General features: G+C 38.6%; 4 protein-coding genes and 1 long non-coding RNA gene across 21 annotated transcripts; 2 read left to right on the top strand and 3 right to left on the bottom strand.

Annotated features, from left to right (window-relative positions):
* Positions 1–5,494: 5,494 nt before the first annotated feature.
* On the bottom strand, positions 5,495–66,740 carry USP45 (ubiquitin specific peptidase 45). Of its 9 annotated transcripts, none has more exons than XM_036317146.1 (18): positions 66,666–66,740; positions 61,773–61,882; positions 53,599–53,771; positions 53,123–53,226; positions 48,945–49,045; positions 36,079–36,221; positions 35,593–35,688; positions 33,144–33,274; positions 28,793–28,880; positions 25,776–25,857; positions 23,463–23,554; positions 22,175–22,231; positions 21,708–21,851; positions 20,331–21,000; positions 17,273–17,370; positions 13,511–13,597; positions 9,991–10,144; positions 5,495–9,390 (listed from the first exon to the last, which is right to left on the bottom strand). In XM_036317146.1, exons 2-18 carry the CDS (start codon positions 61,870–61,872, stop codon positions 9,260–9,262), a joined length of 2,451 nt encoding a protein of 816 aa, XP_036173039.1. In that variant the 5' UTR covers positions 61,873–61,882; positions 66,666–66,740; the 3' UTR covers positions 5,495–9,259. The 9 variants fall into 9 exon arrangements, with proteins under 9 accessions (XP_036173039.1, XP_036173040.1, XP_036173041.1 ...); XM_036317147.1 differs by having other exon boundaries at positions 53,599–53,768; XM_036317148.1 differs by lacking the exon at positions 22,175–22,231.
* Positions 66,741–71,969: 5,229 nt separating this feature from the next.
* LOC118659925 (U2 small nuclear ribonucleoprotein auxiliary factor 35 kDa subunit-related protein 2-like) lies at positions 71,970–73,613 on the bottom strand. Its single transcript, XM_036316612.1, has one exon. It carries the CDS (start codon positions 73,468–73,470, stop codon positions 72,025–72,027), a length of 1,446 nt encoding a protein of 481 aa, XP_036172505.1. The 5' UTR covers positions 73,471–73,613; the 3' UTR covers positions 71,970–72,024.
* A 59-nt stretch (positions 73,614–73,672) lies between these two features.
* On the top strand, positions 73,673–81,325 carry TSTD3 (thiosulfate sulfurtransferase like domain containing 3). Of its 6 annotated transcripts, XM_036316622.1 has the most exons (6): positions 73,673–73,957; positions 74,399–74,424; positions 80,223–80,396; positions 80,491–80,498; positions 80,596–80,650; positions 81,160–81,243. In XM_036316622.1, the coding sequence occupies exons 1-5, from the start codon at positions 73,710–73,712 to the stop codon at positions 80,602–80,604; spliced, it is 465 nt and encodes a 154-aa protein (XP_036172515.1). In that variant the 5' UTR covers positions 73,673–73,709; the 3' UTR covers positions 80,605–80,650; positions 81,160–81,243. The 6 variants fall into 6 exon arrangements, with proteins under 6 accessions (XP_036172515.1, XP_036172510.1, XP_036172514.1 ...); XM_036316617.1 differs by having other exon boundaries at positions 73,695–73,957; positions 80,491–80,650; positions 81,160–81,325; XM_036316618.1 differs by lacking the exon at positions 74,399–74,424 and adding an exon at positions 74,709–74,786 and having other exon boundaries at positions 73,851–73,957; positions 80,491–80,650; positions 81,160–81,325.
* Positions 81,326–82,603: 1,278 nt separating this feature from the next.
* Positions 82,604–107,658, bottom strand: CCNC (cyclin C). Of its 4 annotated transcripts, XM_036316616.1 has the most exons (13): positions 107,367–107,658; positions 102,239–102,345; positions 101,318–101,402; positions 101,095–101,164; positions 96,366–96,417; positions 95,404–95,459; positions 91,922–91,957; positions 91,187–91,278; positions 90,498–90,565; positions 86,556–86,635; positions 85,258–85,376; positions 84,373–84,467; positions 82,604–83,828 (listed from the first exon to the last, which is right to left on the bottom strand). In XM_036316616.1, exons 1-12 carry the CDS (start codon positions 107,396–107,398, stop codon positions 84,416–84,418), a joined length of 849 nt encoding a protein of 282 aa, XP_036172509.1. In that variant the 5' UTR covers positions 107,399–107,658; the 3' UTR covers positions 82,604–83,828; positions 84,373–84,415. The 4 variants fall into 4 exon arrangements, with proteins under 4 accessions (XP_036172509.1, XP_036172508.1, XP_036172506.1 ...); XM_036316615.1 differs by lacking the exon at positions 84,373–84,467 and having other exon boundaries at positions 107,367–107,654; XM_036316613.1 differs by lacking the exons at positions 84,373–84,467; positions 91,922–91,957 and having other exon boundaries at positions 107,367–107,532.
* Positions 86,442–87,267, top strand: LOC118659929. The gene is made up of 2 exons (XR_004968751.1): positions 86,442–86,846; positions 87,092–87,267. It is a non-coding gene; the product is annotated as an uncharacterized LOC118659929 (long non-coding RNA).
* Positions 107,659–114,875: the final 7,217 nt, after the last annotated feature.

The following is a 114,875-nucleotide window of genomic DNA, read 5'->3' as shown; positions in this document are numbered from 1 at the left end:
TAATAAGAAAAACGTCCTTTCTCTGTAAAGCCTGATCGCTGGTGAAACTTTCGTATGTTCCTGCTTCCTGTAATCATCATGCAGTTGTTCTCTTGTTTCCCTAGTCAAGTGGAAGCAATTTCCTGAAAGATTTATTTTTCATCTGTGCGTTCCAACTGGCCAGCAAACTGCATAGCCACGTTTTCCCCCCCTTTGTCAAATGATCAAATTAATATTTTGAACAATGACCCCAGTATGGGCCCATCATTTTGGACACTTATTGCTAAATGTTGTTCCCCGTGCCAGTTTCATGAGCCACCCTCAGCAGTCGCTCCCCTTTCCCTTTCCCTCACCCGGTCATCTAGGATTTCCCTGTAATGTTCCGATCCGAAGGAGGCATCAGGCATGTGTCTCGATGCATTTCCCAGAATGCCTTTGTGCTCAAGGGTTTGAACAGCTGCCGTGTGTATGAGCTGCCGCCGGCCGGTCATTGTGCACCTTGCCCAGAAAGTGCTGGGCCGCCTCATCTTGCCCGTCTTGACTGACACTCTCGCTTATGACCAACAATCAGCAGGCTTTGTAAATTAAATTTCTTAACTTCTCCTGTTTGCAAAGTGTTTGAAGGAGAAAGTTCAAGGGGAGGATATGTTCAAGTTACTACTTTGCATTATGGAAACAAGTTATCCTCAAGGTAAGATGGAAACATGTTAAATAAGATGAGATATTGAAGAGAAAGAATTGGGACATATTCCTGCTTCTCAAGAGTTAAACCTTTACAGTGTTAAGTTCCATATCACATCCCTTTTGAAATTTAAGAATAAATGTCATTTAAAGCTGTGGTATATACATGCACTAGAATATTATTCAGCCTTAAAAGGAATGAAATTCTGAGACATGCTATGACACGGATGACCCTTGAAAAGATTATGCTAAGTGAATCAAGGCAGACACAAAAGGACACATACTGCGTATTTTCACTTACATGAGGTACCTAGGATCGGCAGCTTCATAGAGACAGAAAGTAGAATAGCGGTTGCTGGGAGTTGAAGGAAAGGGTAATAGGGAGTTATTTAATGGGTACAGAGTTTCTGTATGGGATTAGGAAAGGGTTCTAGAAACCAATGGTGGTAGTTGTATAACATTGTGAATGTACGTAATGCCACTGAATCATACACTTAAAATGGTTAAAATAGTAAATTTTATTATATATTTTTACCACAATAAAGCCTATAATGGAGGATAAGAATTATTTCAAGCTAATATGCTACAAGCAAATGATTACAAATTATAACTTTTAATTCTTAAGTACTGTTGTTACTTAAGCATCTCCTAGAAAGTTAGTGTCTGGCATAAGTATGAGGAGGATATAAAATAATAATTACTTCGGTTATTGAACCAAACTGGTAATGGGCATTTGGGCCAGACTGGAGAAAGTAAGGTAAACCTACTACTGTATGTTCACTGAGTGGCATATTCTTACCTAAAATCTTTTGTGATTCAAGCTACTGTACTACTTCTGTACTTAATTCACTTTAATAATGTTGTAAGACATTATTAGTGTTCACCCATATCTGATTCTCCGTAGACCCAGCACACAGAAGACAGCAATTTTCTAAGTCCCCTTAAAGTTAGGGAGGAATTGGCAAATTAGTTCTGGCCAATAACCTGCGGTTTAAGTGATGACTGTCATTTCTGGACGTGATGCACTGTAACATCAACCAACAAGGCTATATCCTATATAATAAAGAGCTAATATGCAAATGGCATCACACCCTCACACCATCATGCTGTAACGGCTCAGATACTCAACACTGGGGAGAGAGGAATGGGGACCAGCCAGGCTGTGGCCCGGGAGAGGGACGAGCCGCCTCCCTCCCCCTCCGCAGTCCCAGGCGCCAGTGGCTGTGCCTACGCCTGTGGCCCGGGAGAGGGACAAGCTGCCCCCCTACAGTCCTGGGCGCCTGTGGCTGCAGCCAGCCCGAGCAAAGCTGGCCCGGGTCCTGGGTGCCTGTGGCCAACCAGAGGGAGGGAAGCCCGGGTCCTGGGTGCCTGCGGCCAACCAGAGGGAGGGAAGCCCGGGTCCTGGGTGCCTGCGGCCAACCAGAGGGAGGGAAGCCCGGGTCCTGGGTGCCTATGACCAGTTGGAGGAGGGAATCCTGGGTCCCAGGTGCTGGGCAAGGCAGAGGCGGTTAGGGGCGATCAGGCCAGTAGGGGAGCAGTTAGGGGTGATCAGGCAGGCAGAGGTGGTTAGGGGTATCAGACAGGCAGGCAAAAGGGTTAGCGGCGATCAGTCAGGCAGGCAGGCAAGTAGTTAGGAGCCAGCGGTCCTGGATTGCGAGAGGCAGTTGGACATCCCCCGAGGGGTCCTGGATTAGAGAGGGTGCAGGCCTGGCTGAGGGACAACCCCCCCCCCCCACCGCACAAATATCATGCACCAGGCCTCTAGTATTTCATATAATGTAGCTACGGGTTGGTATATTCTCTCTCAGTCTGGATCCCTGAGTTATTTCATGGGAAACGGTGGCCAGAAAGAGCCCCAAATCAGCAAAAGGCTGCAATGATCACAGAATAAGCTGCTAAGACTCTGAAGTAATTTGGTAATACAGCATACGTCTAGCCTCTCCTGACAAATACAGATATTGGTAATGGGAGTTGGGTGCTGCTCAAAGAACCAAAACTGTGTGGCACTGGCTTAGAGGTTGGTTGGTATACATAGCTAATACTGGAGGCTAGGAACACGGCACTTCACATCATGCAGTGGATTTGATATCACTCTAACCCACGATAACCTGGGAGAAAATGTACCTAGTGAGTTCCGAATTAAGGGAAAAAGCTGAATAATAAGAGTGTTGTGGGGTGCTATTTGACACATTTGGCAAGTTTATTATAAAGCTGGAGCTCCGAAAGAATGGTTGATTTGTGAAACCTGAAACTAAGGAAGAGGTGACCAGAAATTCTGAGCCTCATATGGTTGTGATTTTCACCTCCAAGCAGTAGGAGATAAACTTAAGAAAGCCTTTAAGTGACAAAGGATTATTAAAACTCAGCCTTGCAGCAAAATTCATAACTAAGGGTGTAGACTTTGTATTTATTTTGGAAAAAAAACAAAACTTCAATGGATTAATTAAGGGTGTGGAACCTTAATTATTTTCCTCACTTGGAAAAAAAGTGCCTGAAGATGAAAATGTGGTTAACAGGATGGCTCTCCCTTTAAAACTTATAGACAGAATATACCTGCCCAAAAAGTCAGGAGAGATATGGAGGTAGGAAATCAGAGAAATATAGGCAACCCAAGAACTACTTGTCTTAAAAAAATGGTATGGTTACTGGCATGTAAATCTGGAAGCAGAAAAAGGCCTACATTAAGAGTTGTACTGGAAAATCTATATATATAAAAGCCTAAGTGACCATTACGACTGGTCAACCAAATGCTCAACACAGGATCTGCCCCCTGGTGGTCAGTGTGCTCTCACAGCCGACCAACCTCCCGCAGTCCCTCCCCCAGGCCATCCTCGATTGGCGCCAATCGGGACTGGGCGAGACCGCCCCGATAGGCCTGATCGCCAGCCAGGCCAAGGGACCCCACCTGTGCACGAATCCATGCACCAGGCTTCTAGTAAATTATAAACCTTGGCTAAAAGAACTTGTGACTGTTTTGAACTTAAAGAAAAAGACGAAAAAACAACTTCCCCAATTATCTAGGAAATAGACTGAAATAAAGCTATGTATTTCCCAAGGATGGCATATTCCTCAACAGCCATTCAGATGTAGTCAAGGAGGATAATAAAAGATCCTTCCAGAAGGTGGAGTGTGGAGTCACAGAGAACAATGGAGAAGGGAATTCTTGGTGAACAAAATGGACATTCCCCATAACCAGAGTAAGAGACCCTGGTAATATTTCTATTCTTCTTCCCCATCTGAATGAGAATATTTATTGTGGTCACAGTCCCCCCAGTTCCACCCCTGTACAGTAAGTATATGGGGAAACAGAGCAGACCCTTTTGGTTCCTGGGTCTCCAGACCAGTGGAAGCAACATCCAGAACTGATGTAGCTCTCCTAGAGCCTGAATTTAGCAAATAAAACTGCCTGGATGGGGCTTCGTGTTTTCTTGTTTGTTTTTAAATGTTTTGATTTTTAGAAAGGGAAAGGGATAGACAGAAACATCGATGAAACATCATTGTTCAGCTGCCTCCTGCATGCCCCCCACTGAGAATGGAGCCTGCAACCTGGGCATGTGCCCTGACCAGGATCCGAACCTGTGACTTCTTGGTTCAAGGGTCAAAGCTCAACCACTGAGCAACCGGCCAGGCTGGATGCGACTCTGGGGCTGTATCCCGTAAAAACAGTCACCATGTTCCATGTATAGAAAGAAGAGTGAGCTGAGTATTTAGTGACTCTTCCCATACTTTTTTCCTGAACCCATGGAAGACCTACTCTTTCCTACCCATCCCTACTTGCAATTAGGCAGAGACATGTGACTACTTCTGCCCAATGGTTGTTGGTGACACCTCCAAGATGAAGAATTTAATCGCCGGTGCAAGACATTTTAATACTCACTTTCCCTGCCATAGTGTGAGGCCTGGTGTTGAAATGATAGAGCCACAATCAGCCTGGATTACAGTCATCAGTTGGAAAATAGTTGCCTTTACAATTGCCAAGACTCACAGTGGACCCTGGGTGAGACATAAACTTTTGTTGTGTTAAGCCACTGGGATGTTTGGTAATTTGCCACTGTGGCATAATCAGCCTATCTACATACAAATGGGAATACAAACAGTTTGGATATTTCTGCTTGAGAGCAACTTTAAAAATGTATGAAAATACATTTTTCAGGGAATTCATGAACCTCTAAAATTACATACAAAAATCTGGTGCATATATTTTTCCGAGAATTTTCCTTCCCATCTTCTACAGGAGAGGGCTTGCAAATTAAAACCCTCCTCTTCCCCCAACACTCATAGTTTCCCTTTGGGAATAGCAGGACCTTAATTCCTATATGGCTCTATGGGTAATGTTGCTTGATTTTTCTCCATGTCATTTGCCATTTGATATATCTTTTCCTTACTCTTCATTTCTTAGGATGTCTGTTTCCTCCCTTCTTGGAGATTTCTATATCCTGTGTTTAGTGCCGTATCCCCAATGCCTACTACACAGCAGGTATTCAATAAATACTAAATTATTAAGCAAAAGAAAGATGGGCTATAACTTTCCTCATAATCTCAAAGAGCTATATGACCCAAAAAAGGTTAAACACAGTTAAACAAAATATTACCTAATGAATTATCCTGCCTAAATAACTCAAACATTTCCAGAAACATCTGAAAGGATGAAGACTCACCTTTAGTAGATAATGAAATCTGAGTAAGAGTAGCCCATTTAAAATATTTTATTCTGAAACCATGAATTTCTAAAATATGAAGAATGTTTTGAATTTTGCTAAGTAAGTAAATACAATGTTGATAGATAAAATATTCTACTCAGTAATGTGCACTGCAAAAAACTCCAGGACAAATCTTGAAGTATAAAGTAAATAAGAATTTAATATTTATTATGCATGTTTATACAGGAACATCAAAATAATACTCAATAAGTTATTTATTTTCTAAAAACACTGCAAAAAAAAAAATAAAACCGTAGGAATGATATATTACCCAATGCTACTCAAAATTAAAAATATAGTTATCTATCTTTTAAATAGATTTGAATTGATGAATTTTCACATTAACCAAAACATTTTAAATATCTAAAAATAGTCTTTCTTTATACACTATATATAGATGCTCAATTTTATTGCACATAACATATTTGGTTTAGGCTTATATATCAGGTAACATGCAGATAAATAAATTATGAATATGAATTTAAGGAAAGTAGGCAGGATGTTATTTTATACTACAAAAATTAGATGAAAGTGATACATTATACAGCTTAATCTTCAGGAAATTTTATTTAGCTATTGTATAAAATCACTGAGTAAAATCACATGCAAGCTAAGAGCTATTAAATATTATATTGCAAAATAGCTCTGTTGGCACATTTAAAATAAAACAGGTATCAACTGACACCATCTACCACTCTCTTTAGCCACCCAAAAGGTGGTCTTCACATCAGGTTTAAAAATATTAAATGACAAAATCTTAAATATAGACACATACATGGTTATGTCAAAAATATTCACATAATTGGCACAATCGAAATTTTATTTTAAATAGGGAAAAAACAGGGAACACTGGGATTAGACATACCTTCTAAACCAGTTTCTAAGTAAAGCTAGTAAAATTTCTGTTTAACTTTTTAAATTCATTTGGCCAAGCACTTATGGTTGGTGTTTTGAAGATCTGTAAACATTCTTACTTATTTGTACTGTTTCCTGAGGTCATCTGGAAACTCGTTATTTTAGTAGCTTCATAATTTTGTACCCCTACAAATGTGCTTTGGAAATATTCAAAATAAGAACAAAAATGTTAATTCAGACCCATGTGTAACTTAAAATACTTTGTCTTGTTACAAGAGCTATAATTCGAAAATTCTTAGGTTTCAAAATTAAATTTATTCCATTATCAACAGACCTGGAAAAGCATTCATAAATTCTAGACCATAAAATAAGTAGATTTTAGAATTAGCTCATTTAACATTATGGAAATGGAAATAAAAGTATTCTATTTGTATGTTACTTACGGGATAATGTCTAAAACTTACATAGGTCTCTCCATTTTAAAACATGTTAAAATAGTGTCAGCGAGGTGCTTGACCCATAGTGGATGTTCAATAAATATATACATAATGAATAAATGTGAAGTTAAGCATAAAAACTGCAATACTTCGGTACGGAAGTAATGTTCTGAAGCTACAATGTATCACTCACTGAACGAAGAATCAGTTTTCACTGGTACTCAGAATAAAGCTTAAAATATCCATTTGATAAATACAGCACTGATGCATTTTCTGGCATCCTGTCAATGAAAGGAGGGAGTAGGCACTTGCCTTGATTCTGGGCCTTAACTGTCACTCACCATCTCTGACTTTAGCTGCATAAGGGATAAGCCAAAAGGCAACAGAAAAGAATGCTCTCTCTCCTTCCTTCCTTTCCTCTCCCCTTTCTTCCTTTCCTTTCATTCCCTTCCCTTTCTTCTCTCCCTTCCTTCGTGCTTCCCTCTCTCTCTCTCTTTCTTCTATCAATGATACAAGAAGCAGGTGACCATCCAATGAAAAGTACATGCCTCTTCGTAGTATCGTTTCTAGGAGCAAAATGAGGTGACAATATTTACATTTGGGGGAGTGGATGGTAATTGTCATTACCAAGTTGGCTGACATGAATAGAGATTTCACTAGTATTTCTCAAAAAAATGCACTGCTCTGCTACTGATGTTTTCAATGTTAACGGATTACAATTAAACAGAAATACTAATTTAAACACTGTTTAAACTACCTTTTATAAGACAAACAACCTGAGTTTTCAGATTAACATATATATTTTTCCATCATTTTACTGTTAAAAATCAAGAAAAATACTACTATTAAAATTGCAACAGCTTAAAAATAGAATTTGTGCCATGACACTTTTTTAAGTTCTGCATTTTGTACATTATCACAATTCCATTCATCCATGTATCAAAAGGCAGCACTGGTAACCCTGATAATGTTATATACTCGCACATTAAAAAGAACCAAAGTCGTGGTTAAATAGTTCCACAATGATCTCCAGCCACTATTCTTTTCCTTACTTCCCAAAAGGAGAACTGGGAGTAGGCACTTATCCAGCACCTTCCTGTAGCATCGTCTGTTGGCACTAATGACTAGGATGCTTGAACCATGCAATTATGTATTCTGACTCAATCAAGTGACACCAAAATAGCAATTATTTTTTAAAATTTAAGCCAAGCAGTAGAAATATTTTCATGCCAAGTTTTGACAGCTTAATAATTTGTATTCTAGGGGGAAAACTATCATATCTTTACTATTATTTAATTATTTAAAAAGAAAATCAGAAATGCCAACTTCATGCCCCATTAAAATAAAAGCTAAACTCACTTGAACTTATTAATGATGTTTGCTGAATACAAAGTGATCGCAAAACCCTAATACCATGATTTGTATTTACTGATCTAGAATTATACAGGTATTTTCTACCCTGTTAAGTATAATAGAATATAATTATCATTTACAAATTTAATTAGGTAATTGATATTTCAAAGATATCCTATGGTCTCGTATGGATTAACAACTTCTATTTATCAATTCTGAATGTAACAATTATCTATAATTATACTTTTACCTTGCCTAATCACTTGCAACTCCACTATGAGTAGGTTACAAATAATATGTTGATGAAATATTTCAATATTTTTCTAGTTCTCAAAACAGCAAAGCAATAAGCTAATCAATATATTGATTGCAAATCCATATTACTGAAGTTACAGCAATACCTTTTTATATGTCTGAAACCATACAAAATATGACAAGATCACTATGCCAACTGTATAAATGTATGTGATAGCAATGTTTCCCATACAGCAGCATACATATACCACTGGATAGTCCTGAGATGATTTTGAGTGAATTGCTACAGGAATGAACAATTTTTCTTTAATAGTTATATATTTATTTTAAGGTTTATTAGAGAAAATACAACTAGCACATAAACGGGGCTATAGTTAAAAACTAAGGTTAAAAATTATAAGTAAATGACGGCACAAGAGATACATATATATATATCAGAAAGGTGGTATGTGACTCCCATTTGGCTAACACTGTTTCGTTTTGTTATTAATGTGTTTTTTATTGATTGAGAGAGAAAGGGAGAGAAAGAGAAATAAACATTGATCGGCTGCCTCTGGTACGCACCCCAAACAGGGATCGAACCCACAGTCTTGTGGTGTATGGGATGATGCTCCAGCCCACTGAGCACCCGGTCAGGGCTGGATAAGTTTTAAGGAAGGATCTGATTTAGCCAGCATCATTTCTGAATGCTTGTAATAATATGCCACATCATAAAGGAGTTTCCTCTACTACTGTAAATTCTAGTTTTGTTCCAGGACAAACATTTTAAAACATGTGTTTACGTTTATTTAAAAAATATAAATTTGAAAGCACTGACTAAATTGAAGTTACTTTAAAAGGATTCACCCAAATGGTAAAAATGTTCAGGAGCATTTGAGGGACATGCTATTCCTACAGGAGAGAATAGACCACAAAGGCACATTGCATATTATAGCTATCATTGCAGCATTTAAATAAAAGTGATCCAAATAATCATTAACCTTAATAATTAACAACTAATTAAAATATTCTTTCATAAAAAAGAAGGTACGCTTGTGCACTAAGTGCTCTTGATTCTGGAACCTCCTGCACATAAGTGTCACTGACATGGACCCACTGGCCTGGCGATTCACTATCCGGTTCTTTCAAACCTAACAAAACAAAAAGAAGTATAATTTTTACAATAAGTGTGCTCTTTCTTTACATTATAAGCAACATCACAAACTAGATTTATTTAGTGCTAGATGTTATCGCATAAGTCTGTTTCTCCTAAATGAACTAACTCTTTAAAGCATTAATAATAGTATCATTTTACTTGAAAAATCTAGTGAAATATTAGATAGCCTTGTAAATATTTATTGTTTCAGGAAAATCATTTTCACTAAAAGAGAAAAAAACAAAAAACAAAGTTAGTTTGCAGATCCATAAGCAAAGTTAGCAAAATATCAACTCCAACTATATTCTGAGACCTGGTGTCTTCAGAAATTTTGTTATTATTAAATAAAATGCCACCTCACTGCAGTACATGACTTGACACCTTGAAAAACTGTGCCACTTTACAGCACCTAGAAGGGCACAGTCTTAGGATATTTAAGATTCTTTAAGATTACCTAGTACTCTTAAATGTATTTCTCACGCAACGTTAATAAAGTGAATCCACATAAGTCATCCATGAAATAACTTGCCTCTTCCAGAAAAGGAAGAATAAATTCATTTGTTTTTAAGAATAAAATAAACATAGGATAACATACCAGGTACACTTTTCTTTCCAGTGATCTGTTCCAATAACTTCCTGGAGGGCGTTCTCACTTTCACATATGCAGTGTAGTGGCCTCCTCGCATTGAGCCGCTATGTTCCACTATGCCGTACAGGCCATAGAGAACTTCCTCTCCCGCACTTACATTCTTCAGACAAAAATAAGTTAGTAATGTTTAGTGAAATGCTATTGTAAGGGAAATTAAGTCAAATGTACATCCTGCTTAACATAAGAGAATAACATATTAAAAATACACTGAAATGCTTTTCTGCACATATTAGACTGACAAAATGCAAATGCTTCACAAGATCCTCTGCTGGATGGGCTGTGGGGAAGAGTCCTTACACACACTGTAGGTGGAAATGCAAAGGGGCCCAGCCCCTATGCTGGAATACTTAATGTTTTCAAGCTAAATTACATATGTGATACTCTTGGATTTATCAATCCTGTTTCTAGGATTCTCTCTCATAGGTACATAAGCAAAATGTAAAAAGATATGCACCACACGACTAACTGCATAATTATTTGTATTATCAAAAAACTGGAATAGGCCCAAATGTCCATTAAGTGGGGATTGGTTGAATAAACTATGATGCAGCCATACAAGAGTGTTATGCTGCTTAAAAAGTGGAATACCAGACTATCTCTAAATACTGCTTTGAAATAATCTCCAAAATATAATGGTAAGAATAGGTAGAAAAAAGGACACATATTATAAGTTATGATTACTTAAGAGGAGAAATCCATATATACATACCTATCTACTTACATTTTTTAAAAAACTAGTAGAAGAATAAACTATAATTTTTAACAATGGTTATCTAGAAAGGGAGGGAAGAAACAGATGGGACAGATGAAGAAAAGCTATACTTGTTTAAATTTACTTTGCTTTGTACATTTGATACAATTGACTTCGGAACTGTGTAAATATTTTATGTAATTATTAAACAAAATTTGAGAATTTTGAATTTAAAAACAGTCCCTAAAAATCAAAATAAAAAAATTAAGCAGTGAAGAATATATCCAGTTGGTGGCATAGTCATTCAGAGAGGAACCACTAGGGTCAGGTAAAAAAAAACCCAGAAGCCAATTTGAAGTGGCTTTCAGTAGCCAACAATTAGCCACATTAGACAAATATATTAGAGCATGAATAAAAGAAAAGTGTAGTAAATTAAGACTTATCTGATGTGTTTAAAACCATGAACTCATAATGATAAATTAATTGATCACAGTTTGAGAATGCTAGTGAATTCATTATTCTGAAAACTAGTTTAAAAGGGAGACAGGAAAAGAATTGAGCATTAACCCTGTCTTTTCTATAAGAACTATACCATAAGATGACTAAATAGATGAAAGGAATACCTCTTTATATAGAGGTTATCTAGTTAATAAATGAAGAAGGAATGAGAAAATTAGAATATCACCATTCTGTAATTCTTAATGAACTCATGAATCTAACATTGAGCATCATTGGCCACTATCACAAAAAGACAATTGTCATTCTGTGTCACCTGACTAAACACTCCCCATGAAATACACTTGCCAGAAAAAAATTAAAAAATAAATAAGGACTATCAAACCTGAATCTGTTCAAGCTTCTCCAGATCTGCCGGGAGCCGGTCCATCCTTGCTGTTTCAAAGGACCTGGCATATATGGCATACTGTTCTTAATATGTTTGCTCACCTTGGCACTATGTGTTTTAACCAAGGTCTCCTCTCTGAGAAAGGTTGTTTCCCCAGGTAGGGATTTTCCCCTGAAGTTAGGGAGGGAATAAAACCTCTTAACTAAGTGCCAGGCGGGTAATTAACCACTTTAACTACGAACAATCGTGCTTAAGCTACATAATCTTTACTCCCTGGAATGAAGATAAGAAACGCCCTAACCTTTGTAATAGAAATTGATAGGATTGAATCAACTGGTATAAATACAGATGCAACAAGACAGCAAGACACAGAACTCAGAACACAGAACTTAGAACACAGAAGAGAGAACACAGAACCTACTCAGAACTAGAGACAGAAGAACTTCGCTGGAGAGAACATGGCAAAAGATCCTGGACTGAACCTGACTACAGAAATGGGCAAGACAACCTGACTAGAACCTGGTGACTGAACCTGGCTGGAGAACCTGGACTGAACCTGGCTGGAGAACCTAGCAAGAGAACATGGACACAGAACCTGGCTGGAGATCTGAAGCAGAACCTCTCTGGAGATCCAGACCAGAACTTGGCTGGAGATCCTGGCTAGAGATCCTGGCTAGGCTGCTGATCAACTGAACGCTGTCTCTGTGTCATTCCTTCTTCGCCAACTCCATCCACACCTTTGGGGACCCCTGGACCCGCTGGGGTTGGACCCCAGCACAGATCCAACTATCCAACTGCCTACTTGTAGTAAATAAAGAGGATAGCCCTAGCCAGTCTGGCTCAGTAGATAGAGCATCAGCCTGCGGATTAGAGGGTCCCTGGTTCGATCCCAGTCAAGGGCACATGCCTGGGTTGCAGGCTTGATCCCCAGTAGGGGGGCATGCAAGAGGCAGCCAATCAATGATTCTTTCTCATCATTGATGTTCCTATCTCTCTCACCCTCTCCCTTCCTCTCTGAAATCAGAGGGATAATCATTAAAATCTGAATTATGGGAATCTACATGAAAGATGGTCTACTTCAACAAATAAATTATGAAGAGGGAAGAGAAGGGGAGAGAGATGGGAGAGAGGAACTGTATATTAAAAGAGACTAAAAGACATTATCCAATTATAATGTGTAGTCCTTAGTTGGATATGAATTCATTTAAGATTTTTCACTTATGATATAATTAGAAATATAGACTCTAGATGATATGAAGAAATTATTTGGTTTAGTGTGAAAGTGGTATTGTGGTTATGTTAAAAAGGAGGAGTGATTCTTATCTTTTAGAAATACATAGTGAAATATTTATGAATGAAATGATGCTTCAAAATAATATAGGGGTGTTAGATGAGTTTGTGGATGGGGCAGGACTGGCCATGTATCTGAGGTTTTAAGGCTAAGTGATGGGTGCGAGAGGTTCATTGTACTGTCTTGTCTATTTCTGTCTATGTTGGAAATTCTCCATAATAGGTACTTTCAAAAATATGTTTTTATAAATTTGATACAGAGCTTGTTAAGTCTCATTTTTTTTACCGCATTATCAAATTCTGAGTGTTAATAACTGACAGATAGTGCTAACATTCCACAGATGAACTGGATTCACTGAAAAATTGCATTTAAGTTTTTTGTGTGTTTGTTGATTTACCTAATCATAAAATCCTGTTGTCAAAAATATATATTTTTTGTTTTGATTAATCAATATATGAAAAATATTAAGTTCAATAAGTATTCTCTTATATACCACAAAACCTAGGCTACTAACCAGTAATCATGAACAGGAACTTAGTTTTTTTAAAAAAGAAAGAAAAGTATGGCACAGCAAACAATCACAGAATACTTTAAGCATATTATTTGCAAGTCAATTAAATATTTTAATAATATACTACACCTTACAAGTAGCAGAACAGAATGGTGCTAAATCAAGTATAAGTGGAAAATCTACATGTCTGTTTACTTTGCGAAGACTTGATCCAGCCTAAAAAGACCAAAAAAAAAAAAAAAAATTTAATGTGACAAACTCAATCTAAATTACTGTTTGTTAATTAAAACTAAAAGAGGAATCCTAGAAGTTTTTTCATAGCTATAAAAACATGATTAATGAATAGTCCAAAATTGATATATGACTAAATTTTTATTTTTTAATTAGGTTTCATGAACTGTTATTGCAAATATATATTTTTATGCGCATTTTTACTATAAACAATATGGGAATAATTACTTTCACTGTGGCTTTTCAACACTAGGCAAAAATAAATTCAATGTGATAAAACTAAGCTATTTCATAAGCTATCATGAAAAGATATTCAACTGAAGAGTCAGGGGCCTGGTGTCCTAGCCCTGACTTAACATCTAATTTGACTCTAGGTTACCTCATCTACATCAAGGCAGAAAATGCGTATAAATGGTTTAGAATAGATCCTTTTCCGTTTTAAAATTCAGTGATATTCATTCATTAAAACAAAAAGCCTGAATTTGAATACTTAAATCACTGTATCAATAAAAGAAAATGTTATATATTATATAAATCAAAATGAACCTTCCTGTTGTCAAATAAGCTCTACTCCTTTATTTTTAATTGCTAAAGGCAGTACTTGAAAAAATGTACACTTTGCATTATTTAATGATAATTAAAAACTAGCTGATAGACTGTCAAAGGTATTGGATAGGAAACCCACAAATAGAAACTATTGGAATCAGAAAATGCGTAAATCTGAATTATATGAGTAGACAAAAACTAACCGATGCAACCTTTCATGGAAGGCTTTCATGACTTACTCCAAGGACATCATTTTAAAGGAAAAAAAGCTTATTTTTTGACCAAAATATACCCACTTACTGATTTGCATCTTCAAGTGATGTTTAGAAGACTTAACCTGATATCTGATGTGAAATCATGAGGTCATGCCCCAGGAGTAATTATTTAATCTGTTTTCAATTTTTTTGCCTTGTTTTTTCTCATCAGATGACCTCCATAAGCATCCAATACCAGCACTGCCTGAGACCCTTTCAGGCTAATGTGTCCTCCCCAGATAGCATGTTGCTGTTGAGAAGCTACCCCGTAATAGGAAAGACTCTATAAAGGGCTTTAATATAAGATGAATCTCTTTTCCGTCTTTAAACTTTTTTTTAACTTACAGTGGACATACAATATTATATTAGTTTCAGGTAGACATAGTTATTGGTATATTTATATAGTATCTACCCCAATAAATCTAGTAACTACCCTGAATCTTTTTTTCTAGGGGATGACTTTTGGAAAATACCTTGCCTTATATTTGGGCATATGCAGCCTCCTGCCTTTTTAAAATTTTTCTTTTAACTGAATATCATAAGTATTTCCCCCATGTCATTAAAATATAAATACGATATCCTGCATATTGGACAATTGTGCCAGGCCTCACAGCTGACATGATCTATAATGACCAAGATACAAATTTTTGTGTATATCTCTATTTCCTTGGAATAGGTTCTTAGAAATGGAATTACTTAGTCAAAAGTAATACTTTTGTTCAAAATGTTTTATTCAAAACATTCCTTAATATCCTTGAACTATATTATTAAATTACTTTCCAGGTGTGTCCAACTTACACCCCTACTGTTGAAACAAGAAAATGCCTATATCCCACTGCATCCTTAACACGACCATGTCTGGGCCAATTTGAACAGATTAAAAAAAGAATCCTGCTGTCATTTTATTTTGCATTTGTTTTGCTGGAAAGGACGGATCTTTTTCTTCATATTTTCTTGGAATCTTTACTTTTTCTATGAACTGTCAATTCGTGTTCTTTACCATTTTTCTATTAGGGTCTTGATATTTTTACGATTGATTTTTAAGAGTTATTTATATATTTACAATGCTAATCATTTGCCATATTTATGACAAAGATCTCTCTCCTGTTTGAGACTGGCCTTTCAGTGTTGTGGAGATTTCCTATACAGCTCTGAAGTTACTAGAGAGAAATAGGCTTTCAGAGACAATAAAATACTAGAAACAGAGACAAAGAGTCTGCTCCCTAAAATTCCCAGTTCTAGGAACAAGAATGTGCTAACATTACATTTAGCCTGAGAGCAAGAAGGGACCGAGATGTTTGTAAATATTTCCCTTTAAGGGCATGAATGCTTTCTGTAAGTTGTTCCTAAATAGGGATAAACTGACCATATATAAAACAACTGGCACATCATGCAATTAGCTTCTCAGATCTGGCATGACCCTCTCTTGCTCACACAGGGTCACTACAGACACACACCTTCCATTAGGCATTTTGATGTAGGGAGACATGATACATCTGCTCTCCATGGCCATTTCATTCCTGCTAAGTTTCTAGAATCTTGGCTACAGAAAATCAAGAACTTAACCTAATCTTTCTTTGGATAGGATGAAAGTGTAGAGGAAAATCTCTTCCTGCCCATCTGTGGCCCACCTGAAATGTTGCAGATATACTAGTATATGATCAAAGCTTCCAATCTTTTCCCTTGAGATTTCTTTCCTGGGTTTTATACTTAGAAAATCTTCCCAATCAGAGATCAGGTTTATACTTAAATTTTCTTTTAGTCTTTTGATAACTTGTTTCATGCAATTAAAAAAAATAATCTGAAAATAGTATTGATATATGGTATAGAGAGGGTAGCTAAAAACGTTTATTTCCTTCAACAGCTATTTTCTTTCCTAAGTCCTTTACTGAATAATACAGCCCCCTTCCCAACTGTTACTTTATTATCATAACAAAAGAACTTTAAATTATACTCATGTTTTATTTGACAATTCTGACCATATGTTTTACTTATAGTTTTATTTTAAAAACTCCTTCTAACTTTTGCAAAAATGTTTTAGTATTTTCACTTATTCATTCTTCCAGAGAAATGTTAAAATCATTTTATCAAATGCAAAAAAAATAAAAATGAGTCAAGGCATTGAATTAAAAATACACACACAGACTGGCCGATGTGGCTCAGTGGATTGAGCATCATCCCATGCACCAAGAGGTCACTGGTTCCATTCCAGGTCAGGGCACATGCCTGAGTTGTGGGCTTGATTCCCAGTAGGGGGGGGGGGGGGGGCGTGTAGGAGGCAGCAGATCGATGTTTCTCTCTCATGGAGGTTTCTCTCTCTCTCTCTCCCTTCCTCTTTGTCTAAAATAAATAAAAACGTATTTTTAAAAAATACACCAAAAAAGGAGAAAAATCTGCTACATTAAAAATATTTAGGTTCCCTCTCACTGTAGAGTGCTACAGTGATGGAGACTGCCTTGGACTAGCCCTTTGTGTACTCGGGCCTAGTCAGCCATGGCCAGACCTCACAGCCCTCTCACTGGGATCAAGAAAACTCAGAAAGGTGTGTGCACTTGGCTATTTCTTTACTTCTCAGTGTTCCTTTTTTTTTTCCCCCAAGGGTTCTTAAAAATTCTTATTTTCCATTGACACACACATGACATTTGGGTTCCTACCACCTAAATCTTCAAACATTGTGAATTAAACAATTTTAATTAGAAAAGTCTGGTAAACTATTACGGCTGAAAAAGCAGTAAATCCCATATGACAAATTTTTAAATTCAGGAAATTAGTGCCTAATCCTTGACAGTATTTTACAAGACTTAGGGCTCTATAAAACACCTGATGGAAATGACTCTAGTGCTACAAAAGGAACTTTTACCTGATGGAATCTTTTAAGGTGGAGTATTAGGATAACTGGAACAGCAGAAATAAGCAACTGCTTCCTGGCATTAGTATAAATCCCTTCTGCTTTCTTTTCTGTATAAAATATAATAAATTTATTTGCAAGATTCCATTTCATACTAATGGAATCTACCACATAACATAGTCAACATTTATATAGAAGCATCATATCACATTTTTTTAAATATTAAAAAAGAAAACAGAATTAACTATTAATATGTGAAGCTATATGGATGAATCTCAAAGCATCAGGCTAAGTGGCAAAGAGGCCAGAGACAGAAGGCTATATATTATATGATTCCATTTTTTATGATATCCTGGAGAAGGCAAAACTATAGGGAGAAGAATCAGATTAGTGAGTGCAGGGATTAGGGAATGGGAGAGGAGATTAACTGCAAAGGAGCACAAAAAAACATTTTGGGGCAATGAAAATGTTTTATAGCTTGATGGTAGTTACAGGACTGAATGTGTTAGCAAAACTCATTAAACTGTACTAGTACACTTAAAATAAGTTTTATTGTATGCAAATTATATACTATGTGCAAATTCAGAAAACAAGATTTTTTAAAAGGAAATAAAAGAGAAATTAGACTTCTGGTTACAGGGTACCTCTACTCTTTCCAAAAACACTAAAATGAAAGATTTTTTTAAAAAGGCACTCCCTTATATGAACAAAGAACAGGTGAGGTGACACTTGCAACACAATTTTAGAAGCTGGAAAGAAGATGAACTAGTAGTGACTTAGGACAATGCCCTCCAGCCAAAGACCACCACAAACACACCTGCAGATGATAAAATAGGCTCAACGTGTATTGCGGTGAAAGAAGAGGTCATATCATCCCCATGGGGCATCCCCCCACTGGGGCATTCAGTAAGACCTGTGATAGGATTTAGAAAGGACTTGTGATAGGATTTGAATATGACCAATTGCATATTTAACTTGGGTTAATATAAACTGGTATTTCTTCCTTCTCCTATTTAGATATTTTCTTAATTACTAGTGTATTAAGCACATCTTTGTTCTGATGCTTTGACAACTGGGGCCTTGCTGCATTGGAAGGAGGGCCTCTCCCAGAGCTAATTGCTAGAGTTAGTGAATATTAAATGTGCCTTTCATATGCAAACCAACCAATCCAAAATACACACCCCAACTACCTCCTTTACCTAGCCTGCAATCCACTTGCCCTAATCATATCATGACCAAGTTCTAGACAACTAGCAACAGTCCCTAAAACCCAGAGCCCACTAAAATATTCAAAACTAGTCAGTCTTAAACCTGTTTATCAAACCTTGTCCACTCCTTCCCTTAGAAACCACAATAAAGTCGCTTGCCCTAGTTTCCCCGTGGCTGTCCCTGCCTCTTGCCCAACCCTGGTGCTTCCCCATGTGCCCTCTCTTCTTGGGAACTGTAAGAAACAAAGTATCCTCAGTGACAACCATATCCTGATTTTTTGGCCTCACAATTCCTGAATAAAAATAAAATCTATATTTTGAATGAAACTAGTCACCAGGAATGAGTATTCTCTCCATTTAGTCAAGGCTAGAGGTACACTGAAAATTTCTTGACAAGTCCCCCTTTTTCCCAGTCAACTAAATATAGATATTATCTTGCTAGTTTTATAATACACAATTATTTAAAACCTTCAAATTTATGTCTTACTAGAGGCTCAGTGCACAAAATTCGTGCTCAGAAGGGGGGGGGGTATCCCCTCAGGCCAGTCTGCACCCTCTCCAATTCAGGATCCCTCTCACAATCAGGGACCGCTGGCTCCTAACTACTCACCTGCCTGCCTGCCTGATCGCCCCTAACTCCTCTGCCTGCCGGCCTGATCACCCCTAACTGCTCTCCCCTGCCGACCTGATGCTCCTAACTGCTCCCCTGCCCACCTGATTGCCCCTAACTGCTCTCCCCTGCTGGCCTGATAGCTCCTAACCACCTGTGCCTTGGCCCCCGCCACCATGGCTTTGTCCAGAAGACGTCCGGTCTATCCGCTCTAATTAGCATATCACCCTTTTGTTAGTATAGATCGGTGGTTCTCAACCTTCCTAATGCTGCGACCCTTTAATACAGTTCCTCATGTTGTGGTGACCCCCAATTTCATTGTTACAAATTGAACATAATTAAAGTATAGTGATTAATCAAAAAAAATATGTAATTATATGTGTTTTCCAATGGTCTTAGGCAACCCCTGTGAAAGGGTCATTTGACCCCCAAAGGGGTCGCGACCCACAGGTTGAGAACTACTGGTATAGATTATGACTTCACTAGAGGCCAGGTGCATGGATTCGTGCACCGGTGGGGTCCCTCAGCCTGGCCTGCACCCTCTCGCAATCCAGGACCCCTCAGGGGATGTCAGACTACTGGTTTTGGCCTGATCCCTGCAGGCCAGGCCAAGGGACCCCACCAGTGCACAAATTTGTGCACCTCTAGTATGCATGTAAGACCTTTGGTTAATTTCTTCCTGCCCTCTCCCTCCCCCCTTCCCTCTGAGATTCATCAGTCTGTTCCATGTTTCCATGCCTGTGCATGGAGTGTTTGCTCCCTGGTGGTCAGTGCACATCATAGCTACCAGTTGAACAGTCGCTTAGGCTTTTATATATAGATAGATAGATAGATAGATAGATAGATAGATAGATAGATAGATAGATAGATATTAGATTAATGGGATTTGGGAAGCAAGTTAAGTTCATCGTTAATCTCATGATAAAATTTTAAGTTTTAGGGAAATTTCTTCTGGAAAGATTTCAGGAAGCTAGTCCACTGAAATAAGATTATGTGGATTTGCATTTTCAGGGCAGAGATGGATACTCCTGTTCTTTAATTTATTTCAACAGAAATCTATTGAACATTCATTCTGCCCAGTCAGTGTCTGCAGTGCTGAAGTACAAATATACAAATACGAAAAAGACAATCCCTGCCCTCAAGAAGCTCAAGTATAGAGACAGGTTCTTAGGTTCTTCTCTTTGGGATCTAATGCCAACTAGTCACTGGCTAACAGATAATCTGTGAATAAAAAATAAAGCTAAATATTTACCTGCAGAACTGGTTTCCCTTTGGTACTTCTGTTTCTTTTCAGTACAATTCTCACATAGAAGTTTGTTATTTCCCATTAATAACTCCATAGATGTAAACTGGTAGAGGCAAGACTGAATTGAGCATTCTTTAGAAGTAGTTATATAGCTCTGAGAAAGGGTCTGAAAAGCATTTTGTGGACTGTGAGACATCGTATGCTTCTCCTCTGAAAAATATAAATTATTTGAAAGACTTAGTGGCCGATTTTCTCCATCAAAATCTCTATCTCCAGTTACAGTGCTGCTTAAATGAAGTTCAGAAATAGCTTCAGCCACTCCTTCAACACCACTATCAGTCTTCTTGGTGGGCAGTTCTCTTGCTGATGGATGGTGATGTCCATTTGTGTGCACATAGCATCCACTACGGGATCTTGGCAACAGAGTTTGCTTAGAAGCACTTTCAGGTTCTGAAGCCTCACTGTCAGCATCAACACCACTTTCACAACGGCTGGCTTCCTTCTCACTACCATCGGTAGGGTTTTCAGCCAGATTCGATTCAGTATTCATGATGCTTGCAAATGCAGAAGAATCCCCATTCACTTCCATGTTTCCATTTTTCCGGTACATGTCAACAGTTTTATCTTCTCCAGATGAAAATTTCCTTGCACGTTTTCTGCCATGAATTAGCTGATTCTGTAAGTTGACAGTGTTTTTAGTGAAAAGAATCTTGTGACCTTACTAAAAATAAATACCAGTAATTAAATGTCCCACAATTATTAAATAAATACTCTAGTATTTCTCGTACACCTAAAACCCTTCCTAAATCTGCATAAACTATAACCAATAGAAGATATACTAACAAATAGTTCTAATATGAAAATAAATTTTACACAAGAAACCAACAACAGAAACCTATTTGCGGAGAGGAGGGCTTGTGTGAATAGCGCGGAGATTGAAGAGGCATGACAATCAACCGCACTCCATCGCTCTTTTTTAGATCTTGAATTCAAATAGACTTTAAAAAGCAAAACCAAAAAACAAGTATTTATGAGACAGTTGCAGAAATTTAAATAATGACTGGATACTGGTGCTGTTACAAAGTTATTAATATTTTAGGTAATGATAATGGTACTGTGGTTACGTATTTTAAAAGAGTATCTATTTGATCTACATACTGAAATATATGATATATTTGGGATTCATTACAAAATAATCTGGGGGGAGGTGGGGAGAATATAAGCTATAGATAAAAGCTGATTAGCCATGAGCTGATAACTATAAAGTTCAGCTATTTACATGGAAGTTTATCACACTATTTTCTCTACTTCTGAATATTTTTGAAATTTTTCATAATAATAAGTTTAAAAAAGAAGATGCCTCCCAAATACACATAGTCTTACCTTATCTTTAGATGGAGACTGCTTCCTGGTAGCTCTGGGTTGGTGAGTATTTTCTATAGTAACAGGGCCACTATATTGGCCATTCTGTGTCTCCTGTAAACTTCTATATTTATTGATTCTTCCCCAAAGTACAGGCTTTGAAACCTAAATAAATGACATGTACATAACACAAAACTTCTTTAGGAAATAAATTCTGGATGTAATCTACTTTTTAAAATTTCTAACTCATTTGAAATATAATTTCCTTAACTTTAACTCTCAAAATATAAAGCATAAGGATTTAAATTCCTTGAGAATAAGAATGATCTCATACTTTACGCATGCATACACAAATCCCAATATTAACTATACAAACTCAACTACTGTATATAAAAAATAATGATTCTCAGATCTGATAACATACTCAACAAATGTCTAAATAAAATGAATTCCCTTCACAAAACAATTAAGGTTTTTTTTCTCCTTACCCTTTCTTCTATAATAGGAAGTGAAATATCAATGAAAGGATCTTTCACCGTGGAGATCTTAAAAAAACAACAACACATATTGAGAACTTCAGGTAGAATTCTAATATAGACAATATAGTTTTGTAAAGGCTTAGAGGAATCAGACTTCCCAGGCAACTTAAAATTTTAAGTTAAAAAACATTCCTGGAACAAATAGCAATTTAATTGGGTAGAGCAGCATGACTTTTATCAAAACAAGATATCCCAAAACTTTAATAAATGCAACCCTGTTGAATTTTATGTTGTCAACATCATAATATCAATAATGTTTAAAGTAACTTTTAAATAAGATGTTTAATAATAATGATTAACTAAAGATATAAACATATTTTTGGTGAAATTAGTGCCATAACATAAAATATGAAAAAGGCAGAAAGTTTGTGTTTTGTAGATTCTTTAGGGTAATTCTAAAAGATACTCTCTAGCTTGTGAGAGAGAAATAAACTTTTATGTAGAATATACTACAGAAGTAATACTTTGACACAGTCCGTGCTTCAATGCTACAGATTAGGAGATACAATATATAATTCTGATGGAATAAGACTAGAGAAGATAGAAAAATACTCCATAATCGGGAACAGGAAAATGTACATAAAGACTCTCTCTTTTACAAGAAAATCTGACAAAAGTGTAAACCCATCAAACTCTAAGTTATCTGCTTTCAGAAGTATTCCTTATCAAGGAACCGAAAGCCTATAAAAATTTATATGTCTTTAAATTGTTGTTAAAGGACAGATGGCATTCCATTCCACCAAATAAAAAGTATCACTAATTGAAAGATGAGTCAAGTCTACTTAATAAAATAAACTTCAACAAGTCATATAAAAATAAACTTTAAATCAAATGTGCTAGATCACCCTGGGTTATGTTACTACATTAAATTATTTCCATTGGAATTACATTTTAGGCAATGCATAGTTACAAACATAGTTATTCTCTTCACAGAACTTTATTTTATTTCCATCTAAACAAGTAGCTTACACATTCAAACATATTAAAATGACCTAACAGAACTTCACAGGTTTCTTGGGAGGAAAATAAAATAACACACTTATTTTTAAAAATTATAGATTATGTTTACTTTCTAAGAGTGAAGGATATATTTTAGGAAGATTTTCAAAAACTATTATATGTAGTCATCTGTCACAAATAAAAGTAAATGACTGCTGAAGATTATATGTGAAAGAAAATAATCAAAATTCTGGGATTGTAATCTAGTCCATGCTGAAGTGAATTTCAAAGTACCTACATTTGCACATTCTTCACACATGAGGGTGCTAGTTAATTCACCAATAAAGATCCGATCTATGAAGTTCATTTTCACACCTTCGCTTCCATATGCTGTAAAAATAATACTTTTTAATGCAAAAAATGTCAACCATCAACCTTACATATTAACATAGTTTTTTTTTCTGTTGATTCAAAAGAAATCTAAGGCAGATGTCCAGTGCCCCATTTAATAATATATTCTCCTATATGACATTATAATGGCTCTCTCTTTTACAGTTCTGTAGAGAAAATGTAACTAGCAATGATAGTATTTCCAGAAATAACAAACTGCTTGTAAGAGGTAAAATAATAGGAGCAGTAACTACGACTCATACTACATCTCAACTGCTCCCATTAAATCTTTTAAAGCCTCTGTGCCTGACCCAGAGGTAGAGGGATGGGAAAGGAGATTATGCTTGAAGGGCTACAGATGCCACGATCCAACTATGGAAATGACCGAGTACAAAAGACAAGTAAACACAGGACAGTGTAAGAGATTAATACGACAATAAATAACTCGGTTACACGCATGACTGCTCAGTTATATTAAAACTGTCAGAATTACTTGTTTGAAAAATCTATAATAATAAAAGCGTAATATGCTAATTAGATCAGACGTCCTTCCGGACGACCTTCCAGATGAAGCTGGGGCTGTGAGGGAAGCCCAGGTCCCGGTGCCAGAGGCAAGCCGGTGCCAGCAGCCAGGGGGAAGGAAGGCCTATACTCTTGCACAAATTCCGTGCATCGGGCCTCTAGTATTTATATATCAAGGGAAATTATGCCTATAATTTGCTTCAAAATAATCTGGGGTTGGGAGAAAATAGATGAAACATAATACTCCAGGAAATGAATGTAAGAAATGGGGTAATGAGTACATGGATACATGGAACTTCATATACTACTCGCTCTACTTAATAGAAGTTTGACATTTTCCACAATAAACACTGGGGGAGAAATATATTTAAAAAATCTATTCATTTCTATCTTTTTTAGATCTCTGTCTTCTAAAACATTGTATTTTCTGCAATGAATGACAGAGCAGACATATTGGGCTATATAAAACATTTATTAATTATAATTGAGACATTATAGTACACTAAGATGTTTCATTAAGAAAAATTGTACAAGGGTTAATAGAAAAGATTACAAAACTGGAAAGAGATGAAAGAAAAACTGGGCAGTTATTCTAAACATGCTCTAGGTGGCACTATCTCAAAACAAAAGAGCATGCTTGAAAATCTACATTTAAAAAAACCTGAACCTTTAAAACTGCATATAAAATTTGGCATATATAATCACAACATATATTTGTTTATATAGATAGATAGGGTGTACATATACTACTATAAAAAATAAAAGTTAGAAAAGAGAATGAATAAAATACAAATCATATTTTAAGTGTCTTCTAAAAATGATGACTTTATACTACCATTAGTTAACATCTCAAGGCAGAATACACACTTAGGACATGGTAAATCACTAATAACACAGACTATAAATCCACACTTAAATACTTGTAAGTGACCACTTTGATTAGATAATCACTGTTTTTGCCTCACATTTTGGCTGAGGAAGAGAGAAGACTAGGAGTAAAGCAGACATGTGCACTTGACCTGTCAGTACTCTCGTCAATAAACGTTTCCTTGCAGGAGTCTTTGCAGCACTTAAGCATTGTCAAGTTAGAGTTAAATATCCATGAGTTCACTCATCCAAGCACACACCTCAACTGCAAAATAGTCCAATATGATAAAAGTGAACTTCCAAATAAGGATGCTACCTTCAACCACCTTTCAAGTCTCCCTTACAGCCTCCTATTAAGAGCAATAGTGTCAATCTGTATATGTGATATTACTTTTATTTTTTTAAATTCACATGGATAAATTCTAACGTTTTCTTTCTATGACCAACTAGACCAGCGGTTCTCAACCTGTGGGTCGCGACCCCTTTGGGGGTCAAACGACCCTTTCACAGGGGTCACCTAAATACATCCTGCATATCAGATATTTACATTACAGTTCATAACAGTAGCAAAATTACAGTTATGAAGTAGCAATGAAAATAATTTTATGGTTGGGGGTCACCACAACATGAGGAACTGTATTAAAGGGTCGCGGCATTAGGAAGGTTGAGAACCACTGGACTAGACTATCTTGCAGCCACTAGAATAAGTATCCCTTCATTTTAAGGCAACTATTTTACAACATTCATTCACATAATGCTCAGTTCTTTGTCCCTGTAAAGAAACTTTAAATATTTTCCTGTAGAATAAAATTTTAACAGTGTGTCAACATACCTTTGACTTTTTTCCTAGTTTCATCATCAGCAGTTTTAGTTGTTGGGTTGTTAAATGCTTTTAGAATGCTAGCTTGTATTCTCTATAAAACAAAGTTAATACGAATTTATAAAATCTGTTATTTTAAAGCAGTATTCTGTGTTCTTTTAAATATCATCTGTTTTAGTAACAGTTACCTCCAGCCTCATCTTAATAAGAGAAGGACTTTCAAAGAGCAAGGTACACTGGATCTCAGTCCCTAATTTATAAAATAAAATGACTGAATTTTTAAAAATTAAATCTAGTCCTAAAATTCCATGAACAAAAAATTTTCTTATTTGGGAGAGAATATGGAATTACAGTCAAAGTTCCTATGTCTAGGTTCTCTCTTGGGTTTGAAGGTGTTTCTTCCGTCTACAAAAAGCAAGCAGCCTCGTCTCATTATTCTTACAGGTTTAGAGTAACTTGTCCCTCTTTTCCCTTCTCTCCCCTTTTCTCTCCATTTGTTTCCCTCTCCCACTCTGTTCCTAAAAATGATGTATTCCTTAATCAGGACAAAATGTCACAAATAAACCATATGAAATGTCTTGTCTATGAAGAAAGCCGTATTATATAAGAAGCTCTTAAACTGGTCACATTGGCTTCCACACAGATTATTTTACTTATATAAATATATGACTCAAGTCCAGAATATCAATTAATGTCCTCAAAGTTTATGTTTTCACATCTCTTCCGTATGTTTTAGGAAAGATCCAACCTCACAGAAAACTTTTAGAATAAATTAAAACTATATATTCTAAAAATAAAAATGTATCTAAGCTAATGAATCATCTTTTACACTAATTATGTCCCTAATTAATGGATAAATTTAATCTTCTCTAATTCACATTTTAACAATGAGGTGAAAAGAATGTTTGTTCATTATTCTTCAAAATATTATTTTAAGTAATGTCTTAATCACAGGTTTTCATATGTGAAACTACTATTTGATCTGGACTTCCTGTCTAAGCTAAAGTTGACTTACCTATGAAAAAAATAATTTAACTAAAATAAACAAATTATAATGGTGTGAATTCCATGCAGGAGAAATATTTAATGCATATAAATGAAAGATTCCAATAAATACTAATGTTCACCTTTAACTATTTAATATAACTGTAAAAAGGCTCTCTAGTTACTAGAAATAGACCTCTAACTCAATTAGAAGTCTGTATATTTATTTTCCAATTTGAACATTTTATTAATTTAGATATGAATTTCAATGATTTAATGAGCTTTTACTATATTTTAAAATGTAAGCTATGATATTACTCTTTAAAATATAAAAAAGTATAAAAAATTAAGTTGATTAAATTAACTTTTTAAACTATTAGACTTGTTTTATTTTAATTGTATTATAGCCATAAATGTATATTCTCTGTTCTATACTGTTAAAGAGTTAATTAATAGGTAATTCATCAAGTTGAATAAAATAAATGAGTTTAGGTCCATCTACAACCTCTCATTGTTAGATCAGGGAGCTACTAACAACTGCAGCACATTAATCAACTAGCACTACCCAAGTTCAACTATCTAAGTCTCCATCTTAAACTTCTTTTAAAAATAAGAATGCAAAAAAACTCAGTTTAAGTTAGCTGAAGTATTGTGCCTTTAAAAAATCCTATCCAATAATGTATTAAAGTGATATATCTTTGAGAAGATAATAAAAATGTAACATTTCTTTAGTGATAGCTCAAATTAAAAGGGAAAAAGTGAAGCATATATATTTGTAAGTTGAAAAGACTGCTTATAAAAGTTCTTATAGTAAATCTGATTTTATTTGCACATAAAAAACTTATAATTTTTTGCACAAATGATCCTTTTAGTGCTCCATTCAATAAGAGCATATTATAGTCCTGAACTTTATAGTTGTAAAAGACTTTGATGAAACAATATGAAAGGAGATCAGTAGTTTGTAATCATTACTAAAAGATTCTGGTGGCAGACCTAATGGTGTAGCCTTTCTTCAATCAAAAAACACATGGCAGTGGCAAACGACAACAGCAACACAACTAACAGCTGTGGGTTCCCAGGCCAGACAATGCAGCTCCCGCCTGGGTACCACTGTAACAGACTGGCCTTGCTCACAGGACTGAGCAGATACACACACTTGACATTTTAATTTTGCCACGCCATCTAAAACCCTCACAGAGAGGAAGAAAGATAAGAGCTTTCAAAAACCAATGCTTCTTGCTACACTGCCTGAGTTTTTAAGATACTGTGAATCCCAATGTACCATTATGACAGAACAGTAATTTAATTTGAAACAAAGAATGCCATCCTATATAGTAAAAGCCTAATATGCAAATTGTCCCCTCGGGTGGTTGTTCGACCGGGAGTTCAACCACTCGCTATGATGTGCACTGACCACCACGGGAGTGGGACCAAGGTGGGATGGTGGAGCAGATGAGTGGGCAGCATCAGGCCAAGGCGGGTGTGAGCAGAGGTCCGGTGGGACTTGCCCTTCCACACCAGACGCTTGCGCTTTGATCGTCGGCCAGGCCCAGGGACTGCACCCAGGCACAAATTTCATGCACTGGGCCTCTAGTCAAGTAATAGAAGGGAAATAGAATAAATGATAGGGATAGATTTTGTTGTTTTATTTGTGATAACGACAGAGAAAAACAATGTAAAGACATAAATTTTAATTCCATTTACAATGATTCATAACCATCATGTAGTAAACATTCCCAGCTATATCCCCCTTCACCTGGATTCTTAGATCCCTTTTCTTTATTTAAGCTAGTTTTAGTTGATTTCTGTTAATTATAGCCAAAGAACATTAACTAATAAAGAACAGGGGTTGTGACAGAGTAAAAGAAAATAATCTTGTAAAAGAGATAAAAAAAAAAAAGAGCGAGAGAGAAGAAATAGAATAGTGAGGAAAAAAAATCAAGTTAACTTCCTAACCGCTCATAAAAATTATGGTAGAAATGAAACCCTTCAGTTTTGAACCCTCTTCTTAAAGAGCATATGTGATAAACATGAAGAGACCTGACCTTTGTTTCTTCAGTCCTCACTGAGTCCAACAGATAATGCAGGAGCTCCTGACTGTCCTGTTGCTGAAAATCTTTAAATCGAGGGGCCCTTTGATTTAAAAACAGCAGGAGAGGAAAAAAGATAATTTCATCAACAATATATTATTAATATTTAAATCACTTTATAAAAACATATAGTCAAAGATTCAATTTACTTCTTTTTGTACTAAGTCAAAATGTGATTCCTGTTCCAATTAGGAAGAGACCTTAAGTGTACTGAGAACAATATGGCTATCATTTATAGGGCAACTACTACATGCCAACCACATATGTGTTTCACATACTCACAACTATAAACCTACTTTTCCCCCACCCTGTATACAAATATGTAAAATCAAATCAGTTATATCCACATGTACTATATAGAGAGATGTACAAAACACAGTAAGCAAAACAAGGAAGTTGCAATTTTTATGTCGGTATGTGCATAATGACTTTTAAAATAAAAAAACATACTAATAATTTGAATTTTTATCTATGAGCATCTATTATTTTAATAATAATTTATTAATAATTTATAAATCTTTATAAAATTAGAAAAATGATGCCGAAACCGGTTTGGCTCAGTGGATAGAGCGTCGGCCTGTGGACTGAAGGGTCCCAGGTTCGATTCCGGTCAAGGGCATGTACCTGGGTTGTCGGCACATCCCCAGTGGGAGATGTGCAGGAGGCAGCTGATCGATGTTTCTCTCTCATCGATGTTTCTAACTCTCTATCTCTCTCCCTTCCTCTCTGTAAAAAATCAATAAAATATATTAAAAAAAAAAAAAAAGAAAAAGAAAAATGATACAAAACACAGTTATTTTGGATAGAGTCTAAAACAAATTTCTAGAGTACATATATCCTAACAATTTCTTAATTTTATGGGGCACCTATGTTTCTGAGGCTTTTCAGGGATCTTTTTGTTCCTCAGCCTTTAAAAAAAAACAGCATTTGCCGAGCAAATGAAACATACAATACACCCTCTATATTTTAGACTACATTTAATATGATGGCACATTATACTAAGTGAAATAAGCCAGTCACAGAAAGACAGGTACTGCATGACTCCATTTATATGAAGAATCTAAAATACTCAAATGCATAGAATCAAAGGATGGAATGAATGATAGTTGTGAGGGGCTGGAGTGAGGTGCAAAGGTGGAGTTGGTAATAAATAGGCATAAGGTTTCAGTCGAGCAAGATGAATAAGCCCTAGAGAGCTGCTGTACAACATTGTACCTATAGTCAACAATATATTATACACAAAAACATTTTATTTTTTAAAAAATATATTTTTATTAATTTCAGAGAGGAAGGGAGAGGGAGAGAGAGATAGAAACAACAATGATGAGAGAGAACCATTGATCAGCTGCATCCTGCACACCCCTTACTGGGGATGGAGCCGCAACCCAGGCATGTGCCCTTGACCGGAATCGAACCCAGGACCTTTGAATCCTCAGGCCGATGCTCTATCCACTGAGCAAAACCAGCTAGGGCTACACAAAAACATTTTAAGAGGGTAGAGTTTGTGTTGTATTCTTTACACAATACATTTTTTAGAAACAAATTATATTGGTACACTACTATGAGACAAAATATAATAAAACACAATACCATGACACAAATAACGAGCTTAAATTAAAATGAAACTTTAAAGAGTGTAGATATAAAAAAAAGCAAGTTCATGTTTAAAGAATTTTGTTTCTACATATTTTAGTTCATTGTGGACTAAACTAGTTTATGGCTCTATTACAAGGCCCGTTTTAAACACATGACACGTTGTGTACCTGAATTCTAGCAAGTACTGACAACAGAGTAAGCTCTCAATTTTCTAGATGTAGGAATAAGTACATACATTAAAGTTAAGTCACGACCTTTATAGTATGTGTTTATTTCCACACTCAAATATTGTGTGTGTGTGTGAGTGTGTCAGTGTGTGTGTCAGTGTGTCAGTGTGTGCGTGTGTGCGTGTGTGTGTGTGTATATATATATATATATACACATACACAAACTAGAGGCCTTCATGCACTGGTGGGGTCCCTCGGCCTGGCCTGCGGGGATCGGTGAACCTCCCTGTCACCACAGCCTGGCCTTACCCACCAACTCATCAGGCTCCAGCCCCCTCATTGGGCTCCAGCCCGCTGTCCGCATTGATCCTGCACAGCATGAAGTAGTGCGCGAAGCAGCAGGCAGCCAGGGAGGAGCCCCAGCTGGGCGCCACGCTGCTCCCACTCAACCCAGCCCTACGGTGGCAGCAGCCGCTGGGATGTGCAGGGGGAATGTCCAGGAGAGGCTCGGTGTCTGGTGTCCATTTATCAGCTGAGCAGCACTTCCACTGTGGGAGCGCACTGACCACCAGGGGGCAGCTCCTACATTGAGCATCTTCCCCCCTGGTGGTCAGTGCACATCAAAGTGACTGGTTGTTCTGGTCATTCCACCATAATGGTCGCTTAGGCTTTTATTATATAGATCAGGGGTGGGCAAACTTTTTGACTCGAGGGCCACAATGGGTTCTTAAACTGGACCGGAGGGCCGGAACAAAAGCATGGATGGAGTGTTTGTGTGAACTAATATAAATTCAAAGTAAACATCATTACATAAAAGGCTACGGTCTTTTTTTTCAATAGTTTTATTCATTTCAAACGGGCCGGATCCGGCCCGCGGGCGTAGTTTGCCCATGGCTGATATAGATACTAGAGGCCTGGTGCATGAATTCACGCACCGGTGGGGTCCCTCGGCCTGGCCTGTGCCCTCTTGCAATCCGGGACCCCTCAGGGGATGTCGGACTGCCGGTTTTGGCCAGATCCCCACAGGCCAGGCCGAGGGACCCCACCGGTGCACAAATCCGGGCACCGGGCCTCTAGTATGCATACAAGGTCTTTGGTTAATCTCTTCCCGCCCTCCCCCCTTCCCCCTTCCCTCCGAAATTCATCAGTCTGTTCCATGTTTCCATGCCTGTGCATTGGGCGTCTGCCCCCTGGTGGTCAGTGCGCATCATAGCTACTGGTCGAACAGTTGTTGTTCAGTTGCTTAGGCTTGTATATATACAGATATTTTTTATTTTTATTGTTTCCAAGAGGATGTGAGAGGGAGAGAAAGATAGAAATATCAATGATGAGAGAGAATCATTGATCGGCTGTCTCCTACACGTCCCCTCCTGGGGATCAAGCCAGCAACCCTGGCATGTGCCCTTGACTGGAATCAAACCAGGGACCCTTCAGTCCACAGGCCGACGCTCTACCCACTGAACCAAACCAGTTAGGGCCTAAATATATTTTTATTGATTGATTTCAAGAGGAAGGGAGAATGAGAAATATCAATGATGAGAGAGAATCACTGATCTGCTGCCTCCTGCAGGATCGAGCCAACCTGGGCATGTGCCCTGAAAGGGAATCGAGCCATGACCTTCTGGTTCGTAGATTGAGGCTCAACCACTGAGCCATGCCAGCCGGGCAAATATTTTGTTTTTAAACATTTCATAACATCTTGAGAAATTCACTTAAACTCTATTTGCCTCAAAGCTCATCTTTTAAAATAAAGAAACTAGGTTAGATATCTATTATAGCACCTTTTAAGATCTTACAATTCTATAATTTTCATACTTTATTGTGTTACATGATGAGCTTTTAATTTTTTAAATAAAATATTTATTGTTGAGAGTATTACAGATGTCCCCCTTTACCCCCCCCCATTGCCACTTCCATCCGATTCCCACCCTGTTCAAGGCCTTCACCACCCTACTGTCTGTGTATAATGCATAATCATGGGCTTCTGAGTTAGAACAGACCTCTATGTGAATCCTGGTTTTGTCACTATGAAATGGGGTAAAGTACTCAACTGCTATGAGTCTCAGTTTCCTTATACATAAAATGGGGATAAACAATCACTTCTTCAGAGTTTTATAAGATATAATTTCCCTGCCCGGCCAGCTGGCTCAGTGGTTGAGCATCAACTTATGAACCAGGAGGTCATGGTTCGATTCCAGGTCAGGGCACATGCCCAGGTTGCGGGCTCAATCCCCAGTGTGGGGTGTGCAGGAGGCGGCCAATCAATTATTCTATGTCACTCTCCCTCTCTGAAATCAATTAAAAAAAAATATATATATATATATATATATATATATATATATATATATATATATATATATATTTTAAAATGATATAATTTTCATAGACCACAGAGCTGCAGCTAAACAATGTTAATTCCTCCTCTTGGTATCCAGGCAGTAATAGCAATGTTACAGTAAGACTGAAAGTACTCATATTAAGTATAAACACAATAGCATTTTGTAACTCATGATTACTTATATTAATAATGTAGGTGCACTCACTTTTGACAAAGCTGATTGAAGAGAGCTTTAGGAGACAGCGATCCTTTGTCAGTTTCCTTCATGCTGTGAAGAAACAGGACCAAGGCTGAGGTCAATGGTCCAGGGCTTGAAAGTTCCACCATTAATGGATCCTTTAAAAACAAGATCAACTCTATGTCAGAAATATATATTATTTTAAATCAAACAGTTCTAGTTCGTTTCAGTGATGATAACTAAATTCCTTCAACTGTATTAAGAAACTTTAATACCTCATATATAAAAATATAAAAATGAAAATTAGAATTAAATGCTTTATCTTGAAAAACACAGGTATTCTCATATCATCTGCCCTTTACTAGTACTTAATAAAACTATTAGCTTAAGAATGAAATCACCAATTTTTAGTTGCTTATAACTGTCCCTTAATGTGCTCTCCTAAAAGTAAAATTCTTCATCTACTTGATATTTGTACATTTTCACAAATAATCATAAATTATATTTATATTAGCAAAACTCCATACCCTTCTTTCCCCCAAATATTTTACTGCTAAATAAGGAATGGGGGGACCTGGTATACCATCTCTCTCTCTTTTAAAAGGGAGAGACAGCCCTAACCAGATTGGCTCAGTGGATAGAGCGTCAGCCTGTAGACTCAAGGGTCCCAGGTTCAATTCCGGTCAAGGGCATGTACCTTGGTTGCGGGCACATCCCCAGTGGGGAGTGTGCAGGAGGCAGCTTATCGATGTTTCTCTCTCATTGATGTTTCTGGCTCTCTATCCCTCTCCCTTCCTCTCTGTAAAAAATTAATAAAATATATTTAAAAAAATAAAAAATAAAAAAAAAATAAAGGGGAGAGACAAAAAGCTGGGCAAAAGTAGCTTAAATTGGTGAAGGATCAATGCACTTTATTCTAGAATTTCTATTCCATCACATTTTGTTTTCTAAAATGTTATTTTCCCCAGTAATACCCCTCTCCTTATGCATAATGAGTAAAAATGCAGATCCCAAATATAATCCTCGAACATTATAGTATGTTATCTTCTAGGATAACTGCAACCTGTGTATGTGCCCTGGCCTGGAACTGAACCACCCTTTTTGGTGCATGGGGACGGGATGACACTCTAACCAGCCGAGCCATACTGGCTAGGGCTCACCTCACTTTAGAAGAGGGCATTGGGATCTACCATAAAAATGTTAAGGGGCTAAACAGGCAATGAATTTATAGTCTGCTTTTTCAATAATATTGTCTTTCAAAACTGTCTCCTTGGAAGAAAAAATCTAAGATTACTACAGTGGGCTAAGAAATTCTAGAAGAACTCTTTCTTAAGTATTTTTGAAAACCAGATCATGAGCTATTCATACACTCTTTCTTCTTCTAAAACACACACACACACACACACACACACACACACACACACACACACATCAATTTCTAACTATAATCATTATTACTAATGTTAATGCTCTCCAGCCAAAGCCCACCAGGAACACACCTGCAGTTGAACAAGGTGGGTTTACTGCTTGATGCACTGAGGGAGAACACGAACCATGGGGAACCATGGCGTGTCTTAATGAGAGAATATTTGAAAGAACCAATATAGGATTGGGGCTCTAGTTGGGTAATTCAGCAGGGAGGCTAAGCAAGCAGAGGTCTGCTCTTGCTTGGACAGTGTCAGAAAGTGGGGGTAATTCTATGATTAGGTATCTCAATAAATCTTATATGTGGGTGTGTGTGGGGAGATGAGAATGAAGATAAACTAATAAAGAAATAGCACTCAGAAGGCCTGGGGGGGGGGGAATGCAGGGTGGAGGGGGTCAATGGGAAGAAAACAAAGGGGACATCTGTAATACTTTTAGCAATAAAGATAAATTGAAAAAAAGGAAAAGAAACAGCATTCATTCATTTTGGCCAACAGACAGATTGTATAGAATTTTCTTTTCTTTTTTTAAAAATTTATTTATTTAATTTTTTTTTTTATTGCTTAAAGTATTACAAAGAGTATTACATATGTCTCCTTGTTTAGAATTTTCTAAGTGATAGAGCAACCTGGTTATTTGAAATCATGAAGTGACCTTGCTTTGCCTCATTTATTAGACTGAAAGTAGCCTGGCCTGGGGTTGGTATTCTGTGAATTGTTTGAATAACATGGCCTAACTGCGGGTGCCAGGCCAGCTGCTGGATGTCAGAGGTTGCTTTTTCCCTCCTCATTAGCTTAAAAACCTATGATCAGATTAGGCTTCAAAAAAACCTTTAGATGTTCACTATTAAAGTTAATCTACCTTTAAAGAACAAAAATGCTATATTTAAGCAAATGTCACCAGTAACTACAAAACAGGAGCCCTAGACATTTTACTCAACAAAAGTCAAACTCTCTGCTCTGGCTGACGTGGCTCAGTTAATTTAGGGTCACTCCGAAAGGACGCTGGTTCATCTCAAAAGAGCTCTTATCCAGATAGTTACATTTCTTACCATCTGAGAGTCTGAGGAAGGGAAAATCTTGAGTATTGTACCATTTTCTTTGATCTCATTCATCAGTTCAATAAGAATATAAGACTGTGCCAAGTTCTAAAAGAAAACAAAAGTCTTCTGATTCAGGTATGCTATGCCTCTGATTTTATGGAATAAATTACAGTACTCTAAGTTTCAAATTTCATCTTGCATAGGAAATGTTTTTTAACTTTAAAAAATTTATTGAGTACATTTTACATTTAATAAATGTCATAGTTACTGATAGAGCCATGGTAAAATACAGAGAAGATATTTAAGAAGCACTATGGAAAAAGAAGGTTTATACATGTGTATGACGATGGCTAAAAATAGCCTAAAACAAACGAAAAGAAAACAAATTTCTAGATGAATATTTAGTAGTCATTTGACAGACTACAGGTGTGCAAACAAATATAAATTAATTAAAATGATCTTCGACATTTTACAAAGCTTTCGGATGCCTCTTACCTGCATAACTGCATTAAAAAAGCAAGTATTTCCTAAATTCGTAATTCCTTTCACAGATGTTACACTGTTGCCTTTTTTTCCCTTCTTTTTTTCATCTGTTTCATGTTTTTCTTCACAAAGTTTTATAATTCTAGAAAATGCATCTAAGTGAGAAAAAACATAACTGACATGAAATGTAAAATTAAGTACATATCATTTAACATCATTTAAATACATTATTTGACATTAAATAAGCTGTTTCCCCTGAATCAGTACTCCTGAAGGACAGGAATACAAATAACTGTCTTGAGTTTTGTATCTTACTGCTAAAGCACTTCATTTTAATTCATGTTAATTTACACATCTGTACCTCACACCGCATTGCAGATTAAACTCCAGATTAATTGAAAAATTAAACATAAATGAGTAAAGTTAAAAAATGAGTACAAAAGATCCAGATCTTGGGTTTCTAAATACCATCCCTTACTAAAAGAAATGTACACTCCTTGAAGGAAAGGCTGATTCTTAACCTGGGGCAGCAAAGAGGCCAAATGAGCCTATCACATTATTGTTGTGCCAAAAACTAAGGAAGTGCTCCCAAAAAAGTGGTGAATATGTCAAAATACACAGGTGCCACTTCTAATAGGTTCCCACAGGTCCAATATGGTACAGATTGAATATAAAACTAAAAAAGGGCACTAGCAGATTATTATTCACTGAATAAAATGAAAGTGATTCTGAATTGATAATAAATTTTAAAATGGGGATGAAAGGGAGAAAATTTCCTTACAAGAGAATGTCGACTAATAAACAAAAGAAATTATAAAATTAGAAAATCCCTATACAATGGCAATTTTTTTGGTATTCTTGCAACTTTTCTATATTTAAAAATGCCAAATAAAAAGTTAAAAGTTAACAGAATTATATATAAAAGCTAAAATACCTAAGTGTATAGTACATTGAGTGTATGTTTTGTGTTTACTAACTTGTATAATTAATGCAAATTTGAAAATTATAGTATATGTTTAATAACAATATGAAGATGAAGAACAATTCTTAACACTCATGAACTAACACAATTATACCTATTTAACAGATTATTTTCTGAATCATTATTATTTGAAGTTTGACAGGAAAGTCCCAGGTTCTCAAATCTTTTGGTTTCAACCGAATGTTCTTTTAAATCCCTTTTAACCCTCAGATTGTGTAGTTCTTTACAATTATATACAGTATTTTACTCATCTAATACTGACATGCTGCCTTGCATTGCCATTAACTGCTAAATGCTTGGCTGTTTGACCCTATAATCAGATGAATGCTCCTTCTTCCACAGGGGTGTGATGTTGGGGAGAACATACATAATAAAAAGTCAATATAAATGAAAAACTACAAGATTAAACAGCAAATAGAGTAGACTTGTTGCCTTCCATGTCTCTGATGAGCTCCCCACCCTGCCATCTGTACAGAAGCATCACGGGGATGAACAGAGGTGGAGGTGGCCCTGTTCTCAGGACAGGGGCAAGAAAACACCATAAAGAGAAACTTTGGTCTTGGCTGCTGGCAGAGTGATGTCACCCACATGCTATTGGTTCAAAGCTTGACTTGGCACCTTTGACTTTTGGCCCCCACCCCCAAAAAATCAACAGATGGGGCTCCAGTATCAATCAAGTGAGGTTATTAACACATTTTCTCACGGACTTTTCATAAGGATTAAATGAGCTGCTATTTGCAAAGTAGTTGGCATGGTAAGCACTGTGTGTGTGAAAAACAGTCCAGCAAGCCACCAAAAATTATTTGTGCCAGAATCCATATCTTCGTGAGTTATTCTTCATGTCTACTGCTGATCTGCTCTCACTTTTTTTCTTCTCTTTAATCATTCCCTGTACTTTCTGAATTTTTCCCCCTCAAGTTTCTCTCTTATTTCTGATTGGATTTTCTGAATTGCTAATACAAGTTTTGCCTTTGGTTTTCATAATTTCTTGGTTTTTCTTTTGAACATGTGAAAATATCTCATTGAGAAAAAATGTATTGGTGGCTTCTAAGATGTTTCTATCATTAAGCAAATTGATTGCATGGAAAAGATTTTTCATTCCAATTTAATTCTTATTACTTATTGTACTATCTGGAGGGCAGGAGAAGAGATCTTTCTTGTTCTTCACTGTGTTAAGAACACAGAGCTTAGCAGCAAAGGCGGGTACAATTAGTGGAGGTCACTGAAATGCGGAGGCCAGGCATGGAGAAAAGAGGCAGCAAGAGAAAGCCAGACAGTCTTCAAACTTGCAAGTGACAAATGCCAGTCAGTGCTTAGGAAGCATTACACAAACAAGAAGCCCCATAGTGATCCTGGCTGGGTTTGTAAACAAGAGCAGCCCACCTCTTCATTATTTTATCTGAGATTCCAACTGGAGGCTGGAATCGGCAGGTTTCAGGTTCTCACCATAGCTATTGCCACTAGATGGTTTCATAGTGATTTGTAAGAGATTTAAGATGAAAGAATAATTAAATCCAAGCATTAGTCCATTTTTGGGGGGTATGAGGTTGTTCTCTGATTTTATATTTACAAAACTCAGTCTCCAACAGGTTAAGTGATTTGCCCACAATCATAATGGTACCCTTTTCATTATAAATTCATTGTCATTTACCAACTGATTTCTCTTCGGTGATTTATGTACAATGAGAAGAATTATAAAAGATAGTAGGACAACATTCTTACAAATCTGGGTATATGCAACCCTGAACAAATTTGGCTCTTCAAAAGTATTTCCTTTAGTTAACAATCTTAATAAATGTTGCCATATTTTTTAGCTTATTAACATAAAAACAGAGTGATTAGGGGATCTAAACTATATTGATTATATTAACTATATATAAATATATTACATATTTAACACACATTTCTTTTTTTTTTTATTGCTTAAAGTAATACAAAGGGTATTACATATGTGTCCATATAACACACATTTCTTATTCATTTGGGAAAATACTTCCAGAAATTATATTTTAATCTTATAAAAACATATCGCATTTTTAAACCATAACATGCAAATTACTTATATATCTGTGTACTATATTTGCCCATTAGATTTCAAAACATCTGGGATAACATCCTAAAGTAAACAATGTTCATAAGACCATCTGGACAAAACTGCAGGCAAAAAAAAAAAGCATAAACATATGGAAAAACAGATTTTACCCTTCCCTTCAGCAGTAAGGGATGACAAATGTCGAACCTAGATATATCCACGCTTCACTGTGTGATGCTTTTCAGCACCACCTGGCTCTCCATGCAGGGCCACCGAATATGGACACCACTGCCAGAGAGAACATATCCACAGGGCGATGGCAATACAAATAGTTTACTTCATGGTTAAATAGCTACTTCACACAAGTGGCAAGGATCTATTTGTTGACTTTTACATATAAGTCTGTGAGAACATATTCAAAATTAATTATGCCACTGAACTTGAATATTAAATAGATCAGATAATTTATTTATTTTTTATTTTATTTTTTTTATATATTTTATTGATTTTTTACAGAGAGGAAGGGAGAGAGATAGTTAGAAACATCGATGAGAGAGAAATATCGATCAGCTGCCTCCTGCACATCTCCTACTGGGGATGTGCCCGCAACCCAGGTACATGCCCTTGACCGGAATCGAACCTGGGACCTTTCAGTCCGCAGGCCGACGCTCTATCCACTGAGCCAAACCGGTTTCGGCTAGATCAGATAATTTAATGAGAAAATAAAATGACATTTTCTAATAACTACTTACATTTGTTTTATCTAAAGCCCAAGTTTTTCATTTTACTAAATAAATAGCACATTTATAAAATGTAACAATTCAAACTCAATTGATTTAACAAATGTCCACTGAACCACTACCTATAAATACTGCTTAGGATTTATGGCTACAGTATAAGGAATTGGTGCATAGTGAACAGCACAGAGACAGTAAGCCTTAAACGCATGAGAATATCTTAAGAAAACTTTAGAAACTAAGCATACATGTACATTTCCTCACTAAGAAACTGTCAACTTGAAAGTTTAAGATTCTAGATTACAACTAGGGTGTCTGAGAATCAGTCTCTCAATTATCTGACATACAAACAAGTATGTTTTTTAAAAAATATATTTTATTGATTTTTTACAGAGAGGAAGGGAGAGAGATAGTTAGAAACATTGATGAGAGAGAAACATCGATCAGCTGCCTCCTGCACATCTCCTTTTGGGGATGTGCCCGCAACCCAGGTACATGCCCTTGACCGGAATCGAACCTGGGAACTTTCAGTCCGCAGGCCGACGCTCTATCCACTGAGCCAAACCGGTTTCGGCCAAACAAGTATGTTTTAATAAAAACCAATTTATTACTTCTACTAAAGAATGATTACTGATCATTTTGTTTTGAGAGACAACAAAGCTTTCTCAATCTAGCAGTGATTCTAGATCTTATTCACTTTAAGAACTCTTTCTTCATAAACACAGAGCCAAATGCACCAAGGACTGAACTTCAAAATGTTTTAAAGTATAGCATAATTAAAAGGACAAAGCTGCAACAGCATTAAAAAAAAAAAGACAAATTGCCGAAACCGGTTTGGCTCAGTGGATAGAGCGTCGGCTTGCGGACTGAAAGGTCCCAGGTTCGATTCCGGTCAAGGGCATGTACCTGGGTTGCGGGCACATCCCCAGTAGGAGATGTGCAGGAGGCAGCTGATCGATGTTTCTCTCTCATCAATGTTTCTAACTCTCTATCTCTCTCCCTTCCTCTCTGTAAAAAATCAATAAAATATATTTTAAAAAAAAGACAAATTATACAAAATTCTGATTATCATTCGTTTTGTTCTCAAGTTTTACCTGAACTCATGACATAGCTATGATTAGAAAGAATTTCAGGATTAGAAGATTATTTTATTAAAAGGGATTTACTCTATCTCACCTCTATATTACCAACACTGTCATCAAATACTACACGTGTGTAGTCTACTAACATAGACACCAGAATGTAAAGAACATTGAGAAAACTTCAGGCATTCTAGATAAAAATTTTAAAGCTCTTTTATGTCTCTGCAGTTTACCTTTAAGCCTATAATCTGAGTACTCAGAGCTGCTAGTTGATTGAGTAACCTGCTAAGGTTTTATACATACTCAGGTCTTGCAAGAAAAGTGGATGAAGTACCAGCAAAGTACAACTGTCCCCCTACTCCCCCCCCCCCCCCAAAAAAAAGAAAGATTGATGGATCTGGCAACAATGACATTAAGAACTTCATTATTATCCAAAACCCTCTAAAAACTGTCAACAAAGTTAAATAGGGAAAATGGATACTCTTGTCAACTTAACCTTTTGTGTAATCTTTCTGGAAGGTAGTTTAGCAACGGTAATCAAAATTTAAGATATGTTTATAAATTGGCCAGAAATCCCCCAAATTTTAACCTACAGAAATAAAAGAGCAAGTACATAGAGATGCAGTTTTTTCTTATCATGGGAGAAAAGTGAAAACAACCAATAGTGGGTTTGTAGTTGAGTAATATTAAATGTCTCTTTTCTCAAAGGTATGAATATTTGTGCATTACTTTGGTTAAACCAGAAGGGAAACCTGGTGCTTCCCAAGTTTCCCAGAGGCATGGGAAAAGTAAACTTATTTGGTTGCTTGCTTATTTAAAAAAAAAAACAAAAAAAAAAACCTGTGAGAGCATTATCTCCTCTGATAATTGTCCCCAATGCAGAGAGATATGAAATCAGCTAGTGGTAATAGAGAGTAGATTCAAACCCCAGCAGTCTGGCTTCAGACTCTGCACACTTAAACATTATGATCTACTATTTTTCTGTATAATAATGGTTGAGAAGGTTAATATGTGCAATAATTTGACACTACTGAAATTCTAGTGATGATATATGAAAGAAAAAGCCACTATTCTTAAGCAAAGCAGGATATAGTGGATATTTTTGGTGTGTAAATTTATAGCTATATTAAAGTTTATGGCAGCCCTTTTCAAATGGGCCTCAAAAGAATTAAGCCCTAATGCCCTAGGTACCCAATGTAAGCGATTAACTTCTCCTTAGGTATCCAGAAGAGTATAGTAAGGGGACATCTTTGGGAGAACTGAGAAAGTAGTCACTCAAATAATTATCTATGCTCTGTAGTTCAAACAAGGAATACCAGATTTAAATCCCTACAGGTAACAATAAGTTGTGTTTTGAAAGTCCGATATCTTTTTGTTCCTAACCCCTTTTATAAAGGGGAATAACTACTTTTAGTATTTATTTTTTAACTGCATATTTCTTAGTCTTACAACTGTCACTTTTAAGCGGAACAAAATATATTACTTTTTTTTTTTTAAAAAAAAGGTAGTTATTACATTCAATTTGTCTGTGAAAGGACATTACTTATCTTCAGATATTTTGTTTCAGATCCCAAATATACCATTTACTTTCTTATTTAAAAAATAGATAGAGTAAACTTAATAAAACCAAAAGAACCAACATAAGTCAAAATTTTTATACCAAAAGCATAAGTTTAATAAATTTAACGGAATATTTAATTCTCTCTTTAAGCTCTTTGAAAATGGCATCCCACCAGTATTTAAATTATGGGCCAAATTTATTGCTGTAGGAAAAAAATGTGAGACTGTCAATTACCTGTCTAGTTCACAAACAGCAAACCAATATTTAACAATATTATTTCATCACGAATTCCTGTTTTTGGTAAGTATTTGTAGAATACTTACATGACATTTACAAGACTATCGAAGTGACAAACGAGCCTTTCAGAGGTATCGATCCACTTTTTTAAAAAAAATATATTTTATTTATTTTAGAGAGGGAAGGAGAGGGGGAGAGAGAAACATCAATGATGAGAGAGAATCATTGATTGGCTGCCTCCTGCACGTCCCCCACTGGGGATTGAGCCCGCAACCCAGGCATGTGCCCTTGGCCAGAATGGAACCGGGGACCCCTCAGTCCGCAGGCCGACGCTCTATCCACTGAGCCAAACCAGCTAGGGCTCGATCCACTTTTTAATAATATATTATTTCTGGGTGGGTCTCACAAGAAAGTTTTCTTGCTCTTTTTCAATTTTGTGTTATATGTGAGGATTTTATTGGTTGTTTTTAGTTTTCTGGTATGTGATTGAAAGGGAGGGTGTGGAGGGAATTTTTTTTTTTTTAAGCAAATCGTAGCATCAGATGTGAAATCCACACAGCTGTAAGCATTCTTCTGGGAACCTGCACTGGGGTTCCCTCAACTGTTTAATGCAATTACCTAAACCAGTCATGTAGTATTAATGTAATTTGCTCATTTCTACAGCTGAAAAGAAGTTTAATCTTTAAAAAGGAAAAACTTGCTGCCCCAAGACTCCTCTACCTTGGAACCAAACATTACCCCACCTGTTTATTCTTAAAATTCCATTAACCATTAGTCTTAGAAATCTTTATTTGATCATGTCTTAAACTGATATTGCCACATGAATGGGCAGGTATACATACAAAGGCATTCCTATCTATCTCCACACTGTAGACACAAAATTTTTCTAAAATACAAAACTAATCATCCATATCTCCACTTAAAATTAGTGGTTCCTCACTGCCTTCAGGATAAACTACACTTACAAGGCCCTTTAATATCTTCCTATTTACCTTTAGAGTCTCACCTCTCACCATTCCCTAATACACAAAACTCAACCTTGCAGCTCTATAAAATTCCCTGAACCTATCAAGCTCCCTCATCAAGGAGCTATTCCTCTCCCTGAAAACATAACCCCGTGCCTCTTTGCCTAGCTGATTTCTAGATATCTTTCAGCTCTTGGCTTAGAAAGGTCTTCCTCTACATAAAATGTTCCTCCAGTCTAGGATAGAGACTACTCCCCAGTGATCTCACAGCCCCCTGTACTTACTCCTTCACAGGCAATTATAATTAAGTGTGATGTATCAATATCCCGTCCTGGACCAAAAGATCAATAATGGCAGGAACTGAGAAATAAATCTGTCTCATTCACTACTATATCTCCAATAGCTAGCACAATGATTGGCTAGAAGTGCAAATGTATAAAAAAAACCTGAATGAATAAATAATTTGATATTAATATTCAGCGGTTATTTTGGAAAAAAAATGTAAAGCTTATCTACTTCCCCAGTATAAACTGATTACATGCTAGTTCAGTTCAATTCAGCAAGTATTTACTGCTTAGCCACCTCAAAAAGAATATAAGCCAGGGTACAATCCTCAAGGAACGTACAGTTTTATAAATAAGACACACAAACACATGAAAGCTACTAGTAAACACCACAAAACCCTGTATTATTTCATTCTAAGGTACCCTGAATAGAAGAAAGGAGATAAGACAAAGGATTGGGCACGTGTACTTGGAGTAGGATTTGAGTGAGCCTTAGGGCAAGTAAGGCTGAAGACAGAAAATAGAAATGTGCTAAGTTAGCAGTTCTGAAAGTGAATCTGAAAACAACCTCCTGAAGACACCATCCTCCTTTCCGGGTGGGTCCGTAAGGTCAAAAGTACTTTATAAGACTATGATGTTAGTTGCTTTTTTAAATGTTTGCTTCCATTCATTCTCAATTATATCAATAATAAATGCAGTATTCCAGAGGCTATACTCCATGTGATAGCACATTGAATGCAGAAGTAGGTATGAAAACTCAACTGTTTTCATTAAGCCAACCATTAAAGAGATCTGTAAAAATGTAAAACAATGCCACTTACTACATTTGTATTATTTTGAAAAAATAGTCCTTCCTTAAAAATGTTATTTGTGCCCTGACCGGTTTGGCTCAGTGGATAGAGCGTCGGCCTGCGGACTGAGGGGTCCCGGGTTCGATTCCGGTCAGGGGCATGTACCTTGGTTGCAGGCACATCCCCAGTGGGGGTTGTGCAGGAGGCAGCTGATCGATGAATCTGACTCTCTATCTCTATCCCTCTCCCTTCCTCTCTGTAAAAAATCAATAAAATATATTTTAAAAAATGTTATTTGTGTTCAAATGTCATGAAATTATTGCTAATTTTCAGTGAATTAATATTTTAGTTTTCTTAGTTTTAATTTCTATTTCGATAAGTATTGATTTATAACCTATCTAACCAAAGCTCTTTTAAGTCCTCAATAATATCTTAAGTGTCTAATGGGCTACCAACCCTGAGCTAGTTGTTTTTAAGAGATGGATGAAGCCTAGATTCTCTGTGTAGAGAAGATAATTTAGATATATTAGGCATTTGTTGAGGCACTGCATAACTTAAAAACATGTTTAAAGTACAGGTAGGGACTTTCCTCTCAGTAAAGTTATTTTTACTTAGTGCAAAATATAAAAACAATCTTTAAACATCATTTTTATTCTTCCACCTAAATACAATATGTATATTCATATTTTTTGAATTACTGTACATATATGGACGTTTTTATATTTCTATCTTCACATTGATAATTTAAAGTCGCTGCATAATCATATCCAGCATTCTTACAAACCTCAATAGCAACTTTCGCATTTGGTTTTTAAAGTATTTTATAAAAATTACTAAAGCCTCATGCAAGAAAGAATATGGAAAATTACTATCCCAAAAAACTTACTTCTAGAATACCAAGGGATCTTATGTTATACCAAACTTGCCTGAGACATCCTGTAGCTTGGAAAACAAAGATAACCCCATTTTGCCCGTGAACTTCTGGAAACCTTGAATTCAGAACTACATCTCTCTCCAGCTTTGAAAGCTCTACACGCTCTCAAATTCCCTCAAGAACCTGTTTCCCATCATTTCAGGTGCTACCCATCGTTCCCTAAACACAATTAAAGCTTGCATGGGTCCTTTCCACACCTGAAATAACTTTTTATCTAATCTGGACCCACCCAAAGTTCATCCTTTAAAGGTCAACGTGGAAGTAACTCATCCCAGATTTCTGAATTTCTTTCAACTGAATGTTACATCCCTCTTTGAATATCTAAAGGACTTTGTGTGAACATCTCTCAAAATACAAATTATACTCTGCTTTCATTATCACTTTTTTAAAAAAGATTTTTTATTTTTATTTTGAGAGAAGAAGGGAAAGGGAATGAGAGAAACATGGATCAGCTGCCTCCTGCACACCCCATTATCAATATTTTTTATCTCACCACCTCTTTTAGATCTTAAACTTCTTTAGGGCAGGAACTGTTTTATCATCTCTATTTCTTGAGGCCCATGGGAAAGGGGAAAAAGTGCTGAGGAAAATGAGGCCAGACAAACTATACTCTACCCCACATCACATACCCAGTGATTGAAAGAGTCCAATGTGAATGCCAGACTGCCTGACTAAAAGCCATGTGCTTTCTACCATATTATCCCAATCTCCCTTCCTTACATCCCTTACAACAATAAATACTCAAGAAATGTATAAAATTAAATGGAATCAGACTGGCTTTGTTCTTAATATCAAGGAACCTCTTAGGTGAAAAATACAGAAAAAATAATTTCTACAATCGTACTTTTGCCACCTTAGCATCATACCCACATATATATTATTATAGCCAACAGAACACGTTTCATGTGCAGTTTTCAGGAGACAGCCCTGAGACCCACATCTCTGATCCTGAAGTATTAAATGTCTACCAACACCGTATTTTTCCTGATTCTTGATTTGAACATAATTGGAGATGACAGAATAAGATTTCAATAAATGTTTGTTGAATAAATGTGATAAAATTAATCATTTCTTCTACTGACTAGGAACCTGGATTTACTTTCTCTAGTTCCTCCTCTAATTTCTTCACCATTACTATCTCAGAGCAATAATAGTTAACAAATACAATATATATTGGGCTACAGAAAATACAGCAAGGCTCCCCGGAGGATCAGGCCTAAGCTGGCAGTCAGACATTCCTCTGGCAGCCCAGGAGTCCTTAGGAGATGTCCAACTGTTGGCTTAGGCCCGCTCCCCGTGGGCATCGGCCACAGCAGGATGGTGGAGCAGGTGAGCTGTGGCGCCAGACCAAGGTGGGGTGCTGGTCACTATCACTGGGGTGAGCTTCTGGTGGTTAGTGAAAATTCTTTACTCCTGCACGCTCACACCTGCTGCCGGCGCCGGCCCTGCTCATATTCGCTGCTGGTGCTGGCCCCAATTGCTCTGCGCTGTCAGCGGGTGTGAGCAGGGCCAGCGCCATCAGTGCATGGGGGTGGTGGTGGTGGTGGCAGCGGCGGGGGCGGGGGCGGCGGTGGTGGTGGCAGCGGCGGGGGCGGGGGCGGCGGTGGCGGTGGCGCTGCCATCAGACAGGGGACCAAGGGCTGAAGCAGGAGGGGCCGGGCGGGGGTGGGGAGGATGTACTGAGACCCACCCCTGTGCCCACTGCAGCCTTGCACCCCACAGTTCAAGTTGCACGAATTCGTGCACTGGGCCCCTAGTACCAAATAAAGTATAAAACCTAGCATGTAGCAGGGACTTAATATTTCTGAATGAAGAAACTGTTTCCCTCTTACTCTTAATTTATAGTAACATGTATTATATATTGTTTATATGTTAGATAACAAAGTATATAATATATAGTACATCGCCCAGCTGGTGTTGCTCAGTGGTTGAGTGTCAACCCATGAACCAAGAGGTCACGGTTCGATTCCCAATCAGGGGACATGCCCAGGTTGCGGGCTCCATCTCCAGTAGGGGGTGTGCAGGAGGCAGTCGATTGATGATTCTCTCTCATCACTGATATTTCTATCTCTCTCTCTCCCTCCCCTTTACTCTCTCTGAAATCAATAAAAACATATATGTAATACATTACTATTATATAATAAAGAACTTGCCTCCCTTTGCCACAGGTTCCTGAGAAGTACCCCCTAAATCCTTGGATATCTAGAGTAATTGATAGTTTATGTTAACAAATTAACAAGGTGTCTTTTATACTCATTGTGGGTGCCCAGACAGTTTATGCTAATGAAATGACTCAGGATGGGAGCCAGTCAAGCCAGAAAGGCCAACCTTGTGATCAGAGGCTTGGTGTCCTGGAGACTGAGTTAAATCATGTAGCAAAAGCTTATTCAATGAAATTCTAATAAAAACTCTGGACATCAAAGCTCTGGTGAGCTTCCATGGTTAACCATACTCTGTGTACTGTTACACATCAGTGTGTCAGGAAGTTGATGCCTTCTGACTCCACAGGAAGAAGATACAGGAGCTTCATGTTTGGGACCTTCCCAGACCCACTCTGTGTCTTTTTTTTTTTGGCTAGTCCTGACTTGTGGTTTTTTTTTTTTTTTGCTATAATAAAACTGTAATTGTAAGGTTAGCACTTTCCTGAGTTCTCTGAGTCACTGTAGTAAATTTCTGAACCTAAGAGGGTAGTAGAAACCCCTGAATTTGTAGCCAGCTGTGCAAAAATGTGGGTGGTTTGATAACTCCTGAGCTTGAGAATGGTGAGTGAAGTGAGGGTGTCTTGTGGGGGCACTGAGCCCTTAATCTGTCTAACACCAGGTAGTTAGTGTCAGGACTGCACTATAATTACAGCACAAGTAACAGATATTTCATAAAAATGCATCAGGCATTAAACAAGCATTTTTACATACATGATTTCTAAATCTTTAGAAAACATCTCTAAGTCTCACAATAACTGCACATGATAGAATTATTATCCTAATTTTTTAAGTAATAAACTAAGGAGTAAAAGCTACAGAGATGGTGGAGCCAAAACTCAGACTCAGCACTGTCTGACTCAAAAGCCCAGAATCTAATCACTACCCTCACCAGCTTCTCATTACTGGTCATATACTGTAAATACAACACAAGGTAGCTATGGAAGAATGCATGGCACCTGAACTGAGAGGTAACTGTAAAATCTACGGTACTCGTATGAATTTACGAACTCTTTATATGAAATATAAAATAGTGTAATTTAATACAAATTTCCTTAGCAATTGCTTAACTTACTTGTTTGCGTTTTGGAAACATGTTTCTGGAGAAAATCAACTATCTGAGCCAAAACCTTCTTATGACAATGTGTTGATAATTTTTCATCACACTCGTAACACCTGAAAACATATAACATTTAAGCAAATTCTGAAAGTATCTTTAATAATTTTGCACATGAGGTAATAAAGTTGGCACTTACCTGCTTTTGTCTTTCAATTATGAGAGTAAGGGAAGTAGGTACAAAGGGTGAGGCACCAGGAAAATCAAGAGAAATAAGCAGTGGACAGTTAATACTGAACCTTATTATTCAATTAAAGTTTTGGTAGTTTATCCTAAATACAATGGAACGCCATGAGGTGTTTTCAAGCAGGAAAGTGATATTATCCACTTTAAATTTAAAAACACCACTCTGACTAATATCAAATTAGAGGGTATCGGGAATAAAAGCAGATCAGTGGATCCTGAAAACAATGAACAGATTTATCTTATATATTTTCAGGCATAGACATGAGAAGGGAGAAGTGGATGGGGGTACGTCAGTGATTCTCAAACGGGAGCAATTTTGCCCTTAGAAGACATTTGGTAATATTTTGAGACCATTTTGGTTGTTATCCTGGGGAAGCTGCTACTGACATCCGTGGGTAGAGAGGCCAGGGATGCTGCTAAACATCCTATAACGTACAAGACAGCCCCTTACAACCAAGAATTATCAGCCCAAATGACACTAGTACTGAGATTGAGAAATCCTGGTTTAAATAAAACAAGACTAGCTGAGAGTTAGTAATATTTAAAGCTGGGTCATGGATATAGAGGAAAAATTCATTATACTATTTGTCTACTATTGTTAAAAGGTTAAAAAATAAAACAAGATAAAAAAGGGAAGAAAACAACACTGCCAGGCTTCTGGCTTGAATACTTAGTTCCACTTATAGAGATGGGGAAGACTGGCTGACATCAGTGTTTTATTTTGTTTGAGGTTTAATTGGAAAGAATGGTTTAGGGGATGATTTCCAAAAATGCATACCCTTTCAGAAAACCAACCTCCACTAAGTTTACTCATTAATGCATACAGTACTAATAAAGGTTTCTTATATATATTATCATTACCTGTTCCCTTTATCTTCATGAGATCCAAAGATCAAATAAAAACATGTGTTTGAAAGCAATGAAATTTGATAAATGTAATGTGTTGTACTAACACTAACGTATATATATTCACAATCTTCTTATAATTATTAATGGTCCTGGGATCAATGGCTGTAAACTAGATTTAGGTTCCTTTCCTAAATAGTATTTATAGTCAAATATTTACTGAGTGTCCCCTCTCTCACTTATACACAAAAATAGATACAAAGATAAGTCCATGAAGGAAATGAGTCACAGAAAACATCCCCAAATGACTTTTCGATAAAGAATTTAAACAAGCCGAACCGGTTTGGCTCAGTGGATAGAGCGTCGGCCTGCGGACTCAAGGGTCCCAGGTTCAATTCCGGTCAAGGGCATGTACCTTTGTTGCAGGCCATCCCCACTGGGGGGCGTGCAGGAGGCAGCTGATCGATCTCTCTCATCAGTGTTTCTAACTCTCTATCCCTCTCCCTTCTTCTCTGTGGAAAATCAATAAAATATAGAAAAAAAAGGAATTTAAACAAGTTAATAACAGTTACCAGGCTTACATGATAGATGCTCTATACTTACGAATGTAACTATTGTCAAAAATAATAAAATGTAATTGCTCATTTTAAAGATGTTGAAATGTCAAGAAATTTTTACTGACATTGCAATTTAATGTTTACTTGTTATAAATATACTGTAACTTTAAGAGTACAAAAAGAAAATGTAAATAAAAGCTGCACAATGGCAGTGGAGTTGGAGAAAAGAAGACAGCTCAAAATAACTTAATTCTACTTGTTTTCATTAGAAGTAAAAAAAAAATTTTTTTAATTGAGCATATACTATGAACCAGGCACTGTTCTAAGTGCTTTACATGTATTTTATGGTTTAATTCCTCACAACAACCCAAAAAGTATTATCATTTTAAAAATAAATAACTTTACAGAAGTATAAGATTTTATTTTTACATATGACAAACTGAGACACTTTAAAAAGCAGTCATTCATACATTAACTTTTAAGTGTTAAATCAGATTCTTGCTTAGGCATAAGAATCACCTATGGAACTTAAAGATACAAAAGCCCTGATTTCAGAGGGGACCACTGGCACCCCTGGGCTTTTAAAATTCTACTGTGTGTCTGACTCTGACATGAATTCAAAGATAAGAAACTACTGTGCTAATTATTATTATTGATTAAAGCAGTACCAAATCCACTATCTAGCAACACTTTTTTAGCCATAATTAAATGATCAAATCTACAATATTCCTTTCTTTTTTCAGTTTCTTAGGTTTTACCCTAGTTCAGGCTGGCCTCTCTTTAATCCAAATTAGTGAAATTTTCTATTGAAATTGTTAATCTTTTTAACGTTTAAGAATTAGATGGGAGCCTGACCAGTCTAGCTAACTGGTTGAGCATCTATCCATATGAACCAGGAGGTCACCGTTCGATTCCTTGGTCAAGGCACATGCCCAGGTTGCGGGCTTGATCCCCAGTGGGGGTGTGCAATCAATGATTCTCTCTCATCACTGATGTTTCTATCTCTCTCTCCCTCTCCCTTCCTCTGTAATCAATAAAAACATATTATAAAAAAATAATTAGATGAGAAAAGAAAATAGTCACAACCTTTAAATTTCTATAGCTGTATGTGACAAACTTGAATTTCTTCCTTTAAACAGGAAATGATTCCCTTAGGACCACAATCATGATCCTAAGAGCTACAATGGCAGTCTTGACACAGACTGACTTGAGATGAGACTATTCTACCAGGTTCCACTCAATTCTCCCATCACCTTTTCCCATTGCAATGGTCCTCAAATTGTGGTCCCAGACCAGCAGCACTGGCAACACCTGGGGACATAGAAAGGCAAATTCTCAGGCCCTACCCTAAAACTGCTAAATCAGAAACTGTAAGCCTGGGACCCAGCAATCTACTTTAACAAGCCCATCCCATAGTTTGAGACCATTGCTTCCTTTAAGACTACTGAGAAATGTTTATTGTGCTGCCATACTAGACATCATCCCCCCTTTCCTCTAGCTCCAATGCACTATTTACATATTAAGTTCCCTCTATTTTTGCCTTCTTTGATTTTAATATGTTTTTATTGATTTTGGAGAGAGAGGAGAAGAGAGGGAGAGAGAGAGATAGAAACATGGATGAAAGAAACATCGATTGGCTGCCTCCTGTACATCCCCTACTAGGGATAGAGCCTGCAACTCAGGCATGTACCCTGACCGGGAATCGAACCAGTAACCTCTTGGTGCATGGGTCGATGCTCAACCACTGAGTCACAAGCCAGGCAATTTTTTTCCCTCATTCTCCCCAATACTATTGCTTGGAACCAACAACAACAAAAACACAAATGCTGCAACCATCTGACCTTGTGGATGAATTAAATTATAAGATGGTGATCTCTCCAACCAGCCAAAATATTCTAATATTAATTTTAGAACCCTGAAATAAAAACACAAAGTTAAAATATTTTTGTCTTAAGAAAACTCCTGAAAACTCATTCAAGGAATCCTAGGAGTCTATAAATTCTAGTTAGAAAATTTTTGTTGTAAAATACAAGGAAAGCATTTCAATAGTGTTCACTTATACCACTGAAGCTGTGTGGTATGCTGAGAAGAGACTAGGGACTCAAAAAAAAGACTTGTTTTAGTGCCTGGATTTTTATTGTGTAACCACAAAAAGGTAAATGATATTCAGTGTCCTTATGCATAAAGTGAGGGAACGGAACTTGATTTCCAAGTAAGGTTTCATAGTAGATTCCCTAAGAAGTTCCCTTTTACCTACAGAGCATCACCATACACTTGACTGCTTCAAGCTCCTTCCTCCTCTAGAACTTGGGATTCTGTATTAGCAAGTTCATTACGAAAAAGTGACTGGAAAGAATTTTTCTATTTTCTTTCTTATTTAAATTTTATATTCATGAGTAATTATTTTCTTAAATTATTCCATAGGTTGTAGTCAGGCTAAAAAGCATAAGCTGGTATAACATCTTTAATTATTTTACCCATAAAGCTAAAAAAAAAAAAAGAGGGTATTTTTGTAGTGGACATAAGTACTAACAAAATCTAACTTACCATATAATCCATGAGCTCAGACTAATTATAATACAGTGAAGCTCTGTTCTCCAACTCTTGAAGTGCTTCAACGAATGCTGGCTTTCTGAGTTTTTACCACATCCCTAAAGAGGAACAGATTGCTGTTTTGATTTACATACATATTTGTTTCTAAATCAACCAAAACTTAAATCATACCCGAACTCAAAAATCATAAAAATACAAATAGTAAAAGAAGGTCTAGATATGAGAACTATTTCGAGTGGACTGGATTCCTTTTCAAGTTCTTATAAACCACACATGATTACTTTCTGAACAAAACACCTTTTACTTTACCTTAAAGATTTCTAAGACATTTCTTGGAGAGTTCTATCAAAACATGGAATAAATTTATCTTAAGTTCTTAGCATTACTGACAATCCAACTCAAAATAATCATTAAGGAAAATATTTAAGACAAACTCTCACATAAAAAAACAAACAAAAAACTTTTCTCACCTGAAAACCACACTTGAGGCACAACCAAATCTCAGAAGAAAGTACTGGCTGTCCATCATGGAATCTTCTTTCTTTTAAACATTCTGAGCAAGCTGACCACAGATTCTCAGCTATTGCTTTTTTCACATGATTCACACTGACAGCATGACTTACATGTTGGCAAGTGAAACCTACTGAATAAGACAAAACAAAATTTGAGCATTTTCTTTACTAAACCAAAGTGCTATCATCAGTAAGCAAACTCACTAATATTAAAATGCTGTAAAAAGCACTGAGATTGAAAAAAAGAACAAAATAACTCATAAAGGATACATATTGCATGATTCCATTTATAAAACACTTGTGAAATAACATAATTATAGAGTTGGAGAACAGATTAGTGGTTGCCAAAGGCTGCAGATGGGGAGAAACTCAGAGCTGTGGCTGTAGACAGGTATCAACTTTGGGTGGTGATTTAACAGTCAAGTATCTTGATTGTGGTGGTTATAGAAAGCTACACATGTAATAAAATTGCAAAACTACTAATGCATGTGCATAGACACACACACACACACACACATATATATATCTGGTGAATGCATATATATCTGGTGAAATCTGAATAACCTAAGCATTGCACCTATGTCAGGTTCCTGGTTTTGATATACTATAGAAATACAATATGTTAAACCAAGAGAGGTTAAGTGAAGGGTGAGTGGGATCTCCTTGTATATTTCTTTGTACCTTCCTGTGAATCTAAAATTAGTTCAAAAATAAAAATTTAATAAATAAAAAGAGATTATTTACTGAGCAGCTACAATGTGTCTAGCATTTTGAATATATTTTCTTTCCATTAAGATACACACCTAAAATCTTTTTTTTAATTCTTATTAAGGTATTACATATGTGTCCTTATCCCCCATTCCCCTCCCCACCTCCTCACTCATGCCCTCACCCCCCTGGTGTCTGTGTCCATTGGTTAGGCTTATATGCATGCATACAAGTCCTTTGGTTGATCTCTCCCCCTTCCCCTCCCCTCCCCTGCCTTCTTTCTGAGGTTTGATGTTCTGATCGATGCTTCTCTGTCTCTGGATCTGTTTTTGTTCATCAGTTTATGTTGTTCATTATATTCCACAAATGAGTGAGATCATGTGATATTTATCTTTCTCTGACTGACTTATTTCGCTTAGCATAATGCTCTCAAGGTCCATCCATGCAGTTGCAAATGGTAGGGGTTCCTTCCTTTTTACAGCAGCGTAGTATTCCATTGTGTAGATGTACCACAGTTTTATAATCCACTCATCTGCTGATGGGCACTTAGTCTGCTTCCAATTCTTAGCTATTGTAAATTGTGCGGCTATGAACATAGGGATGCATACATCCTTTCTGATTGGTGTTTCTGGTTTCTTGGGATATATTCCTAGAAGTACACACCTAAAATCGTTTTGAATAGACGCTATTTTCATCATTGTTGGGAGAAAGGAGAGAGAGGAACAATGGCATAATTTACAGGAATAAGAATTCTCAGAATTCTCCTTAATGAATATTCCCAAATAACAAATGATTTTGCATGGTCCTTAATTACCCCTTATAACATATTCCCGCTGTGTGCATTGTGTGGAGACAAATGATCAAAATAAGCAAGTATGTTTTTAATTTTCAAATAACCATATTCTTCTCCCAAGGGCACAAAGATGCTTCCATTTCTCCCAAATACCTGAGTACTTTAATTTCTTCACCTCAAATATTCCAAACACCAAGCTATAACTACCTGCCAAAATCAAACCGAGACTGAGCAACTTGAAGAAGGAAACAGAAAGAGTATGTACATTTCAACTTTCTCCACTTCCCTTTCAAAATGAGAGGCATTCCTTTTCACCTACTGTTTAACTAGAGACAGCCTAAACATTACTTCCATTTCATCCTGAAGGCTAAGAATGTGATTCCTGGCAAGTTACTTGTTGTTTTTAAATATATTTTTATTGATTTCAAAGAGGGAAAGAGAGCTAGAAACATCAATGATGAGAGACAATCATTGATTGGCTGCCTCCTGCAAGCCCCCCACTGGGGAATGAGCCCGCAACCCAGGCATTGCCCTTGACCAGAATCGAATCTGGGACCCTTCAGTCCGCAGGCAACACTCTATCCACTGAGCCAAACCAGCTAGGGCCTGACAAGTTACTTATAATAAAATACAATTTTAACAGAAATAATATATAAATCTGGTAAAAGATTAAAACTCCTCATTTTACACCAAGAGCAAATTATAAGAATAGACATAAAGGAGTATGTTTGAACTATATCTGAAGTATGTCTGAAGTCCTAGGTTTGAAAAACAAGGATGCATGCCATTAAGAAAGGGCTGTTCGGTGTGTGTGGTGGGGGGACGAATAAATAATCACTCAAGTTCAAAACCTGCAAATGGGCTAGAAATGGGACAAAGGAAACTAAAAAGAAAATAAACAAATGGTCTACATCAAAACAAAAAGCTTCTGCACAGGAAAAGAAACCACCAACAAAATGAAAAGAGATCCCACTGCATGGGAGAACATATTTGCCAATGATACATCCGATAAGGGGTTAATTTCCAAAATATATAGGGAACTCATATAACTTAACAAAAGGAAGACAAACAATCCAATTAAAATCTGGGCAAAGGACCTAAATAGGCACTTCTTCAAAGAGAACATACAAATGAGGCACACGCTCCCAACTGGGAATCAAACACACGACCCAGGGGCTGATGCTCCAACCACCAAACCAAACCAGCCAGGGCAGCAGTTCAGTTCTTTTGAAAAATTCTCTAAATATTTCTTTGGTTGCAAACCAATTTGGTTCTGTTTTTAAATGACATTTTCATTGGATATAGAATTCCAAGGTGACAGTCTTAGTCTTTCCTGAAAAATAAAGATGTTCTTCCATTGTCAAACAAAACCTAGAAATGGTTTTACCACATGCCATTGTTTTGTTTGTTTTTATATTTTAACATTCTAAGAGTAAAATCATTCCACATACCTCCTATATCGTCTTTGGGATGGGATCTGGTCAGGTTACAACTTAACCATTCTCTGATTCTATAATTCAGATTTCTAATACTGAAATTGTTAATGAATTCAAGATAAAAAGACATTAAAAAAAAAAGACAAGACCAAAATGGAGTCAGTTATGCAAAGCCCCATGTCACCAATTCAGTTCTTAATTCCTAACTTAATTACAGTTTCTGCCTCTGGGAAGGAATTTTAAACCAGGAATGGAATCTTAAAGCAGTCAACCTGGAATAACGTGGTCAGCACTAGTGAGGTAATCTGCAAGGACACCCATCAACCCTTAAGCAGCGGTTCTCAACCTGTGGGTCGAGACCCCTTTGGGGGTCGAATGACCCTTTCACAGGGGTCGCCTAAGACCATCGGAAAACACATATATAATTACATATTGTTTTTGTGATTAATCACTATGCTTTAATTATGTTCAATTTGTAACAATGAAATTGGGGGTCACCACAACATGAGGAACTGTATTAAAGGGTTGCGGCATTAGGAAAGCTGAGAACCACTGCCTTAAAGGAAAGTGGTCGTGCCACACAAACCTGCTTTTTGCTAGTATAACCTCCTTGTCCTGCTCCCTTTTGCCTATAAAAGACTTTCATTTTGGAGCTCCTTTCTGTCTGCTAGATGGGATGCTAACCAATTCATGAATTATTAGATAAAGCCAGTAAGTTATTTAAAATTTACTTAGTCAGATTTTTAAAATACGTCCCAGGCCCCTAAATTAAGTCAATTAGCTTTTAAATGTCTCACCATATATACTTTTTATAAGTATAAGAAAATTTAAAAGCTTGAAGTTTTCCTTCGAGAGCTAACCAGTGTTTAAATGGAACCATATTGGGGGGAGGGGAATATTAAAAAATTCCTTGTGTGTTAATAAGCAGTTTTCTATAATTTTAGTCATATAATTATCTAAATTTCATCTGACAAGTAGGCCCTCTAGAGATTTCTGAATAAAAATATAAAAATGTGTTAAAGTCTATAGTTGTTTCACATTAACAAATCTAAAACAATAATCCAAATCTCCATGTTTTCTACTTTAAATATTAATAAAAAAAACTTTATAAGGATGTCTTCCAGCTTGCAAATAGTGGCATAAAAATCATCACTTCTTTTTCCTCCCAGAAAATATCCAAGGACAAAAAGAAAAAGTAACAAACATCATTTTCAGTGAAACCAGGATACAGCTGAATATCCAAGTCGCAAAGTCAGAGGAAGAGCCCCCACCTTGAAGCAGCAGAGATCAAACAGGAGTACACACAGGAGGCAGAGAGAATACTGCAGCTGTGGCTTTCATAGAGAATGGCGTATACTTCGCAGACACAGAACAAAACCCAAATCTCTGTGCTGCACCAACAGGGGCTCCCCTATATTCAATTTTGTTTTCAGAAGAAGCACAAGTAGAGACTTTCTCATTCAGTGGGGGGCGGAGGGGGGGGGGGACAAAAAAGCCAGCCATATTTGCAAGGAACAGACTTGTCTCTATATGGCAGTTGGGAAGAGAGATACTTTGGATTCAAAAACAAACAAACAACAGTGCTGCATAATCCTGGTGGTTGGAAAGAAGCAAAGGCTAAATGACTCAAAACTCAAAATTCTTGTTAGGTCTCAACAGTGCTCTGGCCCTCCTTCCAGCATAAATATTCTAAAACTTACTGGCCCAAGAAAGGCAACCCTACATCAAAAAATGAGTATTCAAAGTAAAAAATTAAAAAATGCAAATTCTAGGCTGAGATAACATAAGATAAAGGAAGAAAGGAAATGAAAAATCATGGCAGAGTAATCACTGCCAGGAAATAAAAACACAAAACAGAAGCAGAGAGAATACAAACAGTAGTAAAATAACAGGAAGTAACTAGCAGAGTTCAGGAAAGAAGTGGAAGAAAAACATAATAAAACCACAAAAATGAAGGCAAAACTCAAGTACATAAGGTGACTGCTGAAAACACACCAAAGGATAAAAATAAGAACAGCAAGCAAAATGAAAAGGAAAGAGGAGTTTTAGAGGATTTTAGAAAAAAAATGATAACTATGGAAGGAAGACAGGCAAAGGAGAGTTAGCATAAGAATAATCAGAATCCCTGAAGAAAACCGTATTAACAAGAGACTATTTAAAGATAAAATTCAGACTTTCTTCAATTCAATAATTTAGCTATCCTGAAACATTATCCAGATTATAAAACATGTAAAAATGAAAATAATATGTTAAAAACATTATATATATATATATATATACACACACATATATATACACACACACACACACACACACACACACACACACTAGAGGCCCGGAGCACAAAAATTTGTGCACTCGGGGGGGAGAGGAGAGGCCCTCAGCCCGGCCTGTGCCCTCTCACAGTCTGGGACCCCTCAGGGGATGACCACCTGCTGGCTTAGGCCCGCTCCCTGGGGGATTGGGCCTAAGATGGCAATCAGACATCCCTCTGGCAGCCCGGCAGCCCTCGGGGGATGTCCACTTGCCAGCAGGGAGCAGGCCTAAACTGCAGTCGGACATCCTTAGCGCTGCTGAGGAGGCAGGAGAGGCTCCCACCACCACTGCTGTACTGGCAGCCATCAGCCTGGCTTGTGGCTGAGCAGAGCTCCTCCCATGTGAGAGCACCCTGACCACCAGAGGGCAGCACCTGCATTGAGTGTCTGCCCCCTGGTGGTCAGTGTGTGTCATAGTGACCAGTCATTCCCAGTCATTCTGCTGTTAGGGTCAGTTTGCATATTACCCTTTTACTATATAGGATAGAGGCCTGGTGCACGGGTGGGGGCAGGCTGGTTTGCCCTGAAGGGTGTCTTGGATCAGGGTGGGGGGTCCCGCTTGGGTGCCTGGCCAGCCTGGATAAGGGGATGATGGCTGTTTGCATCTGGTTGCACCCCCTTCAGGGTGGTGGTTCCTACTGGGGTGCCTGGCCAGTCTGGGTGAGGGGCTGAGGGCTGTTTTCAGGCTGGCGGGCGACTGAAGCTCCCAACCTCTCCTTTTTTCTTTTTTTTTTTTTTATTCTGGGATTTATTTACCTTCTATGGCTGTCACTGGAACTGAGAGCCGGCTTTAGCTCTGAGGCTCTGAGACCTTGGCTGCTGAAAGCAGGTCTCTGGGTTTGTTTGGATTCTATAATTGAAACACTGTTTCAGCTCCAGCTCCGAGGCTGGCTGGCTGAAAGCAGGTTTCTGGGGATTGTTTAGCTTCTATAATTGCAACATTGTTTCTTAGACTGCAGCTCAGAGCCCAGCAGCGGCAGGCGGGGAACCTTGGCTTCCTCCATCATTGGAGCAAGCAAGCCTCCTGTTCACTTCAGCTGCCTGGCTGCCAGCCGCCATCTTGGTTGGCAGTTAATTTGCATATCTCGCTGATTAGCCAATGGGAAGAGTAGCAAAGTTACAGTTAATTACCATGTTTCTCTATTATTAGATAGGGTGAGGCCCAGTGCATGACATTCATGCACTGGGGCGGGGGGTCCCCTCAGTCTGGCCTGTGCCCTCTCGCACTCGGGGGATGTCTGCTCTAGCTAGAGCCTAAGCCAGCAGTCAGATATCCCCAAAGGGGTCGCTAGGACTGCCGCAGTGGCGCTGCGCTCGCCAGCCGTGAGCCTGGCTTCTGGCTGAGGGGGCTCCTCCTGTGGGAGCTCACTGACCACCAGGGGGCAGCTCCTGCATTCAGTATCTGCTCCCTGGTGGTCAGTGTGCATCATAGCAACCGGTTGTTCTGCCATTTGGTCAATTTGCATATTAGCCTTTTATTATATAGAATATTTTTATTGATTTCAGAGAGGAAGGGAGAGGGAGAGCTAGAAACAATGATGAGAGAGAATCATTGACCAGCTGCCTCCCGCACGCCCCCCACTGGGTTTCAAGCCGCAACCCAGGCATGTGCCCTTAACCAGAATCGAACCCAGGACACTTCAGGCCACAGGCTGACGCTCTATTCACTAAGCCAAACCAGCTAGGGCTTCAAGACATCTTTTTAAATGAAGAGCTGAACTAACTGGTAAGAAAGTAAAGAAAATCCTCCAAGGCCAAAACCAAAGGCATGAGGCTAATGCAGGTCCTAAAGCCAGCAGCTCTCCAGGATCATCTGTACCTCAGTGACATTGATGAGGAAAATAAGTCATTTTCTGCGGGGGGAGACAGCAGCCTGACTCTGTACCTAGTTAATTAGTATCCCTCATGCACATTCCTGTTAGCCTATAGTCTAGTCCAGCAGTGGGCAAACTATGGCCCGTGGGCCGGATCCGGCCAGTTTGAAATGAATAAAACTAAAAAAAAAAGACTGTACCCTTTTATGTAATGATGTTTACTTTGATTTATATTAGTTCACACAAACACTCCATCCATGCTTTTGTTCCGGCCCTCCAGTCCAGTTTAAGAACCCATTGTGGCCCTCGAGTCAAAAAGTTTGCCCACCCCTGGTCTAGTCACTGCCCCTTCCTTAATTATCTGGTCTTGCAAGACCTGTTTACCTAAGTATTCCCATTTTACAGAGGCCTTAAACCATGAACAATACACAACCCTCGGAGGGGGTTATCAGCGCTGGCGCCAGGCCAGGCCTTTAGGTGTGGTCTCAGGGCCCCCATCCTAACACATGGGGCTTTTTGCAAAGCCCACGAAAGGTCTGGAAGTCTGATCCATATTTGGGGGACAAAGAAACCAAAGGGTATAAAGGGAAAGCTTCCTCCATATTGGTTTGCTCAGGATTTGGAAACAGGCTCCCCTAAGTCACAGTACTAGTACATCTGGAAATAAATGGCTTTTTCCTGTATCTCCGAGTACTCCTGTGTGAGTATTTTCCAGTCGCCTGGTAAATTCTGTAACAATGTAAACACTGGTTTTAATAGACGATGAGAAACAGGGCAATGACAAAAATAAGCCACTTCTGATTACTTTATCAACTAAACAAAATATCAATAAAAACACCAACAGCAGCTTTTGAAACTAAACAAACTTATTTTTATGTTTACACAGAAAATGGTAAAAACAAAGAGAAAAGATTTTATTAATTAAAAGTATATGTTTAACCACTATGCTGTACATTTGAAACCAATACAAAATAATACTGAATGTAAACTGTAATTTAAAAATAAAATAAAAAACGTATGTTATTTCTTTTCTGGAACACTATTTAGGAGGCCAGTCACAACGTACCAGCAATGTCATCTGAAGAGTCTTCATCATGAGGTATTGTCGGCCTTTTACTTCTTTTGGCTTTCTCAGATAAAACTTTGGAAGGCTCTTTCACCCGCATCTGTTATTTACTGAAAAGGTTGGGGGGGGGGGGGGAGGGATGAATATAATTTAATCCTCAAAAATAAAATTTTATGTATTATACTTAATGCATATTAAAATTGAGATTACTTCCATTTTAATTGGTCTATTATATCAACAGAGGAAGAGGGGAGAGTCAGCTGGAACGAAAAAGTCTTTATTAAACCAACATAAAATGGCACTTTATATGTGACTTTTACCGACTACTCCCTAGATATATGCTATCTAGGTGAATGAAAAACTAAAGTTCTGATCAATGGAACAAGTGCTGCTTCTAAGTCAGGTGCTCCCCTTGCCCTGTCTGTCACAGTAGCTAGGAGATAGTAGGAGTTGGTAAAGCTACAATGGACCAGGAATGGAAGCCATGTGCCAAGCACAGTAGAACCACCCCACCTTTCTGTATGACCTAGTGCTAGGCTACTGAGAGAGAAATAAGTTTCTACCTTTCCCCCACTTTTTATTTTATTTTTTAAATTATTTTTTAAAATATATTTTTTATTGATTTCACAGAGGAGAGGAGAGGGGGGAGAGAAACATCAATGATGAAAGAGAACCATTGATCAGCTGCCTCCTGCACACCTCACCAGGAATTGAGCTTGCAACCCAGGCACATGCCCTGGTCAGGATCAAAACGTGACTTCCTGGTTCATCGGTAAATGCTCAACCACTGAGCCACACTGGCCTGGCTCCCACTTTTTTATTATGAAAAGTTTTAAACTTCCACAAAAATTAAAAGAACAATATAATGAATACCCATATACTATCTAAGTCCCACTAAAACATTTTGCCATACTTATTTTATCTAAATAGCAATGTGCATATAGACATATATACCTATATGTTTGTTTTGGGGATTTTTTTTCATATATTTTTATTGATTTTAGAGAGGAAAAGAGAGGGAGAGAGAAACATCAATGATGAGAGGGAATCATTGATTGGCTGCCTCCTGTATGCCCCCTACTGGGGATGGAGCCCACAGCCCAGGTATGTGCCCCTGACCAGAATTGAACCTGGGTCCCTTCAGTCCACAGGCTGATGCTCTATCCACTGAGCCAAACCAGCCAGGGTTGTATGTTTGTTTTTGCTGAACTATCTGAATGTTGCAGACAGCATGTATCTCTTAAGAATAACAATATTCTCCTATATAATCACATCACATCTCAGAAAATTAACATATTTAATTTCTTCCGCTGACCCAAAAGTGTCTTCTATACTGGTTTTTTGAATAAGGATTCAATCAAGGCTTTTGTATTGGTTATGTCACTTTAGTACTTTTTAATTGACAACTGATCTTCCCATAAAAGATGGAAAGTTAACAGTGCTCTACTTTCCTAAGACACTGGCTTTTTTAAGAGATCAGGGCAGTGCATGAGTCATCTTGGAGGTTTTGCTAAAATGTAGATTTTAAAAGGAGACATATGTACTACTATTTGTAATACTTTAAACAAAATAAAATTTAAAAAAATAATAAATAAAATGTAGATTTTGATTAAACAAGACTGTCACAGGACCTGAGATTCTGCCTCCTTTGCAAGCTCCCAATGGGAAGCCAGTGCTGGGGGTCCACTTTCAATAGCAAGACTATAATATCCCGCATTGAATTTGACTCTTTCCTCATGGTGTTATTTAACTCTATCTCTTATGTTTCTTTAAAACTCAGTTAATTCTAAAGATTTTAGATACAAGTTATGCAATTTTTTTAAACCACTATATTTTGGAGTCTTTATTTTTTTTTAATATATTTTATTGATTTTTTAAAGAGAGGAAGGGAGAGGGATAGGGAGTTAGAAACATCGATGAGAGAGAAACATCGATCAGCTGCCTCCTGCACACTCCCCACTGAGGATGTGCCTGCAACCAAGGTACATGCCCTTGACTGGAATCGAACCTGGGACCCTTGAGTCCGCAGGCCGACGCTCTATCCACTGAGCCAAACCGGTCAGGGCTAGTGTCTTTATTAAAGTAGCTTAGCCTAAGTCCTATCTAGTATCACCTTGCTCCATGGCTCAGCTACACTGTAATATTCATGATGATTTGTTTATTTGCTTTTATTGATCAAGGTGCAAGAATCTTTCAACTCAGTAATAAATTCTGAATCTTGATTTAGTTATATAATGTCCACGTTAGGGAGCTTTTGTGAGTCATTTTATGAGTAATTTATTTAAGTCCAAGGGTCACCATATTGAACTGCAAAACATTAAGGCCTTCAAGGTCACAGAGATGCACACGGCCTCTGAGTTCCTTGACCACTTCATTTCTGATTGCCTTTTACCTCCCACTTCCTCATCCGCTTAGCCCCACAGTCCTGCTTTGCAAAATTCAAGTATTCCATTCTCTGACCACAACTTCGAGTTCTTCCAGCTTCCTTGCCCAGCCACTCCTGCTCTCCTTTAGTGACCGGGCTCACAGGAGGCTGCATCTCAACAAGTGTTCCCAGGATCACTACAGCAGGCAGGAGAAAGGAGACCTGGCAAATGGGAGTGCTGGTTCCTCAAGCGTCACTTGGAAGTGACACGTGTCATGTCTGCTCATATTTTACTGGGCAAAACAAGTCAGATGGCAACTCATTTCAAGTAGACATAGAGAGCGGGGATGTTAGCGTATACAAAGAATGCAGCCTTATCACGTTCCCAAGAGGAACAGAATATGTATGCATAGCCTGAATGAGTACATCACTGCTCTAACAAAACCCCAATCCTAGATGAACACAATTAACCACTTTCTCAATGTCTGCATCCAAATGGGCAGGAGAGTCTCCTAAGAAAGCAGAGTGGGTCCACTAAATTCACACCCAATCTCAAATGCATGAAGACATGCCATTATCTACTATTCTTTCTGGTCAACTATCCTCACACAGCCACTTGAAACCTTTTTCACTCTCCCAAACCTCCAACTCTTCCATTTCCCTACTCCTCAAAATAGAACCTGGTTTTCTACTTTACTGAAAGAGACATAATCAGATGGCAAATCTGATCTTTCCACCCCTAAATATACAAATTTACCCCCAACTATGTTAAGTTGATGTCCCAAAAAAAGAGATAGACATAACTAAAAGAATCCAGGAAAAGTGGCCCATAAATGCACAGATAAACCCTCAATAAAGAAGAACATTAACACATAAAAAAAAAGAAAAAAAAAAAGAACCGGGTATTTTATCTAAAATCTGTAAAAGACAGACTTTTTTGTTTTTCCCAAAAACACTGACTCAAACGTAACTTGGCAATGTCAATTTCCAGTGATTTTCCTGATATATACAATATGCCTACACATACTAGTACAGAATCATTTTGGACAGTAACCTACTGTTCAGCAATCACTTATCTGTATGCCTTTCTTTTTTCAATTTCCCTTTAGAGCAAAAAGACGAGTCCAATTACTAGAGCTTTAAATACTTTCTATCAGTATTGTGTCTGGGGTGTTCCAAGACCACCCTCACATTCGGAGATTCACTAGTGACTAGAGCAACTCACAAAACTCGGCATATACAGCAGTTAGTTGTACTCATAGATCACGTTTACTATGGCAATGTAGTATGAAAATACCGCCTCATCATAATGGAAAAAGATACCGCCAAAGGCTGGAGGTATCCATGTGTAGGCTTCTTTATGTTCTCTCCCTCCCAGAAGGAATCAAATCCAGCAAAATGTCTGTGCAATGTTTTTGCCCAGGGGAGCCCATTACAGACTCGCAGTCCCAGGATTTCTATGGGAGCTGATAACTTCAGCGCAACCATATTATAAAGCATAAACCATATTGTTGCCAGATACCAAACAAGCGCTAACCTCGCAGAAAGGAGCCTTTCTAAAAAGACAGCAAGCTCAGGCCTACTGTGCTCCTTTCAGCACAAATGCTTTCGGACCATTTTTCTCAGTTTTCAACGTCAGCATTACTCTAACATCTGTTCTTTTCTTTAATGTAGGATGTACAACTAAGTTGTTTAGGAATGTTTAATTTTTTAAAAGCAGGTTATGCAAAAAAAAAAAAAAAAAAGCCCATATTCTTTAAAGAAAAATATTTTTCTTACTCTTGAGCAATTATTTTCAGAGGCGGGAGGCCAGGTTGGGGGAGGGAGGGGAAACTGGGACACAACTCTCCTTTTAGATTCCAGGCTCAAAGAGATGAACAGCACTTACACAGTTTTACTGAGCATCACACTCGCTTCCAAGCACGTCTAAGCCCAGGGAATCCGCACTACCACCCTACGAGGTAGGGTACTATTATTTCGCCCATTTTACACTTGAAGAAACCGGGGTACACAGAGATTAAGTGACGGGCAGGGTTCCCGGAGCCAAGAAGTGTGTGTGTGTGTGTGTGTGGCTGTGGGGGGGTGTGGGGGGGGAGGGTGATCTGGACCCAGGCAGTCCGTTTCCAGGGCTCCCAACACTGCGCGTTGCAGCCAGAGACCCTGTAGACACGCGGCCCCCGGTCACGAACACAAACACCCCCCGTTTCTTCGGAGGAAATGCGTCGTAGAGGAGAGAATGCCAGAGGGAGGCCGGGCCAGAGGGGCGCTGGGCCGCCGCGCGCCCCGGTCGAGGTGAGGCGGGGACTCGGCCCCTCTCCCGCCAGGACGCCCCGGCCCCTCCGGCCGCCGCCCGGACACCGGGCCCGCTCAGCCGCGACCACACGGCGCTGGATGACCGCCCGGCGCCCTCCGAGATCAGCAGGACGGGAGGGCGCAGGGGGGCCCCTCTCCCAGGCCCATCACGCCCCTGGGGGTCAGGGTCGCGGAAGCCAAGACCGAGCAGCTGCGACCCCGCAGCCCCAACTCACCCGCCGGGCCGGGCCTCCGGGTCCACACCAGAAGGGACTGCGCCTGCGCGGCCGTCCCGCCGGCGGCGGGGGCGGGGCCGGGGGCGGGGCCGGGAGCCGGGCGGACCGGAGGTCTGGGCGGGCGGGCGGGCGGGGACCGCCCTGGGGAGCTGCGCACCGGACGGGGCGTGGACAGGGCTGGCCCGGCGCGGTAAGGCCTGCGTTCTCTCCGTGGGCAGAGCCGGTCGGCGCCCGCTGATCTTAAAATAATAGCGCAGGGCTCCCGTTTGGATTCGAATAGCAGCCTGGAGTGCGCAGCTCGGTCTTCCCAGGGTCGGGATGAAATCTCCCTTGTTGCTGCACACCTGCTGGGACAGCCTCTTCCTTTCCTCGTCACACTGTACAACCAAGTCACATCTGACAGCCATCATACATTACCTTGCTTTTCTTCATTGTGATTGTCTTATCTTTCTTATTTCCTTTCTGGACAGGGAACTTCTTGATCTACACCTATACCTCTTGAAATTTAGATCACCCGTTAAAGTGGTCTGCATATTGCATATGCTTAGTAAACGTAGCTGGTTTGGAAATATTTCGATTGAACTGAAGCAAGGGAGCAGAGTCCCAGGTTCTATCCCTCCCCTCCCCTTCTAGGTTAGGGCACTACGGGTTGACTTGTGGCCAGACACCTGTCCCCTTACTGACCCCCTCCCCTTTGGGTAATGAAATGTCCACCGAGCTATCAGCGCTGCTCTCCAGTGGGTCACAAGTGGAACTCAAGGCTAAGAAATAGCTGAGTAAGAAATAGTTGAGATGGCCCCAGCGGGTTTGGCTCAGTAGATAGAGCCTGCGGACTGTAGGGTCCTGGGTACCGTTCTGGTCCAGGGCACATGTCCAGGTTGCGTGCTCGATCCACAGTAGAGGGCGTGCAGGAGACAGCCGATCAATGATCCTCTTTTATCACTGATGTTTCTCTCTCTCTCTCCCTCTCCCTTCCTCTCTGAAATCAATAAAAATGTATTTTTTAAAAAATAGTTGAGACAGCCTGACCGGTTTGGCTCAGTGGATAGAGTGTTGGCCTGCGGACTGAAGGGTCCCAGGTTCGATTCCAGTCAAGGGCATGTACCTTGGTTGTGGGCACATCCCCAGTGGGGGGTGTGCAGGAGGCAGCTGATCAATGTTTCTCTCTCATCGGTGTTTCTAACTCTCTATCCCTCTCCCTTCCTCTCTGTAAAAAATCAATAAAATATATTAAAAAAAAATAGTTGAGACAAACGAAAACTAGTCTCAGCCAAAATTAGCAGTCACGTTTACCTACATCTTAGTTTTGGGGCCTAGTTTTGAGGCAACTCTGCCCTCCAGAAACCCCCCCATCCAGAGAGGAGGGACTGAGATGAGTTGCACAAGGAACACCCCGGCCCCCACCCCCAGCATCAGAGACCACTAGCCACCTCCATTCCCTCCCCTTGCTATGGTAGAAACCTCCACCCAGACTCCATGGGTTGGACTCACTTCCTGAGTTGGCCCACACTCTACTCCTTCTTGAGAATGTACTTTAATAAATCTTATGTGCTTTGTTTACTCTCTCTGTCTCGCTCTTGAATTTTTTCCTGCCCAGTGACAAGAACCTGGACACTGTCACTGGGGTGAGGCCTCCCTTGGCCTCCCTGTGAGCCCTCCAGCATCAGAATGATATTGCAAACATTAATGCTAGTTATGGATAAGCTCTACAATTCTTATAATCTTTCCAGGTTCTTCAGCATGGGTCAGGTTTGGCCTTATGAATAGAGCCTTGGATTAAGAGTCAAAAGATATTAGAGATAAACCAAAACATAACAACAAAACTCCAATTCATTTCTTATGAAATAAAAATTATTTCCATGTAGAGAATTTGGTTAAGGAGATTACTAAATGTTTACATTGTGTATGGAAACCATATTTTTATATAATTACCATTTTTTAAAAGAGAACACGGATTACATTAAAGTCTACACTCTATTTCACACTTGATTTTTTTTCCACCTGACAGTATATCTTGGACATATTTTCACAGTAGCCTCATTTTTTTATCAGTGAATGGATGTATCACTTTTTTTTCCCCTCTCCAATTATTCCCTTATTAATGTACATTTTTCCTTGCCTACTTGTGGAAATGTTTTCTGTAGACTATTAACAATGGAAATGCTGAGCCAACAGATTGATTTCAATTTTAATTTTTGATAGAAACTCTTTTGAAAAAAGTTGTATGAAAGGCAAAACATTTCCTAATTCTTCACTTGATTAAAAAAAATATCTAGGGGCTTGAAGTGGATTTAGAAAGAAATGAGAAAAACCTCAACTCTTTTTAATAATCCTTTCCTTCCTACTTGTCTTATGCTCCCCCCCCCAAAAAAAAAGGAGCAAAGAAAAAGAAAATGAGTTGTTTGAAAATTAATCGTTCATATCAACTTAGCATTAGTAGTCCTCTCCCAGAAAGTTAAATGATTTCTTTCCCTTTCATCCCACTTTAAGCCTTGCTAACTCTCTCTGAAGGAAGAACTTTGACACTCATCTGAGGAGCAATCTCTTTTGACAACATCTTTATGCTCTAAGAACTCTTAAATAAAGCAAGTTTGGCACTGTGCTAGATATGAAAGGACACATTCACCTTTTCAGAAAAAAAATCTCACAGAAACATATTTCTCAAATAATTAGTCATAAACATTAGGAAAAAGCTGTTTAGTAATGTGTGCTCTTGCCAAAGCATAAATCATTAAAGGTGATTCATGGAGACATATACATTGTTTTCATGTCTGTGTCCATACAACTGATAGTTTATAATGCATATTCAAGACAGCTTGGGGATGCCATGGAGAGTACATGAATCTGCAATATATAATGACATCTTGGTTCAAAGTTAATCCACCAAATAGATTACATAGAGACTATGATTAAGATCCAAATGATTTGGAAAAAAATAATCGTAAGTGATGTTATTGGCATAGAAATCTGAAGTGGTTTTAATAATTATTAAATTATTGAAAATGGAACAATTGAAAAGTACATGTTTAATGAAATTAACATGGGAAGGCATTTATAAAGATATGGGTGCTTGGACACTAATAATTCCATTTAGACATTAATTTTTAAATTCCTACTGTGAATAAATTCACATTTAAGTATAGCTTTCTTAATATAGTTCCAAGTATGCTTGGAACCCAAGTTAAGAATAAATTTAAAACAAGATAATAAGAAACTTTATGTGATAGGCTGAATAATGCCCCCCCCCCCCCCCCGCCCCGCAAAGTGTTCTAATTCCTGAAACCTGTGAGTATGTTACCTTACATGGCAAAAGGACTTTGCAGATGTGACTAAATTAAGAATCTTAAGATGGGAGGTTATCCTGGATTATCTGAGTGGTCCCAGTGTAAGGACAAAGGTCCTTATAAAAGGCTCTATCAGTGGATAGAGCATTTGCCTGCTGACTGAAGGGTCCCGGGTTCAATTCCGGTCAAGATCATAGATCTTGGGTGCAGGCTCCATCAGGCCCTGGTCAGGGTGTCTGCCAGAGGCAACCAATCGATCTGAGACACATCGATGTTTCTCTCTATCTTTTCCTCTCCTCTCCACTCTCTCTAAAAATCAATAGAAAAATACCCTGTGGTGAGGATTAAAAAAAATTAAAAAACAAGAAAAAAAGGGAGGCAAGAGGATCAGAGGAAAAGAAGGGATGTATAACAGAATCAGGTCACAGTTAGAGAGAAATTTGAAGATGCTAAACTGCTGGCTTTGAAGATGGGGAAGGGGACCACTAGCCAAGGAACGCGGGCAGCCTCTACAAGCATGTCAAACTCAAAGGCTAACACAGGCCAGATAAACAAGATTTCAGTTTATGTGGGCTGCAAAAAAACAAAAGCTTCAATTTTCATAGAAACGTAGGTTTATTTCTATAGAGACAACTGAATACAAAGGGCTGAAATAAATGAGTAATCGTTAACATAAAATAATAGAACATTTTAATAAAAATTAATATTTTTTCTTGAACATTAACTTACCAGACACTGACTTACTACACAAATTAATAAGCGTAACGCGAATAAACCTATTTTTCTTCTTCTTCGAAAGCAAAATATTTCCTGTTGCGCACACCAAACAAGTCAGTCTAAGACTAATGATGTAGCAATCAGCTGCTAAAATATTCGCTGCTAGTATTAGTGGAGAGAAATGGTGCACCTGCATGTAAGGCGCAAAAGGGAAATGAATGCGACATGATTATAGTAATCTGTCACTAGCGAACACTGTAGTTTGTTATTAATAATTATGTATAACAGGATATTGTAAAAATTAAGTTACAAAATTTTTATTAAAACATTCTTACAGCCCTAACCGGTTTGGCTCAGAGTGTCGGCCTGTGGACTGAAGGGTCCCAGGTTCGATTCCTGTCAAGTGCATGTACCTTGGTTGCGGGCACATCCCCAGTAGGGGGTGTGCAGGAGGCAGCTGATCGATGTTTCTCTCTCATCGATGTTTCTAACTCTATCCCTCTCCCTTCTTCTCTAAAAAATCAGCAAAATATATATTTTTTAAAAAGTTTCTTACATACTGTTATATTGGCTGGGCCGCAGAAATATTCATTGTGGGCCACGTGCAGCCCACGGTCCGCGAGTTGTCATGCTTGCTCTCGTAGATGGGAAAGAAATTCTCGCCTAGAGCCTTCAGAAGGAACACAGGCTTGATGACACCTTAATTTTAGCCATGTGAGACTGCTGACCTATATAACTGGATAATAATAAATTTATATTGTCTTAAGCCAGCAAACTTGTGGTGATGTATTATAGTAACAATTGGAAACTAACACATTTTTAAAAAGTAGTTGCACCCTAACCCTGACAAAGTTATCACCAAATATCATCAAATATCAGCAAGTGGTGGGGAAAAGATGGCAGCATGAGATTATCATAACACTCAAATCAATGGAACTATCGGAGCCAAGAGCAATTCTGAGAACAACCTCCACGTAGTTTGCTTTAATCTATAATATTAGAATCCCGTTGAAGCAAATTGGAGAAATGTATTTAAATCTTTAAATATTATCTTTGGTATATTTCTTACTTTCTACGTTTTTTTGCTTTTATTAATACAACTTATTTACTTCTTATTTATTTATTTTTAATTTATTTCTTGTTGAAAGGAGTATTACAGATGTCCCCTTTTTCCCCCCATTGACCCCTTCCTCACCGCACTATTGTCTGTCCATGCATGTATTTACTTTTAAACTTTATCTCTCCTTAATAAAAATTAACTTTATCTCTCCTTAATAAAAATTAAATTAGCTTCTTTCCAAAGGATTTCTTTTTCTGTTTTTTTTTTTTGTTTTTTTTAATTTAAAAACACAATCAGTTTATTTGGATTTGGGACTATGAATAATTCCGTCTCTACTACCTGACCTTCTCCCACTATAATTTCTGAACTTAGAAGGGCTTGGACTCCGACTCCGGCTCCGGCTCCTGCTTCGGCTACGGTGGCTCTTGCTCCGGCTGCTCCGGCTGCTCCGGCCCCGACTGCGGTCCCTTTTTCTTTCTCTACTTCGTGAACTGTGTCTTTCTCGACTTTTTGCTGTGTGTCTGTGAGACTTCTTATCCCTGTGGGTACTTCTTTTCCTCTCAGATTCTCCATTTCTTTTATAGAAACGGGCCGGACTGGGGCTTCTTCTCCTCCTGGGCCTGCCATAGTACTCATCATGGTGGCCCATTCTCTCTCTCTTCTCTGAGTTCCTACCAAAGGAAGAGCTAGACCGATCTGGAGACAGGTAGATGTCCCTATTAGCTTCCCAAAATTCATTGTTGGGATTTCTGAACACGTGAAGAAAGTTGCAGTGTTTTCCTCTTGGGCATTGCTGCATTTCATATAAACCACAAATTGCCATTTTCCACCGGGTCACTGGGCAGAATTCACACTGAAGCTGTCGTCCTGCATACCATCTTCCGTTAAACAGAGAAAAGGCTGCTTGGCATTCTTCTTCCGATTGGTACTGAACATACACATTGCCCCTCAGATGAGGTTCTAAGTTGCAGCTGACCTTGAACTGGATCACCTTCCCCACGTTCTTGAACTCAGGGAGCACGTCCTCATAGAAGTCCAGGAACTGCTGGTAGGTCTCCTCTTCACTGTACTCCAGGCTGGCGTCAGGGTCATAGTCATCCCTTCTGCACTGCTCCATTCCAAATGTTGTAAACATGCTTCTAATAAGAAGGGTGGGGCTCGATGTTGGGAAATTGTGTTTACGTGAACACCTATCTCCAAATCTGCAAGCTCCCGTTTTACTGTAGAATGGACAGTTAGCTCGATCTTTCTCCATTATTCTTACATCCGTGGGTGGTTCTGGGTTTTGCCATGTGGCACTATTTTCCAACTCATTTTCAGCCCGCTCCAGCATCTTCTGCACAGCCTCCTCTCTTTCTCTCTTCTCTTGTAGCTTCTGCTCCTCCTCTTCTTTCTCTTTTCTCTGCTGTTCTTCCCATTCTTCCTTTAACTTTCTCTCCTGTTCTTCCTGCCGTTTTCTAGCTGCCTCTTCCTTTTCCTTCTTTATTCTGAATTCTTCTTGTGCCTTCTGCTCCCGCAGCAACCACTCCTCATGTAATTTTTGCCTCTCTATCTCCAACAGCTTCTCTTCTTGTTGTTCAATAAAAGATTCCTCCTCTTCCTCCTGCTTCTTCTGTGAGAGTCCTGAGTCTCTCAATCGAGCGAGTTCCTGACGGCGTTTCTTCCGTTTCTCCTTCTTCAGGGCGGCCCTGTACTTTTTGTGGCTTAGTTTGTCCGGAAGCATCACCGCCTGGGGCGCCGCCATGTTGCCGGCGCCGCCACGCCCACAAGAGCCTGCCGGGAAAGGCGGGCTCCGGGGAGCGCCAGGATTTCTTTTTCTAAATGTTATTGATTTCAGAGAGCAGAAGAGAGAGGGACAGAAACATCGTGGGCTGCCTCCTGCACGCCCCCGACTGGGGATGAGTCCACAACCCCGGCATATTCCTGGCTCATGGGTGACGCTCAACCCCTGAGCCACACCAGCCAGTTTCCAAAGGATTTTAAATGCTCAAGCGGGACACGTGTGGGTCAGCGATTAGGCCTTGTGGCACTACCCGGTTCGGCCGGCACCCGGCTGGGGGGCGCTCAAGAGCCCGACCCGGCTGGCGGGGGCGAAGGGTGGAGGAGGCGGAGCAGGAGGAGGAAGTGGTCAGTGGTCGGGTGGCTGCGCCAGCCCGCGATGCCGCTGCAGAGGTTGCTGCTCGCGGGTGCGCGCCGCGCGGTCTTCGGGTCCGGGGAGCCTGCGCTGCGGGGTGAGCTAGGCGGTCGGTGGGGCGTGGAGGAGCGCCTAACCTCGGGTCCCGGGAAGGGCAGGGCAGGGAAGGGTGGCGGGGGTGCTCGCTTCTTTAGACTCCCCTGAAAGTGACACCGTACCTCTCGGCACCTGGGGGTGTAGCGCCCTACCGTTCTTGTTCCGGCAGATCCCGCGTTTCTGGGGCCTGGGGCTGCTCTGGAGACGCAGGGAGACACATTGCGCCTGGGAGCTCGCGGGGAAGGCATTTGTAAGCATACTGGTGCTTGACTAATAAAGGCCGTTCGCGATCCCGGGAAGCGAGCCAGCGGGAGAGACGGAATGACGAGCCCAGCCTTGAGTTCCACTTGTGACCCACTGGAGAGCAGCGCTGATGGCTCGGTGGACATTCACCTAGAATTACAGCAGTTAGAACTCTAAAAGTGCCACCCTGGTTTTACAGATGGCGAAAGAGAAGACAGAGCAAAGGTAGTGCGTGGTGGTAGGTCTAGGACTCAGCGCCAGCCTCCATTCCTTCTCTTCGCTTTATATGCTGCCTCTCCTTTGGCAACAACTGTTATTTGTGGACGCAGGTACAGGGGCCGGGCATACCACTGTCTCTCCCCCCCCCCTCCCGTCCTCCCCCGTCCCCCCCCAGTCCCCCCAGTACAGTATTCCATTTTTTTTTAAGAACACCCAGTAAGAAGCAACTTGACAATGATTATTTATTTTTTAAAAAATATATTTTATTGATTTTTTTTTTTTTTTTACAGAGAGGAAGGTAGAGAGATTAGAAACATCGATCAGCTGCCTCCTGCACACCTCCCACTGGGGATGTGCCCGCAACCAAGGTACATGCCCTTGACCAGAATCGAACCTGTGACCCTTCAGTCCGCAGGCTGACGCTCTATCCACTGAGCCAAACCAGTCAGGGCTCAAGTATTCCATTTTAACTGTTGGGAAATCCTTCGGTTTATGATGTGTGTTTTTTCTATGCAGATTCTTTGTAGTTTGGTTTTGCCTTTGTTCAACAGTTATTTATTGAGCACCTTCTCAGCCAGGCCTCCTGGGGATACAGCCTCTACAGTTCTCTACCATTTGTGGGTAGATAGACACAAGTACACAGTCAACACACACAGCCCAGTCTAGTGAGACTGCAATGGAAAGAACAACTGACTCTACCAGAGTTGGGAAAAGTTCGAGAAAAGGTGCCTTTTCATTTAAAAATTCTAGTAGTAATACATGATTATATTTTGATTACATTAAAACAATAAAGCACAGCATGGGTGTCCTTTATACAACCTCCCATTCCACTCTCCTCCCCAGATATGGCTTGTTACCAATCTTTCTAAACAGTTTTCTATGAGTATACATAAATAAATATACACATAAAATACTGCATATATGCCCGGCCGGCGTGGCTCAGTGGTTGAGCCTCAACCTATGAACCAGGAGGTCATGGTTTGATTCCCTATCAAGGCATATGCCCAGGTTGCAGGCTCCATCCTCAGTGTGGGGTGTGCAGGAGGCAGCCAATTGATGATTCTCTCTCATCATTGATGTTTCTCCCTTTCCCTCTCCTATCTGAAATCAATAAAAGTATATTTTTAAAATACTACATATATATGTTACATACAATAGAACTCTATGTTATAAATCACATTTTATATATTATTTATATTACGAGAGGCCCAGCGCACGAAATCGTGCGTGGGTATAGTCCCTAGGCCTAGCCTTCGAGCAGGGCCATCTTTCCCAGCTGCCAGCAGCCACCTCGCCCCCCGCTGCCACTCACCCGGGTTCCCAGTTTGCCATCGGGCAGGCGATGGGAGCCTGACAGCTGGGGAGGAGGGACTGAGAGGTCAGCTGTTCCTGCCCACTCACCCATCCCACCCCTGGACCGGTGGGGCAGGGGCCTTGGCCTGGGGCCACCTGCATCCCCTGCCACCCACCCCCATTTCCCCATTAGCCATTGGGCGATTGGAGCCTCACTGCCGGGGTCCACCCGCTTGCCAGTTATGCCCCCCCCCCCACTCACTGTGGTTCCCTGTTTGCCATGCGGCGATGGGAGCCTGCCAGCTGAGGGGAGGAACCCAGAGGTTGGCTGTTCCTGCCCACTCGCCAGCCCCACCCCTGCCATGGGTCGCCCTCTGTGTGTGGCGCAACCAGTGGGGCGGCGGGCTTGGCCTGGGGACCCTGCATCCCCTACCACCCACCCCCGGGTCCCCGTTCGCCATCAGGTGATAGGAGCCTGCCGGCCAGGGAAAGGGACCAAGAGATGGCCTGTGCACCTCATAGTGACTGGTTGAGTGGTTGTTCTGCCGTTATGGTTGCTGGGCTTTTATTATATAGGATAATGTGATTTACCGTGCATATTTTTCTGTAATTTTTTCCTGTTATGTATTCAGTTTTTTATGACAACACATATAACTCTTTTAAACACTGCAAATATTCCATAGTATGGATAACCAGTTTATTTATTCAGTCCCCTGTTGATGAACATTTTGGTTTCCAAATTTTTATTATAAAAAGACTACCCATAATTATCATTGTACCTACCTCTTTGTGTATATGTACAAGCTTTTTACTAGAATAGAAACCTAGAAGTATAATTTTTGGATCAGAGTAACAAGTGGCATTTAACTGGGTCTTAAAGAAGAGTAAGAGTGTACCAAGTAGAGATGAGGGAGAAAGGTATTCCCTTCAGAAGAAACAGTGTGCATAGGTCATGGAGGGAAAGTGAAATTAGACATTTACTGTTTGTACTGTGTAGATTATTTAAACCTCACAGCAACTCTAAAAGGTTAAGTAATAGTATTCCCATTTTACAAATAATAAACTAAATCCCAGAGAGTTTAAGTAATCTGTCCAGGGTTACAGAACTAATTGGTCAAGCCAGGATTTAAAGCTGGTTTATCTGACTCTAAAACCCCTGCTCTTACTACTATAAAAATGTAGATAGGACACATGTATACTATTTTTTTTTCTGTGTTACAATCCATGTTTGTTTAATATGTTTGATATATTTCAAGGGAATTAATTATATCTGATAAATATTAATATCTGGGTAATAACAAGCTTTGATGTAATGGTGTTTTACTATTTAACACTATTTTGGCAAAGAAAAATGTTTTAATCATAGATTTATAGAAATTCTACTTAGATGGTATGTTGGAAATAGTATAACTCATGTATTGTATAAATCAGGAACTTAGGCTAAAAAAAACCCCACAAACCTTAAAAGATTGAGAATCATTAGCTCAAATAGCTAGGCAAGTGGCATAAAATCACATACACACTACTGCTCTTCCTTGCTCAAGCACTGCTTCACAGAAGGCTTCTATATTCATCTGTTCTGTATATAAATGAATGAGGAGAAAGTACTGAGTTTTTCTCTCCATTTTTAAAGCTAGGGTTTCTTGGCATATGAACTTTCAAAGTCATTCCATGAGGTACTGACTTCACTCATAGCCAGGAGTCCACAAGTAATACCTACAGTACCAGAATTTGCTATGACACATGTAGGAAGGTCAGGTGATCCTACCCTTCACTACCATCTACATTCAGAGATGACTAATGTTGGAAGAACAAGAACGATGAGCTAGGAAAGCAGTGGTGGTGAGTGGGGTCTCTCCTATGAGGATCGGGCCATCAGATCAATACACTCACCCCCATCCCTGCCTCCATTGACCTGTGGATATTTCATAGTAGACATCAGGGTGAAGATGCTGGTTGTTAGGACAGGGCTGATGCCTGACAGGTAGGATTTTATTTTTTGCTTTTTTAATAGTGACAATTCCCTTAAAAAAGTTTTTATTCAATTTATTTAATCTGAAAAAACACACATTTTACCTATTTTTCTTCCCCTTTCCCCGCCCCCCCCATCCTCTGCCCACAGTTGGCAACCAACAAACTGTATCTATGAGCTTGTGTGTGTGTGTGTCTGTGTGTGTATATATAAATATTAATATCTGGGTAATAACAAGCTTTGATATAATGGTGTTTTACTATTTATCACTATTTTGGCAAAGAAAAAAGTTTTAATCATAGATTTATAGAAATTCTACTTAGATGGTATCTTGGAAATAGTATAACTCATTTATTTATTTATACACACACACACACACACACACACACACACACTAGAGGCCCAGTGCATGAAATTCGTGCACTGGGGGAGGGCGGGGGAGGATCCCTCTCTCACAGTCCAGGAACCCTCAGAGGATGCCCTACTGACGGCTTAGGCCTGCTTCCCCAGGGGAACGGGCCTAAGCCACAGTCTGGCCTCCCTCTGCGGGAGGTGACCAGGCTAATCAGGGGAGGGGGCCACCCCCATAACCCCACTGCTGCTGCCACTGCCAGCCGCCGCAGCTGCCAAGATGTTTTCATCAATACAGACTCCAGTCCCCTCAGCACAAAAAATGTCTGTGTCCGCTCTGGGCCTGCTTAAGCTGCACAGTGGCGGCTCAGGCATGCCCCCTTCCCCCCCACCCCCGTCTGTGTCCCTGCCCACCGCTCCTGCCTGCACATGCCTGTCAGGAGGCAGTGTGATGTTAGCGCTGGGCAGGCCTGCACATGCCTCCGCTGGGGGCAGAAGTCCCCACCCCCATCCCCCGCTCACCAGCTCCTGTGCGTGCGCAACCTGTTGAACGGTCGTGTCGTGACTAGGACACCGTTAGGACCAATTAGCATATTACCTCTTTATACATATAGATTATTCCACATATAAGACACATTGTACAGTATTTGTATTTCTCTTTCTGGATTATTTTACTTAATGTAGTTTTTGAGGTCCATCCATGTTACATACATATGGCAAGATTTCATTCTTTTTTTTATGGCCTAGTAATATTCCATTCCATATATATGTATATATCACAATTTCTTTATCCATTTATCTGTTGATGGGCACTTAGATTGTTTCCATATCTTGACTATTGTAAATGCTACAGTGAATATGCAGGTGCATATATCTTTGAAATACTATCTTTGTTTTTTTCTGAATACCTAGAAATGGAATTGCTGAATATAGTAGATGAAACAATCCCTCTCCCAGCTTGAAGGAGTGGCCTCATCACTGTCTTGTCATTCAGCACTGCCTCAGCTTTTGGTTGACTCTCAAACCTTTGTGCTTGTCCAAGCAGCCCAGTACATCTTTTTTTTTTTTTAATATATTTTTATTGATTTCCGAGAGGGTGAGGGAGAAAGAGATAGAAACATCAATGATGAGAGAGAATCATTGATTGGCTGCCTCCTGCACGCCCCACACTGGGGGTGAAGCCTGCAACCCGGGTATGTGTCCTTGGCTGGAATCGAACCTGGGACTCTTCAGTCCATAGGCCAACACTGTATCCACTGAGCCAAACTGGCTAGGGCTCAGTACATCTTTAATAGTTCCCAGTAGTTGAACATATGCCAAGACCTGTCAGTGTCCCAAAAGGGTGACTCTCGGGCTGACTGGATGCCAGACCCTCAGGCATCAGCTTTGTATGCAGATGTACCCAGTCATGTGGGACTAAATGAGTAAGCCCCACTGGCCACCAGAAATCAGGGCTTGTATATTTTTTATATAGCTGGAGGGTAGGGTAATTGGGGCAGTGAAGGAATGAGGAGGAGGATAAGGTTTGAAAAATTATGCTGCAACAATTATTACTGGGTGTTTACCTAATGATGACTGTTTCCATCATTCCTTCTACATTTATTGATTGAAGCAATCCCTTCTCCCCATTTATTTAATTATATCCTTATATCAGTATGGACTGATAGAATTTTTATTTTGTCTTATGGGTTATTTATCCATTACCTTATTATGCTGCTAATTATTTAAGAGAGATAGAAACAGTACCACTAAGTACTTACAAGTGCTTTCAAATGTAAAGCCCCCACATCTAACATGACTTATCTTAATTTGTAAGGAAAAATGATATTAAAATTTTAATACTGTAACTTAGATCAGGGTAAGATTTACATATTATTCACACTATTCAGTTGTCAAATGCTTTATGTGTATTTACAAGTCCTTCCCACCTCCACCCCCACCCCAATTAAGGGGCTTGGAGGGAGTAGAATATGGAGTCGGCATAAGGCCAGCCATTAAGCATGCAGGGCAGGAAGATAGAGTTGTATCTTCCTGCTCAGTCAGGCTGTGTAAAAAGTACATCCATTAAATATAGTTTAGTAAAGTCAAAAGATTGAGTAGTTAGCTGACCGGAACCAGGGGAAAAATTTCTTCAGCTACTAATAGTGATACCATTTTGAAGGTGCCTATATTATTTTATTCTTTCCAGGTTTGAACTCAATAAAAGGAAACTGGCACAATTTTTGTACTGCTGTTTATAAAGATGTAACTTATAAGGAACTGAAAAACCTCTTGAATTCCAAAAAAATTATGTTAATTGATGTTAGAAACACATGTGAAATTATTGAGTGTGGAAAAATCCCTGGGTCTGTCAATATACCATGTAAGTGACATGTATCTTAATCTGATTCATTTCAAAAAATACATATTCAGCCAATTTACTGTAGATAAAATTTAATTGAGATTCTTTCTTTCAGTAAATGAGGTAGGTGAAGCTCTACAGATGAACCCAGAAGACTTCAAGGAGAAGTATAATGAAATAAAGCCATCCAAATCTGACAGTCTAATATTTTCCTGTGCAGCTGGCCTGAGAAGCAAGAAGGCTCTGGACACAGCAATATCTTTGGGCTTTACCAGGTATGTAGGTGAAGCATATATACTGTAATGCTTCATATGTATTATGTTATTGGTCTACTGAATTTCTTACACTATTAGTAATGGCAGTATAGCAAGAGTTAGAGCCTCTATCTTTTCATAGTGCTCAAAAGTAACACAATCTTTTAAATAGGCTTGTAGTCTACTCTAAACAGTATAGTGAGTAGCCATCGCATCTCTCAATCACTAGTTTTCATCAACCTTGTTTTATGAAGCAGTAAAAAATGTTTACAGCCGAAACCGGTTTGGCTCCGTGGTTAGAGCGTCGGCCTGCGGACTGAAAGGTCCCAGGTTTGATTCCGGTCAAGGGCATGTACCTGGGTTGCGGGCACATCCCCAGTGGGGAGTGTGCAGGAGGCAGCTGGTCGATGTTTCTCTCTCATCGATGTTTCTAACTCTCTATTTCTCTCCTTTCCTCTCTGTAAAAACTCAATAAAATACATTTAAAAAAAAAAAAAATGTTTACAGCACTATTTGATGTATGTTTTCAGGTCTCAGCACTATGCTGGAGGATGGAAGGAATGGTCTACCTATGAACATTCAGAGAAGAAACAAGGAAACTGAAGTTTGGAATACAAGCTGGCTCTTGCCTTATGTACATGCAGCCTAGAGTTGTGGAATGAGCAAAAGAATAAAAATCTAGCTCTGGCACCACTGGCTAATGGGAAGGGGATTTTGTATAAGTCAATTAATTGTTGAATCTTTTTCTCAACTGTAAATTGAGAATACTACTTCCCACCCTGGCCTGGTAACTCAGTTGGTTATTGTGTTGTCCCATATGCCAAGGTTGTGGATTTGATCCCTGGTCAGGGCACATACAAGAATCAACCAATGAATGCATAAATAAGTGGAACAACAAACAGATGTTTCACTCTTTCTACAAAAAAAGAAAAAAAGAATACTACTTCCCCCTGCCTACTTGCACAGGCTATTGAGGATTGAGATACTGTTAGTGACTTGCCATGGAAATATAAAGGTTGGGATTCCAGGAATTAATTTTTAAATAGGTTACTAGAGTTCAAAAGTATTCCAAAAAAACCGAATTACTATTTGGATTTCCTAATCATGTGCATATGTGTTAGCACACCAATCAGAGGCTATGAGTTAGACCAGATTAATAAACAGACTTGACCTTAAAATGCCAAGAATCTGGAATCCTTATTAAGTAGTTGAAATAATAAACAATGAAAATATATTAACAGCATCCAAAGACTTATGGCAGTGTTGTGACCAGCATGGTAGTGAAATAATTTTCAATTTAAAAATAGGAATCAGAACAGTGGTTGCTTCTATTGAGGGAAGGAGACTAACTGGAAAGGCAAGGAGGGAAATTTTTAGGGTAATAGAGATGCCTTATATCTTGATGTATTGACACATACATCATCAAGACTCACTGAAATAGACACTTGAAAATATACATTTTCTATATCATTAAAAAAAATATATACATGTATATGTATTTAAACTTAACCACTAGCATGAGTATATTCCTTAGCAATGCCTTACACTTGTTAGTGTGCTAGTGGTAAAATATTTGTGCTTTCTTCCATCTGTGCCTCTTTGGACCCATCTGGGTAAGTCAATGATTATGACATATAATCACTCCACTCTTCCAACACAAGCCCAATCTTAGTTCCTTCAGACCTGAGAAAAGCTTTTTTTCTTTTATCTATCTTATCCTGCCCATGAGACCTTTATTTGTCGCTGATACTGACTTTATACATAATCTCCCTTTCCAGATTCTCTGCTACTCTTCACAACAACAAAAGCCCCCTTAACACAAGTGATTAATATTTAGCCTTAATTTTAAACCTTTTGAAATTACCCACTTGATTAACTATAGGAGGCTTTAATACTTGTCTAAAGAAGAAGCACTCTTCTCAGAAAACAACATAAGGCAGATTTAAAAAGATAAATATTCAAGACACTGGTCAATATAGCTGGAGAACGTACTTTTATTTTTGCAGTTTTATACTACGAAATCAACATGTAATTTCATTGTTCACAATTGATTCATAAAATTTTTAATCCTTAAATTGTACATCAATATCCTATGACTCTAAATTTTATCTCTCCCCTTCAAGTCTGAAGAAAATGATTAATTTATTAAGTTCCACAGACAGCACAGTCCCACTGACATAACATTTAGTCTTAAATCCTACGCTCATGTGAGAATTAAGAATAGCCAGTATCAAACTGGCCTGAAACCTGATTGTGTTCCTGGCTCAGGATACCTGTAATAAATTTGTAAATCCAGGCTAAGACATAAAAATAAACTAGAGTGTGTATGTCATATAAAAAACTTTTCACAGTAGAGTAAAAATTAACATTAAAATGTTATCAAATTTCAACCATTTTATGTTTTATCCAATTAGCTTTCTAAATGTCTGATTAAACTGAGTCAAATGCAAATAACTTCATGTAGGTTTTTAAAAAAAGTTTGCCCAGCATTTCAAAATGGTTACAGAATTAATAAAATTTTTAAAATGTCAAAGTATGCTATACATATTGCACTTTTCTGCGAGGCTGGGCTAGTATCTTCCATGGCAAGATACTAAAACTACTGAATAAAATACACTTTAAAATCAATAGGTACTTGATTAATTTCCCTGAAATTATCAATATCATTACCAAAATCTTCCAAGATTTTGTAAGATTTGATTCCTTAAATACAGTTTTAAAGTTTAAGTTAAGGAGGGAGAAAACCCCTCATATAGTTCACTTTTTATGTCCTTTTTTGGTCCTTCAATGACCAAAGAGAATTTTAAACAAATTATGCTTCATGTTTCCTGGCTTAATAAAAAACTACAATTATTATCCAAATTAAGAAAAATTATACTAAGCAAAAGCTATTAATTTTGAAATGTCTGTCTGTAGGTCCCCTTAGAACCTTTCCAAACTTTAAAAAATCAAGAGCCTTTAATCAATTATGTACTAGAATCAAATTAGGTAAGGAAAACCTTATTTTGCAAAAATAAAATCACTTCCCAATATGCTTGACAGAAACAAGCTATTCATGTTCATTTGTGTTCCATTGAAGACATTACTGAAATCTGTCCAATGGTTTATTTCCAACTGGTCCACTACGGAATTCTTCGGAATGTTTTAAGATTGGCTGTAGCTAGAATTCTGACTTCCATTTGGACCCTGCTCTCCTTCACTGTTCAAGTGGGGAAGAAAGAGATTTTATACCAATTAAAAGATTCATTTTCAACACCCGGATAAGCCTACTAATAATTTTAACATTAGTTATTCTGTAGTACAAACTTACAAAACAAAGACATTCCCAACTGTAAGACACAGATGTGGAAAAATTAAATCCAGAAGACTAACATTTGGTTTTAAATTTTTATTCTTATATAACTTAGTGCCCTCATACATAACAAGCATTCTGGAAGTTAGTGTCCATATACACTCAAAAAATTTAAATTAGGGTATGGGATTTCATTGTCATTACAGGTATCACTCAACATATAGATTAGAGCTTCTGAACAAATTTCCTATAAAATTAAAATCTTACATATAAAAATCTTATTTCTACTAAACAACTATGAAAATCAAGAAGTATTCTCCACCCAAAAAATTACTATCCAAAGGCATACTAAAATCATATGTAAACACAGCAAACCTTTATAAATAAAAATATGGTAATTTCCAGGAAAATGCTGAATATTCAAAATAAAAATAACTAAAACTGAAAATACCAGTATCTGTGGCAATAGGATTATTGCCTTATCTTGTCCATCATCATCTTGCAGCTTCAGGCCCTGCCACTAGTGGAGAATCACTCAGGGAACTTCTGCAAAAAATGCATCCAAAGGTAGCTGTTTGAATGACTGCCTTAAAACAGCTCCTTGTATAAGTATTTATTTTTTCCCAACAGTGACATTAACTTATCAGACCTACAAATCTATCTCAATGTTTGATAACTTAAATATAAGTTAATTAGGATGGGCACTATTTGTTTAATCCCTTCTGACCTTGATTCCTACCCCAATGATCTGATGTACAGTGAAAGCGAAGAACCACTAAACTAAATGAACAGATCCTATTAAAACAACAACAAAAGCCCCTTGAGCATAAGTGATTCATATTTAATAAGATTATGTTTATTGGGTGTCATTTGGGGCACTCAAAAGCTAAAATTTTTTATCTTTACAATATCAGATCAATAATCTAATTCATAAAACAGGATAACAGCCAGTATCGGGGAAAAATAAAATAAAAAAGATGACACAGAGTCACACTGACATTGGAGTACTACAGAATTCTTTATCTCTGAATCTCTGATAAACTGGCCTAATTTTGTCCTTCTTAAATTTATGTATAGTATCTAGCCATATGTTGAGGGATACCTGTAATAGACCTGCCATTGCATTAGGAAGTTACTAACAGATGATCCAATTAATATTTTAAAACAAGACATTCTTAATCTATCAAGTCAGAAATTTAAAAAAAATTAGTATGTATTGTGAAGTTTTGGAAGAAATTTTAAGGAAAAAAAACCCCAATGTAATCTATGAAAAAATGTGATAATATATATGAAATATATAATTAAATGGAATCTATAATTAAAGTTTACAAAGTACCTGTTTGGAGGAGGTTTTGGTTTTGGCATCTTGCTAAGAATAGTTGCCATCTCTTTTCTCTCATCGAAATTCTTCCACTGTTCATATAGTTTTAAAATAACCCTGATTATTTCCAAAATCTAGAAGAAAATATTTAAAAAGTTCTCAGTGACAATGTAAAGCAACATCTAGTATATAAAGAATACACATCCAGCATGCCTCAGAAACAGTGAGAAGACAATGTCTGTCCTTAAGTATTTAAGCAAGACAATCCTGATAAATGTGAAAGTAGTATTTGTATCTGCTATTTAGGCTTTTCCTTCTAGCCTCTCATCTGTTAACATGTATGCCCCTGTCCATCCTTATCCATCTCTCTGCAGTTAGTTTCCTTCCATCTGCTGATATCTAAACCAAAAGAAAACAGTGAGGTACTAGGAATAGAAGTCTAAATCATGAAGTTTACCACTATACAGTAGTTTCAAACAATTTAATGGAAAGTAGTGCAAAAAGATATTGTTTTGATTCTATTAACTATAGTAAACAAGTTAAGGTGCTAAAAAATTGGCAGTTATAAATTTGTATATCCAGTTTCCAAATTAGCTCTTTCTTTCTCACCTGAGTAGACCTAACCTTGGATTAATTTGAATGCTATTAACATTTCAGCAGGAAAGATAGAAAAAAGGGCAAAAACCGCTTTGCCAGAAGATAGCCTGTGTCCTAGAAGTTTATAGCACCATTTAGTGGTCACTAGGTAGCTTTTAAAATAATCCTGAAAATTAGAGGCTGCTCTTCAACTAATCAAACTAAAAGTTTACCATTCTGCTTAAGCCTAAAATGAAAAGAGAAAGAGAACCTTAGTCTTCTTGCTAAACATGTTTCTTCTTTTTTATTTTTTACCAAAAACTTTTTAGCCTGATCTGAGCCTTAAGACTTTAGTAAATATGACATTAACTTTAAAATGTTCAAGTTTATATTCCACTACGGCAGCAGTTCTCAACCTGTGGGTCACGACCCCTTTGGGGGTCGAATGACCCTTTCACAGGGGTCGCCTAAGAACATCGGAAAACACATATATAATTACATATTGTTTTTGTGATTAATCACTATGCTTTAATTATGTTCAATTTGTAACAATGAAAATACATCCTGTATATCAGATATATACATTACGATTCATAACAGTAGCAAAATTACAGTTATGAAGTAGCAACGAAAATAATTTTATGGTTGGGGGTCACCACAACATGAGGAACTGTATTAAAGGGTCGCGGCATTAGGAAGGTTGAGAACCACTGCACTAAGGGAATTTTAAAGAATACCTTCTCCATATCCACAGAAAGCTCAGCAAACCACTGTCTGGCATCTTTCTGCTGTACAACACAGGCTACATGTAGGCAAGCTGGAAAGAAAATAAGAGACAAAGGCCCACGTTTAACTAGAAACATACAATGTGTGGACTCAGAACTAAAGGTAAAATTTTCTCTTACATTTTTCATGTATATTTTCCAATATTCTTTTAGAAAATTGCATAGATTCATATAATAGTTACCATTGACCATGCCATCAATTTAACCTCATACAGACAGAAAAAATTATTAGACCATATTAAGGTTCTTTTTTTTTTTTTTTTTTTTAAATATATTTTATTGATTTTTGACAGAGAGGAAGGGAGAGAGATAGAGAGTTAGAAACATTGATGAGAGAGAAACATCGATCAGCTGCCTCCTGCACATCCCCCACTGGGGATATGCCCACAACCTAGGCACATGCCCCTGACCGGAATCGAACCCGGGACCCTTCAGTCCTTAGGCCGACGCTCTATCCACTGAGCCAAACCGGTTTCGGCCATATTAAGGTTCTTGACATTTCCAGCTCCTCAGTGTGGCATGGTGCAGTTGCCTTGAGAGTCAGGGCATGTTAGAGAGAGGAAAATTCAATGAGGAAATTAAAGCAGAGAAATTATCTCTGAACAATGATACAAAGTAGTATACAATATAATCAGAAGTCAGTGTGATTAAAAAAAAAAAAAAAGAAAGAAAATGCTTGGCCAGGTGGCTCAGTTGGTTGGAGTGTCATCCCGTGGCAGGTTAGGGTTAACGAGGCATGTGGCCCACCAGCCGTGAGTTTGACGTGCTTGCCATACACCAAAGGTGGAAGGTTTGATTCCTGGTCAGGGTTCATACCTAGGTGTGGGTTCAATCCCCAGTCCAATTGATGTTTCTCTCTCACATTGATGTTTCTCTCTCTCCCCCCTTCCTTCCTCTCTCTCTAAAATCAATAAACATATCCTCGGGTGAGGAGGTAAGTAAATAAATAAATAAAACAAAACAAAAATCTCAGCCAAGCAATATACTGATAAATTTCAACAATATGGACCATGTTTTGATATTTCAACTAAAAGTAGTGTTTGTTGACTCTGCCTTTTTTTTTAAAAAATATATTTTATTGATTTTTTACAGAGAGGAAGGGAGAGAGATAGAGAGTTAGAAACATCGATGAGAGAGAAACATCGATCAGCTGCCTCCTGCACATCTCCTACTGGGGATGTGCCCGCAACCCAGGTACATGCCCTTGACTGGAATCGAACCTGGGACCTTCCAGTCCTCAGGCCAATGCTCTATCCACTGAGCCAAACTAGCCTCAGCCTCTGCCTTTTTTTTTTATTGTCACATGAGGATATGTTTATTGGTTTTAGAAAGATGAAGGAATGGAGGGAGACAGGTGTGAGAGAAACATCAACCAACTGCCTCCTGTGTGCACCCTGACTGTTGAACCAGCAATCTAGGTATGTGCCCTGGCCAGAAATTGAACCTTGCATGGGAGGATGCTCCAACCAAATGAACCACCCAACCAGAACTACTTTTTAAAGTTATTAGTATATCAAATTAGGTGAAAACTGGGCACATTAGTACAGAATTGAGTGTTGTAATAAAATAGATCTTAGAAAAAATATATAATGCATTGTATATACTTCTATACATTACTAGAGGCCTGGTGCATGAATTCGTGCATGGGTGGGGGGTCCCTTGGCCTGGCCGGCGATTGCGGCCACAGGAGGTTAGCTGGCTGGGGGGAGGGGCCACGGGAGGTTGGCTGTGGGAGTGCACTGACCACCAGGGGGCAGCTCCTGCATTGAGTGTCTGCCCCCTGGTGGTCAGTGTGTGTCATAGTAACCGGTCAACAGGTCATTCAGTTGCTTAGGCTTTTATATATATAGAATAGATATACAACTAACAAAGATAGTAAAAATTTCAAAGATAACAAGCTACATCATAATTTTGCCCAATGTAATTCCTACTGAGCAGCTTGGTTACTTGGATTCCACCCTAGCTTGTTAAGACTTATGTTCCCTGATGTGCTTACACATACGACTTTGCTAAGGATGATATTCTAGGCAATCAGTGACTTAACTGTAAATGGTTGCAGTGGTTGCACCAAGTCAAATGGAGCTATATAAAGGACTTAGATCCAGGAGGAGTTGAGAAGCTTAAAGACTGAAATTATAACAGGTAACTAAAACACAGTGGAAAACATCATAAGGGTATTTGCAGAGTACATTGAACCCAGCATGAGATGATATAGGGAGGGATAGTGGGGGGACAGTATGGCTAAAGGTGAAATCTGAGCCAAGTCTTAAAAATAGGTGAGAGTGGGAGCAGAAAATGGCATGCATATAAATGGTCAAAAGAAGTTGTATATTTTATCCAAAAATTGGGAGAAGCACTTAAAAGTTTTCATTGGAAAAAAAAAAAGTTTTCATTGGGGTAAAATTCTACATCAGAGTTTCTCTGCCTTGGCACCATTGACATTGTGGGCTGGACAATTCTGAGACTGACAATATCCCTGGCTTCTACCCACCAATGCCAATGGCATCTCAGCACAGCTGTAACAACCAAAACCATTGCCAAACATCCCCTGAAGAACAAAATTATCTCTGGTTGAGAACTAGTAGCCAAGTTCAAGTGTGGAGGAGATTGGCTCCCTAAGAACAGGGATGCTGGAGGCCAACTGGTCAGGAAATAGACTATTGTGGTAACTTGAACAAAAAAAGATTATGGGTATGAAATTACTAAAGAAAGGTACTAATTACCAATACAGTGAGCCCTCGATTTAACGAACTTTGGATTTAATGGACAAAATTTCAGGTCCCTATGTCATTTGTCAAAATTAATACCCCGTTAATTCTAAAATGCTTTAAAGCAAAATTTGCTTATAATTAACAGGTTATTTTTGTCATTAATTGTTATTTTAAATAAATTTTGTGAAATTAAACTTCAACATATATAAGTATAACGTATATGCCACCCCTGATATGAGAAGGATAAGAAACATTAACATTAAAGGAATAATTGAAAAAGAGAAAACCGTAAGTCTGGACTGTTAAAGAATGGGGGAAGTGATCAAGTGGATAGAATCATGGCTATCAACAGAGAAAAGAACTGGAACAAAAGGTAATAAGTGCCTAATATAAGGCAGACAATATTTGGTGTTCTATAAGGTAACTCATTTAATTCTTACAACAAGTCTGTATGGCGCTGTTAGTATCCCCACATTTTACAATTTAGAAAACAAACTAAGAAAAGTTAGATAATTTTTCCACAACTATAAAGGAAGCAAAGTTTAAACCTAGGGTCATCTGACTCCAAAGACTGTGTTCTAACCCAGTACTGCCTTCCACAGATAATAGAATGGTAGCTAACTTATCCCTTCAAAAAGGTGTTAAGGACCACAGAGGCTCCTTTACTCAACTTTTGAGGACTTTATTCTGAACTTTCCCCCCTAAACACTGGTTAAAATTATTTTAAATGATTAAAAAAACCAAAAAAAACAAAAAAAAGGAGGGTGAAGGGGGACAATAATCCTGATTTGTGACAGTTTAGTTCATATTATTGAAAACTCGCCCTAACCGGTTTGGCTCAGTGGATAGATAGAGTGTCGGCCTTCGGACTCAAGGGTCCCAGGTTCAATTCCGGTCAAGGGCATGTACCTTGGTTGCGGGCACATCCCCAGTGGGGAGTGTGCAGGAGGCAGCTGATCGGTGTTTCTCTCATCGATGTTTCTAACTCTCTATCCCTCTCCCTTCCTCTCTGTAAAAAAGAAATGAAATATATTTAAAAAAAAGAAAAGAAAACTCACATGCAAGGATTAGTCTATTACTTCATGAAATATAAAAAAAAGTACTATAGGGTGAAATTTCTTTTAGGATGACCTAAATAGATTTATAACAATTAAACTAATAAAGATAAATCACACTTACATACCTAAAGCTATCATGAAAGGAGGATACAGTAGGCAAAGATCCGTTCTGTAGGTATCATTCACTATCCTCCTATAGAAATGTAAACCATATTATTACTGAAAGCAGAACTACCTCATATGATTATACATTTCCCTCCAGAGAGGGCTGTATTTACCATCTTTGTACACATTATTTCTCTTTTATATTACCGAAGCACAGATATAAAGGTGAAAATATCATGGGAAAAAGATGGATACATGAATGATTCAATAAATAAGCATATTTTAATGAATAAAATGATAGCTAAATATATTTTAAAATTTAAAACCTCACAGTAAATTTTAAAGATTTTCTTCTAATTTTTCAAAAATTAGAATATCATATAGGAAACCAGAAATCATACAATGAATATGTACACTGAATACCACCAGAAAGTAGTCTGATAATTTTGAAGATAAATTGACTTTTTATATCAACAGTGTTTTTCATAATAATCAAATTCTAATGAAAATATTCATCAAATATATAATTTAAAGATTTTTATCATTTGTACCAACATAGTTATTAAAATTCAATAAGTATATATTTTTTCAACATAAAATATCTTGGGGCACTACTTTAATTACTTTAAAAATACTAAACTTAATATTTAGTCATCAATCTTCTTAGCTAATAACAAGTTATACTATGAATAACTTCTGTTCTAATTACCATGCAAGGGGAAGCAACATGTCTTCTTGGCCCATGTCCTGCACATACTGGAGCAAAGGTCTATAAGGATGATACACTATCAAGCAACAATCCTAGAAACAGTTTAAAAAATGTATATGTATAAAAACAGATTTATTACAACACAAAAAACTTATCATTACCCTACTGATTTATAATTATGTATTTCTCTAACTCATGCTTGCTTCCCTCTTATTGTCTTAAGAAACCAGTATGGCAGCCCTAAACTATTATAATAGAGAAGGCAGTGCTCTCTCTGGAATATACCTTGGCAAATCGGTTGGCAGTCAGTCAGCATCCAATCCCTTAGAGACTCAAAGTGTCACATCTGCAACACACTGAAACCTCTTATTAGCCTATAAATCTGTAATTCCCACCTGGAGGAGAATTCTGCCAAAGACATATCTATCTTTAAATAACACCACAAACATACACAAATTGTGCAAATAATTGACAGTGGTTTAATGTCCTGATTGGTTTGCTTGTAATCCTTTTATTATAGTTACTATAGAACAGAAAAATATTCCCATCCTAAGTAGGCTATACAAATTATTTAAGAGGATACAGGTGATGATGCTACTAGGTACTATGATTTCACCATCATGTATCACATCACTTAGTTTTAAAATGCACCTCCCTACAAATATTTCTTTAAAAAATTTCTAACTTCACTAAATAAGTTTTATTCTATTAATCACAAGGAAGAAATATACTTACCATTAGTTCTAAAAGATAGAATTCACATTCTAATATCTGTTTAAAAAAGATTATCAATGTCAACATGAAATAAAATTAGATGAATCTACTTAGTCTAACAACGATTTATAGGCATAGTAATTTATCACAGATTTTTACTAAAAACTTTTAAATCAAGAACATAAACATAGTAACTCATATTAGAATTAACTTATGCAATAAAATGATTACTACATAAGGCATACAATTATGATTATAAAGGATTTTAATCCCTAAAGAAACCCAGCCTCATGAACATTCTTATTACTTATTTTTATTTAAAATATCCAGTATAAACTTTAGGTTTTACAATATACAAAATGGAATTATCTTAAATGTTATTCTTATTATATTATAAATCAATAAAAGGAAAGAATACTAAAAAATGAAACAAAAGAAAACCAAGATGGCGGCATAGGTAAACACCTGAAATTGCTGCCTTGCACAACCACTTCAAAACTACAACTAAAAGACAAAACGGACATCATCCAGAACCCCAGGAAGGCTGGCTGAGTGGAAATTCTACAACTAGAAGGAAAGAGAAAAGCACACTGAGACTAAGAAGAGGTGCAGAAGTAAAGTGCAGAAGTAAAGTGCAGAAGTAAAGTGCAGAGGTACGGAGGCGCATGTGGAAAGGGCTGGCAACTGAGGACACGGTTGTCTTTTTTTTTTCTTTTTCTTTTTTTAAAATATATTTTATTGATTTTTTAACAGAGAGGAAGGGAGAGAGATAGAGAGTTAGAAACATCGATCAGCCGCCTCCTGCACACCCCCCACTGGGGATGTGCCCGCAACCCCGGTACATGCCCTTGACCGGAATTGAACCCGGGACCTTTCAGTCCGCAGGCCGACGCTCTATCCACTGAGCCAAACCAGTTTCAGCACGGTTGTCTTTTTTAATCAGTAGGGAGACACAGCCTCCCAACTGCTCTGAACTACAGTTCTGGGCGAGTCTCTGGGGACCCAGACTCATAAGGGGAGAAACTGAATTGTCTGGCATCGGGTGGAACTTGAGGGCGGCTTTCTCTCAGAGGTGCTTACAGCATTTACTGAGGGACAGAGACCCGGGGCCTCTTAGGGCAGGGCTGAGGATCAGCCATAGCTGTTTGCTCCGCCCTGTTGATTCCCTGAGACCCTGCCCCATCCAAGCTGTGTGCAGAGGCTTTTGCATATGAATGCCCTGGCCCTTTGCAATCTGAAAATTACCTAACAAACTGCAACTGGGTCAGAGAGACCCAAACATCCAAAAGAAGGCCCAAGGCCCCACAGCAGCTTGCACTGCTTCACAGCTGGGCCTCATCTGGGCACCTCCAAACCCCAAACAAAGAAGAGGAATCTGCAGATTTCTCTGTAGCTCCTGCTGGGTAGCCTCAGGCAGAGGCTAAATTAACACCTCCTTAGAGATCCAAGAGCCAGTGTACCCAGTGGTCAGAGGGGGACCATCCAGATCACAACTCCTCAGATCCATAAGGGACACACTCAGGGGGCTGACTCAGTGAGCACCAAAGACCCACTGAAGCAAGTCTTGCCCCGGAGGGGTGTCTCCAGCACAGAAGTTCTCCCACTGCAGACACAGCTGATTCTCACAGCCAATTGGCCTGGAGGTCAATTCCTCCCAGTGATACCAACAACAATCAAGGTTTAACTACAACAAGACTGCGCACAAAGCCCACAAAGGGGTGCACCAAGAGTGTCCACCTCAGGTAATTGGGGAAGCTGAGCCACTGGGCCCTATAGGACACCTAGCACACAAAGCCACTCTATCAACACAGGGAAGCAGTCAAAATGCGGAGACAAAGAAACAGGTCACAAATGACAGAAATGGAGGAAAGCAAACTACTGGCTATAGAGTTCAAAACCACGGTTATAAAGTTTTTCAAGAATTTTCTAGAAACTGCCGGTAAATTTAGTGAGATCCTAAAGAAATCTAGTGAGACCCTCGAGAATATGAAAAAGGACCAACTAGAAATTAAGCATACACTGACTGAAATAACGAATAATATACAGAGATCCAACAGCAGACAAGAGGATCCCAAGAATCAAGTCAAAGATTTTAAATACGAAGAAGCAAAATCACCCAACCGGAAAAACAAAAAGAAAAAAGAATCCAAAAATATGAAGATAGTGTAAGGAGCCTCTGGGACAACTTCAAGCGTACCAACATCTGAATTATGGGGTTGCCAGAAGAAGAGAGAGTGCAAGACATTGAAAACCTATTTGAAGAAATAATGACAGAAAACTTCCCCTACCTGGTGAAAGAAACAGACTTACAAGTCCAGGAAGCGCAGAGAACCCCAAACAAAAGGAATCCAAAGAGGACCACACCAAGACACATCATAATTAAAATGCCAAGAGCAAAGACAAAGAGAGAATCTTAAAAGCAGCAAGAGAAAAACAGTTAGTTACCTATAAGGAAGTACCCATACGACTGTCAGCTGATTTCTCAACAGAAACTTTGCAGGCCAGAAGGGAGTGGCAAGAAATATTCAAAGTGATGAATGCCAATACCCTACAACCAAGATTACTCTACCCAGCAAAGCTACCATGTAGAATTGAAGGTCAGATAAAGAGCTTCACAGAGAAGAAAAAGCTAAAGGAGTTCATCACCACCAAACCAGTATTATATGAAATGGTGAAAGGTATTCTTTAAGAAAATGAAGAAGAAAAAGGTAAAGATAAAAATTATGAACAACAAATACATATCTATCAACAAGTGAATCTAAAAATCAAGTGAACAGAAAATCTGATGAACAGAATAAACTGGTGAATATAATAGAATCAGGGCATAAAAAGGGAGTGGACTGATAATTCTCAGGGGTACTGGGGGGTGCGGGAAGAGACTGGACAAAAATTGTACACCTATGGATGAGGACGGGGGGGGGTAAGGGCGGAGGGTGGAGTGGGAACTGGGTGGAAGGGAGCTATGGGGGGAAAAAAGAGGAACAACTGTAATAATCTGAACAATAAAGATTTAATTTTAAAAAAAGAAACAAAATAAATACAAGTTAAACGGAATGAAGAAACCCCTTGCAAGGTGGAAAACAACATACCTATATGAATGCCAATAGAGATTTATCTTCTAACATAATGTAAAATTTCAAATATGATTCTCATACTATTCCATAGTAGCTCCAACTGCACATTGGCATCACCTGGGAGCTTTTAGGAATACCAGTCCCCAGACCTCAAGACTGAAAATCTTCATTTAGCTGGTCTAGAGAGGTCCTGACATCAGTATTATTAGGTTCCCAAAGTGACTTAATGGACACCCAAGGTTTATAACCATTGCTATGAAGTATTTTTAAAAATAATAGAAACAATTTAGCTTTCATTTAGAATTAAAGTCTATATTGTAATATTTGGAACTGCCATTTCTAGGAGACTATTCAGTTTATTCTAATGTAAAATGGAGCTAGTTTATATGTAACTTTGACAAATAGTTTTACTTGATACAATATACTTACATGGTTCATCCTATAAGGAAATTCCTTTGGAAAGGCATATGAAAATCTAGTTTTTACTGGAGAAAACAAAAAACAAAACAGTAAATGAGAAAGTGAATTAACCCCAAATTTCTTTAACATTTTGTATAGTATTTAAGGTAGGGCTTCATCATTTTTAGTAGGGAGCTTGGAGACACTTAGAAACCCAGATTTTCTTGCTTTTAGGTGAGCAAAATGAGTGGCAGGAAGTCCCAGGCCCCCATCCATATTACAATTACAGAGCCTCAATTAAATAATGCTATAACCAAATATGAAAAGATACTTTTTTTTTAAGGAATAACTTTTTTATTCAATATTGTTAAGCCAAAACTTCCATGTGGTCATTTAGCTTAGAAGGAATCTGTTCACAAAAATATCTATACTAATAAAAGAGTAATATGCTAATTAGACCGGGTCGACCGGACACCCGACTTCCTTCCAGACAAAGCCACGGTGGTGGGGGCTGAGGCAGAGGTGGTTAGGGGCAATCAGGCTGGCAGGGGAGCAAGCAGTTAGGAGTAAGATCAGGTTGGCGCAGGGGAGCAAGCAGTTAGGGGCAAGATCAGGCCAGCGCCGGGGAGCAAGTGTCACGATTGCCCCCAACTGCCCTCCCCTGCCAGCCTGATCACCCCCAACTGCTCTCCCTTGCTGGCCTGATCACCCCCTAACTGCTTGCTCCCCTGCGCCGGCCTGATCTCGCCCCTGACCGGGAATCGAACCAGCAACCTTTTGGTGCATGGGACAATGCTCAACCAACTGAACCACTCCAGCCGGGCTTAACTTTACTTTTTGTCAAGTATAATAGCCATGAAGGTCAGTGACCTCAGGAGATTTAATAAACCCAAATAATCTGTCACAGGTCTTATAAACTGAAAAACATCCATGCCCTACGGAGCTCTCCTAAGAATTATATCCTTAAAGCAGGATATACTTTTTGCACTTACATACAGAAGTAGCAGCAGCAGTCAGTCTTGTATTTGAGACAACTCCAAATTCCTAGAGAAAAAAAAAGTGGTCAAGATCAGGTACATACAGAGGCAGAGCTGCCTGAAACAGAATGTCAAACTGCAGCGGGAAGGCCGGGGAGGGTTGGGGGACAGGAGGTAGGGGGGTAAGAGATCAACCAAAGGACTTGTATGCATGCATATAAGCATAACCAATGGACATAAGACACTGGGGGATAGGGGAGGCGAGGGGACTGTCTGGGGGGGGGGGGGGGGGGGGGCGGGAATGGACACATATGTAATACCCTTTGTATTACTTTAAGCAATAAAAAAAAAAGATCAGGTACATAGAAAGCCAATGAACTCAAGGGTATTTGAGATCTATTCAAAACAGAGTATTTCCTATGTTTCCTCCTTGTTTATATTTTATCTATTTATTTTTAATCCTCACCTAAAGATATTTTTTACATTGATTTTCAGAAAGAGTGGAAGGGAGGGAGGAGACAAAGAGAAAAACATGTGAGAAGCATTGATGTGAGAGAGACACATCAATTGGTTGCCATTGGCAGGCATCCCAACCAGGACCGGGGATGGAGCCTACAACTGCGGTATGTGACCTTCACTGGAATTGAACCTGCAACCCTTTAGTCCAAGGGTCAACGCTCTAACCACTGAACTAAATTGGCCAGGGCTCCCCTCATATTTATATTGTCTATTCATCTTCTACCTACTTGAAGTATGATGTACTTAAATCTCTAAATGTATTACCTTTCCTTAAAATTGCTTCAATTTAAGTGTTTAAATAATTTTAATTTAACATCACTGAAAGATACCAGATTAGAAACCAGGGACATGATAGGTTTCGGCACTCAAATTAGCTTCCAAGGAGATTTTTTAGCTTCTGCCCTTAATAGCAAGAATATTAAGTGTTGTTCTTATTCAATTGGACCTGGACTAACAGATATTTCATGCCATTTAATAATAAAGAAGTTGAATTTCTGAAGAAAATAAACTTTAATATCACCAAAAGAACTCAAAAGACCACACAATTATTCTTTTTGAAACAGCAAGAGAAGAATGATATAGTATAAGACTTCCAATGTCAGTTCCCATTTCTTCTTTGAGCTTAATATACCACCATTCTAAAAATGACTAAAATTTACGAGGTGATCCACCTTACATATATTGCCTCATTTAATGTAATCAACCTAATAAGATGACTAAAATATATATATATATATATATATATATATATTTTTTTTTTTTTAAAATATATTTTATTGATTTTTTACAGAGAGGAAGGGAGAGAGATAGAGAGTTAGAAATATCGATGAGAGAGAAACATCGATCAGCTGCCTCCTGCACATCTCCTACGGGGGATGTGCCCGCAACCCAGGTACATGCCCTTGACCGGAATCGAACCTGGGACCTTTCAGTCCACAGACCGACGCTCTATCCACTGAGCCAAACCGGTTTCGGCGACTAAAATATATTAAAAAAAAATTACTAAAGCCTTCATTTCAATTTATTTTTTTATTTTTATTTTTTTAAATATATTTTATTGACTTTCCACAGAGAAGAAGGGAGAGGGATAGAGAGCCAGAAACATCGATGAGAGAGAAACATCGACCAGCCGCCTCCTGCACGTCCCCCAGTGAGGATGTGCCCGCAACCAAGGCACATGCCCCCGACCGGAATCGAACCCGGGACCCTTGAGTCCGCAGGCCGACGCTCTATCCACTGAGCCAAACCGATTCGGCTCAATTTATTTTTTTAATAAATATATATTTTCTTGAGTTTTTTACAGAGAGGAAGGGAGAGGGATAGAGAGTTAGAAACATCTATGAGAGAGAAACATCGATCGGCTGCCTTCTGCACACCCCCTACTGGGGATGTACCCGCAACCAAGGTACATGCCCTTGACTGGAATCGAACCTGGGACCCTTCAGTCTGCTCTATCCACTTAGCCAAACTGGTTAGGGCTTCATTTCATTTTAAAACAAAAATTAAGAATTGGTTCCTTAGCCAACAAAGAAACTAAACTAAATCTAGTCTATTCAAATACCTTCAACTTACATCCTTATCCTTGGACAAGGGAGGGCAGTGGGGCATGTATGTATGTATGTATATATCTATATTCACATTTAAACCTTAAACTATAATAACTAAGATTAAAAAGTAAACACCTGAGACATCTCCTTAAGTACCATTCACATTTAATTTCCACACAACTGGACAAAACAAAGAAAGATTTGGTCATAAAGATGAAAAAAAAATAAAGCTATAACCAAATATGAAGATACATTATTTTAGGAATAATTTTTTATTATTTTTTGGATAAAAATAATTACACACACACACACACACACACACACACATATTTGATTTTAGAAAGGAAGGGAGAAGGAGAGATAACAACATCAATGATGAGAGAGAATCATCAATCGGTTGCCTTCTGCATGCCCCCTACTGACACTGAGCCCAAAACCAGGGCATATGCCCTGACCAGGAATTGAACCTTAACCTTCTGGTTCATAAGTTGAGGCTCAACCACTGAGCCACGCTAGCTGGGCTATGCAAAATTCTTAAGGCGAAAACTTTCAATAAATTGTAAAATAGGATTCTAGTTAGAAAATCATATAACAAAAAAATATAAAGAAACAAGACAAATTAAGAGAAGTTTATAAAATTTTGTCTAGGTTCCCATACTGATTGTGCTTCCAATACATAAAATTACATGATAATACTTGGGAAAATCACCCCACAATACGGGCTTTTTATAAACATTTTGTCTTCCATTGAAAAACTTAACAACAACAAAGCTGGTTCTGCCTCCTTCAACTATCACTTACAATTAGAAAACCTTAAACCTCTAGAAAGCTTGTCTTAATATAATTTCTAATAGAGTCAACTCTCATTATTTTAGGTAATATGCAGGAAAGATATCATCAACAATCCTAAATAATGGCTAAAATAAAATTCAAAATGAGTATCAAAAAGAATGTAAACTTACTTGGTTAAAATTACATTCAATATTCAAGAATACAATTACTATTCGAAAGCTGTGAGCTAAAAACAGAAACATAACACAAAAGTTTCATAATGCTAAAGACTGCATAGATTATTATGTAAACCAGTCAATGTCTGCTACTATTGTCTGGATTTTACCTGAGCTCTCTTAAAAATACTGAAAAGGGAAATAAGGTGGCCAAAGATTTGGTTTCAGGTGCAAATTTTCATGTCTCTTCTCTCTCCCTCACCTAATTTCTCTACTCTCACTGCCAAAATGATTCCTCATTAGAATCTACGTAGCTAGAACCACCCCCAATCCCTGCCTTCCCCTAGCTTTCCCTATGGGTTGGTGAGAAGCCAATCATTAGGAGGCAGGAAGGGAATACAGTAGGACATAGAAAGCAAATGAAGAAGGATACTGCCCAGTTATAGTAAGAACCTGTGGCACTTACGGAATACTACTTAGTGCCAAACAATAAATGTCTTAGAGGCAGTACAGCAAAGCAGTTAAGTGCATGGGATTTATGAGCTAGACTCCCAGGGTTGAAATATTAGCTTTGCTGTTTACCAGCTCCATGATCTTAGGCAAATTTCTTAACCTCTCTGCGTTTAATTTCCTCATTTATATATCTACTAGAGGCCCGATGTAGAGTAGGCCTTCCTTCCCCTGGCTGCTGGCACCGGCTTCCCTCTGGTACCCAGGACCTGGGCTTCCCTCCTACGGCTGCCGCAGGCACCCGGGACCCAGGCTGATTTCCCCTTGCCCCAGCTTCGTCAGGAAGGACATCTGGAATGATATCCGGAAGATCCAGTCTAATTAGCATATTACCCTTTTATTATCATAGACTAGAGGCCCAGTGCATGAAAATCCATGCACGGAGGGAGAGGAGGGGTCCTTCAGCCTGGTCTGTGCCCTCTTTGCAGGCTGGGACCCCTTGGGGGATGTCCACCTGCTGGCTTAGGCCCGCTCCCCAAGGGGACTAGGCCTAAGCTGGCAGTAAGACATCCCACTGGCAGCTCAGGAGTAGACAGGGCCTAAGCTGGCAGTAAGACATCCCACTGGCATCCCACAGTAAGGCAGCCCGGAAGCCCTTGGGGGATGTCCGACTAATAGCATAGGCCCATTCCCCAGGGGGTTAAGCCTAAACTGGCAGTCAGACATCCCTCTGGCAGCTCAGGAGCCCTTGGCCAATATCCAACAGCTTAGGCCTGTTGGACATCCTTAGCGCTGCCACGGAGGCAGGAGAAGTTCCCGCCACCGCTGCTGTGCTGGCCAGCCATGAGCCAGCTTCCGGCTGAGCAGCGCTCCCCACGTGGAAGCACACTGACCACCAAGAGGCAGCTCCTGTGTTGAGCGTCTGCCCCCTGGTGGTCAATGTGTGTCATAGAGACCAGTCATTCCCAGTCATTCTGCTGTTAGGGTCAATTTGCATATTACCCTTTTATTATATAGGATATATCTCTTTGTTATGAAAATTAAGTCAGTTATAGTTGTAAAAGGACTTAAAATAGCACTTGATTGTACACAGTAAGTGCTATATAATCGTTTATTAAATGAATATATAAAATACAGATATGTGTATATTTCTTTAATTTTGGTACAAATTTCAGTATTTTGCATAAATCACCATCTATTATTATTTTTACATAGGTAATGTGAAAACTGGGGCAACACACATTGACTATACTTGATGAAAAATAGAAAATTATTTCATACCTCTACTTTGGATGCCAAAAACACACATGTAGGAGCCATTAATACAGGATCTATACTTTTCAGAGAATACCTAAAAAACAGTAAAACAAAGTTACATGTAGAAAAAACACTAGAAAAAATTAAGATAACTATGGCAAACACATGATTCATCTATACTAAGGTTCATCAAACTTATACAAGAGTCTCAAATAAGCATAACATTTCCAAAATAAAGCAGTCCTACCTGGCATAGAATCTCTTGAAATAGACTGTAGCAGTGGCAATAACTTGTTGTCTTAACTTAAGATGTTCACCTAATGCTTGGATAACTAAAAAGAAAAAGTTTTAAATGTATTTTCTGGTATCCATGTGGTTAAATCATAACTATATTCATTTCTAACATAGAGGAAAAACCTACACATCCTACAAAGCTCTACTTGGATAACAGTTAATACTAGAATTTACAAAAATATATGGAAATGCATAAATAAAAACAAAAAATTGAACTGCCCCACAGCAAACACTATTCTTGTATTAAAGAAGTTGAATGATAGGAATTTCTCCTCTACCTTCTAAGAATTTCAATGCCTCTCATATTATTTTTAGAATATAAAAAGAAAAGATTAAATACCTATCAAACTCACTATAACTACCAACTTATAAAGTTTACTTACAAATCCATAATGAATCCTCAAAACAAGAGGTAGGTTTGCAGAAGAGTGAACTAAAGGTTAGAAAGATCATGTGACAAAGCTACCATATAGCAGAGCAAGAATCTTTTGCCTCTAAATCCCCTTCCCTCCAAAGCAAACTTATAAGATAGGAAATGCCCAATACAGGATGTCAATCCAAAGAATCATTTATCCTCAAAGTAATCTGCTCTAGCCAATCTTAAATTGAGTTTAATAATTCATCATAAAGGCTTAGAAAGATTAAGGAACACTTTGAAACTGTCTTGAATGTTTCTGACATTAAGATTCAAAAACGACTTTATTTAGATCACGTAAAAAAAAGATAAATGAGTATGAGTTGTAAAAAGGTTACATGTATAAATAAAAATATTAAGTAGGGACTAAAACAGCTCATCACAAATTACTGCACAAAAATATTTTAATTCAGAGGTAATCAACTGTACCATTTCAACTAATTAAAAAATTGTTTTTACCATTTGTAAAAAATATTTGTAATTTCCAATATTCTTCTTCTGAAAGAAACTTTAAGTCCTTTTGGCGTTCCTTCAACAGATCTTGTTCATCCAAAATCCATTGCAAACTAGAAGAAGCAAAGATAAACATGCTATAGAAAAATCAACGAAGTCATAGGATCAAACAAGTTATTAACATTCTGAGAAATACAAAGTACACGTAATCCTGAAAGACATTATTTTCCACATTTCTTGAAACTCCCAACACAGAATTATTTTGCTAGTAAATATGCCCTGAAATTTTTTATATTTTCTCTCTTCCTTCTCAGTCTGTCACTAGTTTTACTGTATTTTCATTGATACTAAGATTCTGACAAAAAGATGCATCTTACAATCAGTGGTGCCTCAGCCTTATAAGTGGCCCTACTTTTATTCTTTCTTAGTAATACATAAAATAATGGTGAAGATATTTGGCACCAACTGATGGTGCCTTGAATTTGATGAAGTATATCTTTTATCAGTTGTTCATGGGTAATTGGAGTATTTAATTTTACTACCTAACCATTCCAAACATGTAAAAGCTGCTTCAGAATGTACTCACTGACAGCCTCCTTCCTCCTGCTTAGTCAAGTCTACTATTTTTAACCAGATATGAAAATGACATGACCACCCCCCACCCCAAAAAAACACACACTATTCTGCAACCTGCTTTTGTCACTCAGTATGTATTGGAAGTATTTTAATGTCACTGAATTTATTATTCAGCATTCTTTTAAACTGATGAACAGCATTATGGATTGAATCATTATTTTTTAGTTAATCCCTATTGATAGGCATGTAGGTTATTTTCCCCACTCCATTGCAAGTAATACTTTAATGAATATCTTTGAAATTCAACCTTATATATTTGATTAATAATGCATCTGAAATAATTTCATAGAAGTAGAACTGATGGGCCAGTTTTGCTGGTAACTTTGATATAAATTGTCAGTTTACTAGGTGTACCGGTTAATAATGCAGATTTTTTTTGATAGATGGAGTTACACATATGTTGATATATATGTGATTTGCTATGTATGCTATTTTGTTGTATTGACAGCAAGCTTCAAAACTTCATGTCAAATTTGCTGAAGGTGTTAACATCATAGATATTTTTATGCTTAAAAATGTCAAATTTCATGCCAAAAAAAGAGCATTTGCGGAAAGTTTTAATTCATTATTTTGAAGAAAAAGTTATATACTTCAGGAAGCTTATGGTGAACATGCTCCATCTCAAGATACTTGTGAACGCTGGTTTAAACACTTTAAAAGTGATGATTTCGATGTGGAAGACAAAGAATGTCCAGGTCAACCGAAAAAGTTTGAAGACCAACAATTACAAACATTATTGGTTGAAGATGGGTGTCAAACTCAAAAACAACTTGCAGAAAGATTCAATGTTGCTCAGCAAACAATTTCAGATCATTTACAAGCAATGGGAAAGATTTTAAAGGAAGGAAAATGGGTGCCACATCAACTGAACGAAAGACAAATGGAAAACTGAAAAGTCATCAGTAAAATGTTGCTTCAACAGCACGAAAGAAAGTCTTTTTTGCATCAAATTGTGACTGACAATGAAAAGTGGATTTATTTTGAGAATCCCAAATGCACAGAATCATGGGTTGATCAAGGTCAACCATCAACATCAACTGCAAGGCCAGATCTCTTCGGAAAGAAGACAATGCTCTGCGTTTGGTGGGATCAGGAAGGTGTGATGTATTATGAGCTTCTAAAACCAGGTGAAACCATTAATACTGATCACTACCGACAACAAATAATCAATTTTAACCACACTTTGATCATGAAACGACTAGAATGGGCCAGAAGACACTGCAAAGTAACTTTGTTTCATGATGACGCACCATCACACACTTCAGAACCAGTTAAAGACACGTTGAAAGATCTTGTCTGGGAAGTATTAACCCACCCACTGTATTCACCAGACCTTGCTCCTTCGGATTACCACTTGTTCCAATCGATGGCACACCCATTTTCCGAGCAGCACTTCAAAACGTACAAAGAAGTGGAAAATTGGGTCTCTGAATGGTTTGCCTCAAAACAAGAAAAGTTCTATTGGGACGGTATCCACAAATTACCTGAAAGATGGGGAAATGTGTAGCTAGCGATGGACATTACTTTGAATAAAAGCACTTTTGATGTTTCTCTTGAAATTATTGTGTTTTCTTTGATTACAAAATCCGCCATTATTAACTGGTACACCTAGTAAGTTCTATAAGTCACAACAATTTCCCTTCCTATGAACAGTACCTGGGCATGTCTTAAAGTATTTAACCATATGGGTTATTGCCAATCTTCCAAATGATGTGTCTCTCTTCTATGGATGTTTCTCTCTCTGTATCTCTCCTTCCTTTCCACTCTCTCTAAAAATCAATGGGAAAATATCCTTGGGTGAAGATTTAAAAAAAAAAAAGGAAAGAAACATCGATCTGCTTGCTGCCTCATGCAGAGCCCCTACTGGGGATCAAACCTGCAACCAGGCATGTGTCCTGAGGGGAATCGAAACAGCAACCTCCTGGTGCATGGGTTAAAGCTCAACCACTAAGCCACACTGGCTGGGCTATTTAAGTATACATCTTGAGTTAAACATTTTCTATGTTTTTATTAGTCAAAGAGAATTCTTCTTTTGTACATTATAATTCTAATATGGCCATTTTTAAAATGAGATATTCATCTGTTTTGTTTAGGAGATTCTTCTGATCTAAAGTTTGTTTATTATGGACAATAAATCATTTGTCTATCAAATATGCTGCAAATATTTCCAAAGTTTAGCATGATCTCTCAATATTTAATTATTTGTAATACAGTAATCTGAATCACTTATATACATATTGAAATTTACCCATTTTTTTCCCTTTAAATTTGTGATCCATCCAGAATTTATTTTGGTATAGGATATAGAGATCCAGCTAAATGTTTGTCAAATGGTTATCCAAATGTCACCAAAATATTACCTAATGTATAATTTTATCATTATATTTGAATTTTCTTTATAATTTCCTATTTTTGTTTTTTCCTCCTTATACCATACTATTTAAAAACATATAACATTAAATAATTAAAATCTAGTATGGAAAATGCCCTCTCCTTGATATTATTTTTCAGAAAATTTCCTGCTATTCTATTACAATTATTATTATTATTATTTTATGTTAATTTTCACTTAAGGATATTTTTCCATTGATTTTTAGAGAGAGTAGAAAGGAGAGGGAGAGACAGAGAGAGACACATGGATGTGAGAGAGACACATCAATTGGTTGCCTCCTGCATGGGTCCTGGTGATTGAGCCTGCAACCCTGCAACCAAGGTACCTGCCCTTGACGGGAATGGAACCCGGGACGCTTCAGTCTGGAGGCCAATGCTCTATCCACTGAGCCAAACTGGCAAGGGTTTCTTATCACAAAATAGACTTCACAAAACAAGAGATAAAGAAGGCCACTTCGTAATACTAAAGGGAATGATTCAACAAGAAAATATAACCCCTGTAAACATATATGCACCCAATATAGGAGAACCCAAGTACATTAAAAAACTCTTAATGGACATACAGGGAGAGATTGACAGCAATAGTCATAGTGGGGGACTTTAACACCCCCACTGACATCATTGGATAGATCTTCCCGACAAAAACTTAACAAGGAAACAGAGGCCTTAATGACACACTAGATCAGATAGATCTAACCGATATTTACAGAACATTTCACCCCAAAGCAACAGAATATACATTCTTCTCAAGTGCACATGAAACGTTCTCAGACAGACCACATGTTTGGGCACAAAACAAGTCTATACAAATTCAAGAAGATTGATGTAATACTAAGCATCTTTTTGGATCACAATGGCATGAAGTTAGAAATCAACTACAATAAAAAAAACCTCAAAAACCCTCAAATACATTATTTTTTAAGTTGAAAAATCCCTATAAATTCTGACAAACAGCTGTCAATTCTCTCACCCTCTTTCAGTTTCTCAGAATACCTCTTCTCCACTACCTAAATTTCCTGTATTTTAATTTTGCCCAAACAAATATTTCAGTGAGTGAAACAGTATAAAATAAAATATCAGACGTAAAGCTTTTATAGCATTTCATCTCCACAGAATCACTTTACAACAAGAGGAAAATCTGCTTTTCTGAAAATAGGCATCCATGCCCATTGTTTCTTTTTTCCTGCAAAGGGCTAAAAAAAAAAGAATGAACACTGTAATCCAATCTTTAAACAGAATCAAAATTTAAATTACAACTACTAATGCTCTCTTGGCATTAGAGAGTATTTACACTAAGATATCATCTTTATCGGGTTGTATTCATCTTCCACTTGTCTAGTCAAAGTTCAATTAGCCCCATCACCCACCTTCCTGACTGCTTAAACAAATGTATGTAGGCGGAAATGTTTTTAATATTACTCTAGCTCTTCCATGGTCATTGACAGAAACAAAAATTTATTCATGAAAAAGGTGAAGGAAATCGGCAACGTCACTGATAAATACACTCTTAAAGTATCAGGCACAGATGATTAATGAAATAAATGTTGAGAGCACCTGCCCTATACCTTACCCACATAAAGCTCCATGTAGACATAAAATACTGGCAGGAGGCGGTTAATGAGAAGAAACAAGCCCGACTCCTTCTCGGAATAACATTAAATCCACTCAAGACAGGAGGTGGATGACAAAAGACGAGACAGGATACCGACCCATTGGCGAGATCCCAGGCAAAAGGTGACCCACCAGGTCCTCAAGAGCCAGCGCCCAGTTCTGAACTGTGCCACGCTCCCCTACCTGTGCCAGCCCAGCCCAGCCCCTCCGCGCCTAGCTAATCCAAGAATCCTCAACCTCCCACCCGGAGACAGAGGCCCCTTCCCCCCGCTTCCCGCTCACGGATCTAGGCCCTCCCCACCCCCCGCAACTCAGCCAAGGGAGGGGAGAGGGGAGTTGCCAGAGAAAGACGCATCCCGCTTCCGGCCGCCACCGACTGCCGGGAGATTCCGCGGCGTTTGGGACACTGGCTATTCTAGGCCAAGGGGAGTCGCAGGCCCCGTCATCACCGCCCCCTCAAGAGCCAGCCCCAGCGAGAAGACGGAAGCTCACTTACTAATGGGAGCTCTGCCAAAAGTTCCCTGCCATGGAACACAGCTTGCCCTGATAAAAAAGCACCAGCCGGCGGAGCGGCTCGCGGAGCGACCATAGACCCAGCACGCCCGGTAACCGCGCTCCTCGATCGGATCGGCTCAGCTCCGCTCCGCCGCGACGAAGGTAAAAGGAAGAGGATGGCACCCAATTCCTTTTGACGCCGGCCGGCAACACTCTACTGTGCAAACCCGTTCCTATGGATAAAAGTTCCGGCTCGCCCCGCTGCGGGGGAGGAAGCCGGCTGGGAGGAGACAGCCTCTGGTCGCACCGAGATAGTGCCTGGGAACTGGTGCTCACGAAGGCTCGCAGAGGGAGGGAGGCTCTCGCGAGAGCTTCGCGCTAGTGCCGGCCTGTAGCCCGTGCTGCCTGGTTTTCTGGGGCAGTAACCATTCGCTGGGTGGGGATGCAATGCTCTTCGGGCTGTATTATTCCATTGTCCCTATTACAGGCCCCCAAAGCAGCATGGTGGCATAGAATGAAAGGTTTTCTGACTTCACTTCTTTCTCCTGCAATTGGGAAGAGAAATAGAGATTATTTTGGCCTCAAGGCTGCGTTCTTAATGGAGTTCTTTTGGAGTGAAGCAGATCATTTAGAGCAGCGGTTCTCAACCTGTGGGTCGCGACCCCTTTGGGGGTCCAACGACCCTTTCACAGGGGTCGCCTAAGACCATCGGAAAACATATAGAATTACATATTGTTTTTGTGATTAATCACTATGCTTTAATTATGTTCAATTGGTAACAATGAAATTGGGGGTCACCACAACATGAGGAACTGTATTACAGGGTCGCGGCATTAGGAAGGTTGAGAACCACTGATTTAGAGCAATAGTACTTTCGAGAGAGCACTTTTCACACTGTGGGTGGAGACCAATTAGGATGTGGTGAAATGAGTATAATAAGCATTTTCCTAAATGAAAAAAAAATCAGGTATATTAGAAATAGCAAGGCTATTATTTAAAATTTTGACTGTTACATACGAATTTACTTGTACTACATCAATGTACCATATGATTTCACTTATATGTGAACAAAATAAAGGAGCAAATAGAGACAGACTCATAGACACAGAGAACAGATGTATGGTGGCCAGAGGTGGGGGTGGCGGTGGGGGTGGGGGCTGGGTGAAAAAGGTGAAGGGATTAAGAAGTACAGATTGGCAGTCACAAAATACTCACTGGGATATAAAGTACAGCATAGGGAATATAGTCAATAATATTGTAATAACTGTGTGTGGTGCCAGGTGGGTACTGGAAATATCAAGGGGAACAGTTTGTAAAGTGTATGATTGTCTAACCATTATGCATACACCTGAAACTAATACAAAATAATATTGAATGTAAACTGCAATTGAAAAATAAAAGTTAAATTAAAAAAAGGTGTAAAATGCATCTTAGTAGCTTAACATAAAAGCATTTTATATCACATGTCCCTCCCATAAAGTCTGATGTGGATTAGATTGTTCTCCTTGATAGTTGCCCTCCAAATCTTCAAGAATGTAGTATGTTTCCATCTTTCAACTACTCCATCTTGGTTCTTTGCCTTCAGGCTTAAAATCTTTCTAGAAAGAGTGCCCAGAACTTTGACCGGCTCTTAATCAGTGTTAAGAGACTTGAACCAGAAACAACACCATCACTTCCTCTCTTCCCATTGACCAGAGCAGGCACATGCTTCTAACTTAAATGCAAAGCAGATGAGAAATGTAGAGGAGTCTATAGTATAGTTGATGAACACTGCTATCGGCTATACTGCCAATCCCGGTCAAAAAAGTTTGAAAGGCAGTAGCTTAAGAAACACCAGGCCCAAGGGTACCTCACATTGGTTCAGAATTTCTTCAACTCTCAGAGGTTGCCAGTCTGACATCCTCCAGAAGGTAAGGAAGGATCCAAGTTAATATGATTAAATGTTTTATTCTGTGTGCCCCCATTTCACTATTTTTAACACTAGGCTAGCATTGTTTCATACCTAATTCTGCACTCTTCTTCCCACAAAACTGTGAGCTTCTTCATCTTTTTTAAAAAAAATATTAGTTCAGGGTGTAACACATAGCAGGCGCTGGTATTTGTGGGGCTGGGTGCTTAGAGAAAAATAATATAACATGGACATAAAGTTAGGTTGAAAGGTATTTAGAATGCAAAAAGGAATCATAACAAATTATTAGTCTTGAAGATTTAGGTCCTTTTGTGAACTCTTTTAGACAATTTATCAGACATACTACATAGAAATGCTCTTGTCTGAACCTGGTTTCTACTTTGCACCCAGAACTCCAAATGCCCAGCAGCTCCCAGTGCTCCCAGTGGCTGCGAAAGCCAGGGGCCTGATGCTCAGGCTTCACTAGCTTCAGATTGAGTTATCTCTGAGGGGACTTTTTAGAGGCAGGTTAAATTGAATGACTTGAGCTAAAAGCTAACTTCATTTTAGGATATCTGATGGAATAGAGCAACTTACAAAACTGTTAAAATGCCTACATATCCCAGCTTACCTGGATGTAAAAGATGATGGGCCATGTAGTTTTGGTTCTTTTTGCTAATTTAGCTTTTTAACTTTTCTTCATAATTTTAGGGATATTGTGTCTCAGTCCTCACTACCTTCATAATTTAAACTTACTGGAAGCAATCAATCTTGTCCCTTCTAAACTTTCATTTACCTTATGCTTTTCAAATAGGGAAGTGATCAATAAATTCTTGATACTAATGTTGATTCTCCTGTGACACACACACACAAAAGCAATTTACCCTTTTTCCTACAATACTTTCTCCAGCAGCATAAATACTACTTCTCAGAAACTAAAGCCTAGAAATTTAGTGGTTTTATCAAGCACACTTAGCTAGTTAGTGGCAAGAACAGCTAGGATTCAGTTCTGCTTCCCAATGCAATGAACTTTTCACCCAACCATATAGCTTCAATAAAACTATGACTAAACAACTGTAAACACATTATTCTAGGTTTGTAGTAAAAATTTCCCCTCCCAAACACTATTACTGAAGACCATCTTCTCACTTTTAATTAAATTATTATATTCTTTGGTACTAAGAGTCATTACTGTAAAAATATTCTCTCCTCTATCTAGTCATTTATTGTGCCACCTTTACTTCAATTCCTAGACACCTATGCTTGTTGAAGATGACTAAACCTCGAAACTTTCTGGTAAATTGTACTAGTTAAGAACTCAGTCTCTAAACTCCTTGTAGACTGATCAGTTCATGGAATAGATCTGCCACTTACTAGATATGTAGTTGCCTTAGTCAGCATAGACGGCTGTAACAGAATACCATAGTCTGGATGGCTTAACCAACAGACATTTATGTCTTACAGTTCTGGAGACTGAGAGGTCCAAGATCAAGGTGCCATCCCTGTTCTTGATACCCAGTAATTCGATTTCTGGTGAGAACTATCTTCCTGGTGTGCAGATGGCTGGCTTCCTGCTGAGTCCTTACATGGCAGAGAAAAAGAGAGAGAATAAGGAACCAATCCCATCATGAGGCCTCACTCTCATGATCTCATCTAAACCTATCTAACTCCCAAAAGTTCCATCTCCAAATATCACATTGGGGTATTAGGGCTTCAATATATGATGTGTGTGGGGGGGGGGGGGGAGGGGGCGGGGGGGGGGAGACTACATACTTTCAATCTATATTAGTAACTTTGGTCGAATTCTTAGCCAGTCTGAACCTCAGTTTCTTCATCTGTAAAACAGGGATAATCATATTCCTAAATCATAGGTGTGGTGAAGTTTAAATAAACCTTAAATGAAATTAGAATAGTGCCTGATACATGGTAAGAGCTCCATAACTCTTTTCTTTTCCCCTTAGCTTTTATTATTTAAAACAAGTAAATAATAGATTTACAATCTGGATAATAGAGTTCTGTTTTCACAGATAAGGAAGATGGTGTTACCCCGATACAAAGACAGATGTACTTACTCTACCACTTAGCACTAGCCCTTGACACTTTAATGCATTTGTACTCTACAGGGAACAATAATCAAATAATTGTTGATTTATAGTGTTCCACTGTACTCATACCATTGGGCATTTGTTCTGCCCTGTACACTTCTAGGTCTGGAATCTCCAAACAGTTTGGGGGATTCTGGAATTCACTTTCTGGTTTCCGTTATTCTGGAATGGCCTTTGAGAGAACACAATGTATCAATAAGAAACTTAAGCACTGAAGCCCAGTATTCTTATTGTCTGAAGATTCCAAAGACCAAGAAATGTCCCGTTTCTAAGAAGACTCCCTAGAACAAAAAAAGTAAAAAAATTAGTAAAATTAGTAAGTCCAATCAAGGTGATCCAGCTGGATTGCAACTAAAAGTTTACACCAATTTATCATATTATTTTGCAATAAAGAAGGTATTTAAGGAAGGACAATTTATGGAATAAATGAATGGAAGTCAGAAAAGTCAAATTTGGCAGGGTGTCTATATGAGTTTTCTATTGCTGCTATAAAAATTATAGTAAACTTAGTGTTTTAAAACAACACAATTTATTATCAAGTAATTCTGGAAGTCAGAAGCCCAGAATGGGCCTACAGAAATCTTTACTCAGCTACTGGGTACTTTTTTTTTTAATCTTCTTTATGAATGAAATCTATTAACTACCTGAAATGTCCCCATGGTTAATAATAGTTACATGTACATATTTTATTTAATCTAATTAACAAGCCTATTAAGTGGGTATTCTTATTATCATGCTTTTATGGATGAAAAAACTTAGGCTCAAAGGTTAAATAATGAGCCCACATCTACAAATGTAGTATGGTGAAGTAGGATGCAGTAACAGCCTATGTGCCTGGAGTGTGTATAACTTCACATCTTACTCATAATGCCGAGAAGGCACAAACCAGCTATGTGACAATGCTGAACATATTAAGGAGTAATAAATATCATACTTCCACAGGCTATCCCATAGTACTGAGTACTTAGTTACTAGTGATTCCTCAATAAGTGCTTTTTTTTTTAATATATTTTTTATTGATTAAGATATTACATATGTGTCCTTGTCCCCACGTTACCCTCTACCCTCCCCCCCCCGCTCATGCCCTCACCCCCCCGTTGTCCATGTCCATTGATTAGGCCTATATGCTTGCATATAAGTCCTTTGGTTGATCTTTCCCCCTTACCCCCACCCTCCCCTACTTTCCCTCCAAGTCCCGACAGTCCAATCAATGCCTCTCCGTCTCTGGATCAGTCCTTGTTCATCAGCTTATGTTGTTCATTATATTCCACAAATGAGTGAGATCATGTGGTATTTATCCGCTCTCCAGTTCCATCCATGCTGTGGCAAATGGTAAGAGTTCCTTTTTCTTCTTCCTCTTCTTAAAGAATACCTTTCAGCATTTCATATAATGCTGGTTTGGTGGTGATGAACTCCTTTAGCTTTTTCTTATCCGTGAAGCTCTTTATCTGACCTTCTATTCTGAATGATAGCTTTGCTGGATAAAGTAATCTTGGTTGCAGGTTCTTGCTATTCATCACTTTGAATATTTCTTGCCACTCTCTTCTGGCCTGCATGGTTTCTGTTGAGAAATCAGCTGACAGTCGTATGGGTACGCCCTTGTCGGTAACTGACTGTCTTTCTCTTGCTGCTTTTAAGATTCTCTCTTTATCTTTTGCTCTTGGCATTTTAATTATGATGTGTCTTGGTGTGGTCCTCTTTGGATTCCTTTTGTTTGGGGTTCTCTGCGCTTCCTGGACTTGTAAGTCCATTTCTTTCACCAGGTAGGGGAAGTTTTCTGTCATTATTTCTTCAAAAAGGTTTTCGATATCTTGCCCTCTCTCTCCTTCTGGTACCCCTATAATTCTGATGTTGGTACGCTTGAAGTTGTCCCAGAGGTTCCTTACACTATCTTCATATTTTTGGAATCTCTTTTCTTTTTTCTTTTTCGGTTGGGTATTTTTTGTTTCTTTGTATTTCAAATCTTTGACTTGATTCTTGGGATCCTCTTGTCTGCTGCTGGATCTCTGTAAATTATTCTTTATTTCAGTCAGTGTATGCTTAATTTCTAGTTGGTCCTTTTTCATGTCCTCCATGGTCTCACTATACTTATTGAGGGATTCATTAAATTTATCGGCGGTTTCCATAAAATTCTTGAAAAACCTTATAAACGTGGCCTTGAACTCTATATCCAATCGTTTGCTTTCCTCCATTTCTGCCATTTGTGACCTGTTTCTTTGTCTCCGCATTTTGGCAGCTTCCCTGTGTTGATAGAGTGGCCCTGCGCGCCAGGTGTCCTGTAGGGCCCAGTGGCTCAGCCTCCCCAGTTACCTGGGGTGGACACTCTTGGTGCACTCTTGGTGCCTTGGTTGTTGTAGAATCACTGGGAGGAATTGACCTCCAGGCCAATTGGCTGTGAGAATCAGCTGTGTCTAAAGTGGGAGAACTTCTGTGCTGAAGACACCCTTCTGGGGCAAGACTTGCTTCAGTGGGGCTTTGGTGCTCACTGAGTCTGCTCCCTGAGTGTGTCCCTTATGGATCTGAGGAGTTGCAGTCTGGATGGTCCCCCTCTGACCACTGGGTACAGTGGCTCCTGGATCTAAGGAGGTGCTAATTCAGCCTCTGCCTGAGGCCACACAGCAGGAGCCACGAAGAGGCTCAGCTGTGAAGCAATGCAGGCCGCTGCGGGGCCTTGGGCCTTCTCTTGGAAGTTCCGGGTCTGCCTGGCTGGGCTGCAGTTAGGTACATTCACATGCAAAAGCCTCTGCCGCAGCCTGGGTGGGGCGGGGTCTCAGGGAATCAAAGGGCGGATCAGGGAGCTATGGCTGATTCTCCGCCCGGAGTCGCGGGTCTCAGTGACCCGCTAATTGCTGCAAGCACCTCTGAGGGAAAGCCGCCTTCAAGTTCGCCCGCTGCCGGACAGACCAGCTTCTCCCCGTATGAGACCTGGGTCCCCAGAGACTTCCCGGAACCGGAGTTCAGAGCAGTCGGGAGTTTGTGATTCAAAAAGACAGCCGCGTCCTCAGGTGCCACCCCCTTTCCTCGCGCGCGCGAGCCGCCGTACCTCTGCACTTCACCTCCGCAGCGCCTCTGGCTCTCAGCGTGCTTTTCTTTCCTTCTAGTTGTAGAATTTACACTCAGCCAGCCTTTCTGTTGTTCTGGATGATGTTTGCTCAGTCCTTTGTGGTAATTTTCAATTGTTGTGGGAGGCGACAATTTCCCGGTGTTTACCTATGCCGCCATCTTAGTTTCTCCTCCTCAATAAGTGCTTATTACAAAAAATTTTTTTAAAGTGTCCTTGCTGAAATATAATTAATATTTAGGAATGGCGGGAAGAGTACCAAGCCAAGCATCAGACCCAGATGCTATCAAGGACTCTTCCATTAACTAACCATTGGACATTGGACAAGTAATTATCTGAGTCTCCATTTTAAAATCAGAATAAGAATGCCTGCTGAGCCTACTTCCCACATTTAGAATCATATATGAAAATATGATTTGTTGAACAAATTAAAGGCTTTACAATCTCAAATTCTAA

Source organism: Myotis myotis, unplaced genomic scaffold (genome assembly GCF_014108235.1).
Source record: "Myotis myotis isolate mMyoMyo1 unplaced genomic scaffold, mMyoMyo1.p scaffold_m19_p_7, whole genome shotgun sequence".
In the NCBI taxonomy this organism is placed as follows: Eukaryota; Metazoa; Chordata; class Mammalia; order Chiroptera; family Vespertilionidae; genus Myotis; species Myotis myotis.
Note: the sequence above shows the minus strand (reverse complement) of the source record. Positions and strands in the feature narration are given on the sequence as shown.

Coding starts and splice junctions, on each gene's coding strand:
- USP45 (XM_036317146.1), bottom strand. CDS start 61,872: ATGCGGGTGAAAGAGCCTTCCAAAGTTTTATCTGAGAAAGCCAAAAGA. Junction 33,275..35,592: donor CTTCCTCAGACTCTCAGATG/GTAAGAAATGTA, acceptor TTGTTTTTAAAG/GATCCATTAATGGTGGAACT. Junction 28,881..33,143: donor TTCAATCAGCTTTGTCAAAA/GTGAGTGCACCT, acceptor TTTAAATCAAAG/GGCCCCTCGATTTAAAGATT.
- LOC118659925 (XM_036316612.1), bottom strand. CDS start 73,470: ATGGCGGCGCCCCAGGCGGTGATGCTTCCGGACAAACTAAGCCACAAA.
- TSTD3 (XM_036316617.1), top strand. CDS start 73,710: ATGCTCAAGCGGGACACGTGTGGGTCAGCGATTAGGCCTTGTGGCACT. Junction 73,958..74,398: donor CGGGGAGCCTGCGCTGCGGG/GTGAGCTAGGCG, acceptor CTGGTTTTACAG/ATGGCGAAAGAGAAGACAGA. Junction 80,651..81,159: donor ATATCTTTGGGCTTTACCAG/GTATGTAGGTGA, acceptor GTATGTTTTCAG/GTCTCAGCACTATGCTGGAG.
- CCNC (XM_036316615.1), bottom strand. CDS start 107,398: ATGGCAGGGAACTTTTGGCAGAGCTCCCATTA. Junction 91,279..91,921: donor TCTATCTTTTAGAACTAATG/GTAAGTATATTT, acceptor AACTGTTTCTAG/GATTGTTGCTTGATAGTGTA. Junction 86,636..90,497: donor TCCTTTCATGATAGCTTTAG/GTATGTAAGTGT, acceptor TTTTCTTTCCAG/CTTGCCTACATGTAGCCTGT.